The 101109-nt window shown below is 34.0% G+C and overlaps 1 long non-coding RNA gene across 2 annotated transcripts; it reads left to right on the forward strand.

The window, feature by feature from the left end:
- Positions 1-39926: 39926 nt before the first annotated feature.
- LOC143253366 (uncharacterized) lies at positions 39927-72901 on the forward strand. 2 transcript variants are annotated; one of them, XR_013029546.1, is made up of 5 exons: positions 39927-40255; positions 48350-48448; positions 53039-53110; positions 67327-67413; positions 67700-72901. It is a non-coding gene; the product is annotated as an uncharacterized LOC143253366 (long non-coding RNA). The 2 variants fall into 2 exon arrangements; XR_013029527.1 differs by lacking the exon at positions 67327-67413 and having other exon boundaries at positions 67700-68756.
- Positions 72902-101109: the final 28208 nt, after the last annotated feature.

Consider the following 101109-nt stretch of genomic DNA (forward strand, 5'->3'; position numbering starts at 1 on the left):
ACTATAACATGGCGTTTATATCTATATCTATCTACCGAAACAATAAATACATTATAACATATCTATCAAATGGCACCACAAACAAAATTCTATTTAAAAATCCCACTTTTGGTATTCTAGATTCAGACAATTATAAAAATAAATACGATACGTATAACATTCCTTTGTTTATCATGGATAGGACATTAAGTACTCTCCTTGTGACAAGAACCCAGCTTTCACTGGGACTAAACCTGAAGGTTTGATTGTATCTACTGATGTAATTTATAGTTTTAAGAAATGGAGTTTAAAGGGAAAAAAAACTTATTTTCTTCAAGAAATGGTAGCACGTTTAACAGATAGAAAATTACCGTTTCTACCAATACGGTCCGAACACTTTTCCCCTGCTGTACTTGCCGTAAAAATAATATTTTTTTTAGAAAATGTTCACTTCTAAATTTTCCAGCACGGCGCTATCTAAAAACAGCCCAATGTTTGCCAGCCCTAATTACTAAACCTCACACAGGTTGTAGAGTAACGTGAATGTTACTTACTAGTTATCTGACTTTTGTTTATCATTTCAAGAAATAAATTCAGATTTATAGAATGGCGTTATGTGAGTATACATTTAAATTATTTATATTAAACTTTATACCTACAAACTGTACTGGCCGAAGTACCCATGGAATGCAAGGTGAGTTCGAATACAAAATTCTTTTTCTTAGCACAGTTCGGTTCCTACTTTAATATGTTGTCACCTCAGTTACTACACGCAAATATTCAATAATATTATGGTTCCATTTTATTGTTGTCTTTCTCAGTTTGTATTGGTTAAAAGCGTAGCAATACTTGTCAATCAATTGTTGTAAATATATGACATAAGCGAAAGAGAAGGAAAATAAAGACAGAAATATAAAACAGATAAGTGTGGGATGACAGTGGTAAAAGACAGAAGATGTTCAAAGTTGAGTTATAAAAAAGACAATTTCTCCTTTAAACTTATTAAACAAATTGTACCTAGAGTTTGAATAAAGGTTCGTCCTTCGCGAGTACGTGTGTAACAGTTTGTTGGTGTATATCCAGAGCAAAAAGTTTGAGATGTGACAAGTCATACATGTCTGTTGATTCATATATGTGTGTAGTATAATATATATACAGGGTGGCCCATACGTCCCTACCCAACCATATGTTATTATGTTATATTCAATTACGCATGTATTATAAATTTGTTTCTTTTTTTTCAGAGAAATATGGCCGATGTAAGCCCATTTACACTTGAAGAGCGTATTGTGACATAATCGTCGCATAATATTGTGCAGCGAGAATCAGGGACAGCACAGAGATACACTGGATACATAACATATATGGATGGGTAGGGACTTACGGGCCACCCTGTATATATTTTTTTTCTACATGTGGGTTTTCTCGTCATCACTGAATACCTTTACTTGTTATCAGTTCTAATGCTACAGTATTTTGATAACTCAAATCAGCTTCAAACAACAATTACAAATTTCAAATATGAAAAAATAAATTTGAAAGAAATCTGTTCACAAATAAAGTACTGTTAAAGTAACCACCTTATCTAGAACCATTGATGTTTCAAACATTAGCATGATTTTATGAAAGCTAACTTACACTGCTGAGTGCTTGGCATGGCCAAGCGTGTTAAGGCGTGCGACTCGTAATCTGAGGGTCGCGGGTTCGCATCCCCGTCGCTCCAAACATGCTCGCCCTTTCAGCCGTGGGGGGCGTTATAATGTTACGGTAAATCCCACTATTCGTCGTTGGTAAAAGAGTAGGCCAAGAGTTGGCGGTGGGTGGTGATGACTAGGTGCCTTTCCTCTAGTCTTACACTGCTAAATTAGGGACGGCTAGCACAGATAGCCCTCGAGTAGCTTTGTGCGAAATCCAAAAACAAACAAATATACACTGCTGAAGCTCACGTGAGCTAAACTTGTAATCGAAAACAACATTTCATAAAGTTGATGTACCTGAACATGAAGTATATTTTTGTTGGTTTTTTTTCTATTATGTAAAGAAACTATTAAAATTAGAAAATTACGATTTACTTTTTTGTTGTGTTTTGAAATTCAGTATCTTTACGGAGCTTGTAACGTGAATCAGCTACTCAGTCGTTAGTTTTTCATAGATACGATCCTTGATTTGTCGGTTGCTAATCGCGCCACTTCGTGTCTTGTGACATTACCATTGTTGGTTTTGGTGATCACGTAACAATAATTATAAAGATAAACGCATGAAAGATTTTACTGTTAGAAGCTATATTTATTCATTTCCAGTTCTTAATAATGTACCCAAGATATCATCCAGACCAGTAATTTTTTTTGCTAAATTCCAGTGTGATATTTGAAAATTTTCTATTTCATTTCTTAAACACATCTGTGTAAAATACAAAATAAATATAATTTTTTGCTACTGTGAAATGTTTTACATATCTGGCGGTTTTTTAAAATCACTACAGCCAATTTGGCATACTGTATATTTTAAATCTCTCTTTTGCTTTGTTTTGGTCACTTTACGTCTGTGTAATGTGCAAGAATGTCATGCATTTTTTTTACCTTCTAATTGTAATGTAAAACTTTTCAGAACTTTCTAAGTTGTTCAGGATAGTGTGCAGTTTTTATATAACACGTTGTTTGTTTGATTTGAATTTTCACGCAAAGCTACATGAGGGCCATCTGTTCTAGTCGTCCCTAATATACAGTGTAAGAGGAAAGGCAGCTAGTCATCATCACCCACTGCTAACTCATGAGCCACTCTTTTACCAATGAATAGTGGGATTGACTGTCACATTATAACGCCCATACGGCTGAAAGGGCGAGCATATTAGGTGTGATGGGAATTCGAACTCGCGAACCTCAGATTACGAGTCGAGTCCCTTAACCACCTGGCCATTCCGGGCCAACACGTAGTCAAAAAAGTAAAGTTACTTTTACTCCAGTTGTTTATTGCTCAGAGTTTTCTATGAAATTAAAGAGCAGTTTTCTTCAACAGCAGTTCAGATGCTTTTAGGGCTACAAACTCCCTTTATTTTCTATTCGTAATTACCAGTCAAGTTAATGGTAGAAATCACTCTGGGGGACTATGACAGTGCTGTTTTAATGCAATGTTGTAACATAGTTTAGAATATTATTTAAAATTAGACAATCTGGTAGATGCTTCATTCAGTAGAATATGGAGAGGAATAGACAGTTTAGATCTGTAAAAGCGCGTGCATTCCATGTTAAACAAGTACTCATTCCGTGTTGTATTTTAATAAGGATTGTTTATTTTATTTCTGTTTTTAGCAATTTCTTTACAACTGCTGGAAATCCTGTCTTTTTTACATACAAGTACCAGTGGCATAGTGTTGAGCATATGTGAATCACAGTTAGACTCAGGTGGAAATGTTACAAGGGCTCGTCACAATAGTTCCTTTGTAGATATTGTACGCTCTTTTGCACGTAGACAACATTACAATGGTGATTATTTGGTCACTTGATTAAATACTGTGACTCCCTACCTGAACCATTCTTGACAGTCATCAGTATGAACTAGACTGATGTATGAGTGAGGACTTTGCATGTTATGTGTCAAAACACTTGAATATGCAAATACCTCATGAAGAGAAGAGGTATGTTTGTCAAAGCCCTTAGCATCTATCACACCTTTGCATCAAACTATGTAATGGAAAGATGTAAAAACAGTATAAATGACCACTTCTAATTTGAGCTAAACTGTTCGCAATCAGGTATTGCTAACCATATCATACGAAATAGAGAAAACATGGTCTGTTCATAGATTTCTAGGATGAAGAGGAATATTACTATGATTAGGAACCATATTAGTGACCATGACCACGTTGAGTTGAAAGTAAGCTAGCTTGCTACATTGACATATGATTAGTTGAATTTAAGAGAAAAAGCTTTTAAGCCTACACACCAGATAGGGCAAAACATACTCTGCCATTGTTGTTATTAGTACAACTATGAACAACAAGATAAACTGAGGGCATATAATTTTCCAACCATAGATAGGAAGTAATGAGCAAAAGCAGGTAAGTCAACTGCATTTCAAGGGCAAAGAAAAATAATTGCCCTACTTTGTAAACCATCTTCAGCAGGTTTTAGCTGTACACTTGGAAGAAGGAAAACGTTTCTTTGATTATTGATAAACCTAGGTCCAGTTTACAGTAATAGCTTAGCTACAACTATTTATGGATATTTAAGTCATTTGTAGCTTGGATAAGATACAAAAAGTCGTATATGCATCTACAAATAAAGTTCTAAGACTGAAAGAAGTTAATGTTGGGTATCTTATAGGTGGGTAACAAGTAGCATCCCTGAAATGTGGACTGATGCCTTTATCGAATCCTTACACAAACCCATAAAAGATTAATCTTGGCTTTAAAGACCATACAATCTTTTTCTTACAAAACATCACTTGTGTGATCTCTAAGAAAGTTATAACAAGAAGGCTTGTCTATCAGATTGAAACTGCTACTTTCATCATCTGATTGTTATTGCAATAGAATAGAAACTATGGATCAGTGCTGTTAAATTTGCAGCTCATATATAGCAGGGCACTGATACTGGTCAGAAAACCTTTAGTTCTAAAAGATACAGTAAAGTCCAATTCTCCATTCGTGCTTACAAAATGCTTAGAACAGGAATCAGTGTAATATGTGAGATGGTTCATAACCGCACTGAATACTAGTCACATCAAGAAATATGGAATCTGACAATTATACTGGATCACTAGTTCTTTTCAACAACTACATTAAGGATCTAGCTCGCCTTGACAGTCCAACCAATGGATGGCAGAAAACAAAGCAATTGAACAACAAGAGCACCATGTAGATATAACAGTGCTAACCTTTATTATAGACATTTTGGTGCAACCATCCCTTAACAGTGTGAAACAATAGTGGAGCCATACAGGAATGGTTAATAATCTCTCCAAATCCACGGCCGTGTTCTACATACTCAAAAATAGATGAGTTGATGAGGGTGGAACATCAACAGGCACAGGAAAAAACGAAGAAGTACCTATAGGAAGGGGTAATCTTTGACAGACATCCCAACTTCACCAGCTACATAAATACACTGGCAACTAGAGCTACCAAAAGCAATGCTGTGAAAGGTTCAGCTGTAAATCGAGCTGAAGAACAGAACCTACTTATTATATTGTCTATTCCATCCTGAATTATACAGTACCGATAACCAATTTGATTGCTGTATAACTTGGTAAGACTGAAAACATACAAAACACGTGTTTAAGACTGGTCACAGGAAATAATTCAGCTACTTCTCTCAGTGCAGCATTATGTAACACCAACAGCGTATGCAAGCAAAATTATACCCAGAGCCTTGCAGTGTAAAAAACAAAAAAAAATGCATTCCATTATTGAATCGTTAGTCACCACGATCAAATCTTAGATATTTTAATTTAGCATAAGTGGATGGAAACAGAAAGCATGAAGCGAACTCTCCTTTGAATAACTAAAAGCAATAAAACATAAAGAGACAATGTCACTAACAATATTTGCAACACTACATAAAACTGAGATTGATTGGCCTCCAAATGGATGGCAGAAAGCAAAGCAATTGAACAGCAAGAGCACCATGTAGATATAAGTATTAGGCCAAGCAGGAGTTAAAAAAAAAAAAATAAAAAAAATCTGAAAAACTTAGAATGGAAGCTCCCTTTTCAAATGTAGCATAACTCTACTATAACTCGATATTAATCTCTTTTGCAATCATAAAGTGAAAGTGGTAACTATGTAAATTCTTCATCTCCATTCAAAGAGAAATATGCTGCTGAAAAACTAAACCATATGATGTAGCTAAGAAAAGCGAGAATTGGGATTCAAAGTATAGTATAAAGCCAGAATATCGCTGATAACATCAGCGTAGGAATTTTCGTATACTTCCTTCAAGGAAACTAATTTCCACATTAGAAGTCAGCACTTGTTGGCTCCACTTTTGTAATTGTCACATAGTGCTCATTTCAAGCAATCTACAGAGCTAAGCTCAAGGCTTCTGAGGTTATATGCAGGTAAGCTATACTATTTGGGATAGCTTATGAAAATATGGATGTGAAAGACTCCAAGGATAATCTTGTGGATAAGTTTATAGAGTGTCTACCAGATAAGGAACGAGACAGTATATGATGATTAAAGACATTATACCTGTGATTAAAGTATGTCTTTAATGACTTGATGAAAATTAGTAATATTTTGTAAAGCTAGCATCAGTGATTACAGTGCTCCCACCATCTCTTCAACTCATAGAAAGTGGCTTATTCTGAAAGAAACAAAATGGTGGCTTCTACACTAATAATGAGGAAAGTCTACGTGTTTGATCGAATAAACAATACATGCCATAGATGGAAGATAATGGCGTAAGGCACGAAAAATGAGACCAACATTTGTATGTATAATAAGTTTGTTTGTTTGTTTTTTTAATTTCGCACAAAGCTACTCAAGGGCTATCTGTGCCAGCCGTCCCTAATTTAACAGTGTAAGACTAGAGGGAAGGCAGCTAGTCATCACCACCCACTGCCAACTCTTGGGCTACTCTTTTACCAACGAATAGTGTGATTGACCGTTACGTTATAACGCCCTCACGGCTGAAAGAGCGAGCATGTTTGGCGCGACGGGGATGCGAACCCGCGACCCTCAGATTACGAGTCGCACGCCTCAACACGCTTGGCCATGCCGGGCCCTGTATAATAAGTATACAACTGAAGGTACGCAGGCATTTTATGCGGGTCCTCGAACTCAAGTCCCTCTCGGTCGTTCGGCTGTTTCTGTGACGTTTTACAACTATGACGTAATAGTTGCCAAACACGCTTCACATTCATGAGCGTGTTTTGTATTTGTGGCACCTGAAAGTCAGTGAAACCTTGATTCTAGTCTAGACAGTGGACAAATCTATCCCAAATAGAGTATATTCCAAGTTTAAAAGCTGGTAGATCATTCTATAGATGTTTTTGTATCATTTTTAAATATGGAAAATTTTGAAGAATTCCATTTTTCAAATTTAACATTTCAGGATAAGTTGAAATAAGACAATGTCTTGAACATGTTAAAGTAATCAAGTACATGTTGTGTATTTATAAAATTTGTAGACTTGTAAACAATCAAATATAAACCCCATAACATATTTCCATAACTCATCATAATAAAATTAATCTTGACACAGTACTTTCACATTGCCATATTAAATGTAAATCTCATAAAGCATGTTGTTTTAATATATAATCTTATTTCTTCAGTATCACTCACAGTTCCGCTACTCTCGCTCGTGGAACTGTCCTCATCACTAGAACTTGTCAGATCTATGTGAAAAGTAACTGTTCTAGGTTCGTTCAGAGTATGTTCGAATTGATATGGCGCTACTCGACACTGTTCAGAACACAAAGTCAAAACAGACTCCACCTCTGTTTCTCCGTATGCACTGGCCATGTTTATTTACAATCAACGCGCTGGCATTAGCGGTTTGTTTGACAACTATTACGTCACAGTACTTTACCTAGCGGCAAAAGTAAAAACTAAAATGTTCGGATTGCCGCTCGGAAAGGGCTCTTTCTGCACCAAGTTCTATGTTTCATTTATTAGCACATATTTTTTTTTATAAAAAATGTGAACCTGCAAGATTAATCAGTATGAGTAGTTTTTTTGACTGCAAAGTTTTCTTTTTTCTGTAAAATTCACCTTTAACACAAATATATTTTCGTGATGACGAGAAAACCACTCAAAGTAAAAATGTATTCTAAAGACGGCTGATATAGTTATTAAAGCTTTAATTGAAATAAAGTAAAAACAACGTTTTGACCTTCTTAGGTCATCTTCACGTTAACAAAAGAGTTTTGCATCTGACCGTTGCCGGACACATGTCTTAGAGACGAGAATGTAAACGGACACTAGACTGTAGAGGGTGTTGCAGTTAGATGCTAGGTTTTTAATTAACATTGGCATTAAGGTGTTCGTTATAACACTTGGTTATAACAAATAGTTAATAATATTGGTTTATATGCAAGGGCTTTACAAACTTACAGACAATACTGAGTCTTATATCCAATATATAAATAAATATTTTATCGATGATCCAGGTCTAAAACAAGCAAATTAATTCTGCTTTGTTAGTGTTACACTTCATTTAAGCCAGCTAGCTTGGTTGGCCTCACGTCGCTGACTTTTTACTGATGAAGATATTTAATGTCCTCCTAGAAATACTAATGTCCGAACTTAATTTACTGAAGTTGAACGACTTGTAATGTTTGAAATCAATAAATGTTCCTGATCAAGTAATGATATAAGCTGTCTTTTGGCGCATTAGTTTGTATAGTTAAAGGCGAGATTCTTGAATGTTAAACAGTCCTGGAAATAATGTAAACCACATATTGTTGATTCTTGGTGTCGAGAATCTTCTACAGACTTAGAGAACAGATGATACTTTGGCAATACACATCCAACATAAAACGTCACCTCTGTAAGAAAAAACTGTAAGAATAATAGACTGTATTAGCTGTGCTAGTACAGATGTTACAGTAGAATTGTTTGAATGTAGTTGCATGATCAGTACATGTTTTAAAAGACTGATGAGCTAGGTGAAAAGTTTTTTTTGGCAATGTTTAGAGAGCAAATCAAGATTGAAACAGCTTTGAGGTGAGGTCTGAAATATAGTTTCAGTATAAAAATGTTCCATGTTCAAGGTCTAACTCTGAGCCTAATCCCTGAGCTTAGTAATTCAGTGCAGACACACTGTGTGGGTTAAATATCAATACATCTGCTTTTACTTTTTATTATTTCTATTTCACTGTCAGAAATGCATCATGTTTGCTTTTGTTTATATCCTTCTGTGAATTTTGTGGAAAGTTGGTTAAATATTTTTTGTATTCAATAAATACAACTATGCATTTACAAAAATTAAAAACACTATTTGATAAGTGCCATTCAATGAATTAAACTCACACTGCTTCATTTTTCACCATTTATTTTGCAATAATGAATATTTATAATGAGATATTCAATGAAGAATATACATTTCACAACCAAATTCCTAAAGGTTGAAAAATTATTACTCTTTAAAAATCACATTTACTCCTGTTATATCTTGTTTTCCTTAAAACATTTTATCAATCTCATGCAATTTTTGTTTTTAAGGTAACTTTTGCATTTCAATTCTAGAAACACTATACTAATCACTGCATTGAGCAATAAATTGCTTAAACCAAACTTGGTTACTTGCTTTGAACAAAGTGACAAATGTAAAACATCAGGTTCAATAGAATGTGTTTTTTTTAACTATTAACAAAAAATGTTCAGCTATAGGTAGGTAAGTAATAAATAAATGAAGAGCAGACATCTACTAGTGGTACAGATCATATCTGTGGTAAGGCATCAGCACTTTGTAAAACAATCTTGAAATTATCTTTAAGAAGAATCTGGGAGACACAAGAAACTGCCAATGTTCAGTTACACATACTATAGTTAAGTTTCAGACATTATAACTTTATAAGATTTCTACTAATTATGCATTGGTTATTCCACATTCAATTTTTGGAGATCTTCATCAAATAGGTTTTCATTGATTGGAACAGCTTCTCCATCTACTGTAGCAGCAAGATATGCTTCTCCACCAGCTGCTTCAAGGAGCTTCCCCTCCTCTCCTACAAATTTATTTAATAAAACAATCATAATGAACACCATGTTAGTATGAAATACCACTAACAACAATGATACCAACAATTACTGCTATAATTATCTATATGATATTTAATCAACACAATCTGTCCTGATTTTTCTCAATACATTTTGAAACATTGACAATAACAAAGCAAATATATAATTTTTACAAATATCAATACATTTATCATTCAGGCTTTTAGTATCTGCAAAAAAATTTGCAAACTACCTTTCACAGACAGACCTTTCTTTTAACATTATCAATGTCATGATTTTTTTCTAAAATGAAATATTTGTGGTTTCGTTAAATAAGTCTAAACACAGAGATGCCAACTATTTCAAATGACTGAATGTAATGATTGTAGACAGAGCCCGTACAGATATCTTATAACCACTGGAGTCATCCATGTCTGTGGATCCATCTGTGGCTAAATTATAAACACTGTTACTAAGTGTGTTTGAAATCATTTTATCATCTTCACAACCCAACATTTGTACAATGGCTGTAGTTTTGGTTCTAGCACAGCCATATTTTTTTGCTATATCAGAGTCTGGGAACATTTTTCTGAATAGATGTTCTGCATGATCGACTACAGCTAGAGGTAAATTATGAGCAATGATGAATTGCGTGAACCTCACTTCTGCATTTATGGTTTCATATTCTGAATTCTTACTCATAAATGTCGTTATCTGCATCGTTTTTGTCTTTGCCTCAGCCTTTCATTGGTGAGATGCCGATTTTGTATGTCAGGAACAATTGTTTATCCCGCCATGCACCACAGAAAAATCGATGTGACAAACTGTACAAAACGCACAACTGTCACTGTCTTTTGATGCAATGATCAGATATTTTGCACTATACTCTTTCCTAAATTTTTTATTCACAGTTTTAGTCCTTTTAGATTTGCCAGAAACAAGACAATCTAGTGAATGAAGCCTCTTTTTTTCCATTTTGTGAACGATCGCATTGGTGTTTCTATACCGCTTAGAAAACGAGAAATACTCATCTATACGAGTGCTGATTGGCTAACGAGCACTGATACCATAACTATGGATTCTCCCACGTACCCAGTATGGAAAAGCACTGCACTCAAACTATTGGTAGACGTCCGAGATACAAATATTTTTTATTATTTCAAGCACAAACATGATTATCGCAAGTAGCCATTTGGACTATGTCTTTTATTTATTATCAAAATTTATTTGTATCTCACTAGAAATTTTCTTTTCACCCCTTTAAAGCCCTGGGAGAACAATTTATCACTTTATTATATAGGCCTATATAATATATAATAATTTTGGAGTTGCAATAAGTTGTAATATCTGTCTGTATAAGCGTATAGTCGTAACGTATACACCAAAATCGTAATGATTACCCTCAAATTGTAATGGTTGGCATCTCTGTAATAGTAGGTTCTTTCGTTTCTTTTTAATTAAAAATAAACATTGAAATGGCTGATAAAAATTATCCCTGTTAAACAGGAAAAAAACACAGAACATCAGAGGCTATGGAGACAGAATTACCTTACAGGAAGGAAGCAGTAGGAATCTTATAGAAAAAGAAACAACCATAAAATAGCATCCCCTAACAAATACTGTGTACAGACATTTTACAAACGAATATTTAATGAACATAACCAAAAAACAGACATTGTATTTCACTAAATAAAACAACAAATTTGTAAGTGATGCAAGTTTGAGTGTCTTGCATCTACTGAATTTTTGTTCTTAAACAGCTGTGACGATATTTCCTTACGCTAACAGCAAGCATCGTGTATAAACCCAAGCACAAAAGGATATACACACTAAGAGACAAAGAAGGTGCATTCAGTTGAAGGTACCAAGTTCTTTAAGCTGATGTGTAGTCTAGTGTGGAATTGAGGCTATATGGGACCACCCTAATCACATACAATATCAGTTATTATACAAACTATCAATATGGCTTTATAAAGCTTGAATGAGTCTTGAACACAATTGATGCCCATCAGAAAATTAAGTACAAGAAAAAATTTTACAGCATTCAAAAATAGTGCTAGACCCACCATACCATAAGCAACAAGGTCCCATGACCTGCATGACTAGTGTAATATGTGTGGTATGTAGAATTATTGTACATTTCACATTTACAAAAATGTTTTATGTTTCTAAAATTCTAATGTGACCACTGTAAACCCAATAAATGTTGTGTTTTAATTCAGCTCTAGGTGCTGTTTTTATACATGTTTTGGTCAATAAGGTTATCTACTCTTTCTTGAGATAACTGCATTGTATTTCGAAAACATGTATTTGGTTCTTTCATGCCTGTCACATGGAGCAGAAATGCCCCTGGATTTGTTGTTTCAATTTTGTGATTGGTCAGGTAAGAAAGACTAAGGATTGTTAGATCAGTTTTGGAACTTTTATTTAGAATCCCTTCTGTCAGCAAAAAAAGCTAGGAAGTTTAGTGAAATTTGATCCACTGTCTCTGCTTAAGAAGCAATTAGCCAGTTGGTCACATGTACTTATATTATTAACAACACCATCAATTAGTATTCACTTGCTTTAAAGTACAGTTTATTTGTACATTTTTATCAAATATACTTTCTTCTTGATTTTATTACGTACAGTTTGTTAATTTTATTTTTAACTACCACAGTTTGTGCTGTATAACACACGTCTAAAATCCAAAAAATAATGAAGTAATTAACCTACAACCAAATGTAGAAATTATAAGTTGTAAAGCTAATATTATCAAATTTTAAAAATAAAAATTTAGTTTAATATTACAATTACAAATGAAACACATTACCATGGAAGTTCAATGTATAGGAATTATTCAACATGGCACAAGGAAAGTATTATAAGCATGCTCATCAGTCAACAAGTTTAAAAGATGCAAGAGTCAAACAGTCCGAAAAAACTATAAAACTTATGACAGAAATCATTAAGCAACTAAAACTAATCCACAAATGAGCTGTTACAAGAGGAAGACTGAAATGTCTGCTTACAATGAAACAGTACTTTTTTCAAAATCTGCATAATGTCTCTTAGAACTGTTAAGATAACAAAGGTGCACATCGTGTGTGTGTGTATATACCTACATATATGTGCATACACACACAAATACATCATAACTGAGATTTGTTCAAAACGAATATAAAACATTAATGAAATATAGATCTCTTACCTTTATAATAATAAATGTGATGAAATAGCACAAAACATTTGTTGGACATTTTAAAACTTCATTCTTAAGATTTTACCAGAAAATTATGTAAAGTACTCAAGTAAATAAAAAATGTTTAAACTTAGACTTACAGCACCATTATGACATATTCTGTAAGGCCATCAGTATTAAAAGTACATTTACTACTTTCAATATTTTAAGTACTGTACAAGCCAAACAAATGAAAACATTAAGTGAAAACTTAGCAACAGTGTATAGGTAGTTAACCTTGAAGCTCAATGTGTGTGAATCAAGTTCTTAGAAAGATAATCTGAAGTATGAAAAATAAAAGAATAACTGAAAATATTTAGTTGTGAACCAAATCACTAGAAAGGAAAGATGTGGGTAAATGCAACACAACAGGTTAGCTTTTGGACACATGCCAAATACAATTCCACTCAAATTAAAAATAATCAGGAATAATATGAAACAATATCTCTTACCTACTAAAGATATATAGATATATATCCAAAACTGTCACATATTTAAAATGCATTATTCATTTCAACAAAAGCTTATGTATCTTAAGATGAAAATCCAATAAAATAGGTTTGAACAATTGATTAAATGTCCAAATGTGGATATACTTTCATACATTTCCTATTAATAAAAGATGATCTTTCTGAAATCCCAAATTTAAATAATAAGGCTTCAAGAGTTACACCACAAAATGGCATGCAGAGAGAAACACCTCAGTCTTTTGTTGGTGAGATGCCGATTTTGTATGTCAGGAACAATTGTTTATCCCGCCATGCACCACAGAAAAATCGATGTGACAAACTGTACAAAATGCATGACTGTCACTGACTTTTGATGCAATGACCAGATATTTTGCACTATACTCTTTCCTGAATTTTTGATTCGCAGTTTTAGCCCTTTCAGATTTGCCAGAAATAAGACAATCTGGTGAACGAGGCCTCTTTTCTCCATCTTGTGAATGATCGCATTGGTGTTTCTATGCTGCTTAGAAAACGAGAAATACCCATTTATAGAGCTAGCACTAGTGGGAGGAGGCTAAAATAGTTCTCCAACCCCAAAGCTACTATTGTCCACAAATTTAGTTTTACCATAATTTCAGATTTAATCCCAGCATATGTCTCACTGCCCCCCTTTCCAGTTAAGAAAAATCTGGAACTGGGACTGATTCTTCATAAGTAATTAACTTTTCTAGAACTTGTCTTAAAACTTCATATTCAATGAAGAAAGTTCACCATTTACAGTACTTGTAAACTGACTTATTAAACATCTAATGTCCTTTCTTTAATACAATATCCATAGGCAGTTTTGTTCATTATTTCATTCACTTTTCATAAAATATTTTAAATGAGGTATTTTTTTCAAGTTTTTAACCATGAAAGCAAATTAATATATATATATTTTTGAAGCTTTTGGATTGAGTTCAAATGTGTATTTTTATTTCCTCCAAAAACTATAAAAGCCTTTTAAAATCAATTTTCAATTTCCCAGCTACAAAAAGACACAAAACTGCTCACTGATGTACCAACACTAACAACCAAGTTTGCTGGTATTAATAAAAAAAGAGAGAAATTATAATTATGTCTTTTTTTTCTATAAAGAGAATTGTTCCAATATCCTTGTGATACCACAGTCTGTAATGTGGAGACAGAAATAAAAATATATAAATTTACACTGAACAACTTTTTTTTCTCTTTGAAGAAACAAACTATGATATCAAATGATATTGATGAACTGGATAAAACACATTCTGTTTAATTAAGCAAATTTCTGTAATAACATTTCCATGAAAATCCTTAAGAGATAAAATAGCATGCAAACAAGACCTCATGCGTTGATAATAGATGAAATATTAGTACCTCACTATCTTCTTGAGGAAATAGATCATATGCTGCCTCATCTTTACCCATCTAACCTTCTACAGCCAAGTCTGGGTTGAATGTAAACATCTCTCGTCTACTGAGCTGTTTGAAGACTCATAACTATGAAGATTCTAGTTTATTCTTCAGATCAACATATTTAACAATGAAAAGAATCAACTCGACAAGTTTAAATATGCTTTATGACCACACTCATTAGTAATGCATTTTGTACTATTATAATGTTAAAATTCTACATCAAGTTGTCTTGCTATTTTTAAGGTTAGCTTACCTCTTCTTATGCAAAGTACAAGCTATGTTGAAAATAAATATATTATTATTTATATCACAGTGATGATCAGTAATTTCAAGAATGATTTTACAAATTGTTGACCACTTACTTCTTATGTAAATCAAACAATATCAATATTTAGAATAGATAACACACTGTGACGATAACATGCAGTTATATTTCCTTAGCTTAAATTAAGGGGTGACCAGTAAAGTTCATCTATTATAATTACACCAAGATGATGGTCAGCAAACTTTAACTTATTAATAATATTCATCATATGGTGACAGTCATACAGTTTTACAATATCACTTACACCAATGTGATGACCAGCTTTAAACTCTGCTTTTTTCTTGTCCTGTTCCACTTGAACTTTTTCCTTCTTCTCTTCAAAGCAAAATAATGTTGTTTTTGATGATACTATGCTTACAAAATATATTTCAATTAAATATTGAACATGCGTGCAATTAGACAAAAATAAAAATGTTTGTACACAGTGTCTTTTATACTTATATGTGTATGTACTTATTTCCCAAATCTATATATTAACTGTTACATTTTACACACGTGTTTTCATTAAAAGAATGTAATAAAGATCTATATTCTTATAAGTCTATAAAGTCTACTGTATAAAAATCTGAACTTAAAACAATGACACCAACTTATGTACATTTTTATGAAAGTATTTTACAAGTATACTATCCTTCATAAACATAAAAAAGAGGAAGACAAGAGTACAAAATATGAAATTCGATAAGAAGTGAACTTGTATTGAAGTTTGGATAAACAGAGAAACAAATAAGTACACATACTTTTTCTTTTTCCAAGCCAAAAATGTTTCAAATGAAATTCTTGTCAAGTTAGACTCAAGAGCTGCTCTCTTGAAGTACACAGAATGTGATGACACAGTCATAAAAATTAGATATAATACAATATAATATTATAAACCACACAGAGAACACAATTTTATAACTTACATAGAGCAAGATGTAATTTTATGAATGCATACAGATAATAATTTATGTACAGGAAATATAACTTTATAAAATTATGATACCATTCAATAATAATGTAATAACAAAATATTCAGGATGTAATACAGTTCTCTAAAGTTATACCAAAGACAATGCATACTTTTACTTAACTACAAATAATACAATTTAACTTCATATAAACACCTGTAACTTAATTTATTTTTTTTAAGAGAGCAAAAGAATGCAAATGTAAGATTTTAGGAAATACTACAGAACAAAATTGAGAAAAATTATGCCTAAACTTTACACCAACTTGAATATAAAACATACTATTTAGTGCAGGTAGTGTTATTAATTAATTTACTTTGTAACTCACTGATGTTGAGGCTATTGAACACTGTGTTTGAAATCCACTGATGTCAAGACTGTGATACATGTATAAATAACTACAACTAGATGAATGAAAAGAAAGTAAAAGTTATATGAGAGAGAACTTCTGTCAGAGAAAAGTTAGACTTTGTAAAGTTAACTGTTGTTGGAGTGAATGGTTGGTATGTTAGGGTGAGATTTAAAGTTTGAAAGAGATAAATTGAATAATATGTCTCATAAAAGGGTGTTCTAAACCAATTGAACCCACATATGTGGACTTTGTCAAAAGAAAAATGATTATTGGAAGTACACAAAACAGAATAATACTGAAAGTTGAGGATACAACCGTAGTAACTCATGTGATAGCATGATACTACTGTGATTAAAAAAATAAAAGTTTAGCTTGCCAGCTGAATTCTAAAACAATTAAATTGGCTTAAATGGACTTTTGACAATAAAAAGAAAACTGTATAGTGTCTAAGATACAAATATTATCTCCATAGTGTAAATAATTTTGTACATACAGTTAACTTGTTTCAAACATATATTATTTTAAAAACAAGTGAAATGCATGTTGTTCATTTTTTGTCAATTTTACTGCCAGCAAGTCACAGACACCTACTGTAGAAATTTTCGTAGCCCAACACACCTGTAAATTTACATTACTATTAAGTAAGTTTACAACATTTGGTAAGCCACAGCCATGATTATACAGTGGTAAGTTGTGGTAGAAGAAAATGCTGAGGACAGTGGAAATAAATAGACCTATATGTGCACAACTTTAGTAATAAGTGCAAATAGCATGGAGGTTACATGATATATAACCATGTCAAATTTTGATAAACGAATGGAAAGAGAAGAGATATCTTCATGGATAGACCAGGAAAGATAGGCCTTGTGCAACACAATAACGAGGCACCCAGCTAAAGTGAGGCCCTTTCAGATGCCTTATGCAATGAGATACCTTACAAAGCAGGAAGCTGAGGCAATGTTGGTAGCTGGAATTGTTAAGCCTTCAAATTTAGCCTACCATTTACCAGTTTTAATCTCAAAAATTAGGGATAGGTTAACTGTTTCTAAATAAATTTCCAAAAGCTGAATCTTGTGATGAAGTTCAACCCTGAACTTATGGACAACCTAGAAACTATCAGGTCAGGTTCTCTTCAAAGATCAACCTCAGAAAAGGTTATTGCCAAATACTAATAAAGACAGAATTTACAGAGAAGACAGCTTTTGGAATACTAGATGGATGTTACCAATTTCAGCAGGTGCCAAGCCAACTTGGCAGAAACATTCAACTGCATAAGGAGAATGCTGTGCAACACCACCAATATCAAGCACTATGCAGATGCCATCCTGACACATACTGTGAAATGGGAAGACTATATGAAGAAACGTAGAAAGCTGTTACAACATGTGAGAGCAGCAGGTCTCACCATCAGACCATCCAAGTGCTACATTGGATATTATGTGCTGGGACTGAAAAACAGCCATGGAAAAGGAGAAGGTATTCCAAATACAAGATACACTAGCTCCAACTAAAAAGCAACAAGTCAGATCCTTTCTGGATTTATTCTGATATTACAGGAAATTCATCCCAAACTATGTTGAAATTAGTACACCATTGACTAACCTGACCAAGAAAGGTTTATCCAACAATGTAAAGTGGAAACAATGACACCAGGCTGCATTCAACAAACGATTTACTGTTTAGGCTGATGCTTCAGTCATTGAAATTGGGAAAGCACTCTTACAATAATATAGAGATGGACCGTTTCCAGTAATATATATGAGTAAAAAGCTGTTAAGTAGTGAGAAGAACTACTCCGTTACTGAATGAGCATGTCTGGCCATCATACTTGCCATTAAGAAGTTCCAGAACTACCTGTACAGGAAGGAGTTCATCATCTAGACAGACCATCACCAATTTGCATACATTCAGAGGTGCAAGACAATAATGTAAGGATCTTGAGGTGGGTGTTGTACCTTTGTAACAAAGATTTTCACATTGAAGCCATCAAAAGGACCATAAACATTGGTGCAGTCAGTATCAATATACTTAGTGAGTGAGCGGAAAATATCTTTATATATAGTGAACAAAAAATATCTTTAATTTCCTTGAAGAGGGGCTTATTGTCAGATATTAAAGACTGTTTAATGTAGGTAGTGTTATTAATTAATTTGTGTTTGTAATTCATTGATGGAAATTCTAGAAGGCTTAAGTGATGAACGTATAAATAGCTGTGACCAAATGAGTAGAAATAGAATAAAAGTCATGTAAAAGAGAAGTTTGGTTAGAGAAAAGTTAAAAAAAATGTAAAATTAATTGTCATAGGAGTTAATGGCCTAATGGGTGATATGTTAAGAGTGATATTAAAGTTTGAAAGAGATTAGGAGAATTTGTCTCATCGAAAGGTGTTCTAAACTACGTGAACCCACTTGTGTGGACTTGACAAAAGGCAGATGATTATAAGAAGTTCAAAAGACAACTGTAGTAACACTAGTGACAGTGTAAATGAATTATACATGGATGCTATTGTGATTAAAATAAAGAAAAATAATATGGCTTGTCAGCTGAATTCTAGAGCAATTGAATTGGCCTAAGTGAACTTTTGACAAGAAAGAGAGAAATGTATAATGTTTAAGATACAACTATTATCTCCATAGCACAAAAAATATTATACATAAATTTAACTTTTTCTAAATATACACACACACACACACACATTATTGTAAAAACAAGGAGTGCATACGAGGTCTGTTCAAAAAATACGCGGACTGACGTCATAAAACAAAATGTACTTTATTTAGAAGTTACAGGTCTGGGACCCCTTCAAAGTACTCTCCTCCCCAACGCACACACTTATCCCAACGGTGTTTCCACTTGTTGAAACAGTCCTGGTACGCTTCTTTTGTAATGTCCTCCAGCTCCTTCGTCGCATTTGCCTTAATCTCGGGAATCGTCTCAAATCTTCTTCCTTTCAAGGGTTTTTTTGAGTTTGGGGAACAAGAAAAATCGCAAGGAGCAAGGTCAGGTGAGGGCGAGGGCGTCGGGAAGAACAGTGATCGAGACTTTGGCCAAAAACTCACGAGTTCTGATGGCTGAATTTCGCAGCAACGCGGTGCATCTTCAATTTTTCGGTCAAAATCTCGTAACAAGATCCAACTGATATCCCACACTCTTCAGCAAGCTCCATGACAGTCAGACGTCGATTTGCCCGCACCAGGGTGTTGATTTTGTCGACGTGTGGGTCGTCAGTTGACGTGGAAGGACGTCCAGAACGCTCATCATCTTCAATGGACTGTCGACCATTCTTAAAACGTTCATGCCACTTGAAACATGCCGTACGCTTCATAGCAACATCACCATAAGCCGTGTTAAGCATAGCAAAAGTTTCAGTCGCAGATTTTCCAAGTTTAACACAAAATTTCACAGCAAGTCGTTGCTCCTTCAGGTCATTCATTCTGAAATCCGCCAAACGAAAAAATCGCACTTCACTTAAAACCGCGTAGCTAATACATAAATGAAGATATATGCAATCGGGAAATGGCGTCGTAATCAGCTGATCTGTGCGAACCTAGCGACACCAAGCGGATTCCCCTGAAACCAACTGGAGCCGCGCAATTCAAACAGTCCGCATATTTTTTGAACAGTCCTCGTACTGTTCATTTATTTTCACATTTCTCACCAAGAAGTCAGACACTTATTGCAGAAGAATTGTTAGCCTGACATACCCATAAATTTACATTACTATACATACACACTAGTAGAAAGTATCTTTACAACAATAATCATCAATAAATTAATGTATTTATATTTGGTTAAAACACTTATCACGTAGTTTAAACCTTGATGTTCACAGAAACTAAAAATTAAGTACTGAAACTACACCATATTATAAATAAATGATTATAACTTCATGCCTTAGGAAGAGTTCTAGCTGTTGTACATAAAACCCATGCTTTGGCTTTTGTTGATACATTGGTTCATTCTGCATGTTTAAAAGTTGCATCTAAAATATTTACTTACATCACCAATTTAATGCAATATTTCTAGACAGGGTGGTGCAGAATAATCTAATTGCTTATGTCAAAGTGTCAAAATTATCCATTAAAAACTTTACACTTTCAACACAAAAGATCCTTTCACTTGTATGTTTCAAGAGGATATCATGATAACAAAATAACACTAAAACAACACATGGCCCAAATAGGCATTAAATACTAAACTAGTTCCATTAAGACAAATAAGATAATGCTTTATATCTCTAGAATGTATCTTCATTAGCGTAAGATTTTGCTATTACAGTTTTTCAGGAGCTTGGTTATCTTAGAGCAAAGCTGCACTGGGATAACTGATATGTCCACCAGGTGGAATTGAACCTCAGATTTCCTAACGTGAGATTTTTCAGGAGCTATTAAACATCCTACTAGTTCACTAATTCAGTTTCAAATAGATTGGTGAATTTATAGAATACTGATAGCTCCTAATAATTGTAACAGCAAAATATTTAGCTAATAAAGAAACATGCTGGAGACATATGGCATTATTTACCTTAATAGTGGTGTCTCATAATAAACTTTATTGAATACATTTCAATTCTGATGTATTTTTTAAAAGTGTAGAAGAATAACTACAAGTTTATTTTATATATTCTTTTAAATTCAATGATTTAATTTTGCTCTTGAAATTTAACATGACTTAATTCAAGCCACATGTGGGTAGAAATATAGCCAGGTAAAATTTTGACTTTTTCAGAATTACTTGTTAATATTCGCTTTAAAAGAAGTACAAAAGTGAAGCTTTGGAACGTCTTAAAATAACAGGTATCAACTATTGCATCATGATGCATTCTCCTTTGGTAAATAACAGTAATATCTTATTCACCAAATCATTTTACAGTTAGTCAAAGTGGAGTAATTTATTTAATGAACCAATGGATTTTATATCACAGTCCTATAAAGAAATGTAATTGCAGTTTCAAACTGATATAAAATTCTGTTTAGTTTTTATAAAAAATGGATTAATCATTATTTAGGCTGCAGAGTGTCACTGATGTGTTAAAATTAAAATACAAGTTTACAAAATTATCTTAAAAATGAGACAAAATAATATTCACAGTGCAATTTTCAGAAAGGCTATCAATTATGAAAAGATATTTTGAGAAATTTAGAAACATTCTTAATTCTTCTTAATATACTGGTTTCTGTAAATTAAAATATTTCTTTTCATCAGTCCTCAAGGAACTGGAGAAGGCCTCTCCTAATTCTTTTACATTTTAAAGACAACTTTTTTCTCACAGCAATTATAAAATCTAACCAATTCTTTCTAAGCAAAACCTGATTTGGTATATAAAGTACATTTTGTTAATTTATCACTGTAGTGCAAAAATAATAAACATTATATTTTGTGCAAACAGTTCCTTCAATAAGATACACATCCAATGTTCCTTAGTATTGTGATGATGTCAATCCATGGAAGTTTTTTTTTTTTTAATATATGCTTTCATACATAATCTACAGTAAATAGCTGTGAACATAAATACTTCAGTTTTACAGTTAGTTATCTCACAAAATTATTATCTTGTTTAAAATTTTGGTTACTTAAAAAAGAGATCTGAGTGAAATATAAATCAGTTTTACAATTCTTAAACAAACCTCTTTCTTTACAAGTTCTTCAATGGAAATGTCATCTTTCTTTTCGTGATTCTTCTTTTTGTCTTTATTGAGGACAAAACCTGGTGGGAGTGTATGTTGGTAATGACACTTGTCCCCTCCATTTGGGCAATCCCAGAGCCAACCATACTTATTATTCTCAATTACCTCCAAAAAATATTTACAAATCTAAAAGGATATGAAAAGCCAACAATATAACATTAGTTAAAGTTCAAACTTTCAAAGATATCCACATCAGATTCAAATCTTTCACAAGGAAAGAAAAAGATTGTGATAGATGGAGCTTGTTCTCAAGTTATAAATTTACTGTGCCATGTATTTCACATATTCCTTAACTTTAGGAAATGGAATAAAAATAAGAAAACTAAAATTATATGGCAGAGAAATTATTTAGATCCAACTTATAGTTGGATCTTAAGGTGTTAGGTTATTTTGATTTTATTATTGTAATAACCCAACAAAATGTGTGTCACTGCAATTTTTCTCACTTAAAAATGTACTTCTGATAAATACTTATCTTTCTGCATGCAGTGGCCATTCCTCATGTGCTTGTCTTTGAGATTTTGTGCATGTCAATAGCTTTGAACTGTCTTCCACTCACATTTCTTTGTGAACTATGGTATTACATGATTTAATTATCATGCAACAATAACCCTCCATCTATAGGAGAATGATACTTCTTACATGTGTAATACATCCCCATAAGTACTTGCACTTGAAATTTTCATTCTTAGACAATGTAATGACAATAACTTGCACTGGTAGTAGGAAAGATGAGTGAAATGGTGTGCAGAATGGTAGATATCTATCAGAAATACATTTACAAGTAAGAAAAATGTTAACTTCCAAAACAATCCACTTATCTCTCTTCACACAGTACTTCAGAAAGGGCATCAAGAGGTGGAAAGCTCTTGAAACAGGATATCTTATAGTAAGAGCTTATTAGAGGAAACAATATACTCTTTGCTTGGGTAGATGTATGAAAGAAGGAAAGCAAAATTAAGTCAGGTAAAATACATGACCACTCGAACTATCCGCACTTAACAAGTCAGAGGGACACAAGGTTTAGTGTAGCTAGTGCAATAATCAGGCCATATGGTTTATATGTACAAGTTACTCAACATATATATATAAACACACACACACAGGAACTGACTCCCGACAAGAACACTGTTACCCCATTTTGCTGGTCAAAACAACTGAGAAATTGTCATACTATATAATAGTGGGTGGCCTATACTACACTGACATGGATACCCCTGCCTCATTTCCAACTGCACTGCACTACACTGCCTGCTTGGACTTTTCCCAAAAAGATAACACCACCAGAGAGGAACTGTCCAGTATTTCACTCAACTACATTCTGGGGTGGTCACACTAGGTACACTTTGGAAAGGTCCCCTGACCCCATTTATCTTGACCATTGCAAAAGTACTTTACAGGAGAAACCTATTTTGAAAACTGGGCATGCATGAGCCAGTAAATTAGGCAGATACTCCCATGATACTGGCTTTTTACATGATATTACATGAAAGATGTCTTTTGGAATGAACATCAAGATACACACATGCACACATATACAACCATAGTGGTCTTGCAGGAAAACCCCATCTCCACAGTTGTCACATAAAAATCAGGTTGAATATGCTTTCCTTTACCTCTATCATTATGTGGATTTGGAAAACAAGTATAGTAGCCACTGAGTGGGTTCTGGAGATAAGTGTATAAAGATACAAATTAGGTGTTTACCCCATTAAGATTGGCAAGTAGGTTGAAAAATAGCACCTGGAGGGATAATATATCTGTTTGAAGATAAATGCCAGATACTGAAGGTGTGTGTGTATGTCATCTGTAAGATTCAATCCAATGGTTTTCAAAACAGTGACATCAGAGTGAATCAAGGTAAAAATCTGATGAGAAGTGAAATGATAGAATTTGAGAATGTCATCCTCTTGGAAAAACAAATAACCCAGATAAGAGCTGAACCCACCAGATAAGAATTGTTGACTCATGATCCATGAATAAGGAGGAATCATAAAGCAAGAATAGGTATATGCATCCTCAAAGAGAGCAGTGCAAAACTAGATTGCCTGAATTGGGTATAAAAGACAATCATAATGAGCTGAAAATAATGCAAGAGAATCAGAAAAAATGACCCACCACCTGTCCAAGCTGCTTATACGTACAGAAGGAAAGAGCAGTTACAGAAGAAAATAGAGCAAGATTTGTGGAACAGAGTACAGGAGGCATATAAGGCATAAATATTAGAAACCTGATGGCCTTAAGCCTAAGGAAGAAGAAAAGAGGCTTCATGTAAAGGTGAAAGAACAAGTGGCTAAGGTTTCAAACAGGTATTAGATAAATGTGTAAAGAACCACAAGAAGGTCTAAATAAGGCATATAAGCTGAATCAGGAAAGGGACAGAAGGACAGGGAAAGAAAACATAGAACAATAGCAGTAAAACTGAAAGATAGCTAACAGAGCCTCATGAGATCCTGCCATGGTGCAGACTGAAAATCTCTGGTCAAAAAGCCTGATAAAGAAATCCAAATGATAAGCAATAAGACAGCCCAGTGGCAGAAGGTGCCTGGTGAGTCAGTAGGGATAAAAACACCAACTGTGTTTAGGATCCTAGAGTGAAGGGGTGAATCAAAGGGCAATACAACATGAGAAAGTGCCCATTGAGAAAAAAATGGGCAATCCCACATGTGAACAATAAAGGACAACATTCCCGGATGAAAGAGTAATAAAGAAAGTTGGAGAAGGAGGAAACCAAGAGAGAGCTGGTCAATAACGTGCTATCAATAGGACTTGACAACGGGTGTTACAGAACTTCAACAAGACACTGGGGGGAGAGGGGAGAGGTGGCAGGGAACACATACAGAAATGAACAGCACAAGCAAGATGGTGTATACAGCCAGACTGTTGGTTTTGTGACCTTGGATCAAAAGAGCTCAGGTAACCAGATACTCCATAATTTGCAAACAAAGTGAAAATGGATGAGCCCAAATAAGGAGTGGAGAGAAAAGGAACAAATATAAGTGTCAGAAACAACCCAAAAACTAAGACATACCTTTCCAGAGAAACTGTTTCTTAATTAATAATGAATGTACCTGTAGAAAAGGTAGAAGCAAAATGCAGCCATGTGTCCAGAATGGAAAAGAAACAAAGGCCAAGACTGTGAATGTAGCAAGTTAAAGCCCTCATAACATGGCTAGAAACATAAGGAGCAAGAGTCATGCCAAAAAGTAGAACCTCAAAACAGCAGTGTATTGTGATGATGGGATTATTGGAAGGTGATGTAAAGCATCCAAGACATTAATCCCCTTAATTTATAGGTTTGGAGAAAACAATCTATTAAGACAGTGAAAGTCCTTTATTTGGAACAAGGGAATCATCAGAAGTGGTTTAGAGAAGTACAATGAGAAGATATCAGTCTCCAGGATTCAGGGTTCAACAAAGAGGTGGGAACAGTAACTCATAAAGGGAAAAATAACATTCTATAAGGCATTTAAAGCCAAGAGCTCTGACATTGTGTCATTGAGACAATGGTGCTAAGAATCAGAAAACAGAAGAAAAACAATAGGGAAAGAGGAATGGGAGGAAGAGACAATAGACAAAGGGTAGAAACCAAAGTGATGCAAAGGTCGATTATGAAGTGAGTAAAAAAGATAAAAAAAACAATTTAACAGGAACCAAGTCAACTAGGTTCAAAGGTTAGAGGTAGCTACCAGTAGAATAGACAAAGGATAACCCCCTGGGAGGAGAGTATGGTTAGAGGAGGCAGAGAGAGTGAGAAGAGAAAATGATGAAGTAAGAAGTGGTTGGTTGGTTGATTTAGTGTTTTATGGTACAAAGCAGCTAGTCTATCTGCACCAAACATCCGGTAAAGAGGTAAAATTAAGTAAATGTAGTAAAATTCATAAAAGGAAATGAAGGTAAAACAAAACAGCATTTAAAAACATAAATGGTAGAAAACCAATGTTGACATCTAGTCTACAATGTGAAGAGAGAAACCAGAGTAAGAGAAGTTGTAAAAGACTTTCTGTAGCATAATGGTAATTATCAAAACCCGCCAGGAAGACTAACAGGTAAGTACAAGAACCACCGTCAGTCACCTGAAGTTGGCCTTTCCAGTCCTGGTTCCGGGTTATGTGTTATTACGGCCATTATCAAAAAGTAAAGTAATAAAAGTGTTAAAAGACATGTAGCAAAATTGTAATAATAACTTGCCAAACATCCGGTAAAAAGGTAAAAGTAAAGTAAATATAGTAAAATTCATAAAAGGAAATGAAGGTAAAACAAAACAGCATTAAAAACATAAATAGCATAAAACCTATGTTGACATTCAATCTACAATGTTAAGAGAGAAACTACAGAAAGAGAATTTATTAAGGACTTTCTGTAGCATAATTGTAATTATCATAACCCGCCAGGAAGACTAACAGGTAAGTACAAGAACCATCGTCAGTCACCTGAAGTTGGCCTTTCCAGTCCTGTTGTCGAGTTATTTAATATTACGGCCATTTGCTAATTTTAAATCGAACAAAGAGATTGTGATTCTGAAAAGGGAACCACAAGAAAAAAGGTTTAATGAATAAATATAAAACACTTAAATGACATTAAAAAGATTAATAGCCGTTAAAAAACTAAAAAGTTTATCAAGGTGGACAGTATCACCGTCACCAATAACACTGTCTAATGTTATGGACAAACCTTGAGACAGAACTTGTTTAAAATGTGCCGTCGTTGAGAGTTGTAACGATGGCAAGAAAGTAAAATGTGGCTTACAGTGATCTGAGTGTTGCACAAACTATACACTGGTGCATCAGTTCTAGATAAAAGAAAACGATGAGTTAAAAACTGTGACCAAAGCGCAGTCTAGTTAGAACAACTTCCCCTTTTTGAAGCAAGACAGCCAAAGTCCAATAAAGAGTTTTATTTGGAAAAGTTTGTTTTCGCATTGCTCACTCCAAGTTGACTGCTAGCTGGCACGGAGCCGAGCTTTGAATACAGGACTATAGTCCATGTATGGAATAGTCACAGTGGTGATAGTGCCAGAGCAGATAGATTTAGCTGCCGTGTCTGCAAGCTTGTTCACGCGAATATCAACGTGAAGCGATTCCAGGGCCAGTAGAGAACTAAGCGAGTCAGTATAAATAGTGCAGCTAAAGGTGCTTAGCTTCAATATGATCCAGAGCAAGAGAAATGGCGTACAGTTCAGCAGTGAACACAGAAGCTGGAGAGGGGATTCTATGCGCAACCAATGAACCACAACAAACCATGGCAGAACCCACAGAGTCACCTGATTTGGAACCATCCGTATAAATTGGAATGGAAAGATTGTTCGAAAGATGTTCAGTAAATAAAGGACGGTACTTTCAATCGGGAGTATCTGCTTTTCTCAGATGACTTAAAGAAAGGTCACATTTGGGGACTGTAATAAGCCATGGTGGGATGGGCTGACCAGTAGATTCTGCAATGTTATCCTAGAACAGACCCAATTCAACCAGTTGTGCATAGACGTGAAGGCCAAAAGGAGCAATGGCAGATCGTCTGTTCTGAAAAAGTACGGCCCACTGAGGAAGGAAGACACATCCCCAGGTGGGATGCTTTGGTAAGGAACGAAGTTTCGAAGAATATAGTAAAGAAGTTGCAAACGGCAAAGGTGCAAAGAAGATTCATAAGATTCTACGTATAAGCTCTGAACTGGGGAGGTGTGGAAAGCTCCAGTGCAGAGTCGAAGTCCTTGATGATGAATGTGGAATGACATCTTTAAGGCCGAGGGTCTGGCAGAGCCATAGACCAGTGATCTTTAGTCGAGTTTCGATCGAATAAGAGCACGATATATCTTTAACATAGAACATCGATCCGCTCCCCAACTGGTGGACGAGAGGACACGGAGGATGTTCAGTGCTCTTGTGCATTTGACCCGTAGCTGCTTTAAGTGTGGTATAAAGGTCAGCTTATGGTCAAAGATAAGCCCCAAGAACTTGGTCTCAGGGACTACAGGCAGCGAAACTTCACTGATACGGAGTTCAGGATCAGGGTGAATACCCTATTGGCGGCAAAAGTGCATGCAAATGGTTTTAGAGAGAGAGAAATTAAAGCCGTTTGCCATGGTACACTTCAGTACACGATCGAGGGCAGTTTGTAGGTGCCTCTCAATATATCTCATGTTCGATGACTGACACGAGATGTGAAAGTCATCGACTTAGAGCCCATTTACAACAGTGAGAGGGAGTTGTTCAGTGATGACATTAATCTTTATACTGGAAAGTGTGACACTCAAAACACAACCCTGAGGGACTCCAAGTTCCTGTAAAAAAAGAACGGGAAAGTGTCGAACCCACACAAACTTGGAGTCTTCTCTCCGTTAAAAAGATTTTAATAAAAATGGGTAAATGGCCACGTAACCCATATATATGGAGGTCTCGCAAAATGCCATACCTCCATGTTGTGTCATAAGCCTTTTGAATGTCAAAGAATATTGATACAAGATGTCATTTGAGAAAGGCTTCTCTGACTGATGTTACAAGTCGAATTAGGTGGTCCATGGTGGAGTGCTGTCGTTGGAACCCACACTGGGTGGGCGAGAGGAGGTTGTTTGATTCGAGGAACAAAACAAGACAAGCATTAACCATCCTCTCTAAGGTATTACAGAGACAGCTTGTCAAAGCAATTGGACAGTAGTTTGAAGGAATCTTGGGATCTTTCTCAGGCTTAGAAAAAGGTAAGATAATAGCCTGGTACCAGGCATTAGGAAAAACATTCTCCTACCAGATCCAGTTAAAAAACAATTAAAAGAATATTAAGAGAAGCAGGAGATAGAAGGCGCAGCATGTCATAGTGTACCACATCTGGTTTAACAGATATACTGCCAGTACGATGAAGGGCCAGTTTCAGTTCCACCAGTGTAAAGGGACGATTATAGTAAAAAAGTCAGTTCGAAAGGAAAGAGGTGAATGTTCTGCCCGAGTCTTGATAGCCAAGAAGGTGGAGGAACAAGCAGAAATGTTAGATACCCATCAAAAGCTTTAATCTAGAGTATCGGTGATGCTCTGGACATCAGCTACTTCTTGGCCATCAGAGAGTAAGATTGAGAGTGGGAGAGAATTGTAGTTCCCACTGACCTTTCGAACACTGTCCCATATGACCTTGGAACTAGTGGTAGAAGATATGCCAGTTGTGAACTTAATCCAAGATTCCCTGTGGCTTTGACGTCTTACCCATCTAGCATGTGCACGGGCCTGCTAGAAAGCGATGAAGTTTGAAAGTGTGGGATATCTACGAAAAGTATCCCAGACCCGTTTTTGAGCCTTCCGTGCTTAATAAGTTTATAATTTTTGCATATTAGTTCTATTCAAGAACAAATCAGGATTTAAACATCCACAGTTTGTATTTATTGCCACCAGTTGAGAGTACTTGTCAAAGAAGCAAAAATTATACAAAGAACAACATTAAATAGTGTTCATCTTCCAATTTTGTTACTAAATCCCTAATAATCGCATTAGATAATAATTGTGTACTCTACTTTGTGGAAAGTAATAACTGATTCCTTGAATTGATCAATTTCACCAAACCCATTAGTACCACACCTTTTACAACCCATGCAATAATAAAAAGGCACATGCTTACTCCTTAATTTTTTTCAACCACAACATTATTCTAACAAAGTATCACTTTTAATTTTTTCTTTCACTCTGGGTTTCTTCTTTTTTTCACTAATTTTCAAATTACCCTTAATTTCACATGACAGCCTTCATCTTTTTAACAGTTGCCATTTTTAGTTAAACAATTTATTTATCTTCATTATTTGAACAAAATAAATATACTAGAACATTACTTAATAAATATTTGCAACATCACAATATTTTGCAATTTCCTACCACATTCACTAAATAGTAAACTTGTATAATTTGATGACAGTTTTTTATTTGATGAACATATTAAAAATATGTTTACAAACACTGCAACTTAATAAAATCATAATATGCCTATTAAAAAGTAAAAACAGTAATTATAGACAAAGCATCAACAAAATAACTTTATTATGCTTTAAGCAATCTCAAGTTATGCAACCTCTTTGCTGCATACAATATATATTTCAGTGTGTAGGTATATTATTAAACCTGATGACGACAAAACCTCTTCCAAACACTATACATTCATTATCATGTTAAACTTTTAATAAGATTTGTCATCCATTCAACCCATCTTTAAACTGTATAAGCTTACTTACCTCATGCCAAGTTATCATGTATTTTCTCTTTGAAGAAAATTTCTGTACGTTTCAAATACATATAATTTTATACAAAAATACATTCAGAATTCACAACAAAGGGAAAAGAAAAGAAACTTTACAAAGCTATAAAAAACAACCTATATTTTAACTTCATCAACACATGATAGTCTGTGTTATATCCAAGCATATTTAAACTTTCTTAACAACTGTTCTCATAGCAAGAATAGTTTTTCTTTCTTTTATGAAGGGGTCTAATTAAACTTACAACCTGTGTGAAAACGGACCCGAACCAGCTCACAGGCCCTGGGCACACCGGGGAAATAGGTTTGTTTGTTTGGTTTATTTTGAATTTCGCAGAAAGCTACATGAGGGTTATCTGCCCTAGCCATTCCCAATTTAGCAGAGTAGGACTAGAGTGAAAGCAGCTAGTCACAACCACCCACCACCAACTCTGGGTCTACTCTTCTACCAACGAATAGTGGGATTGACCGTAACATTATATCGCCCCCCAGGCTGAAAGGGCGAGCATGTTTGGTATGACGGGAATTCGAACCTGCGACCCTTAGATTACGAATCGAGTGCCTTAACCACCTGGCCATGAAAAGAACTCCTACAAATGTATAGAAACTTTTTGTCGACACCAAAAATAGGGTTATTTATTCTAAACAAGGAAAAAATGTTTCACATGATGAGAATTAATGTTGATTTCATAATCAAATTATTTTTTAATAAAATCATAAAAAACATTTTTTATTTGTTGCTTTTGTTAACTTGATATAGCCCAGACCATTATTTGATATTTCTGGGTTTGTCTGTGTGGACTGGCAATACCTGAAGCGATTGTCACCAAACCTAGTATTAACCCTTAGAATCTTCCGAGAAGTCAAACTGTTTTCTGTTTCACCGGTGTATTCGTTGTTGTTGTTGATAAAATGTATTAGTTCTCTTATGGATCACATATTTTGCTTTTGCTTCAACCGCGGTTACTTTCCTTAGCTGCTTTGATACAAGGTTAATGCGAGTTTTGATTTTTATAATCCTTTATAATATATTATAAAGGCGTTTGACTCTAAATCTCTGGATGTCCAATACAGAATAAACTTTTCGTTTAAGTTAAGCTGTAATGATTTAACTGAGATAACTGTAGATACAACTAAGCTAGAAATAAAATGTTTGATGTTGTTCATTTTTCAGCAAGATCTAGCACTATTATTTACTTACCTACGAACAAAACCAGAAATATTGTTGAGAGCAACGATACCCAACTGATAAAATAAATGTATTTCAATCATTATCAATAAAATAAATTGAATGTTAAGTATCCATTTTAATTACGCGTATATTTATATACCTGGTTATCTATGTCACGATTTTGAAGTATATGTAGGTTGGGCTTCTTTTAAGTAGATGTCTGGGATTGCTAGCAATAAATTCGAATAATAAACGGTTTGTTTGTTTTGAATGTAATGCGGTGGTGCACAAACTTTTTAAATCAGGGGCCACAAAAAAATGAAGATTAAAATCGTCCCACAGTTGTTTCACACAAGATGGACATCACATTTAAGAATACACAAATAACGATTACATCAAAGAGTTTACACATTATTCTAAGAAATGTTGTGATACGTCAACTGTCACAAAGACCGTACGATGGATGGTGCTGCATGTCATCTACGAGCTTAGAAATGTCTGGCTTGATATTTGACGTTGAAAGACGCAAAACTTCTTCCAGATGATCATCAGTCAGTTGATTGCAAGTGTTGTTTTTGTTCAGTTTCATATGCGAGAAAGCCTGTTCGCAGCAGTATGTGCTACCAAACATGCTGGTGTGAACAAGTGCGTTCTCTTTCAGATTAGCAAATGTATCAGGCAACGTTTTGTAGAAGTCAAGCAAACTGTTTTCTCGGTAAATAGCATGCAGTTCATCAGATGCCTAGAGATCAGTAAGTTCGAGCTGATATTCTGCTGACAAGTCATCCACTGACACACTGAACGGATCAGCAAAAAGTTTCATCAACAATCTGCATTGGTCAAAGTCATTAAACCGTGAGTTGAAGGATTAAATCAAAGTATCTAGGTTCCCAACATAAACTTATGTGTCAATGTCCTGATTCTTCTGCAGCTGTGACTGAAAAATGGGAAAGTGCACGAAGTTGCCTGATGCTGCTTGCTGCCGGAACAATTGCAACTTTGTCCTAAAAGCTGAGACGTGGATCAATCATGGAAATCACCTCTGTGTCTTTGTTCTTACTTTTGAGGAATTCTATCACCTATCAATCAACTCCCAGAATCTTCTGAGCATCTTCTCTCCACTCAGCCAGCGTACTTCACAGTGATACACAAGGTCACCATAGTCTGAATCACTTTTTCAAGAATACTTCAAAACTGATGGTGATTGAGCCCTCATGATTTGATTAAATTAATGGTTTTCATCACTAATGCTATCAGTGCCTGAAAACCAAGTTTTTACTCCACAGGTTCTGTTTGTGAATAATACAGTGCAACTTCACCAACTATCTGTTCTGCTTTCCTCGATGCTTCATCAACAGTGCTTCCAGCCCGCTACTTTCTCTAGTCATGGCTGGTGCTCCATCAGTTGTCACATTTACCAGTCTAGTGAAATCCAATGAAACACTACTACACAGTCGTACTCGAATAGAGCAGACCCAGTTGTCTGACCCTTCATGGAACCCATGCTGATTAGTTCCTCTGTGATATCAAACGATGGCGACACACCACGAACAAAAACTAGTAGCTGTGCTGTTGAACTGATGTCAGTCGACTTGTCTGCTGCTAAAGAGAAGTAGACAAAGTTGGCTGCTTTATTTGTAAGCTGCCTTGTCATGTCTGCTGAGAGGTGTGAAATTCTTCGTTAAACTGCCATACGATTCAAAGCCACCGTCTGTAGCTTGCGAACTGCTTCCGGACACAACTTTTCCAATGCAGTAATCATACATTGCTTGATAAAATCACCACCAGTGAACGGTCAGCCAGATTTCGCTATTATCAACGAAATATAGTAACTGACCTCACATGCTGCATCTAAATCTGCTGACTGCTTTGAGAAAACGTTCTGCTGGTGATTCAGCGACCGCCGCAGAGATTCAATTCGAGCTGTTCGTTCATTACTGACAACGTTGTGAAAATCTTTAAGTTTCGACTCATAATGCTGCTTTATATTGGATACCTTCGCCACTGCTACTGTCGAATGACACAGCAGACAAATCACGTTCTTCTGTTGTTGAACAAAACAATATTGCACAGTCCAATCATCATGAAACTACCGGTTTTCGTCGTCAGCTTTTTTTTACGATTACTTGCCATTTTTGTTACGAAATAATATCAAAATAGGGCTCGTAAGTAAATCTCGAAGAACAATTGGAACGCGTGAGATTTCGTAATTACGGAAATATTACGTCATTGCGCCAATGATTAAATGCCTGTGCATGAACGAGATTTGCTTATTAATTTTTTTTATTGATCGACACAAATATGGAACCATCCAGTATCTAATCTAATGCACATTCTTCTATAGCGCTTAATCTTCGTGCAGGCGCGAACTCTCTATTTTTGACTTTCCCGTTGGACATTGTGGGCCACTCGGCGATTCGTCGCGGGCCGGACTTTGTGCACCACTGATATAATGGTATATTTAAAAAATACTTCTTGGTATGAAGTGAATCTTTTTTCTTGAAGGGTTTAATTTGATATTAAATGTTATTTTTATGTTAAAGCTTTACATTGTGTTATTTTCTTATTCATGTTATTGGTTTGTTTGTTTTATGAGTTTCGCGCGAAGCTACATGATGACTATTTGCGCTAGCCGTCTTTAATTTAGCAATGTAAGTCTAGAGGGAAGGAAACAATCATCACTCACTGCCAACTCTTGATCAATATTTTATCAATGAATAAAGAGATTAACCATGTTATTATAACGCCCCCAAGGCTGAAAGGGCGAGCGTGTCTGGTGTGACGGGATTCGAGTCCGGTACTCTAAAATGATCGAGCCGAGTGGTCCTAACCATCTAGCCATATAGTAAACGGACAGTACAGAATCCACTTGTTTTAAAAAAAAATGTTCAAAACAAATCAAATATTTGTACAAAAATTCCTTACATTAAAGAATATAACAATCGTATCTAGAACTAAATAATTCTCTTTTTTTTTTTTCAAAAGTCCGTTTGTTCACTGAAGTTTTGAATTTTTGACAAACTACAAAAGTCTGAATGTAATAATACTCGGATAAGGTAACAAGAAAAACACCAAAGGTCCAAGTAACGTGATGTTAACAATATTGGTAAAACCTAAGCAGTAATGCAATTGCAAACACGACCTATAACTCGTACAGAGTCATGTAACGAAAGTTTGTCACAACTAACATTTTTTAAAATAATCAATTTTCCACGCTGCTGTTATGAAAACTAAAAGATCGCTACATATTAAGTCAAAAAATAAACTATATAATAACACTTACCCTAAGCAGTCTTAAATATCTATGGATTATAAGTTAATACAATTAGAAGTGCGAAAATACTTACACCAATTAAACTTGCGCACTTGGAATTTCGTTCGATGGAAGGTTGGAAGAGGACTCTTATAAGTAAAAATTTCACTAATAATTTTTTCAACTTGAAACAATTAAATATTATTTTGGATACTAATAGTTACCACGGATGTTAAATGGTTTTGTAATCTATAGAATGAACTAACTATGTTGCATCAACAAACCTCAGAACAAAGTAATTTTAACAGCTGCTGAAAAGTTTATAAATGAGGACAACAGAGTCAAGCGTTGTAATACAGGTTTCACATCTTCTTACTGTATGGACACTGCTATATATATGATTTAATTTGTCTTCATAGTCTAAGAGTAATGTACGTGATTATTTGAATATTTCAATATATGAGTCCAATATGGTTAGTTGAATCTTTAACTTACTGCACTGAAGATGTGCATGCGATTTAGGCTTGGCATAGTCTATTGATTAGGGTGTTTGACTTTGAACGGAAAAGACTTGGAATCGAGTCTCTTTGCTTTCCATACACGACCTTTCAGTCGTGAGGGTTTTATACGATCGATACCACTATTTGCTGATAAAGATTGGGTAGTGTTAACTAACCACATTCCTTCTGGTCTATCACTTCTAAATTAAAGAGGCTTAACACAGACAGCCCTCGAGTATCTTTGCGCAAAAATGAACAAAAACAGACAACGAAACATGTGGCTTGCTTTAGGTAAGTAATCAGAACTTACGAATTGTAGTCAAGAATTTTCTTGACCTTAGAGAAGTCAGAAAAAAGAAAAAAATCTGACGGTTTTCAAATTCTCAAGCTTGTCATTAAACCACACACGCATCGGATGCACAATAAAGAACATACACAGTTGATAAAAAATACAATTTTTGTTCTATTAAATTATATTTCCTTTACAAAAATATACAAATTTATTTTTCTTGATACATTGACATTGGAGACTGTTGCTACTTTAATAATGAAATTTCATTTACAATATTCTCATACAAACCGTTTGATAATAACACTGTTAATTAATTATTAAGCTGATGCAAAAGTTAACTTTGTTGTGAAATGAAACGCTTAGCATACTGTGAACTGATTTCCTAAACACATCACTCACAAAGTTATATTATGGTCCGACATGGCCAGATGGGTTAAGGCGTTTGACCCGTAATGTGAGGATTGCGGGTTCGAATCCCATAAACATGCTTGCACTTTCAGCTGTGTGGGCGTTATTATGTACAATCCCACTATTTGTTGATAAAAGTGTAGCCCAAGAGTTGGTGGTGGGTAGTTACGACTAATTGCCTTCTCTCTAGTCTTACCCTGCTAAATTGGGGATGGCTAGCGCAGATAACCCTTGTGTAGCTTTATTCTAGGAGTTGGTTGTGAGAATTCTATCAGTCTCACTCTTCACTCTATCCCCCCTCACTAGATGGTGTATGTTAATACCATTCTCTTTTCTGTCAACCCATGGCCAGGTGGTTAGGATGCTCGACTTGCAATCTGAGGGTTGCAAGTTTGAAATAGAAGTTCTTAGCTCGTAGCTCTGTCATCTCTTGGCCAATTTAGGATCTAATTTTAGTTTTGAACTCAGATGGTCAAACCCTTTAGAATGATATGTTTGACCTCACCCAAGGTCTCGTAAGTTAATTTACTCTAATCCTGCCTAAAATAATTTCGATTTGAGGGTAGGCTGGTAGAGATTCTGATGAATAGTAAAACTAAATTGGGTATATACGCGGCCATTAGTTGGTTTTGCCGGCGAACAAAAATATGGCTAAGAAGAAGGGGTGGAGGTGTCAAAGATTAATTTACTGTATTTCTGCTTGAAGGAATTTCAAATGACGCGACTATTGAGGATTTCCTCTTGTTTTCTTTCTGAGCTTGTGAGCATGGGAAGTTTTCAAAACATCTCTTTTTACACTCGCACTCTTAGGAAGTACTAGTGAAGAGGGATTGTTAACATCCGTTTCAAACCAGTATTACCACTCTGGAAATTAGAAATTTTCTAGATTATACAAATAAAAAATCCAAAGCCAAGAAAAAGTGATATACAATAATGATTTCTACAAATTTAATCTTAACTGTTTTGAATTTTGCGGATAGGTACTCAAGACCAAGCTCCGCTAGCCATTCCTAATTTAACAGTGATAGACTAGAGTCAACCTCCATACCCGCCAACTCTAAGGTTAGTTTTTACCCAAAAGTTGTGGATTCGACTGTCACATTTACAACGCCTCCATGGATGAAAGACCGAGTGTGGTCGGTGGTGAGGATTCGTATTCACATATTGAGAGTCAAGTATCCAATCCACTGGGCCATGTTAGGCCCCACAAAAATAAAGTAAAAGCACTTACATCTAATATATTGGGAATAATTAAGCAAATGGGTTTTGAATTTCTGAGTAATGAAGGGTAAGAAGAGTAATGAAATCACAGTAAACAAACATTGTTTAACATTTTAGAAAACATCTTTTATGTGTTTCAACAACTAAACTCTTTATTTTAGAGGTTAGCCTTCAAGATAAACAATTTTTTTCTATTCAGTCAGACATACCATTGTTAAAATATGCAAGCATTGATTGCAACATTCTAATGCAGTAAATATAGCTGTTTAGAGACATCAGTTGCACGGTTTTGTCATGATAATTCAATTTTTTTAAATCCTCAGAAAGTACAAAGCATTACGAATTTATGACAAAGATACCAAACTGTCAGTCATATCGAATCACGAGTATAATGGATCCACATGACTTGCTTAATGTTCTAACGCGCACTCCCCTATCGCCAAACTATCTCAAAAATTCTGTTTGTGCGTGGTGAGAAACTGAGATCTGAGCAGATTTTTTACATTAATAGTACTATGGTACTGCTATTAATGAAATTAATTGAGATTGTTTAACCTATCGCAGTATAAAAATTCTCAAAAGAGAGTGAGCTTTTACACGTACTTTGAAAGTAAAGTTTCCTTTTCTTAAATGCAAGTGAGCTGAATAACAGATTTGAGTTTACTATTTGCAAAACTGTGCTTTCGATAACACTAGTTTGCAGAGCAGACATTACCAATTAATTATTTCAAAAACAGCACTAATGTTTGGAAATATTGAGGAACAGCTTGATTAATTGAAAGTAACTTAAATAAAAGTTAAATTATTTCAAAATATGAAATAAGCAGTACCCATTTATGAGCAAGGGCTGGAATATCCTGGTTTTTTTTTTTTTTTTTTTTTTGTTTATAAGTCTGCTCACCCTTCAACTATGACAATCCACTAGTGTGCAACAGTTAATGACAGGATGTTAAATTTGTAACGTGGCGACATGACAGAAGCAATTGAGCAACTTGACTTGAACATCCTATTATTAGCCTTATCAACCCAGGCAGGCCACGTTTTGTCATATGGAGAATGTAGGACATTGACCCTTGGTACAGGTCGATTATATGGTGACACTGACACCAGTCAGACAACACTTTCGTCAGTAATTAAGGTAATATTTCATACTTTATCTTGGACCTTACTTCAGATTAGAAAATAAAGTCCTCAAATCTCAAAAACTCAAAGATTTGATGAAATTTCGTAAAATGTTCCCAAGATTCCAAGGTCAAGCTTCAAATACCAAGACATGTTTGTTTGTTTGTTTTGAATTGCGCGCAAAGCTACTCGAGGGCTATCTGCGCTAGCCGTCCCTAATTTAGCAGTGTAAGACTAGCTCTTGGGCTACTCTTTTACCAACGAATAATGGGATTGACCGTAACATTATAACGCCCCCACGGCTGGGAGGGCGAGCATGTTTGGCGTGACCGGGATTCGAACCCGCGACCCTCGGATTACGAGTCGAATGCCTTAACACGCTTGGCCATGCTGGGCCGCCCAAGGCATGATTATGCTGTTCTTCACCTTTGTACTCCACAGGCCACCAATATCTTTGTAAAAAAAAAAAAAACTTATGTCATACGAGGTATTTGAATTATATAGGCCTAGAGTGTTATTTTAAAATTTCGTTTCAGGAAGTTGTCTCTAAATATTGATCATAGTGGTAACTTTATTGATTTAAAACACTAAAATCCGGGACTCGTTTCCCAGAAGTGAACAGAGCACAAATATCAATGTGGCTCTTCTATAAAAACAATCAGGAAGTTTGGAAGTAAAAGTTATGAGGTTCACTTATTCTAAAATTATCTAAGAAGAAAAGAACACTTTGAAACTACACTGATTACATACATAAGTAAAAGTTTTAATATCTATCTATTTTTCGTATTTTTCTTCATTCATTCTCTTTCCTTCACTGGGAAACTGACTTATTTAAATTAATATTCAAACTATTAAAGACTGTCCACGTGACATTCTAGTCAAAGTTTCAAAATAGTTGAGAAGTGCAACAAATGTGTTTAACTGCTACGTATTTGTTGTTTTTTCTGCATAGCCAAAGCTAACTTGACATTTTCAGTAATTCATTTTTTAAGTGTTTACATTGATTACATCAATTGTTGATTCAATAATTTTTGAAAATTTAGATTGTATTTTGACTTTTTGTACAGAATATTGATTTACGAAGGATAGTAGTTCTGGTCAAACCTCCATGCATGTCCAAGTGATCATCATTGAAGTAGAATGTTCAATACAGCCTTTTTATATTAGAAAAATAACAAATTAAAGATTACCCACAGGCTTTTAAAACCAACTTTCCTCCTGATTTACTGTTGTGAACGATTCAATGAGTTCGATCCTTGAATTAATGATGTCAGAAAAGCATGTAGGTTCAAGAGGTCTTGAAACAAAAGTGATGAAAACCCTATAATCTGTTTACGAAAGCAATCATGTTTTTATAGTTTTTCTGTTTTTGAAGATAGGGGAGGGCAATTTATATTGGAGATCTGTGGATCTTGGAATTTTTTAATGTTAAAATTACTTGATTATTTCCTGTATTATATTAGAACTGTTCAAACAGCGTATCTACACATCTTATGTATACGTATAATTTCAAAATGAAATAGAATAAATTAATCACAGGAAAGTAGGCAGTTCACTCTATTCTTGCAACAAATACACCTGTTTCAGCTATTACACGTTAGGTATCTGAGTATATTTGTGTTTATCACAAGATTATCTTACTGTATTTGTGAGAGTTAAGTGTAGGCCTGGCATGGCCAAGCGCGTAAGGCGTGCGACTCGTAATCCGAGGGTCGCGGGTTCGCGCCTGCGTCGCGCTAAACATGCTCGCTCTCCCAGCCGTGGGGGCGTATAATGTTCGATCAATCCCACTATTCGTTGGTAAAAGAGTAGCCCAAGAGTTGGCGGTGGGTGGTGATGACTAGCTGCCTTCCCTCTAGTCTTACACTGATAAATTAGGGACGGCTAGCACAGATAGCCCTCAAGTAGCTTTGTGCGAAATTCCAAAAATAAAAAGAAAAAAAAGTTAAGTGTAACGAGTACTTGAAGTTAGGCTTCAAAATGGTGGCTGACGTGTTGTTTGGTATGTTTTTAATGTTTTTGTTTTTTACACAGTGTACATAGTTTGTTCATTAAGTGAGTTGTTTGTCAAAATACATAATAATAGCAATGATGGTTTTGTAACTGTATGCTGCTTTGAACACCTTTTCATCATCAGGTATATTTATTGGTGTCAATTATTATGTATGTTCGTAGTTTGTCATGTGATTCCATGTATAAATTGCATTTCTGTTACATGTGTATACTCTAACTTAAATTAAAAGATAAACTGTAATAAAACGAGCAGTGTCACGACTTGCTCAAGAAATTATTGGATTTTTTATCTTTGTAATTTAATATGAGATGTGCACTCGCGTATTGTCTTTTGTTATATAATGTTAATGATGTCAAACTGTTGACTAAATTACTTATACTAAGGAAATACGTTGTCATTGTAACAGAAAAATTTGTTTATTACTATCAGTAATATTAGTTTAACCTGATGAAACGTTGTAACCATACGCTCAGTAAATATTTTGTTGTTGTTTTGTCGAGTCTTTGTGTAATAAAATATTTTACTGTTTCAGAATGCCAGTGTCTAATGTGATTTGATTGAACCAACAGAGGGAAGGTCTTTCTCTAACTTATACCTCTGTTTGAATCTGATATGATCCTTTCTTTCTATATATTTTGTTAGATGCTTGTGTCTTACAGCTTCTTTACTGTGTATTATTGTATATTTAAACAGTCTTCAGCTGTTCTTGTTTGTAACAGGTTCACATACCTTGACATTATGTTCCAAAACTGTCCTGAATCATTGTTTTGGTTTGACTTTTGAATGGATAAAATTAAATATGAGGAAACATAAATGAATGTACATCGTGTGTATGTGTGTATATATATTTAAAAAAAACTTGGAACATCTTTTCACTAGTGCTAAGACTATATTTAAAGCACTAACACCATTACTATGTAGTGAAGGAAATTTAAGTAATTTCCATGAAGACTGTGGAATAAATCACGAAATATGGGAATCAATAGTACCTGTCATTGTTATGAAATTTAATGATAATAGTTGTACGGATATCTATTTCCAGTCATATTTAAGCAAGTGCATTTGTATTTGTGTTTTTTAAAACATTTATTGTTCATGTTTTAATTATAAAAACTTAGGTATAGTGCATGTGTGGTTATATCTTAACCATTTTACAGCTGTATGTAGTGTACAAATGTATTTTACTGATATAGGTTCAGGTATGAAAATTCATAATTTACTTTTAATATCCTACACTGAGCTTATGCTGTCATGAATAGAGAAATGGTTGACTGATTGTTTACCAGACTTATAGTTACTGGTGCTGTTGGCTTTCTATCAATGTGGCATGTGCTCTGCATTCTAGTGCAGGTGTGTCACAGAAACTTGCTGAAAAGTTGAGATTTGTGATAGTACATACACGTGAATTTATAAGTGAACATGTCAAGGAGTGAAAGTTTGAAATGGGAAACAGAGTGTGCTCTTTGAATGTATTGGGTAAATAAAAAACATTTAAAGTTTGAAGAGATTAATGAGTCTGAGAACATTGTGAGAACTGTGTTTTGATCTCAAACCAGCAGTTAAGAGGAAAATTCTATAGTCACTTTTTGCTTGTTCATAATGAGTTAGACAAAGGTTAACCAATTTTATGGTAGATCCAACCATTCAGAAGACTCTCTACAGTGTAAACATGCAGGATTTGATCATGTTATGGAGTTGCAACTCTTTCTTTTCAAGCTGTTGAGTAGAGTTTCATTTATAATGATATGACAGTTGTTATCATTGAGTAAAATATTGATGGCTGGTGGGACTGTTGATGATGTCTAGGAATTCTCATGTGCCAAAAGACTGTAAGAATTATGATTCTTGCTTTATTGAAGCTTAAGCTGTCTGTTGGACTGTTCATCTGTTGGTGTCAGGGACATATTTCAGACAGGAATATTAATTTTAAACTATGTTACAATCTTTGAGATATCATCTTGAAACCTTTTAATAAAAAGTTCTGAAGTGATTAATCATGTCATTTTTTATCACATATCACTCACTGAAATATCAGAAGATGAACTGCCTTGGTAGTTTCAGTGCTAGCTGTTACCACAAGAAAAATAATCATGACCACTTTTATTGTTTTAGAGACTTTGGACAAGAAGTGTGTCTAAGAAACTGTCCAATGTTTTTTCACATGTTGCAAACTATGTTGACTTTGCCAGTGCTCTAGTGACTGTTTCCTTTTGAAAAAGTAGAATGCAGTGTAATTGACACTATTGTACAACTATCAGCTATGTAATTAAAATATAGCACATTTCTATACAGTGCTTCTAGATACAGTGAATAAAGTACCAACACTTGCAAATTTGGTAGATGTTGCCACAACCACCATCTTGATAAGTCTAAGTGTTTTATGGAAGGGGATATATAATGGCATAGAAGAAAACAGATGGTGCTTCTGTATCTTAGAAAGGCTGGTATGGGTATTAACACTTTTATTGATAATGAGAGAACAACATTTCAATCTTCCTAGGTCATCTTCAGATTAAGAAAGAGAGTTTGCAAGTGACCATTGCCAGATATGTCTTAGGGACGAGAGTATAAATGGGTATGGGATTGTAGGGGATATTGCAGTTGGATGTTAGGTTAATAATTAGTATAACTATGAAGGTGTTCCTTTATATTGATTTAATTTTGGTTTTAGTTGCTGTATAAGTAGGGCTTCCTTGATTTTACATTTGTTTATATTTGTTTCCCTACTTAGTATCTGGGTGTTTTCTATGGTTATGTTTGTTTATTTGACTTGTAGTATTCAAAAATGTGTGAAGGTGTTTTTTTGTGTTATTGGTATCTATTTTCCATTTTCTGCTTGTTTCTCCAATATAGAAGTTGTGGCAGTTGTTGCATTGTATTTTGCAAATTATGTTGGTGTTGTGTTTGTCAGTGTAGTTTCTACACAGTATGAACTTTAGTTTTGCATCTGGCTTTTGAATAAATTTGGTGTTTACTGGAATGTTGTGTTTTAAGTTTTTTCTGAATGTTTGTTATTTTTTTAGCTTATGTTGGAAACGTATGGTATGCAGCAGTGTAAGGTTTTGTAGTTTGTTGTATCTTGGGATTTGTTGTTGTTGATCTAGGTGTGTGCGTATATATTTTTTCCATGATTTTCTTGAAGAAATTAGTTGATGTTGATGAAGTGTTGTTTTATTTTGTTGCTTTCATACTTAATTTTATCAGGTGTTCATAGTTTTGTGGCTGTGTTTATTCTTAATATGTTGAGTTCTTGTTTTGTTTCATGTGCTGAGTACCAGGGAATGTATAATCTAGTATGGGTGATTATTTAATAGATTTCTGTTTTGAATTGTGTATCAGTTCTAGTGATTTTGAGGTTAAGAAATGCTATTTGGTTGTTTTTTTGGTTTTTTGTTCCTGTTCTCAGGTGAACTTAATGTTGGGGGTGTATTGAGTTAACATGATTGAAAAAACTAGTAAGTGTGTGTTCTGTAGATGTGAATTCAGCAGTTGTATCATCAACATACCTGTACCAGTTTTGTGGTGGATGTAAGGTTGAATTGATCTCTTGTGATTCAACCTGTGCCATAAAAATGTTGGCTAGAACTGGTTACACGGGATTCCCCATACTTAGGCCATTTATTTGAAGGTAGTTTTGGTGGTAGTAAATTCTGTAAGTTCTGCTAATTAGTTGCTGGGGATGTGTATCAGTGGTTTGGGGTCTTGGATATGAAGTTATAAAGCTATCTTGCAGGCTTCAGTTGTTGGGACTTCTGTGAAGAGGGAGATTACATCAAACTGGCCATTAAGGCTTTATGACTTAGTTGATTAAGAATATACTTAAAGTTAAAAGTCTTTGAAAATGGAGTCAGCTGATGTTACATATTTAGAAAATGCCCATGCTATATATTTACCAAGGCTGTAGTTAAATGATTCATAGGTTGACATTATGGGTCATAGTGGACAGTTGGGTTTGTGAGGTTTGGGGTTGCCATACAGTTATGGTTTTCTGATATTGTGTTGGGTTTTTTTCATTTTTAGTAGTATTTTGTATAATTAGTTTTCATGTGTTTTTGTTGGATTTGTGTTTAGTAGTTTACATTTGGTTGTATCTGATAAAATGTTGTTCATTTATTGAATGTATTCATTTGTGTTCATTATACTATAGCATTGCCATTATCTGCTTTTAGAATTTTGATGTTTTTGTATTGTATTAAGTTGTTTATAGAAATAATGTATTTTTTTGTGAGGTTGTTTTTTTCAGTTTTTTGTGAAATTATTTTGATAGTTTTGTGTGAAAATTCTTTGGAAAGGTTGTTCAAGATACTGTTGAAGGTGTTTTGGGGAAATAGATGTTTTCAGCTCTACCTGGAAAGATAGGTTGTTGATGGAATTGTTGTCAAAGTTGTCTTCTATCTGGTGGTTGTTTCACATTGTTTTGTTGATGTTTTCAATTTGTCTAGAGTGGATCACCAGTCTTTTGGCTAGGTCTTCCAGACAGGCTTTCATTTCAGTGGATGGAATATTTCTAGGTGTTACTGCAAAGTTAGTTCCTTGTTGAGTAATGTATTTTTTCATTACTTACTTTCTGGTTGGATCTGTTAATTTTGAGGTTTATTAGTGGTTCATTGTGTTTGTGTCTTTTTTTGTTGTTGCAGACCTTCTTTTCCTTGTTGTTCTTACTGTTGAGTTTATTGATGTTGCTAACTCTTTCTTAAGCTGAAGATAACCTAGGAAGGTCGAAATGTTGTTCTTTCCTTATTAGTAAAAGTGTTACTACCTATACCAGCCATTCCGAGATACATTTTTATTTCAAGTGGGTTTCTCTTCATCAATAAAAGATTATTGTACTGTATGCCCAGCAGGAAACAAAGTTTTTGACAGGCACAGTAGAATCATGACAAGCCACTGCTTTATTGGACTACCTATACCAGCCGTTCCGAGATACATTTTTATTTCAAGTGGGTTTCTCTTCATCAATAAAAGATTATTGTACTGTATGCCCAGCAGGAAACAAAGTTTTTTACAGGCACAGTAGAATCATGACAAGCCACTGCTAGTTCTTAGGAGAAAAAAAATCATTGGATAAGTAGGAGAATGAACATAAAAATAAAGGTGATTATGGATTAATAACACACAACTGTAGGACTGGCTTAGAGACTAGAGAATCTCTCCTTGAGAGGTTTTCCTAAAAGAGGAAGCCAGCAAAGACTTTAAATAGTTTTCTTTCATCCCTCTGAATGTGTATGTCAATGTTTCTTGTTCTTTCTCCAGAAGAATTTTTGTATTATTTTATAGCACTCATGAATTATAGATTTTTGTATGTGTGTGTTGTGTAACAATTCTTTCTTCAACCTGTAATTTTGTTTTGTCTTTGTTTCTGCAATTTTGTATTTAATTTCACTTTTGAGTCTATTTAAATTTTTAAATATATTATTTCAAAGCTTTATTGTGAGGTAAGTGTAACTGGGTTGAATTAGTTTGATTTTTATCCCCAGTTTTCAATTATTTGCATAATTTCTATTGTAATTTTCAATTTTACCACCCTTGAACATGTAGTTTTATTTTCATTGTGCATCTTCTTTTTATCCTGGATTTCAAATTTATCGTGTTGTTTAATTGCATTTTATTTTTAAGTTACATATGTGAGCTTTACCAAATTAAATGTCACAGATACAGCTATCAAAGAGTAATTTTGTTTTACACTGGTTCTGAAATTTGTATTTTGTTAAACCTTGTTTATTTTGAAGTTTTAGTTTCCTTTGTGTAACTGACTAACCTTCCTTCATTTTGTATACTTTTTTCTATGGACTTAGTGCATTTGTCCACACAAATATACTTTGTTAGCAAAGCTTATCTTTGCACTGTGGTCAATGACCTTGTTGTTTAGTGTGTGAAACACTGATTTAGAAATAGTAAATTTATGATTTGAATGTTGTGATAACAGTACATTATTAAAATAAAAACCATCTAATACTCTTTCATGTTGCAAATTAATAAAGATTGTTTAGGAAGTGTTGCATACCTTTCCACATCTCAAAGAACTATTATCTTTTGCACAAGTGTCATGGAATTTCTTGCACATATAAGTTTTAAACAGATTTTCACTCCTACATGTGTTAATGCATATAGTGCCCGCTTATAACATTGTGATAATGCTATACTTTTCCACCAATAGAAAGGCAACATGACTTCCATGTGCAGTAAACCCAGAGTCCAAGTACATGATCACAAGCTTATTCCGTCCTGGCACTGCTTGAGTTATTTTTTACTGTTTTTTTTAGATTTAAGTCACCTTAATCAATTGCATTTCTTTATTTGGAGTCACACTGCTGTTGTCCTTGTTGCATTTTTTTTAATCCACCTTGCCACAATTTCTTTTTTCTAGACACCACATTTTTACATTGAACTACTTTCAATAACATATGCCAAATATAATATAGATATATACCAAGGTACCAAGCATAAGGAGGAAAGTGCAAAGTGTACTTTCTTGTGTAACATTTGTTCTTGGGAGTTACACACACACACACACACACTTTGCTCCATATGCTTGGTATCTTTGGAACCTACCAAGTGGCTGTCATTGCCTCATAGGAATTACTTACATAAAATCTTAATTGAGCAGGGAAAAAGAGAAAGAGATAGACCTGTCTGTCCCTGCTCAATGCCAACCACTGAGATGTTTTTTTTTTTAAACCTTGGAAAAAGCAGTCTCATCAGTTATATCCCTGTAATTGACATCATTGTTTTTTGCACTTTTCACAAAACACTTTGTCTGTCTTTAATTGAAGTAACATATTCCAGATGATTGTAACTGATAACAGTGGTCCACACCAACTATGTGGTATTCTATGTACATTTTCCCTCCCTTTTTATTCTTCTAGGGATGTGGATATGGAGATATTGCTCTGCAACTTGTATCTTCCCCTGGAAAGAAATAAGTTGATTGGTTTGGAGTGTAAACTGGAAGCGTAGTATAGGACAACCCCTTATAATATCCACCATATAACATCTCTGTAAATGTGACCTTGAAGATGAGACTTGGATTTACTTCAGGATGTAGACAAGAGCCCTGTTTTTCCACCTTTTGTTGTGATATATGTCCCATGTAAGTACTTCAAGTTAGAATGGCCTAATGCTCCAGCCACACTACACATTCTCAAGTTTGCCTTCCTTTGAGACCCATTACCAGTGACAATGGATTTACTCAGTGCTCTTTATTATAAATATCTCTCTGATGTAAATGTATCCTATGATTAAATGAATTAAAACAAGTTGTGTAAGGAGTGTTCTCTGGTTGAGAAGTATGTGGTCTCCAACTAGGTGCTGCTGTTGCCTCACTAGTCTCCCCTGCAGTCTTGTGGGAGTTGCACTCTATTGAATTTTCCTTTTTGTTGCTATTTCTGAAAGGAACTCATCTTTATAAATGATTAGCACAATCCTCTCTACCATTTTGAATGTGAGACTTTAGCTCTTGGTGATGCTGAATGGTATATTGTATTTCTGAAGTTAACATTTTAAAAAGTACCTTAGATGATTATTTATCTACCTCTACCACCCTTTGTCTTACTTTCAATGCATTTTCTGTTCCTGTCAAAAAGTAGCCCATGATTATTTGCTGGTTCTCATGGGGATTACTGCATGTGGAGGTCATCTGAAGATCATGTAGCTATGTTATTGGTGTAGGGTTACAGCATTATGATGATTGTCCTTGGCTGATTGATACTCTATGCAGAGACATACATAGGAGTAGGGAATATGTGCAGGATATTTCATTGTAGTTGCACACAAGGTAATAGCTTTTGGTGATGCAAATAGTTAATATCTAGCCACATTTTCAGGTAGGGAAAAATGTTAAGTCTGTTTTTTTTCAGAACAAGTCTTCATTTTCTTATAATTTCAATGACCTGTTTAATTAGTTTTTAAAATATATCTTTTTTTTAGAGAATGTGTACTAACTTTTATATATTTTTATATTATATGATTTATATTATATATATTAATGATTTAAATTAGGCTAAATGTTAAATCATATATTTTACACATGACTCTGGATAAAACATATGTGAGAGATTTAAGTGAAAAACTTTTGCTTTTTAGCATGTATAACACACAAAACTGGAGTATTTAACTTTGAAGATTTTCCATGAACTGAAAAACAAGCCTGGATTTTCGGGAAGAAGTACAGTATGCTATATGGTAAGTTAATTTTGTTTAAAAAAATCTTCAAGTTACGTTATTCATGATTAACATATTATTGTGCAAGGTTGTATTACCAAGGTTTTAGAACCATAAACAGGATTTATTTACCACTGAAATGTGTCAATATCCTGATCAGCATAGCTGAAGAAGGAAAGGTCCTCCCTCTTCTTTAGATGGGGATATGGGACAAATCCATATAATATTGAGAGGGGATGTGTTAGAATCGATAATTAGATGTGCATGTATGTGAACAACCTTCAAGTATCCTTAACTTTCTTTCTGTGGACACTAAATGTAACAAAAAAACATAAGTACTTTTATTGCAAACACTAAAATACATTGATGAAAAAGGGTTTTATATGTATTGCATGCATTAAAGTGTTCTAATGAACAGTACTAACTTAGTCACTAAACAGTTGCTAAGTTTTAAGTTGCACAAATACTTAACCTTTCGTAAGAGGTTTTCTAGACTGGTATCACCCACAATTTCATTCCAATGAATGTGAAGTAAGGATAAATCATTAGATATTTTTTTCCATACTATTGTGCCAAGTTTAAAAATCTTCACATGACAGAAAGAATATTTCACATTTATTAGCTTACTGACAGAGACTGAAGTGATTGCAAAACAGCAGATACACTGAGGAAGATCTCCAGTTGTACTCCTTATGGAACAGAGCAGACATTGCTGAACTTAGATTTACATCTATCAGATTTGCAGTCAAATAAAAAAAAAATTGCATGTATCATCTTTACTGCTGTTCTAACAAATCAAACTTCATTTAAAGATTTAGTTTTTTGAGTTTCCTTATAACTTAAGATAAGTTGCTAATGGTCGAAGAAGCTCTTTGGGAAAGCATTCCTTAAGATGGGAGAGTACAAGGTCAAGAAAAGGATAGTTTGTTCTATCATGTTGCCTATCATTAACTGTAGGGAACTACACATTCTTGAGGCATTATTGTTTAAGCTCTGTTTTGAGCTTACTTGGACAGAACTGTTAAAGCATGTATTACTGATGCAACTGCCTTGTATATCAAAGATGTAGTTGTGGCCCAGAAATTAACTCCATATAACTGTTTATGCAGTTAACATCCATTCATTCTCTGTAGCCAAAATAAGTTTTCTTTATTGACCTAATGTAATCAAAGGTTATTATAAGGAAAACAAATTTTACTTATTCACTTACATAGCAGTTGCAATTTTAGACTTTTTTATATTTGACTGCTGAAAAAAATAGTCACATGCAGTGTTCCCTCTAATTTATTCAATTAATTGGGGTGGGGGGATTTTTAAACTATCAGCCCTAATGGATCATAAGACTAGTGTGCTACTAGTTAGTTATTTGAGCTGTAGACTTATTGGCTGCCATGATCACTGAGGTCATCAGCATGTTGAGACTACTTGCAAATACTGTGAATGTGTGTGGCTGCAAAACTTGCATAGAAACAACACAGGTTGTATGTTTAAACAAGTACCTGGATTAATCCATTTGTAATGGGCTTGGTATAACATAATTTAGTTCGTCTACACATTTTCATATGTTAAATATTTGTACTATAACCTTTGATACAGCATATCACAAAATTTAGCAGCCTTTTTGTGAAGATTACATGTATATTGTTTACAAAAAATCAGATTTTTTAATAAAATATATTTTACTAAAGATTTGTTTGTGAAAATAGTCTGTTTCATTATTAGTCTGAGTGCAAAGTGATTTCATGTTATGATTAACCTGTTGACTGCCAAGTATTTCAGCTGTTACAATGCAACTTTAATGCTTCTTCATTTTGTTACTTTTTTATGATGCCATTTTGGATCGAAAGTGAAACAATTTGAAAGTAGGTCAAATGCATGTATGGTGCTTACATCTAGCATTAGGTATTATTGAGAACGAATTAACTCGTTCGTGGCACTGTGTTACTGATTGGCTTGGACGAGTTATCTCATCTACGGCACTGAATAGGTTAAAAAAGCTATTCTTCATCCCAAAAATCTCAAATTATTTGTATAATCTCTAAAACCTCCTAAATACATTTCAAGCATTTGTTTTCAGAAGACTATGTGCTTTATTTTCTGTACTCTATGTTGGGTTTGTCACTTAGCTAGCCTCATAGCTGTCATAAAAAATTATGAATTAAATATAAATTATGCTTTTCTCATGCTAGAATGACTACATATAACATGAAAATACAAATATTTAGTTGAAGTAGCTAAAGCCTCATAACACTATATATCTACATATATATTTATTTTTTATTATATTGAACTTCCAGTTATGCTTAGCTAACATTACATAACTTACAATAACACAGTGCATGTACACATGTTAATTATCCAGTAATATAAGACTGACGTTTAGTCTTCCCTGTCTTGGTTGTATTTTAATGGACTAGTATAATATTGTCACATTTCAATTATTATATATTACATATATGTGTATAGATTATTACTAATTAGAAATAAATTATTAAACTTCTTTTTCTTCAAATATAAAATAATAAATCGAAAGGTAAACTAAACAGTTATCTCTTCATGTTACAACCTTGGTGGTTACGAGACATAGGTTGCTAAGCCTTTTAAAATTTTCCATGTGGAGGATATAAAAAAAATTTAGATTTTATATGTATGGTTGAATAACTATTCTTATACCTTAGAATTCTACTATAATGTATTATGCTTAGTAACTAAATGTATTTAGATTTTAAAAAATATGAAACATCGAGCAGACTAACAAGGGAACCCTACCCCCTTGGAAACTTTGATAGAAAGAATGTGGTAGCCTTTTCACAGATTAAAATGGCTGAGAAAAACCACTCTGGGGACATTCTAAACTATTGATTGGTTATTACATGTCATTTTCTGTAGTAAGAGTACATAAGGGACCATTTAAAAAAATGGAAAGAGGTGAACAGGGTCACTGTGTTTGATTCAGCACATAAGCCATATCTCAGCAAAATTAAAAGAAAAGATACACGTTTTTTTTAACAATCTAGCTTGATAATATAAGTAATTATAATCCCTAATTTTTATGAAATTATAGACTTAGTATTTTGACATCATAAACATTTAATTTTAAACAGTGCTGCATTCAACATACTTCATGGGCCCAGCATTGCCAGGTGATTAAGGCACTCAACTCGTGACCTGAGTGTCATGCTCACCCTTTCAGCTGTAGAGTATTACAATGTGATTGTCAATCCCACTATTCAATAGTAAAAGAGTAGCCCAAGAGTTGGCAGTAGGTGGTGATAACTAGCTGCTTTCCTTCTGGTCTTACACTACTAAATTAGGGATGGCTAGTGCAGACAGCCCTCACGTAGCTTTGTGCAAAATACAGAAGCAAACAAACATACCACATTACTCACTAAAATCTATATTTAGATGTGTTCTTTTAACACGTAGTTTGAAATTAAGAAATTAACTCATATATAATATTAAAGTTTGAATTATAATCTACAGTTGGATTCTAAACTTCTTGACATAAATTCATAAAATGTTAATTCAATAAAATTTTGAATGCAAGATGACAAACGAGATGACATGGCCTTTGACCTGTCGCAAAAGGCCTAATCCTTGGAACAATAATTACATATTTAAATTTTGTATACTAGTAATACTTTAATTTATTTAAAAAAATAAAGGTTTTTGTGTTAAGAAAATTTAATCATACTAACAGGCAACATCTTTAGAAATTTTGCACGGTCTCATTATAATGTAAAATTTCCATGTAGGTGAAACTTTTTCTGATATAATAAAGATTTTTCTCAGTTAATATTACATGCAGTTATTTACTTCATGCATGTGAGAAGTGTTTACCTTCTAGTATAACTTCTGTAAGTAAAGATACTGCCAAAGTTTTTGAGTGAAACATACATTTCCAACTTTGTAACAAGTTACTTTGAAAACATGCATACAAGAAGGGTTATATTGTACACAAAGATGTTACTGCTATGAGAGCAGTAAATTATACAGGTTGTGATTTAGATCTTTCTGATACAACATATAATGGAGAAATATTTCTTGTGACCCTCTTTAAAGCATAAATTTTAGTTAGAAACAAGGTAGAGGTGAATGTTAAAAATACAATTTCTCATTTATGGTATAACTGGAGAAATCCACATCTTAAGGTGGCAAATTAGGCTTTGAAAACTGAGTTGGTCAGAAATTTAAATTTTTGTGTGTGTAAACCTATGTTAATTATATAGTATAACTTTCTCTTTGTTTATAAAGAGTCTAAAAGGTCCAAGAAATATTCAAGAAGTGCAGTATGAAATCAGCTTCATTTGTTTGATTGTTCTCTATATTATTGAAAATTTGAATAATTGAAGTTTCAGTGATCTTTGGAAAAAGATATCTAAACCTGTGGTATATTTAAACTTCTTTACACAGATTCTTGTTTTAGCATTTATTGGCAACTTTTCTCTGATTCATCTAAGTTTACAGAATGAAATTAAACTAGGAGTGTCTTTGTGTGTTCTATTATTCTTTATAATATAAATAAATGCATAGCATATAATTTGTCCTTTTGAATATAAATTCACGAAATTAATTTGTGTGTTTTTGTATGCTTCTATTTGGATTTTAAAGATTCAGAAGAACTCAGAAATGATGTTAAATCAAAAATATGGCTTACGTGTAGAAAGCATTTTTCACCAATTGGTAAGTTAGAACTGTAGTACTGGTAATAAATGTTAAGGATTTGCTGTATCTGTGTTTTAATTTGTGATAAGTAAATTATTTTTGGGTGTTACTTTTCCATACAATTGCCTCTTTCTAACTAGTTTGTATGAACAGTTCTGTAAGTTATTTGACCTCAGCAAGAGAGTGGTTAATTCAATTTCCATGTATAGTCTATAGAGGAGTGGTTTCTGAACATTTATCACTCATGATGTTCCAACCCTTTACCTTGATTTGTGTAACATCCATGCCACTACATGCAGTGTTTGTGTTTTAATGTTTTTAATTATTCTCTATTGGTAAAGTTGTAACACACAGTTTATAAACCACTTGAGAAAAACCATATTGATGGACAATGTTAATTTTTCTTCATGAGCATAACTTTCCTATTCAATAAATATAGATTTGATTCACATTATATATATTGGAATATATAACTAATGGTTATCATTACTCTCTATTCTTAACTAGGCTTTCTTTGTGTTTTGTCATACAAGAAACGTTCCATGCCTTTAAATATATATAACTTAAAACTGAAACATTTTTAGGATTTAAAAGAACAAAAAAAAATTTTTTTTAAATTCTCACATCTGTGGTCTGTTCTTAAGTTGTAAAAGGGTGTGAACAAAATGCAGATGAAATGGCAGTTTTTTGGCATGCCACTCAACTACACTGTAAATTCCAAAGGAGAAAAACAGATGACAATCAAAGTTAAGAATTAGTGTCATGCTATGTTTAACTGCAGATGGAAATAAATTACCACCATATGTCATATTAAACAGGAAAAACATTGCCAAAAGAAAATGTTGCAAAAATGTAATAGTTTGTGCACAAAAACATGCATGGATGACATCAGAGTTAAAATAAGAGTGGTTGGGATGTGTATGCCAGCCTGGTGCATTATTAAAGCAACAGAGCATGCTTATAATGAATGCATTTCGTGGCCATCTCTCTGATAAAATCAAGAGTAGGTTAAGGAACAAAACCAGTGATCTGGTGATAATGTCTGGTGGATTGAGAAGTCGGTTACAACCTCTTGATATGTCCATTAATAAGTTATTCAAAGATCATACCCGTAAGCATTATGATGCTTAGCTGAATAAAGACAATCATACTTTGACACCGAGTGGTATAATAAAAAGGGTTTTGGCATTAATAATAGTGGAGTGGATTTCAATAGCTTGGAAAGAAGTATCAGACAGTATTATTAGAAAATTGTTTTTAAAATGTTTATCCAATGTGTAAGATGGAACACAAGATGACATTCTTTGGGACAGTAGTGAATCAAGTGATGAAGATGCTTTAATTTCAGAATATAACAGTGAGTCAGAAGAAACATAAGAGTAGCATTCTGATTAAATAAATAAAGCAGGAAGAAACATTATTGTGATAAAAATTTAAAATTTTTTATATATTTTATATATTTAATTTTAAATACATTATTAACATTTTTATTCATTAATAAACTCTTAAAACATTTCTCCTTTCTAATTATCATCCAAATATTTTGTTCCTGAAAATCCCTTTTTAAAAGTGGGATGCATCTTAAATTCAAAGTAATATGGTATGTATGTAGTATTATATACTCTCAAAAAAAAAAACGCAAAAGGCAAAATATGAGACAAATTGTTAACAAGTTTATTCTGGGTAGTTCTGTATGACATGTGTGAAACTTTGCACATTCACTGCTGAACATCCAAAGTCTGCAAAGACGAAGTCCACGCTCACTAGGTGAAGTTTAACGTCACTCAACGTCAATAACAAGTATGCCCCCCGTGAGCATCAATAACTGCTTGGCATTTCCTGCCCATGGAAGCGATGAGATGACGAATCACACCCTGTGGAATGGCTGTCCACTCAGCCTGCAAAGCTGCTGCAAGCTGAGGTAGAGTCTGCGGTTGAGGTTGTCACCGTCGCAGATGTCGGTCCAATTCGTCCCAAAGATGTTTGATGGGGTTTAAATCTGGTGATCTGGAGGGCCAGGGAAGAACGTTGATGTTGTGGTGTCTCAAGAAGACAGTGGTGAGTCGGGCTGTGTGAGGATGGGCGTTGTCATGTTGAAAAACGTCGTTGACGTTCATCATGATGGGTTGCACATGGGGCCTAAGAATCTCGTCGACGTATCGTTGAGCCGTAAGATTCCCTCAAATGTGCAAAAGGTCTGTTCTGGCATTGTAGGCGATGGCAGCCCACATCATGACGCTGCCACCACCAAATCTGTCAACATCCTGCACACAGTTTGCTGCAAAACGTTCACCTCGGCGACGGTAAACACGGGTCCTTCCATCCTGCCTACGAAGCATAAAACGTGATTCATCGCTGAACCAAACATGCCTCCATCGTCGATGAGGCCATACCCGAAGTGCCCGAGTCCACTGCAGCCATGCTTGACGATGTTGCTGGGTGAGGATGACGCCTCTGACTGGACATCGAGGTCGGATTCCTGCATCTCGTAGATGGTTGCGTACGGTCTGATCAGAAATCCCACGCAGCCCTGGTATGGTTGAGGCAGTAGACGTCACAGTGGTGGTCCTATCTCGAAGGTGATGTAACCGGATGTTGCAATCTTGTGCGGGCGTGGTCACACAAGGTCTGCCAGATTGTGGACGGTCACAAGTTGATCCATGTTGTTGGTGACGATTCCATAGCCTTGTGATGGTGCTTGGGTGGACATTCACAGCTCTGGCAACATCTGATTGAGATTTGCCTGCTTTCAAGCGACCAATGGCGTTGTTGCGTTGTGCTTCAGTCAGTCTTGGAGTAACTGTATTGCATGTCGGTGGCTTAACACTGAGCTATGAAAACCGAGAACCCATCACTTTTATAGGGATTTTGTACGTTTTGCACTTGCAGAACATGCAGATCTCTCAAACAAATTTATTGGACACGCATGCGTTTTAGTGAAAAATCCGATGTTTTCCTCCGTTTTCAAAGTGCACAACTTTTATTGTCATTTTGGTCTGACAATCAGTGCCTTAACACGTGTAACATCACATACTCTGAGCTTGTAACGTTATTACATATATTTCTCTTTAACAAAAATATCCCTTTTGCGTTTCTTGTTTTGAAGAGTATATTTCATAACATGGAAACTGCCTAGCCAAAACAAGACTGTGTGTGTGCAATATAAATTAGTGTAAATAAGTGACTAAAACTATTTCATTGTTATTGTTTATCAAACCTTTTGAGAAAAATACCAGTATTTCTTTGAATTATGTATAAATAATGATTGAGTTAACACAGCTGCAATGATTTTTGTTTTTGCCTATTTCTTAAATGGACACTGAGTATAACATTGTGTTTTAAATGTGATGTTTATTTTGTAAAATAAACAAATTCTAGTTTGTTTATTAGCTTTACCAGTTTATCATGACAAACATGGGACTGTTAAGTTTTTTCCTTCAAATGGATGTATTGAGCAGTATTTTTTAATAACTCTTGTTTCTCAGTGCTAGCTAACTGTATCAACTAGTTCTTATTTCACAATACAGGTGAACTCTTCTATGCCATTTTAACATATAAGCGTGCAACACCCAGAAACTTCTATTATGTAAATTATTTTTAGTTTCTTTCTTAATTACTAAAGCAATAGCATAAAAATGCTTAATATATCCAATTGCTTCAGGATAGCACAATGCTATCTGGTCTGCAGATTTGTGAAAGGACTACACAATTAAAAGAAGTGTGTGTTTTGACCTGTGCTAAACTCCTCCAATATATAAATCAAATCAGTTGAAATGCTTCAAAAGTTTTCAATGAATTAGTGCTTCTTCTTTAATGTTAAAATTTGCCTCCGACAATGAATTAAACCTTTACATCATTCTTTATGTTCTCTACTGAAATTTATTTTCAGTGAAGAAATGAAAACTTCACCAGTAAATTACCAGCTGGTCTTCCTAATAATAATGAATAATATATTGTGATAATATAATCATGCTATTCAATCTCTTGAAGTATTTTTGGCTATTAGTGGCATGTAAAATGATTTATATTGAAACTTATTTGTTTCTGTTTCAATGTCCAAATTGTCAATGTTCCCATTCAGTGTTTGGATTCAGTCAGATATTTTGGTATTTTATTTTAAAATATCATGCCTTGAAAGCTCAAAATAAGAAAGTTATTTACTCTTTTGCATGTCAGTTGTCAGTAATATCCTTGAGATAAACCACTCCTATTACATACTTACAGAACATACATTTCACCATGTCTCATTTATTGGCTTTCTGTTCATTCAAACTTTTATCACCACTTACAAGCTCTTGAACATCATACTCTTAAGAATTGCTTTTCATGTTAAATTACCTATAACTGATTAATTTTTCCATGGATCCCCACCCAATATATTCAAGGATGTTTTCTCTATTAAAATACTATTTTTTTTAATTATATTTCCATTCCAATCTCAATAACTTGCAAGGCATTAACTACAGCTGATAATTTATATGTTGTCACTTCACTCCAATGATTTCAGTTATAATGGGGCCTGGTGATTAAGGCTCTTGATTCACAGTAGGAGGGTCATGGGTATAAATCCTCCTCAGTGGACATGCTCTGATACATTCAGCCATTATTATGGTTATGAAATGTGAATCATCTGTAATACATAAAGTTTCTAAGGCAAACATTCTCAATATTGTAATCTGAATACATTATATTTGGTTAAGAACATAATGTTAAAATTTTTTCAACAATTAACTAACACATTCTTATGTAAACTGTTATTCCTAAAAAGCCATGATAAAAAAGTTGTTCTGTCCACAATGCACCTTTGGATTACAATATTTTTCATCTAGCTATGATTTTATAATTGGTATATTTCATCCAGTTATATTACTGTGTTGTAATGTTCTCTTAAATTATCATGTTATTAAATATCCAGTCAAAATCAACATTACAATTATTCTTTCCAATTTTCCCTTCCCAAAACAAAAGTGAATACTTATACCTCTTGATTGGGTCTGTGGTAATAATTTAAAATTAAATATCTGATAAATTCATAACTGATAACATATAGAAATAACTTTTGGTTTTGAGTCAGAAAATAAGCAAGGCATGAAAAGTTTGCTTATTTTGTAGGAAGAAATTTCACCAATCTATAAGCATCATTTTATCATAAAAACTTTGTGAAATGCCAACTTGGGTTAATAATTTTATTTTTATTACCAACATGGTACAAATGTTTGAAATTGTCTTGGCACATGATCAAGTTCCTTTACTCATTTTTTTGTTTCTGGAAAAACCATCAAATTTTACTGTTCAACAGGTAACTTTCTGACTGTTTAATTTATATTTTCATAAATGTTTATCAGTCGTAATTGTTGTGCCAAATTATGTAATAAAATAATTACTACACAACAGAAAATAGCTGGATGTAACTTGTAAAATTCATGTTGAATAAAATATGATTTTCAAATTGATATTTTCCTTGTATCAATTTGGTGTCCTGCTTTTAAATGAGAGATGTCACTATTAAAAATTCATAAACAAGTAAAAAGTCAATTACTCTCCATTGAAACCACAAACTTAAAACATACCATAGTAATGCTTGTTTTAGAAACAGAAACTTGTATCACTGCTTGATTAAACATTTAACTTGACATCCCAACATCAGCAAAAAAATAACCATTTGGAAAAAACTTATAACAAAACACAACATTCCATTACTTACCAAATTTATTTAAAAACCAGGTACAAAACTAAAGACCATACTATGTAGAAACTACACTGACAAACACAACACCAACATTATTAATAAAATATAATGCCATAACTTCTATATTGGTGAAATAAGCAGAAAAATGGAAGTTAGATTCAAAGAACACAAAAAAACACCTTCACACATTTTTGAACACTACACATCAAACACAATATAACCATAGAAAACACCCAGATACTAAGTAGGAAAACAAACAAAATATCAAAGAACTTATGGAACAACCAAAATAAAAATTAAACCAATACAAAGAAAGAACTTTATACCTATATACTAATTTATAACCTAAAATCTAACTGCAATGTCCCCTACAATCCCATACCCATTTATACTCTTCTCCCTAAGACATGTGCTCAGTTGCAAACTCTCTCTTTGTTAACCTGATGATGACCTAAGAAGGTCGAAACATTGTTCTCTGCTTTATTAGTGAAAATGTTAATATCCATACTGGCCATCCTAAGATATATTTAAATATTTGGTTCAAACAACACTCACTTTCCATATTAACCCTTTATTTCTGTTTGTTGTTAGAAAGTAAAATAAGTCACACTTATGTAGCCACAATTTTTTAAATTCTGACTTACATTTTAAATGCAATGATAAAAAAAAAACATATGGTAAGCAGCCAAACTTATAATACGAACAAGAAATATTCTTATCCTGAAGTGGCTGCTTTGTAGGCACACATATAATTCAACATGGTTACTTAACATACACCCAACATACAACAATTATGGTAGCCATCGTTTTCTGTAAAGAACATAATTTCTATATTACAAAAATAAATTATGGTCGTCAGACAACGACCTGTTCACTTTTTACTGAGCTGTACTTGCTACTAATAGTAATAGTCGTATTAACAACATATCACAAAATATAACTTCAATATAATAAGACCAATACTTTTATCTTACTTTTTGGAAAAACGATAGCTTCAAATCAATAATTACTGCAATTTTAATACCATTGAACTTTTCATTAAAATGTCTGGAAACCATTCTCTGTTTTGGTCATATTTGCATGCTACATGTTTCCCAATTTAGCAGAATAGAAAATACACCGTGAAAATTACCAACACTCATTCTCTACTATTTTATGAATTACAAGCCACTAGATGGTGAGATATTATTTAAAAAAAAAAGTATTTTTTCTCTTGGAAACATTATACACGCAATAAATTTATAAAAGTTAGTAGGTTTAACACCATGAATATTGTATGCTACAAGCATAGATTTCCTGTAAAGACTTCATTTACTTAAGTAATATTATTTAGAAAAACATAAGAAATACATTTCTTAAATAATAAAGATGAAGTAGACAAAACACAAGCATTTGACTAACATTTTCGAAATTCACATTTCTCCTTCAACGAAGTCTGAAAATAGTAAATAAACTAGTTTTTAATGACATTGCAGTTGTAATTAATACATATCTTTGTAACACTATATTCTTGCATATATTCATTGCAATTAATAAAAAGAACATTAATTCCCTTCTACTGTGAAAATTTAAAACTGACAAACAACCAATAAATGAAATATTCTTTGATAGGTTGTTCAGGCAGAGTATTCATGATAAAACTTTGTAGAATGGATGGTGACTACCTATTGTGGAAACACAAGTGTAGAGGATGACGTTTCGAAAGTCTTCTGCTTTTTGTCTTCAGGCAGAAGAAACGTCGTCCTCTACTCTTGCCGTCCATTCTACAAAGTGTCATCAATAAACAAAATAGTTAGCTCTAAAGATCGTAGATGGCAGAAACGTTCCGATTTCATATTACTTTTCTACTTAATAAATGCCATAGAAAAACAACAACAAAGTTACAACCAACCACAGAATATAACTTCAAATTAACGCCAATATTTTTATCTTAGTCCATGAAAGCGGAAGCGAAACAATAACTTTCTTCATAAAAAAAATTGAAGGTTTTTAAATGTTCCAAAAATGTTTTTTAATAAAACACAAAAGTTCTTTGTTTTCTTCAGACTTGTGTGTTACAGCTTTCATAATTTAAATAAGTTAATATAAGCACAAAAATTGATGGTGGAAAAGAACAATTTTCATTTTATACCATTTTGTCAATCACTCGTCATTATAAGCATAACAAGATGGAAAGTAAGAAAAAAAAAGAAGTTACTTTTTTTGTCAGATTTTATTATGCACACTATAAATACATGAGCTTAACACCACAGATTTTTCCTATTACACGTATATATTTATTTAAAAGATTTAATTTACCTAAATATTACTTCAGAAAACAAGTGTAAAATGAAATACAGTTCTTCAATAATTAAGACGAAGCCCATTGACAAAACACAAAATATTTATACAAAAGATCAATAAATATCTTTTAAACATTTTTTTGCATATTTATTATAAAAAATTAAAATTATGATAAAAAACCATTAACATAAAATAGTTACCTTTCAATACAGAGGTATTGAAAATACCTCTTGGTTTTTGTTAAAGAAAGCTGTAATGTTTTTCCAATTTTATAGTTTGCCGAATAGTAGATAACACACAAAAAGAAAACAAATATTTTGCTTTCAAGCCAAATAACCAGCATTATGCAAATTATTTGTAATGATGTTTTACACATATTTGAAATACTTTAATTCAGTCATGATTTTAATACCATCAAATTATTGTGCATTTATTAATTAACTCAAAATTATTTCACTCATCATGATCTCTTGATGACATACAAAGGAGGTTACAGACTATGAAGAAGACTCAACATTTTTAGTAAGTTTTAAAACTCATTTAACTCAGTTTCAAGCAATTCAGAATTATAAAGTACTCTAAGCAATTAGTTTGTGTCAATGTAACAGTCGTTCTCAATAGCTAGATGATCAATATCATTTTGTTTCCTGAAGTTGACTCTTGGCAATGTAGAAGTTGTTTTGCAAAATATACTCATTGTTTTACTAAACTCGGCATAAATCTGATTATATTTTATCTCCAATAATTAACAAATAAACCATTATAACGTGTGGACGTGTTTTTAAACTACAATATCTTGATCTATCTTGCAGTCAACATCAGTGCCCTTTCATTTGCAGCATAGTGGTTGTTTGTAAGAAAATATTGAAATGGACATTGTAGCCAGAAATTTATTAAAAATAATAACGAAGTGAAACATTCAACCAGAAATGATCTTATTATAGAGCTGGGCAGTTAACTTGCTTAATCAAAAGTATGATAACATCATCAACTGATCAAACTTAGTGTTTCCACTCGTTACTGTTTTCAGTTATTTCAAATACTATTATTATAATTTCCCATTGTGTTAAATGAATTAATGTTGGCTGCATTAATTTATGTGCATCACAACTCATGACAGTAGTTAATTAATCAATGTCACTATTTCGAATTTTTTACTATTTTTCATTATTAAAATCACTTAAAGTGTAAAGATTAATTGATTAGCAATTTGCATATAGAGACTAGAGAGGATATTTTGGTTACAAATTGTGTTTTATTTATTTCCAACCTTATCTACTTTGTATTTATTACATCTGTGTGTTTTCTGAGTGAAATTTTTACTTATTTGCCCATATGTGATATGACGAGTTGATCATAATTTGAGATGCATGCAGTGATGTAGTTAGTTGATTGTTCTGCTCAGATTGTGGGTAACAAATAAGGAGTGCTTCATTCTTTTAAGCATCCATTCAACCTTCGTTCTTTCTTTATTTTCATTTAACTTTGGATAAAATTATACTGCCATGCAGTGTCCAAAAGATAATATTAGAAATAAATTTTAAAAAATGTATGATATTAAAACAGAATGAAAATGAAGTCAACCATAAGTATTTAGATAACAAATACAGTGATATAATTAGCATAAATTTCACCTTAACATTACATTCAGTTTAGAAACATGCTTTGTCTTTGTTTTATTCATTTTCAATTTTATTTGTTTTATATTATATTTATATTGTTATTGAATAACACTTAGTTGATACTGTCATGCAGAACAGAAAAATGAAATTAACACAGAAAAGAAGTAAGGTGTTGATATTTAAAATAAAACCATGTTTGAGCAATGAGTGGCAGCAAATTTGTAAAGCACAGCCCAAGCCTTATGTTCAATGGTGAATTTCACAAAAAAACAAGTTTTTAATACAAGTACAAGAAAGTTACTAAACTGTGCAAAATAAAATAGAAATTGTGAAGCCAGGACAATTATCATCACTGGAAACTTTACTAATTGCATGGAAGGTAATACAGTTTGAAATTTAATTTCAGATGAAATAGAAGACATTGTAAACAGTATTAGTATACGTTGCAACTTCAAACTAATGCTGAATAAAAGTTTCTTTATTATGAGGATAATAAAAGAATTATTTATAATTTCATTCATATATTACAGTGAAACAAAATTACTTAAAACTAGAATTAGGCTTATATATTAGTATTTCTTAAGATATATCCAATATTTAAGTCTATTTGGAATAAATGCAAGATAGTTCTTGGGAATTAAAAGGTCCGAATATTAGAATTTATCAAAGATCTTTTGAATAAATATTAAAGTATTTGAAATAAATGCAAAATAATTTGACCCTTTAGAATTAGAGCTGAATAATTGTATTAATATGAAGTATATTATACAGGTACAAAATATTGTAAATAACTTATACAGTGCTGATTATTTAGCTTCCAAACAACTGTAAGAAAACTAATTTAACTTTGTTTTTTGTGTCATCTATTATATAGAAAACCATTTTTGAAATTGGAAAAGCATTTTTGTCATCTTTTGATGAGAATCTTAACTTTAATAAAATTGGATAGTTTATTGCCATCTGCTATCATGAAAGGTAACTATTTTATGTTATTGGTTGTTCATGATAATTTTAAGTTTTAATAATAATAATTATTTTCATTAATTTCAATTAACATGCACAACAAAACAGTGTTATAAGGATATATATTAACTCCTAATATAGATCATTAAACACTAGTTACTATTGTGATATTCACTGAAGCAAAAATAATTGTACTTCCAAACATTTGAACCTTATGAAAAAATGTTTTGTGTTTTCCCAACTGCCTTCATCCTCATTATGGAAAAATGTATTTCTTTTTATCCTTTTTTTTTTTTAATAATAACGTTTTGATAAATGTTTACATGATATTTACACTTGTAACATGAAAAACCTGTGGTGTTAATCTTATATAATTATTTTATATTTATTGGTGTAAAATGTTTCAGAAGGAAATATAACTTATTCTTAAATACCTGCCATATAGTGATTATAATAGTAATATGATTATAATAGTAATATGATTATAATAGTAATATGATTAACTTTTGGTAAGAAGTGAGAATTTGTTCTTTTTGACTGTAAATGTTGTGCTTACATTAAGTTAGGAAAGTTGTAGTGCATTAGTATACCCACAGTAATTAAACCCATTAAATTCATAGGTTAATAAAGATGCTAAACAGATGTGAATAAGAGGCTGCTTAAATAGAAGCCATTTTCAGCTGGTACACAAATTATTCTTTTTTGATGGCATATATATTTCAAAGGGAATATATCCTCTATAAAAAGTATTAACATTCAGCACAGCTAACAGTGGGTTTAATAAGTGAAGAGTAAATATGGCAAATATGCCAACTTCTTTCTAAAAGCTATATATTTATTGTGAAATTATTTTGGGCCATTTCTTCATCTTCATTTTCTCAAAGAACCAAATTCCCTGTACATAAATTAACATCATTTAGCCTAACCCATAGCCATTATTTTAATTCTTTTCAGACAAAGGTAACTCATATTACCAACTTATTTCTAAAACCTATGTAGTTATTGTGAAAATTAAGGGATTAAATTATTTTAGGATACTTGTTTCTCTAAACAGTTTTAAAGGCCACATTCTTGTACTTTGTATGTGGTTGTAAGTAGTGAGTTTGATCTGTTTGTAATTAATTTTTAACTCATTTAAGTACCTTGTTAATCCATGCAAATGATACTTATTCAGTAACTGGTTATATATATGTATGTATATATGTTGAAGAACCCCTAGATTATAGCCATAGACAAAGTGTTAAGTGTTGATAGTGTGGTAGACCAAGGCCAAGAAGCCTTTGATATTGAAAACTCTGAGGATGATCAACAACTTTACTGTCTATGGAGACAGAGAAACAATCTGAGTGAATCATATGTACAGTGTAGCCAATGTAAAGACTGATTTCTCCCTGTTTGTGTTGGTAACAAAAGCAATATGAACACCCAAGTAATTTCTTAATGTTTTTGTCTTCTCTACAAGAAGAAAACAAACACAAGGGAACAGAATTTCTTTTTGTACCGTGTAAAATTCATCCAAAGGAAACTCTTACAAGAATATGATAAGAAGTCTGCTGATAGGGACGATGAAGACTATCAGAGTTGTCTGAGTAAATCAAACATACAGTAGTTGGAATCAGTACCAGTCTCTACAGACAGTCTTAAAGAATGTTATACTGTAGGTTAATTCCATGATGAAACAATGGCAAGAATGTTAAATTTAGGTAAAGACACTAATGGAAATGTTTCAGACAGTTGTTCATTGAAATTCAGTGTCAAAAGGAGGAATGGGATAAAATTAAGCTTGAGAAAAGGGAAGTCTACTGTGTTTTAAAGAAATGATGGACTGACATAATTATTAAAGTAAATAAATTTTGTCTTTTGTACTTGAAATACAGAAGAAAAAAAGCTGTTTACTGGCATGCAACAGCAGTGCAAATTTGAAGGGTGCACATAGTCTAGTCTTTCAATTTAAAAGAAGTAAAAAACAAAATCAGCATGAGATGATTGTATTGTTGGATGTTACTGGTATAATTGACCTTAAAACCATACAGGAGTTCATAAGGCACACAACATGGCAAGAGAGGAAAAGATCATATCTAAAAAATCAGTTTGGTATAATGAAATCCATGACCCTTTTAACAAAGGAGTTTGCTGCTGTAGATACAGAACAGATTGAGGTAATCTAAATATTGTCAAGTCAATTGGAATAATTTAGAAAATTTCAAGTTGAAAAATCTTGGAAAACAGTTTTGATGAAAATGAATACATGGATTGCTGGGTACTGCAAAAACACCGTGATGAAAGGAACTGAACCTTATCTCAACGGTACATGCCTATATATAAAGCACAAACATTTCTCAATTTTTTGTCAACATACTGTATATAATGAAGACGTTCAGTCATACAAAAATGGTTACCATCAGCTTGGATACAACTGGATCTGTAGTTTGGAAACCTAAGGATTGTAGGCAAAACATTATTGACTATGCTCTTTGTATTTTAAAACAGTCCACAAAAATGAGCAGAGTTTTTGTAGCTGAGATGCTAAATACTATTTAACATTGATTAAACATTTAACCTGTTTTTTTTTTCAATGACTGCAAGCTTTGCCTTAATTTTCAAAAAGATGGACTTCAGCTGGACACTAATCCATGCCTGTACACTAGCCTTTAGTCAAGTAAATTTACAGTAGTAGTTTAAAAATGCTTTTTTGTTTTTAGAGCCAGATACCCTGCAGTTTTACTGTGCAAAACATGTGTGCAGCACACGTGATCAAGCTATACAGCATGAGGGCCACGAAAGCAATTGTTTTTATATTCATTTGCTTTGATGGAGAATGCAGTCAACATGGAGGATATCTGTGCACAACTGAGAAGAATGACATATAATTTTACTATCAAAGGGGAAACCAGTGAATAAAAAATGTGTAACTGTGCTGCAAAAGTCATTTTCTGATCAAAGAATACAGATTCCAAGTGACTGCAAGTTACTTGGAAGAGTTCACCTATAAAGGAAATCATCAAAAAAGGTTTGATATTTGAAGAAAGTATGGATAAACTGTTTCCTCAGTCAAGAAGAGAATAAAACACTCAAAGGAAAGAAAACACGAAAGGCAGAGCACAAGTTCCACTTGCACAACATGGTGTGGGAAAGGAAAACTTAGAAAAGAACTATAACACTGTATAACACTTGAACACTTGAGAGTCTGTCGTATCATATTCATGATTGGAGTTTTAAAGAGCGTGATGCTCAGAAAAGCAGAAAATCCATATATCTGCACTTCTGAAGTTTCCAGAAAAGAATGGATCAAAGGAAAAATCAAGTGGTTGAAAGGCTTTGATTGATTCCAAAGCAGAACTGCATGGGCTGCATTTGGCAGTGAAGAGGACTGTATTGTCTGCTTCTTAACTACCTGCAAACAACAAGGGTGGACCACAATTGCAATAACCCCTCCTGTGCCTAATCAAAATGTTTTAGAGCTTCAAATACCACTGAAGTGGGATGAGTAGAATTTTTATAATGTTTGATAAAAATGCAAGTTAACATTTGTTTAATTGTTCACTATATATACAATCATGACATCAACAGCTCAATTTTAGTAATATGAAGTTGATTCTATAGTTATAATACACAGCATAAAGAATTTACAACTAAACATAAATGTGTTATTTAAATAGTTTTTCTATCTTTTATAGATGTTATGATTTTGCTGAAATCTGAGAAGTGATGAATGTTTGGATATTGCCTTAGGCATGACACATTTTTCTATGTAAAAAGAAAGAGTAAGAAGGCTATGAAATAATATATCCATAGTATTAAATCAGAAGTGAGAGTAAAACTCGCTGTATAAATCAAACAGTTTATTCTGAAATTTTAATCCTGAGAAGTTCCTTTTGATTTTGAAAATATTACTCTGCTTTATAAAATACTGTAAGAACCAAAAGTATTAATATATTATTGAAGATCATTTTACAGAATTGAAAATTTCAATTTTCTTTTCTGCAATTGGTATAACTGAAAGTCTCTGTATGCATGCAACTGCAAGAACTCAATATTTTCTGTCTACAGACAAGGAAACAAAGCCTGCAACTGGAGAAGGACTTCATCAAGAGACAGTTTGATTGTGGTCTACCATTCATGTTGTTTATCACAATCATGAGCATGTCAACAGATGAATTCTTGTACTCCACATCAAGCCCTGCAGACCTTCCATTAATACTTTGTTCTTGTTAAAAGGAAGAGATTAATTTATTGGCTTACCACATTTTTACCTGTTGTCTTTTATGTGTGTACTTATTCCTGTTTGTTTCAAAAATTTGAATTCATAACAAAATGAAAGTTACTTACAATTAAATCTACTTCCTAATGAAATACCAAGCAACATTTCTTTTGAAAAATTGACAGAATAATGTTTTCAACAAGTGTTATTATATATATAAATGAGAGAAATAGCTTCAAAACCATTATTATATTAGTTTTTAATAGTCCCTTGGTGCGACAGGTTAAGTTTTCAAATTTAGAATGCTTGAATTAGGGGTTCGATTCTCCTTGGTTGACACAGCAGGTAGTTCAATGAGGCTTTGCTATGAGAAAACATACATGATCATTACTAGACAATTAAAATCAGCACTGTAAAACAGTAATGAACTTCCTATAAGCTTAATATTATTTTATAAAATCTTGCCATTCAATCAAGCACTGTTGAATAATTGATTGAGATAGGATAAGGCAAGATGGATGCAGCTGTTTTGCTTAAACATTGCTGCTACATGATTGGTCCCCTGTATGATTCATCTGATTAATATAGTTGTTTCTACAGGCAAATTCTCTTTGACAGAACCAGTAAGGATTCCACTGAAAAACCAAGGATGTTTCTTCCTGAATTGCAAGATGGCTTTACAAATAATTTTTGAACAATGAAATATTGTTGTAACCTCACCAAGATTATCCCTCTTCACTACTGCATTGTTTATAGCTGAATGTCTCATTTTTGTGGAATGTTTGACTGCCGGTTTTCTTCCTCTGGCTTCAGTGGTAAAAATGTTTGATATATTGTTTTTTCACTGTTTCCATCAATTTATAATGGAATAGGTTTTTGTGCCAAACTTCATGATTTTGTAACAGTAAAAAACAGTAAAAAATTCTCCTGTATTGATTTTCTGCTGAAGATTAGCTATGAATATAATCATAGCTGAAAGTAACTGGATGATATTATCATTAGTGTTGATGATCTTCTTGCTACAACTCTGTCTCTTGTGTCCTTGTACAAAATGTCTCCAGTCTAGTTTGACAGCTTTTGTGGTATTTATATTCTTTGCAAGAAAATCACCCTTCACTAGTAGGTCAGCAAGATTGAACTTCCAAATCTTTTCGTCACTTTTGTTAACAATTTTGTTAATGGACTATTTAATATCTTTGCTGCTGCAAGTACAAAGTTTTTGTACTTTATGAGATATATCAAGTTTATATTCTTGACAATAGAAGCACAAATCTTGACTGAATGCTTAAACATAGGACCATGTAAGATATAACAGTAAACTAAATGAGAAGTTATCCTGTTTGAATTGTAAAATGTAAAAAATAGTCATAAAATTATAATTTGAGGATTACTATGCAGTCTAGAAATATTTCTGTTTTTAATAATGACTTAAACAATGGCCTTAAAATGATTACATCTTAAGGATTAGTGCAGTGTATCCCAAACTTTCTCAGTTCACAGCACTGTTAGTGTCTCAGCAATTTTTTCATGGCACCCCTAGACAAAAAGAAAAATCTAACAGTTCCATTTATTAAGTAGTTAGGTCCAAACAACTTAATATTTATAAGTATTTATGTTGTAACAACTTAGTAGCCGTTTGAAAGAATAATACACATAAATTGAAAGTAAAAACAAAATTTTTATTTCATTTTTAAATAACCACAATTACTAATGGGATGTGTGTGCCTGTTGGGTACTGCACAGCTTCTCAAACCTTGGAATCAGATTGGACACAGCCTCCCTCATTTCCTGTTCCACATTGATTTTTTTGTGCAGTACTTGCTTTTCATCACAGCAACTGCTGAAAACACATATGTAGACATATGACATCACAAATAGAATTAGGATTCGCTGAACTTTAACACTTAGTAATGGATATTCATCTTTTACAGATATTCAAAACTCATTTAGTTCCATGCTACCAAATTTTGTTTTTAAAGTCTTGTCACAAGACAGCTCAATAAGAGTTTCTTCTTCTGCAGAGATAAATTCAGAAAGGGGCCTTAGCCTTGAATTGGTCTTGGATCTATGCAAACTTCTCCATATCTTCTGGAAGGTAGTTTTCAAACCAGTCATTGAGCTGTGTTAGGTGCTTCTCAAAAACAATTTTAGTTCGTGAGTCAAACCAACTTCAATGGATGTAACAAACTGCTGCAATAGGGGGGAAAACGTCTTTGCCACCATCATCATAAATCATTTTTTTTTCTTTATAGTAGTAAGTTGTTTCTGAAGGCTGAAACCTTCTGTGGGAGTTTCAGAATTTGCATCTTGTTTCCCTTCAGAGAGGGATTCAACGGTTTCAGTTTTTTGAAGAAATCATGCAGGTATACTAATTTTGATCAAATATCAGTATCCAAGAAGTTTTCAGCACATCTGTGTTCTTCTTCTTCAAGGTAAGAGTAAAGTTCCTGTTGTAATTCGAACACATGTGACAGTTCATTCTCACAAGAGAGCCATAACAAGCTACAGTAGTACAACAAAGATGTGTGCTCTGATCCCATATCCTCACACAGATTTTTTTTTAAACCTTGCCTTCTGTGGCCTAGTTTTTAGAAAGTTCACCACTTTCAATACACATTCCAGTACTAGGTTCAGTGAAGAACTCAGGTGCTTTGATGCAAGGGCTTTCCTGTGGATTATCCAGTGAGTCCACAGTGCATCAAGAGCTTTGCTTCATATGAGTGCCTGCAATCCTCCATAACAGCTGGGCATAGAGCGACCACCACCAGCACAGATGCCAATGCACTTTGTCCAGTCTAAGTTGTTTTCACACATAAAAATGTCAAGGATCTCAAACAAGTATTGAGCCTTTTTACCTGCAGTGATACTTTTATAAAAGAGAAGGTCTTCCACAATTTTGTCATTATCCACGAACTGTGTGTAGCAAATCAAATGAGCATCCTTGTTACTATCTGGTGCCTCATCTAGCTGTAATCCAAATTTCTTCCCTTTCATTTTTTCAGTTAGCTAATCATTGAAGTCTTTGTCCATGTTTTAGATTCTGTGATTGATAGTATTGTTAGATAAAGGCACCTTTGAAAGCAGTCTTTCCAGAGATTTATCAACCATAATGTTCACCATATCCACTGCAGCTAGTAAAATCAGTTTTTCTGTGATAGTGTGAGGCTTTTTACATTTTGCGACTCTATACACCACCTTGTAGGATGTTAGCAAAGCATTGCTTGGTATTGATACTTGTTCCAAAAATTTACCGTTTTGTTCTTTCAATTCTTTTAACTTTCTTGTAAAATAATCATGGGATTTACTATCCATGTTTCAATGATTGGTTTCTAAGTGGCATTTTAATTTACTTGTAAACATGCATTCTGGATCCAAAACTTTTAGTCATAATATACACTACAGATACTCTTCATGATTAATATTTACAGAAGTAAAACTAAAATCTAGATAACTATCATCATATTTCTGTTTCTTCACAACTTTACCACTGGTCTGTGGTTCCCTATCTTTTCTTCACTCCCACACTTCTTATTAATGGAAAAATCTTTTTCCATATTTATGTGCAAAAACTAAAAATCAACAAAATAATTCACTGAACTTTGCTAGACCTCGCAGACACTAGATCACAACACTCTTCAGTTATTTCAATTACTGATGGACCCGGAGAGTCGACAGTTATTTATATACAAAATCTAAGAAATAAGAAAGTTTTGAGAAGTTACTGGTGTAGTTGAAAGTACAAGTAAACAAAAATGTATCTCATACATTCGAGAATGTCATCAAAAGGAGTGTAATGCAATCTAATGTTAAAACTGTGAACTACCTCAAGCTAGTAGTTCGAGTGGTGTCTGACAGATGTCTACATCGCTGTATTTCCCTAGAAAATTTGAAATATTCTGCAGCACACAGTTTGGGAACAACTGGATTAGTGTACTCTAATCCAGAAATATTCCTTTCTTACAATTGTATGACATGAACATTGGCTTCACTGCTGTGTTAGTTCATGACATATCCATTCTTTCAATAATACTGTAAAATTGGTAAAGCTTTCATTACATTTTTCTTAACATAAAAAACAAAATGTAGTCTTTTATTGGTAGTAGAAGCTAGCTGTATGTAAGAAATTTTAATTTATGATCTTAATTTTCAAACTCTATAGTGTATTTTCTAAGATTTTAGTCTTTATTTACCTTTAATGAGGTGCATGTGATCTATTAATTTTTCATGTTTTAGTTTCACATGAATTAAAAGTTTCAATATTTATGAGTAATTTCTTAAAATACATTTTCCTCATATCTTTCTTGACAGAGGTATTCTCTACACACCTTTATCTAGTGTGGTATAGTATTCATGTCCTGTGTTATCAAATCATAATTACTTTAGGTTTTAGTTTGGATTTAATGTCTCTATTTATATGGCAGCATATAAGTTCTACCGTTGTAAAATAATTGAAAGGGATGAAATTCATAAATGAACCCATACAAAAACTTAAGAGAGACTGGAAACATGCCTGAGGTCTTAGTGTCTGTCTCTTCCACAGGAGTGAAATTTGTTGATACCTCTACTAAGGTATGATATCTAAAACACAATTTCAAAACATCAGCACTTTGGAACAACGAAAACATTTTCTCATATAGTAGTTCTTATTGCAGAGTAAAAAACTTCCTTTAATTTCTAATTTGTTTTCACTTCAGAGACCCACCAATGATCCAGAATGTTGTTTTATGTCCACCTAGTAACTACAGTTACTATTTTGTTTGATTAATGATTAAAATATTGAAGAAATTTGTTGAAAAGTCATTTCCCTGTGGATGAAGGTAATTCTTTTCTCTATTAAGTAGTTGTATTTTGTAGTACATCTTGGTTTTTATGCAATCAAATAGAAGTTCAAATTAAGAGCATGTTTAAACGAACTTTGAGTAGTTATTAGTGAAATATACTCTCTTGGAAAAGTGTTCTGTCAGTAAAATCTAAAAAAAAAAATGAAGAAGTTTATGATTTGTAAATAAATATAACATTTATTGGTTTTTATTAAAAACATACAATGAAAATCATACACTTTCTTTCATGTGCTTTTTTGATTTTTCCTGCACACTTTTTATACTTATTTATATCAAATATTTAACATATTTTCCCCTTAGCAAAACATTTGTGAACATCAAATTCAAAACATTTACTGTGCATATCAAGACCCAGAAGACCTCAGTCATTCAGCTTGTATTGTCAAAGAACACCAGACCAACTTTTATTGTTGTCATTGATATATTGGTTGATTTCCTGTTTGCTGCCAAGTTAAAGATGTTCTTACTGACATCAACACTGGAGCACCCAACACAAAGCTGTCTATGAAAAAAACAATCACTTTGTAGGTTGAAACCAATATCCTTGAGTGACTGTTCCTGTGAAATTTTAAACTTAAAGCATTTATGAATTAAAATATTTTCTATTATATTACCAATGTTTTTAATTAAAAATGTTCCTTCTTCTTGCAGTTACAGCACTTACATACACAGGGACACATCTTTTTTTTATTATTATAGATAAACACAACAGTTTAATTCAAACTTCATCATCATCTAATAATTATTTTAAAATAAATCATTATTTTTAAGTTTTTTTTTTTGTTAAAAACAAGTATACAGAAAACATCTCTTGCATTATTAAAAGGTGTGAAGCTCTAAGAAAGAAATGACAATTTCTGAGGTTCTTTGACCATTACATAAGTAAACACGAATGTTATAGTGCAAAGGCACTGAAAGGTTCCAGAATTAAGCAGTGACATGTACAGTTTGGACAACAGAACATTAGCAATTTTATTATTTTTAAACATTCCATATTAGTAAAGCAGCAGATTTGTTTGAATTAAATAGTGCAATATTTTCAGATGTCTAATAAATCAACCAAGACATTTGAAAAAGTATTTGTGCCCTTGAACTACCAACCATTAATCTTAATATCTGAAATGTACATATTTTATTTTTAAACTTATTGAATTATTCAATGATAAATGTTATAGAATAGAACCCATTTAATGGGTTCAATATTGCTGAAGTAGATATTTTTAGGGGAAATCTTCACAGTGAAATAATGATAGATACATTTTAAATATACATATGTAAAACTTATCAGCACTTCTGATCAGTTCTTAAAATGTCTTTTTGTTTTAACTATTTCATCTAGCACATTTTATACTTATAACATTAGAAAATATAATCTAGAAATGTTTTAAGGGTATCAGATTTGATCATAGTTTTCAAGAAGTCTGCTACGTAGAAATAAAATAATAGGATTATTGGTATTGTACACTACAGTGTGATTAAGCTATTCCCCAAAGAACATTTATCATCATTGCTACTGGTATTGTATACATAAATCACCTTGTGATATTGTCTCACCTCTCTCACACAAAGCTACCCTAATTCTTTTCTTCCCTCTAAGCAATGTTTAAAAAAATATTTTCACAATTAGTGTTGTGCCAATTTTGCAAACTCTCTCAATATGTACATATCATTTGACTACTCACCACCAATAGAATTGTGTCATCTTATTGATTCAACTAGCTCCACCTGCTATTCCTGCTCAATGTGCACTTTCTCTATTGGCATGCCATTCTTTAGACATGAATTTTCTCACTCACAGTAATAATTCAAGAACTTGCGGAGTTGCTGTTTCATTTTCATTCAACAGTTTCATCTCACTGTTCTTGCATTCACTACTTGATGAATTTTAGATCAATGTATTAACTACTTAGATATTTGTTATAGTATCTACATTACTGTGGTTTTTGGTACAACTTCCTTGGAATTGGTTTTGATTTTATCTGCAGAGGAGGTAAAATGTTAATTCATAGGGTGTTAGATTGATATCCACAGCTAGTAATTTATTTTTTGTTTCAACATGACAGTGTTCTAAGAAACAATGGAACCAACGAGAACTAAATTTGAACATTTTTATCTGACATCTTCCACCAGTTGTCATGCTGCCATGTCATTCACTCTGGTGGAAATTATTTTTCTCCTTTCTTCCTGTTGTTTCCAATTCTCTCAGGGGATCTATAGTAAATTTCTCAATATATTCACTGAGTTGATATACCCATAGTAGGCCTGGTTCAGATGCCCTGTGTATGTATGGCTTTGCCCTTATTCAAATATGAGATAATTACATAGTTCATATCATCAGTGCTCAGACATTTATGTGAACTTTAACATCTGAGTTACTTTGGGTGAATTATAAGTTAGATACTGATTGTTACTTTGTTTTTCTTGATAAACTTAATTATCATGCATGTTCATCAGTATTAGATACTGTGTTGACTATAAATTTTGTGGGTTTGTTATTAGTAAGTGTTTTAACTAGGCATGTTTAGATGGTGTGTACTTTCCATATCATTACAACTAGTAACATCTAATTCTTTGTTCTGAGTAATTTGTTTTGTCGCTGTTAACTATGTGCCTTATGATCCTAATTTTCATCAGTTGGACTTAAAATTTGTTGATTTCTTATGTATTAATTTGCTTCCCAATTGTAGGGTTGAGCTTGACTTTGACTTCTTCTTCTACACTTGTGATACTAAAACCTCATTTAATCCTAGTAATTTACACTTCATTGTTCTGCCTTATAGTGCCCACCTTACTGATAGCTATCTGTTTAAGTTGAGTTTTCAAATTCAAGGCTGTACATTTCAGACTAACCTTGACTCATTAAGTTTTGTGTGGAGGTACATATTTTTGTAATTAAGCACAAAGATACACAGTGTTATCTGTGCTCCACCCACCACGATTATCAAAACTCGATTTCTGGGTGGAATGCGTTGTAAGAAAATAAATGGATTAAGAATCTTGAATAATTGTTAGTTATTAATGCTCATGACGTAATATAGACACACACACACACACACACATATATATGCGCATATACGAAATTTATGGAGGGTTTGCTTTTTAGTATAAAATTTTATTTCAACATTTCTCAAACTTGCACAAAAAATCTAACGGCTCACTGTATTACTTCAGTTAGTTGTACGCCCCTTCGACCTGGCGACAGTCACCGAGACTTGCGACGCTAAAATTCACGTTTCCGAGACTTGTGTTTGGCTCCACACTTACAACAGTTTCGTCATGGCCAGGTGGTTAGGATACTTGACTAGCAATCTGAGGGTTATGTGTTCGAATTCACGTCATACCAAACGTGCTCGTCCTTTCAGCCGTGGAACGTTATTAAGTGACAGTCAATCCAATATTTGTTCGTTAAAAGAGTAGCCCAAGTGTTGACGATGTGTGGTAAAGATTAGTTGCCTTCCCTCTTATCTTACACTGCTAAATTAGGGACGACAGCGCAGATAGCCCACTTGTAGTTTTGCGCGAAATTCAGAAACAAACGAACAAACAAACTTTACAGCAACCAAACTAAATCTTGTTCGAGAAAATTTATTTTTCAGTACAACAAATTTATTAAAAATTCAATTTTTCAAACGTTGTAAACATTCATTGTTAATAAACGACACACATTTTCTAGAAATTGTTTTCTGATTTTTTTTCCCTCTGGATACTTTATGTTAATTTATCAAGTCATCATGAATCAGACCTTTCTGATATAACTTAACATTCCTTCTTAATTTTAGTCACTAGCAGCTTTTATATATACATATAAACTGAGATGTCAGCGAGACATATAATGACGCCAAGTCTAAAATCTGTGATAAGTTTAATGGATGGCATTAACTTGAGGTTCCAGTGACATTTGAGAGAGCTTTCCATGCGCGAGACCTGATAAAATTAATGTTCATTATGCAGTAGTTTATCTGAAGACTTGTTCTATTAATAGTTATTTACACGAGGGTTCACCTGTAAACGAGGCACAGCATGACCAGGTGGTTAAGACATTCGACTCGTAACCCGAGGGTCGCGGGTTCGAATCCCTCTCCCACTAAACATGCTCGCCCTTTCATCCGTGGGGACGTTATAAAGTTGTGGTCAATTCCACTATTCGTTGGTAAAAGATCAGCCGAAGAGTTGGCGGTGGGTGATGATGACTAGCTGCCTTCCCTCTAGTCTTACACTACTAAATTAGGGACGGCTAGCGCGGATAGCCTTCGAGTAGCTTTGTGCGAAATTCAAAACAAACCAATCTTTTGGTTAAAACTATCTATTACAGTTGTAGTAAGCCTAACTAAATAATCAGTTGCTTGCCAAAATTTTCTGAAACCATTTTAAGCTTTAAGCAATTTTGATGTAATTTCTAAAAAAAATTTAGAATTTATTCCTTAATAGCTGCTCTAAAATTTTGCCTAAACAACTGGTTAAACTGGTTGGTCTGTAATATTCCGGCTTATTCGCTGGTTTTCCTTCCTCGAGTACACACGTAATGTACGTGCTTTCTTCCAATAGGCGAGGATGTATCCCGAAGTGAGGGGTAGATTAAGTAAAGCTGTCCAGTAATCGAACAGTCTCTGACTAGCTTTCTTTAATAGTGTTGTTTGTAGTTGATCTTCACTGTTTTGTTTTATGGATAGCATAAAAACCTGTGGTATATTTATTGTGTTTATGACTTTTTTGTGCTGGATCGTGTGATTATTGTTTTTGGAGATTGTTGTATCGGCTAGGCATGCTATTGTGTACAAGTCTTGATTTCTATAACATATTCATTTACTTTATTGCAAAAATGGTTATTCATGTCTGGTTCTTGATGTGTTTTAAACGTTTTGTGGTCTTTAAAAGCTTCTATTTTTGTTTATTTGTGTAGATTGTCTGTTAATCTATATATTGGTATCTACGATAATATTTTCATTATTATTTTGAATATTTATTTAAGTAATAGAAAGAGTAGATTTATATTGTGAACCTGTGTCTCTAATGGAGTCATTTTTGTTTATTCTATCTACTCTTAAAGTGATGTATCAAGAGAATTTAAGTGAAGTATTGTTATAATACATAGTTTCGGTAATTACTAAAATGCAAGTATTATTTTGTATTGTTAAGTTAAAGTTTATGTTAAAAATGCGCCCTTGTATTTTATTGTACATATATACACTGCTTGCCAAAATATTAAGGCCAATGAACGTGAAGAAAAAATATGCATTTTGCGTTGTTAGACTCAACCACTTATTTGAGTAGAGCTTCGAAAGATCAAAATAAGAAAAGGAAAATAAAAACCTTTTTTAGCATTTAATAGGGAAAATGTGAACACTATGCAATTAGCCTAAATACTAGCTGGTCAAAAGTTTAAGACCATACCAAAAAGAAGTTCTAAACAGGGTAGGAAATGCCCAACAAGAGTTCTCAGTAGTGAGTTGTACGGCCGTCATTGCGAATAACTTCAAACATTCGCTTTGGCATGATCGATATAAGCGTTTGCAGAAGGCTGGCTGGAATGTTATTTCAAGTAGTAAACATGGCTTCATGAAGATCATGCATTGTTTGGAATTGACGTCCATTTCTATAGACTTCCCTTGCCACCCACCCCCAAATATTTTCAATGTGGTTCAGTTTGGGCGAACACGCTGCATGATCCAAAATAATCACGTTATTCGCCATGAAAAAGTGGTGCGGGCATTGTGGATTGCAGCATTGCCCTGTTGAAAGATCCAGCCTTTTCCACACAAGTGAGGGCCTTCAGTCAATAAGGATGCTCTCTCCAACATGCCAATGTAGCCAGCTGCTGTTTGACGCCCCTGTATAACCTGAAGCTCCATTGTTCCATGGAAGGAGAAAGCACTCCAGATCATTATGGAATCTCCTCCACTGTGTCGTGTAGAAAATGTCTCCAGTGGGATATCCTTATCGTGCCAGCAACGTTGGAAGCCATCTGGACCATCCAGTTTAAATTTTTCATCATCAGAAAACAAAACCTTCTTCCACTTTTCTACGTCCCATGTTTGGTGCTTCTCAGCAAAGTTTAACCAAGCTGTTTCGTAGTGGGGAAGGAGGCGTGGCCTTTGAAGACGTTTACGGTTTATAAAGCCTTTCTCTCGTAGATGCCGTCTTATTGTTCTTGAGCTGCATTCTGCGTCCGTAAGGGCCTTAATCTGGTTTGACGATCGGACAACCTGTCGAACCCTCCTGCTCAACGCCTGCGAAAATTTCTTGGGCCGACCATTGAAATTCTCGTTCCGTATTCCTCAGGGTCTTTTAAGAAATTTGCAACAGCAATTTTACTATGCTCAATCTCACCAGCAATGGCACATTGAGAGAGACCTTGCTTTTGCAGTTTGACAATTCTGTCACTTTTTAGCCTTTGCCATATTTTTATCCAATGCAACACAGGAAATGTAAGTAGGAGATGTTGACTACACTAATGCTTGAACATAAATGACTAAATTTCGTTACGGGTTTACCGATTAACGCTTCGTTTCAGTATGGTCTTAAACTTTTGATCAGGTACTATTTAGGCTAATTTCGTAGTGTTCACATTTTCCCTATTAAGTTTTTTTTTTTTTTTTTCACTTTTCTTATTTTCATCTTTCAAAGCTCTAGTCAAATAAGTGGTTGAGCCCAACAACGCAAAATGCATATTTTTTCTTTATGTTCATTGGCCTTAAGATTTTGGCCAGCAGTGTATATATGGTATTATTGGTGATATATATGTATTTTTACCAAGTTTATAATAAGAATAATACAGTCTTGTTTGTTTTCTTTTGTGTGTGTGTGTTTTTTTATTGTGCAATGAAATCTGATATTTGTTTGAAATTTCGTGTTTTGTTTTGTGTTGGTACTTCGAGTTTCGTTCACTTGTTGCTGTCCCATTTGTTGCATGTTAGATTTAACTGTTTTAGCTTTTTTAATATTATTTGTAGTTTGGTCTGTTTTGATTGTTGTTAACCTTATTAATGTATGTTGTTGTGATTATTTTTGCATTACTGGTGAAAAATAGTGCTTTTCTAATTTGTTGTCGCGATTGTCTTCTTGGTATGGTTTATTGTGGAATGTTGTTATTTATGTTGAAAATTTTTGTTTTAATCTCTTTATATTTTTGCCAACCTTTATAGTTTGCTGTGAAATGTTGGTTGAAGTTACAGCCCAAAGGTGAACTGTTTTTCTTTCTACAGTTACTTGTGAGGTTGTTACCTCCACAATCAACAAAACGTGGTAACGACATGTATGTTTTTGCTGCTGTGACCACGGCGTTGACAGTTTAAACAGTGTATAATGCCAACAGCCGATGATGAAGTTTCTTCGACTTTAAACTTCTGGTATCAGAACCTGATACCACTAGTTATCAGTTTCTTGATGTCATTTTGTGTATGTGTGTGTACATTTTAATAATGTTAGTAGGTCGTTATATCTTACTTGAAATTATTGTTTCAATTTTCGGGTGTGGGATTTGGATTCATGTGAGCCATTCTTTGATGTATTCAGTGTTTATGGAATAATCTACCTCACTAGTATGAAGGACTTAATACTAGATTTCATATTGTGTATTTTAATTTTTTCCGGACTAAAGGCATCTTTCGGCCATTCAGTTAGTAAAATGTTTGTTTTGGCTTCGGCCCCTTTTATGAGGACTCCTCCCTTAGCTGAACGTTTAATTGTAGTTATATTTGCTTATGGTTTGTGGTTACTTATTTCTGTAGCTAGATCAAGTACTTTATAATTTGTAGTTCTGTTATAATGGTGTGTTCCGGTGGGTTCTGTTTAATTTGTGTATAATGTCTGTTTTTCGTGTTTTGTTTTTCTTTGTTATCCTTTGGACATTGATTTAACCTTCTTTATCCTTTTGTTTAGTGTGTTTTTGTATGATGTGTGTTCATCCAAGGTGGTTTCATTTTCATTTACATGTTCATTTGATTTTACTTTAGTTTCTGTGATCGTTTCTTCATCACTCAAAACTATTTTGATGGAACTTTGGCCTTCCACAGAAAACCTAACCCTTTCTAGTTACTTTACTGAGCTGCATTTTAGCACTGTTAATTAGGTTATCTAGTTCTAAACTAGTAGCCATGTTTGTAATATTATTGCCACCCACACTAGACTCACCTAATTAGGAAGAGGTTGATAGCTTGTTTACCGTGACCATGTTTTTCATCTTTTATGTCAAACACGCCGGTTGTTTCCTCTGTTGTTTTTCTTTAGGTGTTGACAAGATACTGATAAAAGAAAGTACTCCAGATGTATACGATGACTCTTCTTGATAGAGTAGGTTTCTTGTCTCAGCTGGTGCTTGATGATATTATTGAAGGCCCAATAATAATTGTCATTTGTAGATAGACTTACTAAAAGATTGTTTGTTTGTTTGTTTTTGAATTCGCGCAAAGCTACTCGAGGACTATCTGCGCTAGCCGTCCCTAATTTAGCAGTGTAAGACTAGAGGGAAGGCAGCTAGTTATCACCACCCACCGCCAATTCTTGGGCTACTCTTTTACCACCGAATAGTGGGATTGACCGTAACATTATAACGCCCCCACGGCTGAAAGGGCGAGCATGTTTGACGCGACAGGGATGCGAACCCGCGAACCTCAGATTACGAGTCGCACGCCTTACTAAAGGAACGTTAGGCCCAGATAAGGGTTTCTAGATGGGGAACGAGCTGATACTTTTACAGAGAGTAGATGCCATATTTTATAATGACTTAAAAAAATCAGTGCAGAAAGCTCCTGCATATTTCAGGCACGCCGATTCTAACTGTCGATATTTAGGTCCTAGTTATATTTTTTTTAAAATGGTGCCTTTTAATATAACCCATATATCTATTTTTCTGATTGGTTCTGTGTATCATTCAAGTATCAGTACGTATGTCTTTTACTACTTTTCTTTATGATCCTGATTGACAGTGTTTAAAGTTGCGTGGAAACTAGGGATGTTGCGCATTTTTTTAATTATATTAGAAAAAGTGCAATGTTTGTGTCTTACATTGCGTTTTGTCGATAATTCACGTAAAGCCGTATGAGCCTTGAATGATCTACGTAGCGAAATAAAAGTTGTATGTTTTGTTTACTCTGCAGTGTCGTTGTGTAGTGGTTTACCGAGATAAATATGGCAGTGTAGACCAGATCTTGAAGCCCAGATTCCTTTATAGCATTGAAATGTCAGTAACTTGATATCGATTTGTTTATTTTTAAAGTATTATAATAAGTCTATTGTAGAAATTATAACAAGAATGGTGTTCGAAGCGTTTCTTCTTTTGCTTAGATTCAAAGATAAACACGTGTTAATGATAACTTCGATTTAGGCACGACATGGCCAGGCGGGTTGAGGCGTTCGATTCGTAATCTGAGGGTCGCGGGTTAGAATCCCCATCGCACCAAAGATGCTCACCCTTTCAGCCGTGGTGACGTTATAATGTGACGGTCAATCCCACTATTTGTTGGTAAAAGAGTAGCCCAAGAGTTGGCGATGGATGGTGATAACTAGCTGCATTCCCTCTAGTCTTATACTGCTAAATTAGGGACGGCTAACGCAGATAGCCCTTGTGTAGCTTTGCGCGGAATTCAAAAAAGCAAAAACAAAAATATTTCATTTTATTAACATAACAGCGTATACAGTTATTATAGATTTTTTGAACACTGATTCTCAGTATTACTGTTTATATCGATGACTGCCATTGTATACGATTCTTAATACCGCTGTTTATACCTTTGTTTGATATTGTATAGCTCCACAGCGGCATGTCTGGGGCCTTACAATGCTAGAAACCGGGTTTCGATGCCCATTATTGTATAGCTCCACAGCGGCATGTCTGGGGCCTTACAATGCTAGAAACCGGGTTTCGATGCCCATTATGTAGCTCTGTGCTAAACTTCAAACAAACAAAAGACATTGTATATGATTTATAATGTTACTGCTTATGTTTATGACTGCTGTTATTCTGTTTCACGGTGTTACCGTTTTACGGTTACAGTTAACATCCATTATAGTTCTGTGTTTCGATGTTTATGATGTGATTGTCAATGCTTATAATTCAGAATGTCACTTTTTATATCAGTGACTACCGTGTTCTCGGTCGTGTTTGGGACTTCACTACATTTTATACAATGCCTTTCAATGCAGTGTTTTGTTATTTTTGTATTTACATGCTTAATTTAAAAAGTACAAACACGAGTCATGCTCTGCAATCAAGGCTATTTTAAATTATTTGATTAGTTGTTATAAAGCGTAAGACTACACAATAAAAGGGATTTTTCAGCTGTGCCCACAGCGAGAAACCGAATCTGAATTTTAGGATTATAAGCCCTTAAATAACACCTGAGCCGGCTGAACATGGTTAAAAGTGGAAAGTTTGTCATCCGTGGTATCATCAATGGGAGTAAGTGTTTTGTGTTTAGTCTTCATCAGTACACGTTAAAATATTCACCTATCAGTAGATCTGGGGTCCATACGGACACCGCATATATTTAATGATCATAATGTTGAAGCTATGATTCAGATGTTGAAAAGTTAGCATGCTGGCTTCTCATAGCATTGTGCAGATAAACTGTAAGAAAGACTGAGTACCATAAGTATATAATATGTGATTTATTATTACAAAGTATGAAATTTTCTTATATCCATTTTCTCATACTTATACAAAGAAATTGTCATCATTGACATGTATTTCGTTAATATGGGACCACTTCTTCTCTAACTGACATCTCACAATTAAAACTGATAAAATGCTGAATGGAGAAACACATGCCTCGAATATGTAACAAAAAACACCAAACTGTACGAAAATGTGCTTGGGGTCCTAACGCATCCAAGTCGGGGGTGGTGATGACTAGCTGCCATCCCTCTAGTCTTACACTGCTAAAGTAGGGACGGCTAGCGCAGATAGCCCTCGTGTAGCTTTGCGCGAAATTTAGGAACAAACAAACAAAATGGTTTTACAGGTGTATGAACTTTGATATTTCACGTTGAAGATGAAAACCATGATTTTTCCAAGTGTATAAACCGTTTTAAACCTATTAGTAATTTCTCTAGCTGTGAAGTATTTACGTATTTTCTCACTGATTGTTCTGATTTTATAGCTTTTTTTCCTGGTATTTAAGGCACTAAACCCATATCGCTTTAGTAATGTTCATACTGAGACTTTATGTTTCATAATTCTTTTCTTCCGTCAGGTATCGCTTCACCACATTTGATGTGTTATTAAGATTACTGTGTTGCAGGAAGATGAATCCCAACAGGATTTGTTCCTGTGGGAATAAATGGCATAATTTATAATAATGCTTCTCGTGTCTGTCAATAGTCAGAGTGTCATCAATGTTTTTATTCCCAATTAACATAAAGTGTTTCTAATATCCTTTACCAGCCATTTTACAAACAGTCATCACACCATACACTGGGTGTGGAGTGATCAGCACAAACATGGTTTCCACATACTGTACAGGTTTGACAGACTTTCCTGTCCGCGATTCTTGGGCAAAGATAACATCGCTTTTTTGTTGTTGGAACACCTTGACCAGCATGTTGTCTTGTGTTAAGCAACCCTAGATCTACAAAGGCAGACTTGACGCCTTTCTGCATAGCATGGGTATTCTGGAGACGTCTTGTGCTAAAGAAAAATAAATTTTATTATAAAACAGATATTTGTCTACCATGTTAAAATGCCAAGCATTATCATTTAGTATATCTGTGTATTAGCATTTCATGTATTGATAAGAAACTGTTGAGACGTATATTCGCACAACTCTCTTGTAATTCTAATTTTATCAAAAAGAAAATTACATGGTTTGTATGGTTTATAAAACTGTGGCTTATAATGTTTTTTGTTCTTTTACCGTATGTGTTTATTACTTATAGTGTCTGTTTGCATGTGACGATCATTGCTTATAATTCTGAGTGTCGCTGTTTATGCCTGTGACTTTCATTACTTATGACTCTGAATATTGCTGTTTATGCCCTTGGTTAATATTCTCTGTTAAACTGAGGGTCACTGTTTATGTATGTGACTTTTATTATTTATGGTTTTGAATGCAACCGTTTATTGTGTTTGGTTAATATTCTTCATTATTCTGAGTGTCACTGTTTATGTTATAACATGCCCTGTTTTCGGGTACGACTGACTTTTTATTTATTATTCTAAAAGTTTATGAATATGACTATATTTTATTATCCCCACACACATACACAGGTACAAAAGTATGTTTGCGGACTTATACTGCTAGAAACTAGTTTTTGATGCTCGTGGTGAGCAGAGCACAGATAGCCCATTTTGTAGCTTTGTGCTTAACTATAAAACAACAGTATTCTATTACTTTAGTAATTATGAAAAGTATTAACCATGGTTATGACTGACATTGTTCGCAGATGTGATGATTCTTGTTGATTTTCTACTAAAATGATAATTCAAAAGAGATATTATAACGTTATGTAGCATAATTATTTCAACATCTCAGTCTTCTAAGCAATATATCAATTTCCGATTGACAAGCTCACAGACAACTAGAAATAATCCTCAGTATAAAATAAAACAATATACAAGTCAACTATAGAAGAAAAACTAAAACTAATGCATTGTGAGCTCTTAACTGAATTTACTCCCATGACTTTGACCGTCGTATGAATTCATAATTTTCCTCATATACCGAAACATATTTCCAGTTTTAAAGTATTTTTGTCTAAGTTTACTTAAACTTCATTTTAATCCAACACATAAATTTAACATATATCATAAATAGTAACAAGCTACAAATGCTTTGAATCCTATAAAAGTGTTAGAATGTTATCATTTAATTGTCGAATTTATCATGCCACCTGGAGTAGGTTTCTGTAATCTGAAGATTTTAAAAATAGCTAATAATTCGTTTTGTTGATGTTGTTGTTATGAGGTATAAAGCGACATAACAGATTATCTGTACTTTCCTCTCAGCGGGTGGCGAAACTCGATTTTTAACATCACAAGCCATCAAACTTACCCTTGACCACCGGCAAGGGACAGGTAGTAACTGATAGACTTTCAAGTGTTTCAAATGGTTATTTCACGTGATGATCCTATAACTGTATCGTATGTATAACATCTTGAGGCTTGCATGCCCTGTCTGCGTACACTATAATGAGATTTACTTTTCCACACAAGAAAAAAACCCGAAACAGTTACAGTGGTCGAATAAAATCAAAGATACATTTTATAAAGAAGGTCATATAGAGACGCTCTCTGGTATCCAACCGCAAGTTTAGAGTTTTATAACGCTAAAATTCGCTGTTCGATCTCAACGGTGGAAACAGCGTAGGTCAAGTACATTGTGCAGCATTACGATAAAACAAATGCAGGTAAAACAGTGAGCACATTATTTCCTTTAATTACACAACAATAAATAATAATACTGTTACTCACTTGAGGTGAAAGTAATTTTATTACTTTTCACATCGCTGTAACCACAATCTCTCTAAATAATGAGAAGAATTTCACATCAGGTGAGATTTATTTACATTTTACATCAAGGAGAATCCAAGCGTAACGACAAATGTAAAAACATTGGACAGAAAGAAACCTAGAAATTGATTTAAGTTAATTGTGATGAGTGATATCCAACATGCGTTAATAGGTAATTTCCAGGAACTTCAATGTTGTCGTTACAACACTTTCATATGTTGGTTCAAATTTCATTATCCAGTAATTACTTTATTTAAACCAGTTAGTAACAAACAATCAAAAATACAAAATTATCTTCAAGGATATTTTATAATGGTTAAAAAACACTTGAGTTATCGATAAAAACGTAGTATCACGTCATTCACTCTATAACACGAACACGCAATTTAAGACATAGCAATTGGTTGTCGTATGTATAAAAAATAATGTTTTTGGGAGGAATTAAATACATATTATATTGATGACATTAAAACAACATTTCTAATAAAGACTTATTTAGTATTCATAAGTAACAGAGTTTGTTGTCATTCAAAAGTAACATCTTTCAGCAGAAAGAAACCAACTTTTCCAGCTTTCAGATAATATTCACATCAGATACACAGTCTGAACCCTTTTATAATATAGAGTTCACACTCTTCTTTATTTACATTATTCTCTGTCATCTCTCGTTAGCTACTTGTTTCTAAAAAGAGCGTTTATGTTATGCTATTGATTTTGTAACGCAAGGCTACACTGTGGATTATTTCCATCGTAGAGAATTGAACTCCGGATTTTAGCACCGTATGTCAATATGTTTATCGGTAACTCACTTGAGGATGTTTACATTAAACGTAAACATAAAACAAGAGAATTTTCGTCTGTACGATCCTAAAATATTATATAAGAAAGTTTGTGTTTCATTTAAAATAGTTCGGATCATCTGAAGTTTCTTACATGAGTTTTATTACCACATGACTTTGTGTTTTGTGACAACAGCTTGATTTTTGTATCCATATTTGCATCAAACTGACATGTGGACAGTGCACACATAAGAATGAAGGAAGGATACCTGTGAGGGTTTGTAACCTCAATTTATTACTTGTTTTTCACTTGATTTTGTAAAATTATTTAAATTTCTTCAGGATTTTATAAATGCATTAACAAAGCTACAGAATTTGATTCTTAAATGTCTTCGAAGACGTAAAGCATTTTGACAACTGTGTTACTATTATTTAGACGTATGAAAAATATTGTTTTAGAGCTACAAGTACTATTGAGGATTCTGATTCCTCATATAATGTATTTTTCCTAGCCACAACATATGGTACATTGTTTTCAAACAGCATCATTCCTTCTCACTGCTATGAAGACTGTCCTTGTTTGTTACATTCACCTGTCTCCCGCTAGGACAGCGGTAAGTCTTCGGATTTACAACGCTAAAATGAGGCGTTTGATTCCCCTTGGTGGACACAGCAGATAGCCCGACGTAGTTTTGCAATAAAAAAACATACACATACTTTTACTTCACTAGTGTATAGAAAGTCGATATTCCACCAGTTTAATTGTGCCAACTTTTTATGTAGGACGTTTCTTGTAAGCTTGTTAGCTTCCTTATTTTGCTTTATATCTGCATTATTAAACACATACATGAAGATAACAGTCTTACTGTGTGTCAGATTTGCTTACTTCTAACCACTCTTCATTATATGCATGACTGCCTGCAAGTCATTCGCAAATATTATGTTGGTGGAACTGTTTATTTGTTTAACTAAGATTTATGTGGGCCATAAGCCTTTTAAACACAGTCAAGCTGGACAGTATCACCATTGCCAATGACACCATCCAGTGTCAGGGACAAACCCTCAGAAAACACGTCTAAAATGTTTTCAGCAAGCTGCCGGCTCTTTGTGGGAAACTTTAATGTTCCATCAATTTTTTGCAGAATGTTGTTTTTCCATAAGATGATGAACTTTCAACTACAGTTACGACAGAAAGTGTTCGTACCCCTGCTTCCCGATTGGGTTTTTGATTATAACTTAAAAAGTATCACGATTAGGCTAATAGATGTGTAGTATATTATAAATATTATACTAACACACGTCTGTATAAATTTTTATGTAAATTAAACGACAAATGAACTGCTTATAAACCAATAACCAAAAATAGGAGGAGCAGAAAGTGTTCGTACATTTCAAAACGTGTGAAAAAACTGATATTCCCGTGAACATTTTGTTTAGTTTGGCGAATAAACTACATTATACCATTTCAGAACTAAACACTGGGTTCATAATTATTGAAATTTAGCCAGCAAAAATTTACTTCCAGCAATTTAACGCCGTCTCCGTCATTATCTGCTTGGTCATCATGGCGAACAGGAAACAACTGTTCAGTGATTTAAAAAAACCGAATTATTGTAAAATACAATTTTTTTGTGTCTCTTTCCGGTATTGCTACACAACTTAATGTGCCGAAATCTACTGTTCAAAGCATAATTGCCAAGTTTAAGCTTACAGGATCAAGTGCTAACCTCCCTCGTTCTGGACGCCCCACCAAAGTTCCAGAGAGAACCAAGAGGAAGGTTCTCAGAGAAGTTAGTAGGAACCCTCATTTAACACATATTGACGTACAGAAACTGAGGTTGAAGTAAGCACCTCTACAGTTATGAACATGTTACGCACTTCTCGGTTCAAAGCATGCCGTCCTCGTAGAAAACCATGTTTAAAGCCTGTTTATTTAGAAGCACGATTGAGGTATGCAAGAAAGTACCTAGATAAACCCTTTCCCTATTGGAAGAGTATTCTTTGGTCAGGCGAGACTAAAATCAAGCTTTTTGGCCACAATGCTGTTCACTATATTTTCCGTAAGAAGGGGGAATAAAATCTTCCAATGAACACCGTCCCTACAGTTAAACATGGAGGTAGCTCGATCATGCTATGGGGTTCCTTCAGCTCTTCTGATGTAGGCAGTCTTTACCGCGTCAACGGAATCATGAAAAAAGAATAGTACGTTGATATATTAGGCACTTATATCAACAATGATGCTTGGAACTTGCGGCTTGGGCGTCGTTGGATCTTCCATCACGACAATGACCCTAAACACACATCGAAATATGTACAATCCTGGTTGCAGAGGAACCATATAAGCGTTCAAGAGTGGCCATCGCAGTCACTCGATCTCAACCCAATTGAAAACGTTTGGCATGAGTTGAAGACCAGGGATCATCAGCGTCATCCGAAAAACTTGCAAGAGTTGGAGGCCTTCTGTAAAGAAGAATGGAACTAAATACCAGCCGAGTACTGTCAAACGATCAAGGAGGGCTATGAGGAGAGATTGCGCTAAGTAATGCACTTGATAGGCTATACAACTGACTATTAAAGTAGACGCACGAACACTTTCTGCCCCTCCTATGTTTGGTTATTTTTTATAAACAGTTTATTTGTCGTTTAATTTACATGAAAATTTATGTAGATGTGTGTTTGTATGATATGTATAACATATTGTACTTTCATTATCCTAATTATAATACTTTTTAAGTTATGAGGAAAACTACTCACGATGCAAGGGTACGAACACTTTCTGTCGTAACTGTGCATTTCTCGTAATCCATCATGCAGGAGCCACCTGTGAATATGATGATAGATTACTTTCAACTGTGATTCTTAAGTTCGTGTTAATAGGTTTTTTATCTTTTATCCTCTGCCCAGTCTACATTTTTTTATTTTGGTTGATTTCCTTAGATCCCAATATGACTAATGCTTATTTTACTTCAGACATCTGATATTCACTAAAGAAATATTATATCAATTGTAGATGTATATCACCTGTTTATACATGACTACCTCTTGAGGCATCTTTTAGACAATCCCTTGCTTGATTGAAGTATGGGTGATTGTTGTGAAGCTAGGATGTTCTAGTTTGAATAGGTCGGTGACTCGATGATGGAAGGCATGGTCCACTGTAAAACTGTAGTGAAGATTTTGGCTTGTAAGAACTATTGGTTTTCTGTGATGATGGCGAGGTGATATATCGTTGACGGGAATAGCTGAAATACATTTCATGACCAGTTTTAAACAGGTGTTTGTCTGTTTAATCTTATATACTTGCACAATGGTTATACTGATAATTGATAATGGATGATCCAGGATAGAACATATAAGATTAGTGAGCATAAGCAAGTGACAGCCTACAGCTTTATTTTCTGAAGCAGCTTTTACTGCATTGATGTCTTTGGTAGCTCTGATTATTATGAGATTAATAGAGTTAATCCCAGGGATTTTAATAATTATTCTAGAAGTATTGCAACTTCCACAAAGGATAGTGACACTTTGCTGTTAAGTGAACAAACCATTTATGTGTTACTGTACCGTTTACTATATCCTGCTAAGGGATGATTACGTATTGCTTTCAATTTCAGGATTACTACAGCTACTGCCATACACCAAAATGTCTTCAGAAACGCTCACCACATGGCATCTCAAGACAGGCTTTATTCGTACTTGAGATGTTGGAGAGGAGTAGTGATAGTCGTAATTTTTGAGGAAGACTGATATCGTTCTTGATCCAATCTTAATTCCAACTTCCACATTTCAAACGTACATTCTTCCAACTAGAAAACTGTGGCCTACCTTACACATTCAACATGGAGAGTGCCATCATCACCAATGACACTGTCCAATGTCAGGGGTAAACCCTTAGAAAACACATGTCTAAAATAGTGCTGCCACTCACATTTGTATTGATGGCACAACAGTAAAATGTGGGCAGTTGTGACTTGAGTGTCACAAAGGCTACCCTTGTCAAAAATTATGAATTAAAAAAATGTGACTAATACGTATCCTAGTTAAAACAACTTTCTCCTTCCAATCCCTACAGAGACAAGACAGCCAAAGAGCAACAAAAGATTTCATTTGGAAAAGCTTGTTATGATGTTGCACACTCCAAATCGATTGCCAACTGGCGCAAAGCCGAGCCATGGGACAGGTATGAGCGTCATAGCATCAGTGCAGATGGACTTAGCTGCAGTGTCAGCAAGTTCTTTTCTAGGAATACTGACATGGCTCAGAAAAAACTGGGTTGAAATAGAAGATCGTGAAAAGTGAGTTAGTCGTTTCTGAATACCAACAAGAACATGATGAGAACTAACATTAAGCGATTCCAGATTTAGTAGAGAGCTAAAAGAGTTTGTAAGTTGTACAATTAGTACACTGTATAGTTTCCATGTGATTCAGGGTAATTGAAATGCACACAAGTTGACAGCAAACACAGAAATTGTACAGGGGATTCTACAAGCAGCTACCAAGCCACAACAAACCATGGCAGAGTCCACAGAATCACATGATTTCGAATCATCCGTTTGTTTGATTAGTTTTGTTTGTATTTTACATTTTGCGTAAAGCTATACGAAGACTGTGTGCGCTACCCGTCCCTAATTTAGCAGTGTTAGACTAGAGGGAAGGCAGATAGTCATCACTACCCACCGCCAACTCTTGGGCTACTATTTTACCAAAGAATAATAGGATTGTCACATTATAACGCCCCGCGGTTGAAAGGGCGAGTATGTTTGGAGTGATGGGGATTGGAACTCGCGACTTTCAGATTACCAGTCGAGCGCCGTAACCACCCGACCATGCCGTGCCTCGAATCATCCGTACAAACGGGGACAAAAGAGTGGTTTAAAAGGGGTTCGACAAAGAGAATATAGTACTTCCAATTGTGAGTTTCCGCCTTCCTCTGGTGACTCAAAGAAGGGTGTAACAAATGTAATGTTATATATTTATTTTAATATCTGTGTTTAATATATATTTATAAATGCATGTAACTTTATATTATTAAATGTGTATTGCGAAAATCCCGCCTATTCTTTAAATTTTTAGAATATTCTCGAGCGTAAGAATCAATCTATGATGTGTGTATGTACATGCTAGTATTGTTGCAAGAACATTTCGAGAACATCACGTAAAGTTTATAAATCTACGCGCCAAGATTTTAATATTGTTGTTGGTTTGTTACAGTTAGCACATTATAAACTTCGGAATCTATAACTGTGGTAAATGCTTCTCAATTGGGAAACTACAGATAATTAACGAGCTTTCGAACATTATAAAAGGACATTATATATATTCGTCGGAGAAAAGCCAGCTTGTAAACGACGTAAGGCTAACCAAGAATAGAGAGATAGCTAGTTTATTGACCCAGAACTAATTAGCTCAGCGTGAACCTTTGAAAAAATATTCAGTTTCAAAACAGATAGAAGACTTGATATTGTTTATAAGGTTGTAGCACTTTTGCGTATAAACAAGTATTTTAACAACCATTATTATATATTGTATTGTTGTTGATCTATTAAAATATATTTGTGTTAAGAAGGAAAATTGTTTACATCAATTCTGTTGGTAAATATCATAAATTTGGTACGTTCAACTAACCTTTAAGTTAAAATTTCTGGCTGTTTGAAATCGTAATACATAACGATCTCGCCTGAGAAAATTGTAATAAGTAACAAAAATTACAGGTAGGGATGGTAATAACCCATGGTTGGATTGGCAACATCATCCAGTAACAAACCCAGTTAAGCTAGCTGCACCTGGATACAGAAGTCAAAATGAGAAAGACAGACATAACTCTAGGTTGAATGTTGTAGTAAGAATCAAAGCTTGGTAGCATATTCAAAGAAATTTACAAATTGAAATGATGACGAGGAGGTTTGTAGAACTCAATGTACAAGCTCTGGACTGGTACAGAGAGGAAAGTTTCCGTACAGAGCTGAAGCATCAGACAGTAAACATGGTTAAGCATTTTCAAGACAAAGGGTCTGGCAGAACCATAAACCTGAGATCCATAGTCCAACTGGAAACGTATGAGGGGATGATAAATCTTTAACATAGAACATCAATTTCCTCCTCAAGAGGTAGAAAAAAGGACGTAAAAGATGTTTAGTGCCCTTGTTTACTTGGCAGGTAGTTGCTTTATGTGAGAGTTGAAAGTAGGCTTACAGTCAAAGACAAGCTCCAAAAACGTTGCCTCATGAACCACGAGAAGACCAACACTACTGGCAAAAATGAATGCAAACAATTTTGGAGAAAGAAAAGGTAAAACTGTTTGCTATGATCGACTTTAGAAAGCGAGTTAAGGCACTTTGAATAAACTTCATGTTCAATGACTGACAAGAAATATGAAAATCAACGATTATGAAGCCATTTGCAATAGTAGAATGAAGTTGTTTAGTAATAATATTTATCTTGAAAAGGGTGACACTCAAGACACAACCTTTGAGGGACTGAAGTTCCTGTGTGAAAGAATGGGAAAAGAACAAACCCATACAAACTTGGAATCGCAATTCAAGTAAAATATTACAAATAAATGTGGGTACATAGCCATGCAACCCATGTGAATGGAGGTCCCGCAAAATACAGTACCTCTGTGTAGTGTTGTAAACCTTTTCAAGATTGAATAAAATGGTTTCTTTGATCGAGGTTTCAATTCAAATTAGGTGGTGGTCCATAGTAGAGCAAAGTTAAAGTAATTCGCATTGGTTGAAGGGAAGGAGGTTGTTTGATTTAAGGAGCCAAACAAAACAATAATTTACCATCCACTAAAGCCTTGATGAAGTTTAATTTCATCTGTAATAAGATTTCGAACTAGAAAAGCTTGATCGTTTAGAAACATCCTGAACTTTATTGGATTTAAAAGGTACAGATTTTTGCTGAGATGGCAGGAATTTCTTTTCATGAAAAGTGGTTTTATGTGTTAAAGTATAATTAATCATTAGAAAGAGCAGCTGCTTCCCGTAGTGTTTCAATTTTTTTATCTGAATAAGTTTTAAAATCGTCATTTCTACAATTTTTAAATTCTTCAATTAAAAATAATTGTTTTAATTTGTCGAAACTTTATGAATATGCATAGAAATGACTGACAAATTGATCAAAATAAACCTTTTTTTGTGTGGACGAATTTCATATAAGTTTGACTGTCTTTCTTGTGATAACCTTGAAACTTTTGACAGTAAACCTCCAGTACTAACTCGTGTGCTTTCAGGATAGCTACTTTAACATTTCCACAATTGGTGCAGTTTTCTATAGAAATAAATCAGCATAAGCTTCTTGAGCTTTACCAGTAAAACACTGTAGTAATGATGATCATTTATTTGTGGGTCATTCTATGGTTTAGGCAACTTTTTCAAAATGTTGGAAATATTTATAACTTCATTTTTGTTAAATGGCGGTACTTTAATGTATCGATTGAGTTCAAAGTTTTCATTTTGCCTTGGTCGATTGGAGTTGAGTCTGATTTCCAGTTCTTTCAGAATTTATTTATTTCTCGGTTTCAACACTGGCTTCCTTTTTCTGGGCTTTGATGCGAGCTTGTTTAACCTTGATTTGTTTGATCCTTAAATGGATTTCTAAGTTATCTTTATTAGTCAACTCTGATTGGCTAGTGGAGACACAAGAGTATTCCGCTAATGCTTCCTCAGATAACAAGTCATCATCGACTAATATTTCAGCAATACGCTTTTTAGCTCATTTATTCTCACTGATTTTTCAACCACTAATTCCAAAATTTTGGCAATTTGGAGCAATTCATTTTTAATACAGTTTTCTAGTTGTTCGAAGGAGGATGATTCAAGAAAATCTTGAATCAGTCATGATGAAATCATGTTGGCACTGATAAATATGATTCTGAATTTTAATTTATCTCGAATTTTGTCTCTGATTCAGATCTCAGGCACGAGCTCCTGATTTATTATGTTGAGTATTATAATTTATCTCGAACGAATCTCCGATTTATTATTTTACATATACTACGTATTATGATTTCAAACAGCCAGAAATTTTAATTTAGAAGTAAATTGAATGTTAATATGTATCCAATTTATGATATTTGCCAACAAGATTGATGGACACAATTTTCTTTCTTAACACAAATATACTTTAATATACAAATAATAATACAATGTATAATAATAGTTATTACAAATGATGGCTTATATGCAAAAGTTTTATAAACTCACAAACTGGCCTGAAACTTTACCCATGATCCAGGTTCAAGAGGCGCAAACTACTTTTATTTTGAAACACAAGTATACTTCATCTGACGGGAATGCTAGCTACTTCTATTCATGTTTGGCCTCACGTCTTTACAAGCTGACTTTTCCTGGCGAATATATTTAATGTTCTCATATAAATAATAACGTCCAAAGTAATTCACTGAAGTTGAACCATTTATAACGTTCAATATATGAACATTCCTGGTCACATTATGTAGTTTTATGATTAATATGCATTAATCACAATAATAGCTTTCGAGACCAATAACATTCTAACTGTTGTTAAAACCAGTAATATTCATTGTCTTTTAGCACGTCGGTTTTATATACCAATCACGCGAGATTCTAGAACGTTCAACAATGTTCGAACATGCTAGTGTTTTCGTAAAACAAATATTGTTGATTCTTACTTCCATTAATCTTCTACAAGTTTAGAGAACAGATGGAAATTGCACAATATACGTCACATGCACAAAAACTATACTGAAACAAACATAAGTATTAGACCAAACGTATAATGGTAAATTCGTTACAATTGGTACTAGCCTGCTAGAAAGCAATGTGGTTTGAAAGAATGGGCTACTTGCAAAACGAATCCCAGAGCCATTTTTGAGCCTTCCATGCCTGCTAATAGGCAGAAGACCATCTTGGACGAGAATGTCGTAGAAAACGTGTCGAGGTTTTGAGGATAGAACAAAGAGATGCTTGAATAATGCATTCAGTTACTGCCTCCGTGCAATCATTAATAGAAGGAAGATTCATAACAACAGGATCAAGTTTAAAGAGATGGGTGAAAAAAGAGCTAGTCGGCCTGCTCCAGCTTCCACCATGACACTTGGGTTGGGTAGCATCGACCATGGTTAACTTTCCTCCAAACTATAGGAAAATTATCACTGTCCTGTGGTTCATTGCCAATCCTCCAAGATAAACGAGAGAAAAATTAATAGCAGTAAAAGACTAACTAAGTGAATAAAAATAGTTAAAAGAACCAGTGCTTTATGGAATGATACCTCCCATCAGTATCAAAATCACTCCAAAGGAGATTGTTTTCATTAGTCTTTCAAGATGGAACAAGAAGATGGAGACTGTTCTAAAAGATCATCAAGGTCTAATTAATCGTGACTCTTGGAAACAGGTAAAGATAACAAACAGTGATGGTATGACCCAAGGAGATACAGATTGCAACAAACTCCAAGGAAGTATCAAATGGCACATAAAAGGTGGGTACATGCTGGTCAAACAGCAGTGCCACATCTTCATGGGCTTCTCCATTACATAATCTTTCCATTACTGTATAAAGAAAACTGCCAAAAGGTGACCGCATTAACAGGTCTCAGAAGTAGTTCCTGTAAGGAGAAACACATGGGATGATAAGAATCAATCAAACCCTTAATGTTATCTAAATTAGAACGAAAACCTAAACAGTTCCACTGTATTAAAGTGGCCATTTTATTTAAGATGAAGAGAACTGGAAACTGCCTTGGGTTGATTGGGCAGATCTCTGTCAGAGGAGAGAGACTGAAGTACCTGAGGGCTTGATCAGATGATAGTCCTGCACCTCAAAGCCAAAGGAAATAGACCTGAACAGTCACTGGATGCAACAATGGGGACAGAGACAGAAGTGGACGTGGGCCTGACAACTCTTGTATCTACAGAGAGCAAAAGACTCTTTACACGTTTTAAGAAAGACTCTGAAGGAGTCATGGAAAGATCTGCCAGTACTTTCACTGTAACAGTGAAGTGTAATGCAGCAGTATATATTCAAGATAGAGTAGGAGACAATAACTTCAGAGCCTCAGGATAAACAATGTTGTGTACAGTTTGTAAACATTCTTTTTCTCCTCTATCTACTTAAGAAAAGGTCGAAAGTAAGTGGGGTGGAAACTATCACATTTGACATATTAAGGATATAGTTAACAGACATAGGCATCACGGTCTTTGCCACCACAATGAGCACACGTCAAAGAACCGTGACAAGATGCCTTATAATGTCCAAACTTTTGACACTGGAAACATCTGAGAGAGTTAGGAATATACAGCCACACTTTACAATTCAGATAGCCTGCCTTAACAGTGGCAAGGGGACTTGACGATGTGAAAATTAGTACAATAACATTGGTAGGCAGCATAATTCCTTCTATACAGATGGAGATGTTTGCACAACAGAAACTCTGCAGAAATCAGCGAGGATCTCCGGCTCAAGGATAGCCTCTAAATTTCTCTTAAAAATCACTTTTCGGGAGGAATTCAAAGTGGCATGGAGAGTAGCTTAAATAGATATATCGACAATGGTCTTTAAATTCAGGAGGAGTTTACTGTGTTTTGATGAAGATATTTCCATCAAAGTGACCCCAGAACGTAGCTTTCTCACTGATTTTGGAGATACAGCAAGCCCCTCTAATTCTTTATGGATAAAAAAGGAGACATTTGCCGTAAAGGTTTGTTTGACATAAAACACAAGAAGACAAAACGAGATACAAGTGTAGAATGAGGTGAAGATTGCTGTTCAGAGTCTTCTAAATGCAGTCGCTTACCTGTTAAATCATTTTTTTAAATGTTTTATTCAAGCACTAGGGGATCCACAAGAAGAGGAGAATAATTCAATGCCCACTCACCCCACCCCTTATGGATTCCTAAAAGGGGATGCACTACATTGCCAAACAACGATATTGAAACAATGCCAGGACTTTGTGAGCACTGTACCTAAACACCAGCATCAGATACAATGTCTACAACACCCGTTGAGAATGCCCAACAATGGTACTTAGTTGACCCTAGTTCAGGCTATCTGTTTATAGGAATTAAAGGCGAAAGAGATGTGTTGCAGTGCCCTGGACATCACTCAACCATCAGGATCCCCTCCTCTCCTTCACGGGACGCCACGGTAAACACTTGGGTAGATGTTTGGATCCAGGAGAAGATAAACTGAACATTCCTGGGAGGTTCCAACATCACGTATAGGAATCTATTTCGAAAAGGGTGGGGTGTACCTTAATCATTGTATGTGGCAGTCATTCCATGTGTTTTTTTCTTTTTTGTCGTTATTGTTTTATGATAGACATAAGCTTAAAGAAGTTCCAGAATAAAGTACTGATGAAAGCAACCTTGCTGAATATTTGATTCAATTTCGTGTCTTTCTTTTTTTTTCTGGAAGTAGATCGCCTGTAAATAGCACAGAATTCTTCTGATCAGCCTGAGTCATACATTATGCAAATTAACTCATCCCGGGCGTGATTACATGTTTTCCACACTGTTTCAACTTTTTCTTCCACTAGTACTTGGTTTTACAGATGTTGTTACTTTGACTTTGTTCGTTGGTGGAGAGATACTTGAGGGTGTGATCTCTTTTAGAAAGCTTTGAATCTTTGTATGGATTTCTGAATTGTTTTATAACGTTCAGTCTTGTAGGCTTCATGCACATATTACACACAGGATTATCACTACTGATATTATACTATCTATGACAAGTAGAATCACCACTTATGGTGTAGACATATTAAACCATTGATAATTAGGATAAATTATTTTAGAGCTATGTACGCTATCTAAAATATTTTAAGAACTAGGGTGGTATTTTGAGACTGTAAGGAACATTGAGAGTTGGAATAGTACATTACTTCGAAGTTATAATGAGTATTGAGAATTAGGATTGTATCTTATTTTGTCGTTTCTTGGGAACATTACAGTGGTGCGTTATTTTTAAGATATTAACTTTGAGTGTTATGGTATTTGACCCCCAAATTATACTTTTTGTGAGCTTTGACCCCTAAAAGACTCAAAATAAGCAAATCCAAGTGTTTCATATCAACATGTTCTATGCATGGATATATATATAAATTTGAGTCAATTTTTAGTGTAGGAGCCCAAAATATAAATTTTGGCGCTGTTTTATCTTTGAAGTTAAGAAGTCTAAATTTAAAAATAAATCTCTGGACGTATTCAATGAAGATATAATTTGGATAAATAAATATTTTTGCAGGTAGAAACGTTATTAAGAATTAGATAATATATTTGCAGATGAAAATGTTATGGAGTTTGGATAAATAAATATTTTTGCAGGTAGGATCGTTATAAAGAATTAGTTTACTTAATACATTTGCAGATGAAAACTTTATTCAGTTTACACAGATAAATAATTTTGCAGGTAGAAATACAATTAAGGTTCAATTTACTTATTATATTTGGAGGTGAAAATATTCAGTTTATGTTCTAAACGTTTTTGAAGATGGAAATACGAATGAGAATAAGGACATTAAATGTTTTGATGGTTGCAAAAACTTGTTTAAAAAACAAACCACTCAGATATGTTTTGCACTTACAGAGACGATGAAAAATGCGCCAGTAAATGCATCTTACTGCACTACAACAACTAAGATATACATTTGTAAACTCTGTTTGGAGATAGAGGTACTATGAAGAAGCATTTTAAAGTAAATTTGAAATTTTGTTTGCACATCCCTAGAAACTTTTTTCTTTTATACTGTAGTCACATTTGCCTTTTAGCACAAACACTCGAAAATGGGGCACGCCTTTTAAGATTTGTTTTTCGTTTTTCTGAATTTCGCGCAAAGCTACTCGAGGGCTATATGCGCTAGCCGTCCCTAAATTAGCAGTGTAAGACTAGAGGGAAGGCAGCTAGTCATCGCCACCCATCGCCAACTCTTGGGCTACTCTTTTACCAACGAATAGTGGGACTGACCGTAACATTATGACGCCCCCACGGCTGAAAAGGCGAGCATGTTTGGTGCGACGGGGATGCGAACCCGCGATCCTCAGATTACGAGTCGCAATCTGAGGTAGCAGGTTCGCATCCCCATAGCAACGGGAACATTGAACTTAATAAATTGTCAATTCCCATTATCTTTTGAAGAAACAAAATGACGATTCTACTATATACAGTCATATGAGAAAGTCACGACATCCAATGAAAGCCTGCGCATTTTTGTAACATTTTTGGATATATAGATATTTAATTTCAATCTCAACAATACTGAGAAATTATAGAAATATAACTTAACAATTAAAACTGAAGAAAAGACTTTTCAAGATCTTCTGTAAATGTAATTCTACAAAAATGCATATTCTAACTGAGGAAAAAGTTAGGTCACCCTGCCCCCTAATAGCTAGTATTACTCCCTTTGGCTGAAATAACTACAGTGAGACTGTAGTCATCTACCAGTCTCTAACATCGATCTGAAGAAAGTTTGTCTCACTCCTCAATGCAAAATTCTTTCAGCTGTGAGGTGTTTAAGGGGTTTCTTGCATGTACAGCCCGTTTCAAGTCACCCCACAGCATCTCATTAGGATTAAGATCTGGGCTTTGACTCGGCCATTTCAGGACTCTCCATTTCTTAGTTTTCAGCCAGTCCTTATTGGATTTACTGGTATGTTTTGGGTCATTATCGTGTTGCAGGGTCCAGTTCCGCTTCAGCTTTAATTTTTTTACAGATGGTCTCACATGATCCTCAAGCACCCTCTGATACACAGTAGAATTCATGGTGGATTCTATGATTGTGAGTTTTCCAGGTCCTGCTGCAACAAAGAAGCCCCACACCATGGCACTTCCACCTCCATGCTTCACATTTGGTATGAGGGTTTTTTCCTAGAATGCTATATTTGGTTTACGCCAAACACGTCCTCTGTTCTGGTGTCCAAATAATTCAATTTTGGACTCATCTGTCCAAAGAAGATTATTCCAGAAGTCCTGACCTTTGTCTACATTCTCTCTGGCAAACTTCAGTTTGGCCTTGATGTTTCTCTTAGAGAGCAAAGGTTTCCTCCTTGCACACCTCCCATGCAAGTTAAACTTGTGCAGTATTTTTCTGATTGTAGAGGCATGCACTTTCACATCAACAGTAGCCAGAGCCTGCTGTAGATCCCGTGATGACATGTTAGGGTGTTTGGAGACCTCTTTTAGCATCTTGCGGTCTGCTCTCGGGGTGAACTTGCCTG

This window comes from Tachypleus tridentatus, chromosome 1 (assembly GCF_004210375.1).
Source record: "Tachypleus tridentatus isolate NWPU-2018 chromosome 1, ASM421037v1, whole genome shotgun sequence".
NCBI lineage: Eukaryota > Metazoa > Arthropoda > Merostomata > Xiphosura > Limulidae > Tachypleus > Tachypleus tridentatus.